Here is a 144,179-nt window from a genome sequence, read left to right as displayed (position 1 = left end):
CAGAGGCCGGGCTGGGCGGGCGCGGCGCCTCCCGGGATCCGCGCATCCATCCCTGCATCCCATCCGTGCATCCCATCCCATCCGCGCATCCATCCCTGCATCCCATCCGTGCATCCCATCCCATCGGCCCATTCCCGGGATCCGTGCATCCCATCCCATCCGCGCATCCATCCCTGCATCCCATCCCATCGGCCCGTTCCCAGGATCCGCGCATCCATCCCTGCATCCCATCCGTGCATCCCATCCCATCGGCCCGTTCCTGGGATCTGTGCATCCCCTCCATGCATCCCATCCTTGCATCTCATCCCATCCCATCCCATCCCGGTCCTTTCCTGGGGTCCATACATCCCACCAGCCTGTTCCCAGGATCCGCACATCCATCCGTGCATCCCATCCCACTGGCCCTGTTCCCAGTGCTTCCCGGCCCTGTGAGCCCTTTTCAGACATTTCCTTTTTTGTTTTGCTACTGTTTCCCAAGCACAGCCAGTCCTGCCACTGTCTGGAGGGGTTAAAACCCTGGAGAATCATGGAATATCCTGAGTTGGAGGGACCCACAATGTTCACGGAGCCCAAGTCCTGGGCCTGCACAGCACATCCCCAAGAGGGTTTTCCCTGCTCTTCCCCATACTTCATTTTCACTGTGTTGCCTGAACGACCCTGATTCTCAAAGCCTCTCTCTAAAATGCCCCAGAACACATAAAACACTGCCAAGGAACAGGAGGTGCAATCCCAAAACCTCTGCTCTTTGGGATTCCACATGATGCAACACAAGTGTATCCAATACTTCATTTTCCTGCTGATTATGACAGATCCCAAACCCTCCACGCTGCCTCCCCCATGCAAGGGCTGTAAGAGCAGTCTGACAGTGCAGCAGGAGCAAAGCACCCTCTGCCATGCAAGATTCTCCTGCCTCCAACACATCCAGCCCCATCATCCTGAAACCAGGGCAAGAGTTGTTTCAGGATCATTACATACTGGTTTGCTCTGAATTTGCATCATCATAGCGAGAAACTTGGCAAAAGTTTGCTAAAAGCGTTATAGAGCATGAGAGTTCCTAAAATATTTAACAGCAAAGATGTGTGTTTTTAAATTGCTTTCACAATAAAGGGAAAATAAAAAGTAAAATACCGGAACAACCTTTTTTTTCATGCTTTGTCAGTTTGCTGACAATGAAAAGTCACCATCAAGAAAATTTAAAATGATGGTTTATCTCCAAGGAGGAAAGGAGTTAGGGTCTTCTCAACACAAAGGTTTCATCAGAAGTGTATGCTGGAAATAACAGTGTGTGCTGCATGTAACAAATAGGCCCCACTAGGACTCCATTTGGAATAAAAACAAAATATATAATTTATGATATGGCAGGGCAAGGCTGACTGTAGACACCTTCCTAAAGACTTACATAAAATAGTACGATACTTAAATCTTATATAAGCCTAAACGAAATTCACATTTACATTTTCTGCACCAAAATCCTGTCCATGAGCTCCTATACAAACTATGTATCTTCCCAAAAGTGTTTTATTGTTGCTAAAATCTCCCAAACAACACTAAGTTTCAAAGCTGAAAACAGAAGCCTCTGGTAGATTAACAAGCATAAAACACAAATTTAGACACAACACATAGAAACAACCGCCGCTGCCCGGTCCAGCTTCTCCCAGTTACATTAAGCAGATTTTGAATACCTAGTGGAAGTTCAGATGTGAGGATGTTTTAACTTCTATGAGAGAAAATATGGGGGAAAAAAAATCTTGTTTTTTTTCTTAGTGCCTATTGATATCAGTATCTTCTGACTCACTCTGCATGGATTCACAGAGAGATTTTGGATCACTTCTTTTTTGCTCTGTTACTGTGGCTGCAAGAGATGGGAAGGGTCACGAAGCACTCGGGGGCCACACACCACGTTATCAGTGTCCCCTGTGCCCAGCAAGGTGCAAAACTACAGTGGGGACACCTGCTGAAGTGGGAGCATCCAGTACCTGCCCACACACCCACGAATGCCCTGGTGTCAGGAGCCTGGTTGTGCTGGAGCTTTTCCCTTGCTGGCTGACACGTGCTGGTTGTTTTTCAAAGCTTGTGAGATCTATGCCCTTCTGACATACTGGCATGTCATGTTATTGAGGTGACTTGAGGGCTGATTGAAGGCAAACTGGTGGTTTTGATGACAGAAACCTTCCTGGGAGACCTGTGCCTCAGTCAGATTAGATGTGAGCAGCAAAGCTGTTTGCTGGTGTGTAACAGCAGCAGGGTTCACTGGAGGAATGAGGGAACTTCTGCACCTTGGGACTCAGCCTGTCAGGGGCACAAATTCATTCAATTTCTTATATAGAAAAACAGGTTCTTCCCAGCACTTCAGCCAGCCTTTCCCAGCCCACAACACTCAGCAAAGTGAAGGAAAGCTTTCCCCTGTGTGGGCTCTGGCAATGCCCATGGGTGCCTTTGCTTGTGTACGTGGGGCACAGGGTGGCAGTGAGGGGGCACAGGAGCTGCCCTGACCAGATGGGCACTGCTCTGCAAGACCTGTCTGAGCAGAACAGCAGTGCTGAGGAGCTGGGGGAGCAGACAGGCATATTTGGGATGTGTTTGGGTTTGACTTGCCAGTACTACACATTCAGGATGATGGTGTAAGAGGCAGCAAATCCCTCTTTGAATAGACAGCTTATATTTGTATTTAGCTTGTGATGGTTTCTCTCTTTTGCTCTTCTTTACTGCCTAACCCACCAAACCTGCCAGCTGCTGCACTAAGCACACCAAGGGATGGCAAAGGATCTCAAGGGAAAACCCTTGTGTAATCTTGTTCCAATACCATAAATATCCAGCATATTTACCAAATGTAGAGAGGTAAAAAGGGGATTTTTGCTCCACTGTATCATCTCTCAAGATGCAGGCAGTCCTAAGTTTGACAGGACTAAACCCAGACCCAAATCCTACAAGAACATCAGCTAATACTGTGCCATCCTACAGCAAATCAATGACAGAAAACTGTTCACCTCTATCTCAGGCCTCTCACATCATGCTAATTTGCTAGATATCATATAAGGGCTGCAGCCAGCACCCAACAAGCAAGTTTTAGGGAGGAAATCACACATCTCCTGCAGTCTGGGTAAGGGGCTGTGCAGAAAATGGTGCAGGGAAGTTGCAAAACTATTCAGATTAAAAAAAAAAAAAAAGAAAGAACAAAAACATCACAGCATAGTTAGAGACCAAAATCCTGAGGGAAGCAGCAGGGTTGTTTGGCAGCACAGCATTTCCCTGCAGTTTGGGAGCAAGGCTGTGCTGTGCAAGCCCAGCCTTGGTGACACAGCCAGGGACTGCAGGCTCTGCCCAGGGCTGCCTGCTCCCTGCTCCCACAGGCCCAGGCCTTGCCAGTGTTTACTTGGCCTGTGGATCCTTTTAAATCCAATGTCACAGGCTTTTCAAGTGTGCCAGTTGCTGCTGCAGCCTGGTGCCAGCTGATAGATGGTTTATGCCACTAACAGCGCCTGAGGAGGGGAATTGCTAAAAAGCAGTGGGAATATTTACTTTCTCCTGCTAGTGCAAGTGGCAAGCAGAGGATTTCAGAACCCTTGTAACCTGCATGCAGTCAGCTGCAGACCAAGCCTGGCTGGGGGCAAACAGAAACCACGGGATACAGTGCCACAGGGACAAGCTGCTGGAACACAACCAATGCTCAGGGCAGAGTGCTCAAAGAACAGGCTGCAGCATCAAACCCCGTGCTGCCTGCAGGGACTGACCATGGGAGGGATGTCAGCAGCGGGCTTATTGTCTTGGAAGAGCAGAAAGGAAGCAAAAAGAAAGAAAAGCAAAGCCAATTAACTGTGAGCTGATTGTCCATTCCTTGTTCCCTCTCCAGGGCAAGACCTGTAGCCTCTCTATGTGCATACATGCAGGCAATATGTGAGCATTTCCAAATACACACATCCCCTGCACCTGGAAACCTTGCAGATTGCTGGGTACACTGTGCAAAGCACATCTGAAAGCTTAAATTGATTAAATCAACACACATCTCAGTGACTCCCATTTTCTCTGACAGTAGGTCACTGCCTCACACCCATCACTACCACGGCTTCTCAATCCAACCAACCCAGAGTCCCCTCTGCTGCCTGCACTCCCACACTCTCATCAACAATGGAAACACAGAGCCACTGTGGAGGAGTAAATACTTGGTATTATTTGTCTTGACACTTGGGGAAGCACTGGAAAGTTCAGCTACCTTGCTATTTCACATTGCCCTGTTACCACCCATTGTCAAACTTCCTCCTCCTGTTTGCTTTGCAATTGCTTATCCCTTGAGGGAGAAGCGGGAAGGAGACTGGGCACATGGAGCAGAGAGCTGCAATTTCACTGAGAAATAATAGCACCCGAGCAAAATGTACTGATTGCATGGATGCATCAGCACAAATGAGACAAGAAACATTCCCAGTTGTGTTATTTCCAAATTGCTCCCTGCCAGTCTCCATGCCTGTGATTAACCACGTCAGACTCAGCAGGCTGGGTTCAGCACCCTGTCCTTTTCCTGCTCATTAATTCCAGCAGCTGTCCCCAGGGCGTGAAATGGCAGCAGGTTTTGTTTGTTTGCTAAAAAGCTGTAAAGCTCCGTGGATGGTGTGCTCAAGCCAGAAAGACACTGAGTCACAGTGAGCTGTCTGTTCCTGGGGCTCCACAGCAGCTCCTGGTGTGCTCTCCAGCTCCCACTCTCCCTCTGTGGATGCTGCATCCGTCCTGCACCTGCTCCTCTTTGCCTTCCCTTAGCTCACATGTAAAAGGTACCTAAACTGGCCTTATAGGATCATGCAAATATTTCAGCTGAAAAGACTCTTGGAGGTCTCTAGCCCCACCTCCTGCCCAGAGCAGAGCCAGCTTCATGTTTAGGTGAGGTTGCTCTAAGCCTGAACCTGGGTATTTGAGTGTCCCCAGGGATGAAGGTCCCACTGCCTCTATGGGTCCTGGTTCCAATATACAACCACTGGGAAATTTTTTAACCCCTAAGTTAGAGTACATGTCTGCTACTGCTCATTTAGACAAAGCATTGAACAGGTTGAAAAAGGTCCCTCTTTGGTTTTCCTTGTGGCAAAATAGGAGAAGAGAGTTAGAGCTGCACATAAGACACGACCTGAGCTCTCAGGCAGTGTTATCATCTCCCTACCATCAGTGCAGCCACCCCAGCTTTTCAGCAGCCAAGGGGAGAGATCAATCACAGGATTTATCATGTCAGATTCTACTCTCAGATCAGACTGCATGGCTGAAAACCTCACCCTGATGCTTTTCTTTCTGGAAGCAGTTTTTCCTGCAGAGTCACCTGCAGAGCACTCACACAGTGCATTGCACTAGCAAGGCACACTCCCCCACTAGCAGAGAAACGATGAATGTACCCTTTCCAATAATATTTTATTTGAAAATCTTGAAGAAAAATAATTACTCATGCTCCCCATCAGAAAGGCAAAAAATTAGAGTGGTGAATGATATTGTAGCAGTGCCTGTAATTAAGGAACTGGCAGCATTTTAATTACAAACTAATATCTTCAGTGGCTGACGATCCAGCTGTTCAGCAGACCCAATAAAAGTGAGATTGTCAGTTCCAGAGTTACAGACCAGCAATTAAAATTTTAGGGAGGTTTTCTGTACTTCTTGCTAATTAAGATGTGTTTCTTGCTTGTTAAAGGCTTTGGGGACGTTTCAGTAAAGTCCTTATGTGAATGAGTAGTGAGCTTTCCTTTCACTTTCAATGATTCCTCTGTCACAACATTGGGTGGGGACATCTTGAGGCCAGCAAGTGTCTACCAGGCTTTCCCCCATCACACTAAAGCCAGCTCAGTGCTGCTTTAACATTTTCCACCTACAAATCTTTGGTCCAGCTATTGCCCAGTATGACCAAGCAGCTTAGCTGAACCCTTTTTAGAGGGTAGCTCAAGCAGGGGGGATTTATTTAGTTATAACATAATAAATAAATAAATAATAAATACATAATAAATAAATAAATAATAAATAAATCTCCAGGGGGGATTTATTTAGTTATTACATAAAATTTAGAACTAATTTTAAGTTAGTTTAAAATTTTAAGCACCGAAACATCATTAAGCAGAACAAGGCTAAGAACTCGGCAGTTTGCAATATTAAAAATACTAAAAACAGGATGAAGCTTTATCACTTCCCCAGCTTCTGCTTCTGACCCACTGCAGAATGAAACTGTTGTTCACTGTATGTTTTTCTTCATTCAGGAATTTAGAGAAAGTTTTAAGATGTTGTAGACAGGGAGTCCCTCTGGGCTGTCCCTACAAGGATTCCCACTCTCCAAGGAGCCACCAGCACATGGCCCAGAGGCCACCAGTGATGGGCCCTGAGTGTGCAGGTACCAGATATTGCTGGCTGCTCCCAGGACACAGAGGTCACAGCAGGAAATGCTCATGGCAGCTGATTTACCTGCCTGCAAGGTGGGAGTGTGCAGCCCCTCCATCTCCTGACACCCAGCACTGTGGGCTGTGCTGTCTGCCCCACACAGTCAGCCCTGCCCTTGCTACAGAGGGACAAAGCCCAGCCAGGACATGGCCCCTCCTCATCTCCCTGCCTTTTCCAGCACAGGTCTCCAGTGAGGATCAGCACACAGCTTTTCCCTCGCCCCTTGCCTGGGGGCACCCAGGGATGCTCACACTTCCCACAGGGATGTTCAGTGCATGGAAATTCCCCCACTGGCATGCACTTCTGAGAACACATTTCCACCCTGCAGGCCTGGCTCAAGGCAGGGGTCCCCACAGAGCTCAGCAGAGAAAACCCTTGGGAATAAAAACCTGCTGAATGAGACCTGCTGTGTCTTAATTACACAGAATCGGTATTCCCAGCATCACCAACACGAGGATGGGAAAATAAAGATGTGAAGCCTGTCAGGCAGGGAGTTTATCACAATGCACCCAGTGCAGTGGTCCCTCAGAAGGACGAGGCTCCTGCTGCCATCCACAGCCTCTCCCATGGGGCATCACACCCCCAGAGACCCCCACATCTGGCAAGAGAAGAGCTGTGGTTAGCAGGCAGGGGCATCAACCTCAGCTACAAGAGCTGCTGGGCAGAAAGTTCATTCATCCAGCTCCTTCCCACTCCTCCAGACCCTGCAACTCTGCTTCCTCCAGAGCTGCTGCCTTCCTCCCCAGGCACTGTACCCCCTTCCCCTCTGGCAGCTCCCTCACACAACAGCAGGAACAAAGCTGTGCAAAGCTCTGCTGGTTGCAGCAGTGCCTCAGCCTCCACAGGCACACGAGAAGGCGTTTTCCACAGGCGTCTGTGGTTTCCAAAGGGAAATGCAACCTCCCCAGGGAAGATTCCTTGGAGAGTGGTAACCACACTGGTAGAAGTACCTTTACGAAGGGAGGATAAAATACATACATTCTAGACAAAAAGAAGATGTCACAGAAATTGTTCCTGTATCAACAGCAAATGCTTTGTTCCTGCATAAAAGCTCTAGGTAGCTCTGTCACACACATGAAAAGAAGGATGCTGCAAGTTCTATGGACATAATCCCCACATTTCTTAGTGTACTACACTCTGAAGACATTAAGCCCAAGCACAAGACAATAAATAGCAATAAAATCCCAGCCTTCACCCTTTGTGGTGAGTCTGTTCTCTACTAGCATTGGACATCTCTGCAGCAAAGCTTGAAGAAAGAGCCACACTGTAAAACTTCATTATAAAGTTTTAATAATATGAAAACAAAAATCCATGGCAAATGTTAGGGCTGACTGGTGTTCTGAGATGTAGTTATGCAAAATCTGCTGCCAGTTCAAATTAACATATCTCATAACTAGCCCTGGAAAAAGAAGTGATCAGCTGAGTGATGAACAAGCCCCAGTTTGTGTCCTTGCTCATGACCTGCCTCAAGGCTAATCCTCCCTCTTCACCACAGCTCCAAAGCTTGTGGAAAAGGTGTCAAATCATGGTTCATAGGGTTTCAGCAGGAAACAAAAGTATTTTTTTATAGCTTAAATGTCACTAGTGCCTGCTAGAAGCTCACATTTGAAGTGCATTTGGTGCCTGCATTCTTCTGTGGAAGGTAGACAGACCCTTTCTCCCCCAGAAGAGCCCAGCTCTGGGCCCTGGGGTTATCTTTGTCTGGACAGCAGGTAACCTCACCTGTACCTTCTGTCCCTGTGCAGGGCTCAATGCTGACAGCACAGACTCCTTGGTGTCTGGAATAAACTGCAGGATTTGTGAGGTACTGGGTGCTATAACAGAGCCCTGCACATTTGGCGTTGGGGCTCTCCAGCATAGAAAATCAGAGGTTTAGAAACCTTGAGGTTTAAAACCTTTAAAACCAGAGGTTTAGAAAAATACTTTAAAATGTTGAAAACAGGTACTTTTTCTTCTAAGTGGATAAAACCTCTTGGACCCTAGAGCTGCATCTTAAGAAGAATGATGGCAAACCCTGAAGCCATTCATTTGTTCTGCACATACAGCTCTTTAGGCATCACGAGGTTCTTACCTGTTTACTTCCTCTCTTTGTTCAGGCTCCTTATCTCATATTTTTAAAATAAAAATAACAAAGAATGAACCCTGTGAAAGGACTTGTTTTCCTCTGTGCTTGTGTCTGTGCTGTCTGCACAGGGCTGCCTTGCACCTTGCCCTGCCCTTGGCCACCTTCTCTCCACTCAGATCTCAGCAGCATTTGGGGCAGGGCTCTTCTGGCACTGCTGCCCAGCAGGAAGCAGAGCTCCTCAGCTGCCAGGGATCCACCTGCTGCAGCCTGGCAGGTCCTGCACTTGCTGAGTGATGCCTCACAGTCCTGAGTGTAAAAGAGCAGCAAAACCAGGAGAAAGATTGCTGCTCTTTGCTCATGCTGATTATGGATGGCACTTTCAAACACAGGCTCAGTGTTAATGTCAGGAAAGCACATTTCTGTCCTGTATCTTCCCTTACTTATTCAGCACTCTTCTTAGGGTATAGGAGAGAGCAACTCCTACATGCAATTTATATATATCTGTAGATATGTGTGAGAAATTTTTAATAAAAAGAGGATGACAGTTGCCACGGGAAATGATGAATACATGAATATATACATTCACTCAAATATGCACCCTGAGCCTTTGAGACCTTTCAATCTCTTCAAGAAAATGCTATTTAAAGAAGTGTGATGCCCCTCTGTTAGATCTCACTCCAACCAAGAGTTCAGCAGCAGAAAATGAGGTGAACCTGAGTCTACCTCAAGAGTTCTGATATAAGAGAACATGTAAAAAAAAACATGTAAAGAGAACATTTTGTGACATGGGTATGTGAATAAATTGTCTCCAAGTCAGCCATAGCACAGCTGCTGTAATAAATATGCATTTACACTCCAATTACTGCAAGGTGGGACATGTGAGGAATAACTATTTCTGTGACAACTGTATGCATCAGCTGTCCTCTACAGGAGAGTGGGGTTTCACCTCTTCCTCACTTCCAGTGTAGCTAACAAAGGTATGAGGCAGCTCCACCTGAGAAATTACATTGAAAACCTTGGGCTTCCATGTTCTTCTAAAACTCCTGTAATTGCTACATTAAAAATCAGTTTGGTGTGGAATGGTTCAATCAATCTGGCCCTGGGAAAACACAAAACAATAACTTGTACAAGCTGCAGAGCAGAGTCCTTATTAAAAAACTACATCAAAACCTGAGTCCAGTCCAGTCTATTCACGTCACTGCTCTTGTTTTAACCATGCTCATAGAGCAGAGAGTCCTGATGGACTGGAGCTGCAGGAGGCAGAGCAGCAGATTGAAGAGGTTAGATGTATTTCTTTGTAAATGGGCCTGATGCTGTTCAATGCCCCCATAAAAATTCCTAAGCTCTGGGCCCTCATGAACATTCAGCCTTTAAGCAGATACAAAGAAAATTTTTCTCTGCCTCTCTCTGAATATATCCATCTCCTCAGAAGCAAGGGAAAGACTTTTATAGAGAACTTGATAAAATTCTGAGACAGCTCATTAATTCCAGTCACTTCAGCAATGATTTCCCTGCCACTTGTGGCACTCAAAGAAGTTATAGATTGCCTTAGTAATAACAAATCCTATTTATTAGCCATGTCTCTTCACTTGCATATTAATATTGTCTGGCCTTGTTAAATATAGAAGCCTATTCTCTTCAATCTGTTTTTAACAGGCATTTTCCCCCTAAGGTTAGCCATGAAATAATTGATAATGATAGTCATCACACCTCCAAAAATCTTGTGAAATTCCTTAAATGGCCTCTTATTGCTGCTGGGGAGCTGGGGCAGGCCAGCTACATCAGTAGGTACTGTGATTTTACCCCTATTTTGATGGGAAATTTAGACATTTTTGCGTTGTACACTCCCTTCTCCACTTTACAGAGACATAATTTAATCAGCAGAACATTTATCTCTAGTAGATGTGTGCATCTAAACAGGATCCAGTGGTGAGAGCAGGAAATAATCACAAACAGTGCAAGTGGTGGGTGTGAAGGACTTGACACAAACCCTTAACCTCTCTGGAGCTCCACTTCACACAGCACAAGCCAAGCAAGCACCACTCACCACAATCACAGGATGGTTTGGGTTGGGAGGGATCCTAAAACTCATCCAGCTCCAAGCTCCCTGCCTTAGGCAGGCACACCTTTCACTCAACCAGGCTGCTCAAAGTCCCATCCAACCTGGTCTTGAACAATTCCAGGGATAGGGCAGCCACAACTAACTCAAGGTACTCTCAAGTAGCTCAGAAGCAGAAAGGCTTGCCAGCAGGAGCAGGTAAGTTGATATCTAAAGCCTCTTCTACAGGGTAAAGAGAGTTGTGTTCACTTATTTGTCTAAAATGAGAGCTGGTTGAAACCTCTCAGCTGTGTTCTCTGTTGAGCAAGGCTTTTCATGTAGAAGTTTTGAAGGACCTTGGAAAGAGGAGGTGAGTGGAAGGAAATATTGCTTTCTTAACAACAAAAAGCTTAAAGCTTTGGAAGTCGCTGTGAAAATTATGCCTCTTGTGCTGTTAGTGTTAGATCATGAATAGGAAATGGGATTTTTCATCTCTTTTATCAGCTTCCAAGATTAGTAGCTTTACAAGAATCTGGCAATTTCAGAAATCCATCAAAAATATTTCCCTCTTGCACCTTAGATTAGATATAAAGAAAAAAATGTTTTTTACTATGAGGGTAGTGATACACTAGAACAGGTTACCCAGACAAGCTGTGGATGCCCAAATAGCAAAATAATTAGGGAAAGTGGACACACAAAACCTTTGCCCTATCTTGAGTTAATTTGGCCATTCTGACAAGAGTGCAGGAAAAGAACTGAAGGCAGAAGTATGACAGGGGAGCTCTCAATTATCAAGTGGCAGCCAAAACCTCCCCCTGTTACTGGCAGTGCAGCACAAACCAGGAGCAGTTCAAACCCATGATTGTTGGTGTGGCAGTGCTTTCAATATTTATTATACTGAGGATTTCTGATGAACTCTTGCTGCTGTTTATAGCACAAGCCCAGGTATAGCTCATTTTCCAAGAATAACTTTGGCAAGATATCAGTATCTGTTGCAGCCTTTTGACAACTTATAAACATGGTTGAAAGTGCAGTTGAGGAGTTTCAGACAGCAGAGCAAATAATTTCCCAGAGTTATCCACTAGGGCAGAGCCCTCCCCATCTGAGCACCCGTGGAGAAGGGAGCATTCCCACTGCTCAAGTTCCTGCAGAGTTATTTGCATGAGGAAAAAAAAAAAGCACTTTTTTCCCTTAAGAAAAAAAAAATAGAATTCAGTTTTCTCTCCTCTACAGCCTTTAGTGATTTTCTGCATGCTAAAAATACACCAAAAATCCCAGTGCTCCTACACAGCACAGTGGTGACTGTCAAGCTGAGTCCCCAGGAGCCCACAGCTGTGAGCTGGAGCACTGATGGTGAGCATTGCACTCCAGCTTTTAATTCTGCACCGTTAGTGACTCACCTTTTGTCATCTGACTCAACACACAACACAGCCATGACAAAAGTCCCTGTTCCTGCTCTTTTGGGAGTCCTGCCCACCCTCAGTACCTGTGCCTGATGCTTGATTCACTCCATTCAGACTCTATTAACAATTAATCAGGTCCTCTGTGTTTTCTGGAGCTGGCCCCTTGTGGGTCTGCACAGACAGCTCTGGGACAGCAGAGTGAGACACAGCATCATTTAAATAATTTTAATAATTTAAACCATCTAAATGAGTGCTGACTTCAGTGCCAGAACAGCTGAACCTGCAGCCAGCAAATTTCACCACTAGGTTGATGCAAGACTGACATAAATGCAGTCACAAGTGTGATTCATCACTTTTAGAAGCCTCTTTGCTGTATTTTTCAAGGATCACGACACTCAGGCATATTTTACCAAGAAATCAATTACCTGCTAGCTATTACATGTATCAGAGCAGGTTTCCAGGGGTGTAAATGAGCATCACCTTGCTGGAGCCATGGCAAGCACCAAGCCCACCCCCACAAGCCGGGCAAGCAGCCTGTCTCCTATTGGGATGGATGGCAAAATAGGAGCCTTGTACAGCTGACAGACATTTATGGAGGATAATTATGGAGACTGCAAGTGTATCAGTTACTTTGACAGGTTAATGGCTTCTTTTTGATTACATGCACAGGCTCAGGGGTGACTGCAAATAATTTGCTTGTGTCTTTCCCAGGACAGGTCCTCAGATGTGCTTCTTTCTGTGCCAGAGAGCAGTCCATCAAGTATCTTAAGCAAAATAAAGGTTGGGAACACCATCTGGGAAGTAAAACTTAGCCCAAGTGCCTTGTTTGCAAAAAACTCCCTGGTTTATGGTGGAGTCCAGCCTGACCCAAGCCCACACGTGTCTGGAAGCAAAGTGGATAATGTACAAGGTAGTTGGTGCCACAGGGTTTGGGTTCATGGCTGCAGCAGGGAAAGGAGGGGAGATACCTGGGGAAGAGGGGTGGCTTTGAACAGGAGATGGATTATTGCCTCTCACATACTGTTTTCAGAGTTTAAAAAACCCCAAACATAAATGCTCTTTTGCTTTTGACCTCAGATATGAATACCTCCTAGAATTACCTTGTCATTATATGGAATATATTTTTAACAAGCACCTAGAACTGGAGGTCTGGTTTGCTTTATCAAGCTTTCAAGGTCACTGAGGAGTGAATTTATGAGGATGCAACTGAAGCTGCAGGTGTCAATGTATATGAAATGATGGTATCTGTAATGTGACATGAGGTCTTTCCACACAGGAATATTTTTAATGTTAACTCCTTTTTTAAAAATCCCATTTTGCAGACCCATCTGATTTTCCTATCCTTCACACCCATCGCTGCATTTCACCAAAAATTCAATCCATTTCCAAGAAAGCTGGCCAAAGGAGCGGCTTCCAGACACTACAGCTGTGTTTCTGTGACCAATCATCATCCCCATGCTCCACATCCCCAGGAATTTCTTCTTTGCTGCCTGCAGTGAATGCTACTGAGGAAAAGACAGCAGTGAGTTTTCAATTGGTGTTTAATCCCTTGTTTCTAGGAGTAGGATGCAGAGCTGGCTGCATTTCCAGAGTGGTTGCTGACTCAATGAGTTTTTCCAGTGTCCTGTAACAATCCCATTGGCAAACATCATTCCCTACACTGGCACCAAGAGTGCCTGGATATGTGGGAGTGCTAAACCTACATGGCTTCAGCTTCTCTTTTTTAACCTAAATGAGGATAAGGAAGCATGGCATGGAGAATCGCAGTTTTGCTGGGATTTAAGGCAAGAAAATCCCCCTTCATCCCCTGTTGCCTCCAGCAGTCTCAACAAGAAATTGAGCTAATTTGTTTAGTGTCAGCTGTCCTCTCTCAGAAAGAAAATATTCTTTCAAGGCATACAATTACTACACATGGCACTCATAAACAATGCCATGTTTAGCATTGTTTGGAATCTGTAGCATTGAAAGGAAGTTTATCTGATGGAGCTTGACAATTTTTTGTCCAAAAAAAAAATAATTCTGTAAGCTGCAAATAGTCTTTAATGAAAACAGATTTAAATACAAACTATAGTTCCTTCACACTGTGCTGTAAATCACAAGGGAGACATAATTCATTTGCAGCAGTTTTCAACAAGAAAACTTGGCAGTCTTTCAGCAAGTTTCATAATTGCTCTATTTTAAACTTCATCCTGAAAAGGCTCAAGATAGCTTTTAGTTTTATTGAAAGGTTAATTTCACACCTACAGAAAAATATCAGCTTTCCATTAGATCTAACAGAGTGTTAAATGCAAAAATTACAGTCCCTTCCCTATGAATGTGCAAAGTTTGTTGAATTTTTAACCCACCCTGATTTTCCATTCTTTCCTGGGGGAGCCAAGGCACAACAGGCACGGGGCTGCCTGGAGCACCAACACCAAGAGCACCTAATCCCGAATCAGCCCTGGGTCAGAGCTGCAGGAATTTGGGTGCCAGCTGTGCAGGGTGGGGGCTGTGGTAGCCAACACCTGAAGAACACCCAGCACAGAAGGCAAAAGGGGACATTTCCCTGGGAGAAGGCTTGAACAATACTAATTCTTCACAGATTTATGCCAAAAAATCACCACAGCATCTCTGGGCTCACCTTACTGCTGGGAAAGCATGAACAAGAGTAGGTAAAGAAGAAATTTTCTTATTCCCCATCCCATCAGCTGTGTGTTCTGTTGGAGTGAAACATGCCTCTGGGAGCCAGCCTGCCCCCATGCTCATCTCCCACTGGAAGGGTCAGATTAGGGCACAAACAATGAAATAATTCTGGTGTCCTGTGCCCTTGGTGCAGCATCCCCTGCCACCAAGGCACACTGAGTCACTCACTCATTCAGGGTGGGGCACTGTTTCCCTGGAGCCAATCCTGAAGAGCAGAGGAGTCCCAAGAGGACACTTCCCAGCATTATACCTTGTTGTAATTATTTTGTGACCCAGCCTGAACTTCAGCCTCCCGTGACTTGAGAAAGTCCCTGCAAATGCGATGCTTTTGGGGCTTTGTGTCTGGCAGCCTGCCCTTCCCCCAAACCAGCACTTCCCCCTCTGCTTCTCAGCAATTAAACACAGAGAGCACGTGTAGCAGTAGTTTCAGCTACCCTGATGGATACAGACACCTCCTGGATCCCAGAACCATCATTCCTCCATGCAACAAGTGCATGTGTGAGCGTGAGCGAGCACAGTGCCGGAGGGGGCGGGTGCAGGCAGAGAGGAGAGAGTTTGTGCAGCCCAGTGCACAGGGAAAACCATTAGGGAAAAGAATAGTTTTTGCCTCCAGGAAAACCATGATTCAGTCATTACCTTATGGGGGGGGAAAGTCACACTGAATTTCATTTAGGTATTTTAAGTTCAGTCACACCAGAAACGACTTGTCAAGGGAAGAGGAAGAGAGGATTAATTTATCCCAATGAATCCTGGTACCATGGCTGTGTGTTTGTCATTGCACAGTGCTCCCTGTCATTGCTAGGGGCTCCTCCTGAGGAACAAGGGGCAGAGGGAGAGTTCCCAGGGCTCAGGGGACCTGCAGAGCTGATTGAGGTGCAGCACAGGGCCACTGACCCACCCAGCTGGGATCAGTGTGTGGGCTGCTCCCTGGAGACAAAGGATCAATGCAACAGAAGAAACAGGTGTATTGGCTGTGAGTTACAGCCTGCCTGTGCTTCTCTGTGGCAGGGCAGGGAGGTGCAGGGGAGGCAGTGTGGCACAGCTCAGGCACAAGCATTGAAACACTTTCTCCTCCAAAGCACCTCCTCCAAGTCCAGCTTGGAGAAACAGCTCTTGGGTTTGTGGCAGTTTGGGGAAATTTCTTTGCAAGCCTTAGATCCATAACTCCAAAGAAATAACTGAGGACATGCAATGCTCCAGAGTGTTGGCATGAAAGGCAGCTCAAATGCTCCTCCCTGCAACAGCAAAGCCAACCTCAGCGTGGCAGAGAATGCCAGGCCTGCAAACAGCCCACTCTGAATTCATCACCAGCAAGGGGATATAGAAAACAGCTGGAGAAGCAGCCTTCAGCCAGGTGTGGAGGCTGGGAGCAGCCAGCTCTTCCCAAGCTGTGCTCTGGGAGAGCTGGGACCTTGCCTTTGTACAGGCTGGGAAGTGAGGCACAGCCCTGATAAGGAACTGCCAGGCAAGAGAGTGATAACTGGATTTCTTTAGCTGCTGGCATTCTTTTTAAAAAGGGCTATAATTTCTCTCCACAATTATGAGAATGAATAACTTCAGTGTCTTGGATTCTGTTGTCTAGAAGCAGCAAGAAAAATGTAGCTTAAGGAAGAAGTATTTTCAAAAGCAAGGCTTCCTTTTAACATTTGCAAGTTATCAGCATTGCCAGGATCCTGGCAGCAGGTGAGCCATGCTGCAGGAGATGGATGGGTAATTGCTGAACAAAGGCTCCTGCAGTTTTGGCTGAGTTAGTGAAAAGTTGATGGAAAAAAAAAAAATGTTCAGTCAATACTGAGAGCACCTCTGAAAGTCTCAGGTGAGCAGCATCCCTCATCCCAGAGGCAGATAACCTTTATATTCCACTCTGGTATTCATTCTCCAGCCTTTAGAATTGCTGCTCTTCCAATCTTCCTCATGTAAATCATCACACTTCCCCTTTTTATGATATTCTAATTAAGAAAACTGTGATAACAGTAACTAATTATGTCCATAACACATTTTGAAGTGCTCTCTCCGCCTGTCAACACTCAGAATGGGAGTCTAAACTTTGGCAAGTGTCCCAGAGCCAAAAAAGGGTCTCGAGCAAGATGCCACTAACCTCCTGTCATTAATCTCAGATAAAGAAGTTCCTATGAACAACCAGCAGCTCGTTTGCCATCAGACTCGGGGATCCTTGTTCAGCTTTTCTGCTACAGCTCAGTTACATTCTCCTAATCACTCACTCTGAAGCAGGCAGTCACAGTCATTTTACTATCTGGTTTTCCTGAGCAAATGATAGCTGTGTGGCAGGATTGTGAATTAGGATGGACTGCAAAGCAGGATTTTTTTCTTTTGGGAGATTCTGAACTGTGCCAATCCTTTAAAAACAAACTACAGAGCAGGGGAATGGAAGAGCTTCCCCAAATATGCACAAACTGGTCTCGTTTTGTCACCTCAATGTTTTAGTTGCAACATCTGTCTGAGAGCTGCTCAGTGCAGCACATCTGCACCAGAGGAAGCAGAGTCTGGGGAGCCCCTCTTGCTGTGGCCAGAAAGGAGAGCTCCCCAGAGTCCCAGGAGAAGTTAAGACAAGGATTTTAAAGTTTGAGGGAATACAGTTTCATTTTAGGATCATGCAACAGAAAAGCTCTTGATCCCATTTAACAGCTTGAGAAAATGAACACACACACAACACTAAATTTCAGAAGTTCCAGCAATGAGCAGGGACTCTCACACCTGCTTTGCTGGCCTTTACCAGAGAGGTGGTGGTCAAAACACCTTGTGGGAGGCACCTCGAGGTATTGTCATCATGGAGCAGCTCCTCTGTCTGCAACTCCTCGTTGTCTTCCTCCACCAGCAAAATGCTGGAGCTCTGACTTCAGCCCCCCCGACCAGTCCAAACTGGGACATCTGTCCCTGCTCCCAGTGCCTTCCTGCCCCTCCACAAAACACTGCTGGCAGCCAGAGCCCTGCAGCACCTCTGCCTCCATAGGGATCTTGGTGTTTAAAATGATGGCAGACAGACTCCTGTGTGTCAAAGAGGGGGATTCAGGCTCCCCTATAGCATCTCTGGCTATATATGTTTATACCATTTCCCTTCATGGTTAAAGTCCTGAGAAAAATCATTTAACACACTGGATTTCATATTGCTAAAAGAGATGCAAACTGTTTGAATGCCACAGCCCTGGGCTGTACCTGCAACATCAAAGGAAACCCATTTTGACAGCTAAAGGGTGAAATCTGCAGGTGTCTGGCTGTCTAGATGGTGGGCAGTGCCCCTCTAGGGAGTTTTAATATTTTGGCCATGTCACTCCTGCAAATTGCAGCTTTTTGCAGTGAGTAAATTGATTATGCAGATTCCTGTGGTCTATAGGAGCCATGATGTGCACAGAAGGTGACATAAATACACATTGCAGTGCCAACAGCTTGTTTTATTTCAGCACCTGACAGGTTACAACTGACATTGAAGGGAACACTGATGAGCAGCCACTTTGTGAGACCTCCCTGTAAAAGGCAATTGCATCCAACAGTGGGACTGGTGGGACAGACCTCCAAAGCTCCCAGCTAATCTGGTATGCTGGGGACTGGAGCAGCTCTGCACTGTGGATTCAGAGTGGTTGGTAATGTGTTTGGTACTCTCCTGTGCTCACTGCAATTAGGGATGAGCTATTGGTCATTTCTTTTGGATAAACTTGTCTGTGCAACATGACAGAGTCCTACCACCCATTTAGAGAGCAAAATGTAACAAAAGGACCAGGACTGGGTAATGAGCCTATCAACCATGCTAATTTCATTTGTGTTATCAGGGTTAAAACCCACACAGCTATTGCCAAGCCCATGGGTGTAATTCAGGGTCTGAGAAACAGCAAGTGTGAACTCAAAGAGCAAAAGAGCAGCCCCAGGGCTGATCAGGGCAGCCTAGCCAGGGGCTGCAGGTGCTCCCCACATCTTCCATAGCACTTGTAGAACAACCCCTGCCCTCCCATGACATACAAGGCACCATGAAGAGCTGCAGACTCAGAGCCCAGAGCAGCCTGGTTGGCCATGCTTGGATGGGGCCAATCCAGACATCTCAACCATCCCACTACACTGAATGCTGCTCTGTGTCTGCACACTGAAACCTCTGCCCATGGGCTGCAGCATTTGTGTCTAAAGTGGAGACAACACTGGCATGGAGACTGACCAACACAGGCTTGCAAAGCAACAGTGCAAATATACCAGCCATTGCAAAAATCATAGAGTAATTCAGGGTGAAAAAACCTCCTAGCATCATCAAGGCCAGCCATTAACTCAGCACTGCCAAGCCCACCACTGAACCATGTCCCTGAGTGCCATGTCTATGTGTCTTTAAATTCCCCCAGGGATGTGACTCCATCACTTCCCAGGGGAGCCTGTTCCCACACTTCAACGCTTTTGGTGAAGATACAAGTCCTAACCCCCAGCCTAAACCTCCCCTGGTACAATGTGAGGCTGTTTCCTTTTGACCAGTCACTTTTCACCCAAGACAAGAGGCTGACCCCCATCTGTCCACAACCTCCTTTCAGAGAGCTTTGGAGAGAATTAAGTTTCCCCTGAGCCTCCTTTTCTCCAGGCTGAACAAGGAGCAGTTATTTCCTGTTAGACTTCACACACACATCTGTCAGAGGAGGTTTTTTATTCCTTTTATTCTATTCCATGGCAAAGCAAAAATAAAAATATTGCCAAGCTAGAACAGCAGCCCTGTGCCCCATGTAGTACAGCAGGTTACACTCTGCTCAAAGAGTTTACAGCAGCAGTGGTGGTGCTTCCCCTGGGAGGATGGCAGTTTTTGGGGGTTAAACCATGGCTGGGCTCACAGGCACAGTTTGGCAAAGCCAGCACACTGCAAAGGTTGATTTGTTTCTACACAACACACCTGGAGGGGTTTCACCTTCTGATCCCAGCAGCAAGAACAGGAAAGACTCTGTAGAGTCTCTCTTAGGGTAATTGTGCACTAGAATGCAAGTATGTCCTAAAATAATGTTGTTGGGGGGGGTATAGTAGCCTGACTGGGAAAAATGAAGGAAAAATTAAAAGAAAAAATAATCTAGGCTTCAAAAGAAATGTACTTAATGATTAAAGGAATCTAAAGCAAAAAAGAATTGTTTTCTCCTCCTTAAAAAAACAACTAACCAACCAAAAAAATGCTTCATAACTTTTTCATTTCACTGACAGAAATTATTGTCTTACTGCTAGTGATCTCTGCTTCTTCCGAGGAACTGAAATCTTGCAGAATGAGACAACTCTGTGAATTCTCAGTTAATAGAAAAGCAAAATGTTTGGGGATAATTATTTTCTGGGAATTTTAACCATACAATGGGACACAACACAGCATCTGCTCCTTTGGCAAACTCTTCCCTCACATTTGTTTTGGTATATCAACAGCTTTATTCATTATTAAGGATTATTCACATGCCAAGGAGAGATTGGCATTTCTGAGAGATGCTCACAAAATTTCCGTGAGTTTTAGCACATGCCTCCTTATTCAGTTTACACCAGAATATGGCACCCACCATCCTCTTGTCCTTAAAAATATTTCTCTCATTCATCAGCGCATGGTTTAGATCAAAAGCAGAAGGCAGGAACAATTCCAGTCAATGATCTGTGAGCAGTCCCTTGTCTGAAGCATACACATCCAGAAGTGATGAGTTGTTGATCACTTGGATAAAAAAAACCAAACCAGAACTAAACCAAACAACCCTGAAAACGCTTTGTAAATTAACTGCTTATTGAGAAAGATCTAATTTGCAGCTCATCACCTGACTGGGTCAGCTCAGCACCGGTTGCTGCTCCCACCTTGCTGGTGTTTGGCACCTCTCCCTGGGACTGGTGTTGCTGTGATGAGCCTGCTCCCTGCCCAGGGTGTGCACACTGGAGGTGTTTCCCCCAGCTTTGTGCACAGGGGGTTACAGAACAGGCAGAAAGATTATCAAACCATGGGTAAAACCAGACCTGTCCCTGCTGTGCAATGAACTGCCTTGAAATATGGGTGTATCCTGACACAGGTGCCCTGGAACTCTCCTGTCACAGCCAGAGGAAAGCTCAGCTCCTCTGTACACAAACCTCTCCCTGCTGGTCCTTCAGGGCTGGGCAGGGACAGAGAGGTTTTGCCCAGCCACCATCCCCATGGAGGCCAAAAGACAAGACAACATAGCTCTCTGTAGAAAACTTGGCCAAAAACACAGAGCAGAAGATGAAACTCTTCCCAAGATAAGTGGCTGAGCTCCATAAAAGCCAGAACTGATTCAGAAAAGGCAATGAGAGCCCCTTCATGAGCAAAGCACAGGACTGACCCCTTTCACACAAGGTCCCAGGAGGTGTTTGTTAACTGCCATAATCCTCTCCCAAGAATCCTTTTTAGGCCACAATTTCACAGACCTTTAAAAACCATATACCTGAATATTTTCATGCATATAAAGGTCTGCTCCACTACCCTTGTAGGATAAGCCCAGTAACCAATAATCCCTACATGTGAAGGGTATCTGCTGGCTGCAGCATTCCCATTCCCATGGATGCTGTGCTATCTCAGGCATCCATTGAGTGGCCACAGCTCCAAGCTCAGCAAATTGAGCCAAGCTGCATCAGCTGTGCAATAATGTGCTCATCTGCCCAGTGCAGCAGCTCAGCAGCTGCTGTACAGCTAATTGAGATGTCTCTGCCTCTGGCAGGGGAAAAAAGAAACCCTACAAAGGCACTGCTTGTGAGTTACAGCCCAAGCACACAATTATGTCAGGCTCCAAGTTAAATCACTGCAGGCAAGGGTAATCTTCTCCCCCCCGCACACACATTGCCATATCCTCTCCCTCTACTTACAGGATGCTCTGTTTGCATCCCTCAGCCCCAGGATGTACCTTTTGCTGGGTGTCACCATTTAGCAAGCACAGCACACTCTCCCTTTCTTTGGGTCAAGCACAGGAATTAACATTTATAAGCATTCTCAGCCTTGGACGCCTGAAGTATCTCTCCATGACTATATAGGGAATCAAAGCCGTCTCCGGTTTGGATCACAGCCAGCTGCAGCATGGTGGTTTTTTCATCAGACAGGCTTAAAGTCTGCATTCAACCCTGCAGGCAGGGCTGCCAAGAGCTGAGAGCCAGGGCAGAGCAGGAAAGATGCAGATGCTGTTAGGGCTGTAGGGGAAATCCCTGTGCTGATGACCACTTTCACTGCTTTGCCTACCAGTTGTTTGCATAAAGGGACATTTACTCAGAGGAGGCTCCTTTTTGGAGCAATATTTGCTACAATATCTGTACATGTGGTTTATGTTATAAGCTGCTTTCAGCATTTTCTAGAAGACATCTTACCTGAGTTGCTTGAGGATCCAATATTGCAAAGCCAAGGTTATTCATATTTATATCAGGAATCATTTACCCTTCAGAGGAAAACGTGCTACAGAGTCAAGGAAAAAGTCATATACAAGGTGGGGGGTAGAATCTGTTGTGCATGAGACACAGATTTCTGCAATGATTTAATTTAGTGAAATGTTGTACTCGAGTGTTTAAATTAGAAACCTGCTCTGAGCTGAGGAACTCTGATTAGACAAAGAGAACAGTAATCACTTGGAGCACTGCATGCAAGGGGCAAGCAGCCACTTAGAATCCCTAATTTGTAACTTATTTATGCACTGCAGAGCCCACACACCTTAATGGTTTAGATATTCTGCTTCATGCCAAATGACTAAACACTCCTCATGTGAGCAGACTGTCACTTGCAGTCAGGTCATTTATCTTTCAAAAAAGCAACAGAGCCATCTTGTCCTCTCTGCTTGGAGGTCTCCTGAGACACAGGCATTTCAAGGTGGCTCCATTTCAATATGCATCATTTGAGAACCTGCTGTGGACAAGTTCAACCAGGCAGAAAGTTGTAAAGGTGTTTTTCCATCTGTAAACCATGATTGTTATTTTATGCTGTGAAAGCGCTAACACATCACTGAGCACAGTGACCAGGTGAGAGCTGCTTCTGGAAACACTGTAGGAACCCAGCAACAGACCCCTATTTCTATCACAGAATGGTTTGGGTTGGAAAGGATATAAAAGATCATCTAGTTCCAGCCCTCCTGCCACGGGCAGGGACACTTTCCACTAAATCACATTGCTCCAAGCCCCATCCAGCCTGGTCTTCAACACTGCCAGGGCTGGGGCATCCACATCTCTGGGCAGCCTGTGCCAGCACCTCATCGCCCTCACAGAAAAGAGCTTCTTTCTAATATTCTAAACCTACTCTTTCAATTTGAAGCCATTCCCCCTTGTCCCCATGTCCTTTAAATAGGTCTTGTAAAATTATATAGGGTATGTGTGGAAAGCCAGGGCCAGTTAGCTGCCTGCTCAAATACATCAGGAACAAGGCAGTGTCTCCCCTTTGGACACTTTAACCTGGAGTCTCAAACACAGGAACAGGAGCATGACTTGTCTTCAGATCCAGACCTCTCTGGGGCTGAATTGCAGATGTTGGAGCCAAGAGCTTCTTTCCTCAGGCTCCAGCACTGAGCAATCAAAGCTGATGCTGGGAGGATGCACCTCCCAGTGCGGGAGAATCACAGCCTGCAGCAGGCTCCAGGATGGGGCTCATCCTCCACAGCTTTAAAAAAACCCTCAGGAAGGGAGGTTGGAGTGTCACCATTCACAGTGTGGGCACCTCTGTCCGGTGCACTCAAGAGCAGAGTCCCAGCATCCTGCACTTCTTTCTCAAAAATAACTGCCCAAGTCTTATTCAGGAGGGAGAGGAGAAGTGAAAAGCTACAGACACCTTCCTGTGAGGCTGCACACATACTGCTGTTATCTTTCTGGCAGTTTTTAGTGGCATCAGCACATACCATGCTCAGCAGAACAGCTGAAATCAGTCATGTTTCAAAGATCAGCAGACAGATCTTTGCCTGCTGTCTTTGCTGGTACATTAGCACTTCTCACATTAATTCATCAAATTAAGAGCCCTGCAGTAAAGCAAAGAAAACTTGCTGGGGGAAAACAAAAAAAGCTTGTTAAATATTCCCCACAATTTTGTTTTGGATACTTCAACCAATAGCATCCCTACCCTGTGGTGCTGCAGTCTCTGGGACAAGTGTGTGGGGAGTCATGGAATATTTTAGGTTGGAAGAGATCTCTACCCTCGTTGAATCCAACCTCTAACCCAACACTGCCATGTTCACCATAAAATCACGTCCCCAAGTGCCACATTCACGTATTTTTTGGACACTGTCAGGAGTGGAAACTCCACCACTGCCCGGGCATCCTGTTCCAATGCCTGACCATCCTTCCAGGGAGAAAACATTTACCAATAATCAGTCTAAACCTCCTCTGGAGCAACTTCAGGCTGTTTCCTCTTGTTCTGTCACTTGTTACCCGGGAGAAGAGACTGACCCCCTACCTGTCTGAGTCTCCTTTCAGGGAGTTGTAGAGAGCAAGAAAATCCCCCCTGAGCCTCCTTTTGTCCACGCTGAGCCCCCCCAGCTTCTCCTCATCAAATTTGTGCTCCAGACCCTTCCCCAGCTCCATCCCTTCTCTGGACACTCTTCGGCCCCACAATGTCCTTCTTGTAGCGAGGAGCCCAAAACTGAACCAGGATTTGAGGTGTGCCCTCACCAGTGCCCAGGACCAGGACACCTCCTGAAATCAGGTTCACACAGGGCATCTCCAGGACATCTGTTCTTGCCAAGATGAACCCTTTGTATCTTTGAACTCTGTTTCCAGACAGGCTCCTCACAGTCCCAGCCTTCCTCACCTCCCCAGGGAGCCATTAGCTAATGAATAATTGAAATACAGGGGTTTGGAGCCGTGTCTCAGAGCTACCACCACGTGAGCATTTGGCTGCTGCCTCCTGCAGCCGGGGGAGGTGTGGGTGTGTGTCTGGAGAAGGAGCTGATGACTTTCCACGGTAATTACCTCCAGCAAGAGGCAGGCAGAGCACAGCAGTGCATCACAGGCAAAATGGCAAAGCAGCAAGGCTCTGCTACCATCGTGGCCCCCCTCCCTCCAAACTAATGGGCTGGATTACAGTGGAGGAGCTTGTGATGGGAAAAAAAAAAAGAAAAAGAAAAAAAAGAAAAAGGATATTAAAAAAAAAGTAAAAAAAAAGTGGTGTGTGCCAGGAAAGTCCCAAACCCTCATGAAATATTTGGCACCCTTTGGGTTCTAACTATCAGGAAAGGAGAGAATAGAAAATTTAAGTTCTGAATGAGACTGGCTTTGTACTCTTCACACTCTCACTGGCAGTAGAGTAGTCCTCAGCTCACAGATATTAAAAAAAGAAAAAAAACCACTTTTCAAGGATCTTCCACTACAGATCCCAGTCACAGCTGCCTGTGGTGGGTAACAACCCTGCCCTCATTAGCATCAATACCAGGGACAAGAGAAATGACAATTGTGAGATGAGGTTTAAGAGAGAGCTTACTAAAGGTTAGGAGACCAATACTGCAAGCTGAGGAAAAGCTTTTTCAGAAGCAGCAGCAGCAGGGAGGGCCCAGGATGTCTCCTGGCAGAGGAAGGCACTGTCACACCAGCAGAATGATTGCCTTCTCCATTTAGCAGCGTTTTAATGCCAAAGGGCTTTTAACAAAGCCCCTCTCCAAGGCACTTAAAGCTGCTAGGATGTCACAGGATGAGAAGGAGGATCTTTTAATGCATTAATAAATAGAGGGATAAAAAACCCAAACCCCACAAGACTAGGAATAAGCCCCAGTTTTTCAACAGAAAAGGAATGTATCAAGTGATTTGTACTGCTCACTGCAGTCATATGTGGCCTAGAAAGTCATTCAGAAGAAAAATGAAGTTTTTAGGCGAGATAAAGTCAGAATAGTGAAAACTGGAAGAGATTCCATAGGTTTATATGCACATAGAGATATTTTAAGAGGTTTCATGTGTTTATATGCACATAGAGATATTTTATATGTAGCACGTGTATCTTAGTGGTTATATATTGTACATATTACATAAATATTGTCGCTTGTGTATAGATAAGTCAAAAGGTATAATATATATTTTAAATCAATATATTTCACATACATACACAGGTCTACATAATCTGATACCCCACCCCATTTTCTGCCACCTGTCCCAGGGCAGATGTGCAGGGAGGCAGCACAGCAGCCTGTGGGGCTCCAGAGGAGAATGTCAGCAGGAGCATCTTAGCAACGAGTGAAATACATTCCTTCAGAGCAAACCAAGTGCCTGGGAAGCCAAAGCCTCCTGTTCCCCCCCGGGGCAGCACCAGCCCATCTCCAGCACAGCCCCAGCACTCAGGCATGGCCAGCACAGCTCCCAAAGGGCCCCCGAGGGCAGCGTTCATTCTTGAGTGCTCACAGACACCCGGGTTGCTGCAGCAATCGGGACATACCTGTTTCAATGCATCTGTTCATTAGCTACACTTCAAGCTCTCCCCATCACATTGACAAACTGACTGCGAGCTCCAATCGATCCCAGGGCGCCTCTTGGCCCCTCTGTAAGCTCCTGGTACCCACCAGGATGCGCACACCTAGCCAGGAACCTTGTTATGAAACAATTGCCAACAGCAAGATGCTCCCAGGCTGCAGCACAGCACACAAACACATCAAGTGGCCTCCAGCTCAAGGGGACACTCCTGCCTTTCCTAAGCCCTTACTCCCTTTTTTTTTTTTTTTTTTCAAATTAAAAACATCTTACTAGATGCAGCTTTATCAAATGCTGTGTTAGTACCAGGCAACAGACACACACACACAAAAAAAACCAACCCAAAAAAAACAAGATCACCCTGGGCTTTTCTAAGGCTAGCAGGATGGAGTTCTGTGCTTAAGACAACTACACAACTGTACTAGGTCATGGACACCAAAAACCTCCCATCTTCACTTAACACCAGCATTTATTTTATGTTCTATTAACAGATGTCAAGTGCAAGGAGGTAGTTCACATACCTGTAAGGCAGGACAAAACAGCTCTCCTCCATCTGCTCAGCCTGGGAAGGCCACCACCCCTGACCTCTCTCCCAAGAGCTCTGTAAAAAAAGGGAGTTTTCCTTTTATCAGAACTCCTGAGCTGATTTGAAACATGTAGCAGCTGAGAGCTGCCAGTTAAACACCTGAGGAAGAGCTGCTTAACATTTCTCAGGGCTAAAAAAAAAAAAAAAAAAAAGAGAGAACCAGAGCCAAAATGTTGTCCTGGGAAGGCTCTGGCTGTAACAGGTGGGTGGGTGGGGGCAGCAGGCGTGTCCAGAGCATGGCTGCCCCCTGAAAGCCACAAGCCAGCTTCCTCAGGAGTCCTTTGCCAATGTGCTGGATGTGCAGCCAACAGCATAAGGAAAAGGTCACTTGAGATTTTGAAAGTCTCCAGTCCCTTGTAGCCTTTTTTCAAGTCCAGAGTTCACTGTCCTGTCACCTCAGTGGTCTCTTCACTCCCATCCCAGACCCTGCACAAACCTGGCCCTCTGCTGCAACTCTGGGGACTGCCTGCTTGTCCCAGGCTATCAGCAGAGCCCAAACGCCCACCCCAGCACCCCCAGCCCCACTTTGCACCCACACACTGCCCAGGCTGGGGGGCACTCAGAGCACCATGGCTGCTCCAGCATCCTGGACACAACACAAGCCTGGGAGCTTCTGGATGAATTCAGCTCCCTGAGGAAGAGCTTTCCTTTTGACCTTTGTCATCCTCTAACAGGGATAAGAAATCTGCAATTCTTCTGCAGTCTCAAGGGCTGGAATAGGCATTAGAGAAGAATTAAGCATTTCTCTTTAATTTGCTGTGCTTACCCACTCTTTCCTTCACATGTACTTGAGCACTCCCAGCATTGCTTGGCCTCAGGCTGCATTCAGCAGAAGGCTTTAGGTGCTCCTTAATTAATGCTCAATTTGTGTGGGCCTCTGCTTACAATTCGTATGCAAATCCTTATCAAATTGTGTTCTGGTTTCAGCTGAGCTGGATCCAAGCCCCTAAAGAGCTAAAAGAGGAATGACAAATTGAGGAGTAAATGTGCAGGTAATAAAGCCTTTCCTGTCCTCAGAGGCTTTGCAGTAACCTTGGGTCATGTGTACTACAAGGATAAAATTAGAGCAGAAATAAAGAGTGCCTTAATGTTTGAGTCTTGCAGAATGTGCAAGAGCTGTTGTTGGAAAGCAACTACCAATAAACACTTACTGATGTGTTGGTTATTAATATGATATTTTTATATAAATGCTTCTTCCCCTAGAAAAAAGATAAGTTTTTACCAGAAGAGAAAAGATGAGTTTTTTCTGTATAATTTAATCATTGTGTATGTTGCCTGGTACTAACACAGCATTTGATAAAGCCACATCTAGTAAGATCTGGTTTTAATTTGTGCTCTTTATTACAGTTTGTTGTAGCTGCCTAATTAAAATTTGTCAGGGAAGTAATCAGCCTTATTTCTGCAGTGAGATCAGTTTAATAAGAAAGCAATTTTGCAATTTGGTTTCATTAATTAATTAGGCAAAACACTATACAATCCACATAGTGGTGTATAAACCCAGGGATGCCATGACACCAGCTACAGTGTCCCAAGAAAAAAGGGAATTTCCCTGTGGATATTCCATGCCCAGTGTGGTTTTTGCCCCTGCCAGCTTCAGAGAAAAAAGCTGTCGTTTAATGCTTAACCTGAATGTGTCTGATAGTGCAGGTTTTCTTCAAACAAACCTCAAAAGAGCATTATGTGGGGATGGAGGCAGAGCAACTGGATCAAGAGAAATTCACCAGCAAATGGATCAGCATCAGTACACAGACTTCCTCCAACAGTCCCAGGTGCCAAAGCAAACAAATCTCATACTCCTGGGAAAACAAAGAAATAGTGGGAAGGCTGTCTGGGCAACCATTGGAGGAGGAGGAAGGGTCTCAGGGTTGGGTTGTAGATCTTTCTGCTTGTCCCTGCTGTAAGAATACTTGTCCAGCTTCATTTTCCAAACTCAAGCAGAGACCTGGCATCCATCAGTTTGGATGCCAAATCCCAACAGCACAAATCCCAACACAACCCCAAGCACTCAGAGGTCAGGTCCTCACTGGTTACTCTTCACACCACTTTCACTTCTGGGGTATCAGACACTGACATGATGCTCCCACTTGCAGAGGCAGAGGAACCTGCAGATCTCATCAACTCAGCTGCTGCTCAGCTCCTTGGCCCTTGCTGGGCTCTGCTCTGAGAAATCAATGCTGAACTCTCTTTGCTTCCAACAGGAGAAAGCAAGGAACAAAATGAAGCACAAGAGTAGCCTTTTGAGCAAGCTTACAGCCTGCTCCCTGAGGATGCAGCCAGACATGCTGTCTGCACCAGATCAGCTTCAAAGCCAGCAGCTGAGACTGCTCAGGGCACAAACACTCTGAGTTAATAAAAGAGCATCCTCCACAGTCACGGTGCAAATTTCTGCCTCCTCATAACTGGAGGAAGATGCTTGGGCTGCTCCAAGCATTTCCTCCTGCTTTTGAGCATCAGGTGGGACTTTCAAGGACTGATGCAGATCAAGCCCCATTCACCTTGTTCAGAAACTCTTGCAGAAACTGTCCCAGAGCCTCAGCCTCTGTGAGGAGCCCAGTGCAGGCTGGAATCCAGCTCTGCTACCTGTGCTCACTTGGTTTTCCTGTGTCTCTGATTCCTTCCTTACCATTTGAATATCTTTGCTATTGAGTTGTTCAGAAATTGCTTCTTACTTTGAATTTTCACTGTGCTTAGCACAAGGGGCTTTTGATCCAAGCCAGGGACTCAGGATGTTGCTCACAACACACCAAATTGGGATAAAAAGGGTTTGCACATGATGAGATGACAGAGTGAATAAGGCTGATAAAAGGCTCTTAAGTCATTAATTCAAGTTATGCAAGATCTAGAAACATTTCAGTAACAACAAAAAAATCTGTTAGAGCCTTAGCAATTTCAAAGAACTTTTTCTTAATTGGCATCACAATATTTTTTCCTTTCAGTCTTTTTTTTTTTTTTTTTTTTTTGTGACAGAGGGATATTAGCAAATTTATGCTTCCAGCATCACCAGTGGCTCCCAAACAATCTTTTCAGGGCTGTGCTGTGTTTTCTTTGCCTGAGTAATGGGAAACCTGCCCAGACACTCACATTCAGTCCAGCTTCCTACCCCAGAAAAGCAGCATCAGCTGATATTTGCAGCTTTCACAAATCTACCTGGCCAAAAAACAAAGGGACAGGGAAAGTGACTGAGCAGGCATCAGGGACACGGTATCAGTGTTAAACTGTGATAGCAAGGTGGGTGTGAGGCTGGAGGGGCACCCATGGGAGCAGTCACCCTCCCAGCACTGGGGCAGCAGTGCCTCAGCAGGGGGATGCTCCCTGGGCAGCCAGACAGACAGAACAGACAGACAGACAGAAACACTGCATGCTAGCTTTGTCACTTCTTGCCACAGGCTGGATGCTGCCTGTTCTTGCATCCACCATCACAGCAGGGGCTTTGCTAATCAGAGTCTTTATTTGTAGTAGGACCAGTTGTGAATGTTGAGCCTCCAGACCAAGCCTGTCCTGGCTGAGGTCCAAACCAGCACCTTACCTGCTGAGCTTCATTTCAGACCCACCACATCCATTTGCATCTCTTCTTTCAGCTCCATCCCACACTGCACAGAGACATTCCTTCTCCAAACAATTGGCTGCTGGTCTTCTATTGTAGTCTTTCCTTCACATCAAAATCCATCACAAAACATCATCTTAGCCCCTGAAAACACTAAGAGCCTTTTTATGTCAAAGAGTTAAATCTCATTACTCAGCAGGCATTAATTTCCCTCTCTTAACACTAGAGGGTTTGATCCCTTCCTGTTAAAAATTTATCCACCAAAGCTAAATCATTCTTGTCTTTACCTTTCTAGCCAAGGAAGAAGAAAAAATTTAAAAGGCTCCAACATTTTGCTGGCTCATTCATCTTGGTAGATTCTTACTAAATCCTTACAGGGGCTGTTCCGTTCCTGGGGCACGAGACTGCTTTTTGTGTCCTAAAGGGATGTCACACTGGGATAAATATTGGCTCTGAGCCAGGACTTTGTAGGTAGGAATCAAACCAAATATTAGGATGATGAGCATTTAATACTGAGGCTCTGGCCCTAACCAATATCACTCAGTTCCAAACCAAACAATTTATCTGCCACCCTTTTTTCCCACCATCCCTGGTCTGGATCACCTCTTATCTGGCTTCTGCTTTTCACATTTTCATGGAACAGCAGATTCAGCTGGCTGGCATGTTTGGGTCACTCCCCTGGCCATACAAGCACAGCACTGCCAGAGATGCCCTGCAAATGCTGGACTTGAAATTCCTTCCATTGTGATCTGTAAACCAAGGAAGCAGCTGGAGGAGGAAATAAAAGTAAACCAATGCTCCCTTCAGCAGGGTTAATGGTGGGGTGGAAACCACACAGACTAAAACCAACCTTTACCTAAGACAGGAACAGATTTGTGGTCATTGCCCATTGTGAAACCCATCACTGGTAACCCCAGCTCAGGGCTGGAGCCCCCTGGGGTGGCTGGGAGAGCCCAGGGGGCTGGGCAGCCCTGACTCCAGGGAATCTGCACATTTTGGCAGCTGTGTCTCCATCATGCCCCACACCACCACAGAGAGAGGATGGAGAGGTCTGGGAGAGCCTGGGCTGCCTTTCCCTGGCATCAAACTGGGCTGGGGGCTGTCCCCAGCTGTTCCCTGGTCTTGGACCCAGCAGGAGCCAGTAACTCACTCTGCCAAAGCACAAATGGAGAGGACACCAATCCCTGAGCACTGACTTCATGGGTGGTTCAAGAGAGGAGTAAGTTCAGCCAGGTTTGGACACAACTTTATTCCATTTAAAAGGGACCAGCACAGGGTATCCAGGCACTCTGTGTGTACCTCACTCATGCTTTCCTCACAGGGTGCCAGGCCATTTCTTCTTTAAAATCACAGATCATTTTGTGGTTTTCACATTTTTGATCTCCTGCAGCAGGTCAGACATTAGAGTGAGACTGACTAACAAGATCATGAAGTCTTCAAAATTAATTTTGTTCTCTGAGTCTTCATCCAAGGAAGAAATTATTTCCTGGTATTTTGGTTTGTTTTCTTGGCCCTATGGAGGATTTTAAATGAAAAGAAAAGCATGAAATTCCTTTTTTATTGCAACACTAAAAAAAAAAGAAAGACATCTACTTATGTAAATATTAATGTATTTTTTATTTTCCCATTCAGGTGTTATGTCAACATTCATATTAGTTTTTCAAAAGGTATCCAAAGAAATTCAAACAGAAATATTATTGCAGTCAGAAAGGAGAACAACCAGTCCTCAAAGTTTCCATCAGAATCCAGAATATATCTTTATGTCTAAAAGACACCTAATAATGACTGAAAATCTGACAATGATAATGTTACAGCTGGCAACTGTTAAATAAAAAAGGGAGTGCTGTGTCCTACTAAAACTGGGGGGAGGAAACAACCAACCAACCCTCTTAAATTTAATATTCAAATATATACAAATACATATTTTGAAGGTCTCAGAAACTGTTGATTTTACAGGCCTAACTTTAATACTGCTACTCCTGGTCCTCTTGGGCATTCCTGTTGGAATGGATTATTAAAATTCTGTAACGTATCTATTATTTATATTTCCTAATGAAAAAGCCTTGCTAGAGTTCCAGGGTAGATTTTTAGCTTAATAATTTCCAAACCATCTCAGGATCCCAAGCTTAATTGCTTCCAGTAATATTTTTCTATTCTTTTTCAATAAGGTGCCTAGTTTCTAATTTGGTGCCAATTTCCCCTCCCCAACCAGTAATGTGATCTTGTTATTTTTGGAAGTAAAGGTCTTACCTCTCTCATTTACTTATTTGAACTCTTTTTTATTAGTCCTATATAGCTTTTCCTACCACTTGATAATTTTAGGGTTTGTTTGTTTGTTTGGTTTGGTTTTTTTTTGGTTTTTTGTTGTTTTTTTTTTTTTAATTTACAGAGGGGAAATAAAGCCCTGTGGGAAGCTGACAGCCACAAGTGCTGCTATGCTGGTTTTTCACCCCACCTTTCTGCCCCTGTCTCCCAGGAACCCCACCAGTGACAGCAGTGGACACAGCTCTGCAGCACAGGGCTGGCTCTCTCTGCTCTGGCAAACCACCAAACACCTCATGAAATACCATGAGTTTCTTCTCTTCCTAAAACCAGCCTCTTGTCATCATCCAAGGGTTTTAATTTAGTTGGTTGGTTGGGTTTTGGTTGTTTTTTTTTTTTTTTTTGGTAATTGCCCTGTTTTCTTTAAACAAATCCAAGCAGGAATCAGCTGTGGTTTGTTGCTGTCCCCCTCCTTTGGCCCTGTGTTAGACACAGGCTCAACATAAAGCAACTCAGTCACAGAATGTTGGTACCAAATCCCCAAAGTCTCACTTGGGATGAGCCCATGGACTGACTGGTGCTTGCCAGGCTGCAGGAGAGAGCCTGAGCTGCCATTCCTGCATCCAAAGTGCCCAGGGCTGTCCAGGGCTGTCCCAGTGCCACCCACCCAGCAGACCCCCTCACCTGGATGAAATGCCAGAACTGGGATTGCAGTAAGCTCTTGGTTTCAGATTTGCTGAGCTTGCTCTCAGAGTCAGCATGGTTGTTATACACCAAAGCTGCTGTAGCAAAAGCCTTTTCAAGGTCTGAGCCTTTTCTTAGAGCTGGAGGGAGGAAAAGTTTATCCAAAAAAAAAAAAAAGGCTTTTAAAATATAATTGAAAGGAATCTGTTAAAACCATCCTGGGTGGGTGGAAATCTGTGTAGTTTCATTAAAGTTAATGAGACTGAAACTGTTTATACCCACAGAGGATCTGGCCCAGATTTTATTTGGAATGGGCCAGCAACATGCCTCATATCCCATGCAATCACACCCTGAAGGGAGCTTTCCTTCAGAGCTAGTGCTGTGACACAGAAAGGGGCTTGAGACCCACCTGGCCTATCCTGACCCTGGGACCTGCCACAGCATGGGGACAGGCCATGGTGCCCATCTCCTGGATGCATTTGGAGTGCCAGAGACCTGCACCAGGGAAAACATGGCCCCTTTGGAAGCCTGGCTGCACAGGAGCATCCCTGTCTGAGCACCAGTGCTGCACTCCAGCATCATGGCAAACCTGGGATCTGGGCTGCATTCATCCCCCCTTGTGCATGGCTCTGAAATACTGATGCTCACAAGCTCTGCTAGCAGGGGTTACACAGATGATTTGTGCTGTGATTTCTTATGAAAAGGCAAGCACAAGAGATGTGACAGCACAGGAGAACATGGCACAGGGACCCATGAGATCCTCTTGACTTGCACCAGCTGAGGATCTGCTCAGCCTCTGCAAGCCTGTGACATTGCCAGAACTTTCTGCACATGGGCTGTGAAGGACCTGAACCCCAAAGGGGCAATGAAGGGCTCCCCTTACCTTTAACTGATGCCAGCTGCTTGGCAATGGGCACACTGGTGGTGAGAAAGCAGAGAGGCACAATTATCACTTGGTAAATTGTGTTGGGCATTGAATTTCTCCATAATGAGCTTGCTCATTTCTGTTTTATTTAATCACCCAGGAACTCAGGGCTTCCCAAGAGACAGTGTCTTTCCTTCACAGTGGAAAGGAAAATGGTCTCTACAAGAAGCACAAGAACATCACACAGCTTCTAATCCCTCACCTAAGTGAGTAGCCTGGAGTTGTTACTAAAGCTGATTATTAATTTTAAGTGAGGGACATTGCAACACACTTCATGTAATTTCTCCATGAACATGAAAGAGGCCCCAGAGGTTTCTCAGTTTTATAGCCATTCCCAGGAAAGCAGAGAGGGGTCTGCCATCCCCTCCTCACCAATGCTCTCAGTTTAGAGCAGGCACATAGCTTTTATTTCCAGCAGGACTCACATTTGTGAGAATCACCCCCCTGCTTTCAATCAAAACCTAAAACCTGCTTACCTTGTGCTGAATTGCTAGAAACTAATTACAGAGCGTGTGATAGAGACAAACACACCCAGATAATGAGTTTCAACACAAATGGCAGATCACCCAGATGCCACAACAAAGAGATGACTTACCCCTTGGGCATGCCTGCAGCAGCTGCAGGGCCTTTTTTGGTGGAAGCAGGAGCTGGCTGAGTGACTGAGTACTGCTTCATACTGGGAACACTTGTTCTGCAGCCACACATCTCCAGGCCAGGCTGTTTGTGATCTCCAAGCAACGGGGTAATAGCAAGCAGGTGGATGGAAGCTCTGCCCTGTGGAAGCAGCCTGCTTGTAGCCATGCCTATCAATAATGTAAACACTACCTGGGAATCCTGGAGCCAGTGAAATACACTGGTCTACAGCAGGAAGGCACTGCTGGGCTGGCAAGTAGTGGGGCTTGTATTTTCCAGGGGAATTTGACAGAAACAAACCCAGCTCATAACGGAACCTGGATCCTCTCAGGCCTGTGGGGATGTAACTTTGCATCTTTTGACACTGCATCCATTCATCTATACAAATTACACTTTTAATGAGAAACATTCCTGGTGTGGGATAATGTAACTTGCCCCAAGCTCTAAACAGAGTTATTCCTGCAGCCAGAGTCGGAATCCAAGCATTTCCTATTTCTGATCCAGCATTTACCCTAGGTGAGCACACTCCTACTCTAATATTTATTCTATTTCCCCGTCACAGTGCAAAGAGCCCTGCTCTGCCTCCAAACCACTTCCAAGGCAGCCCCCAGCAGGGAGCCTGGGCTGTGCTTCCCACCCGAACAGGGAGTGCTGCTTCCCAAAGCAGCTCGGAGCCATATGGCAGAGCAGGCGCACATTAGAGGAACTGGAAGGGCTCCAGTGAACTTTGTTATTTATTGGCATGGATATTGCTATTAGAAAACACAGCTTGTCACACTGCCTAGCTCCATGCACGGGCTCCTCTCGGCGAATCCTTTGCCTAGAGGTGTCTAGACAGGATAACTTCAAGTGAAAAGACAAAGCAGCCACTTTAATTCCAGGGTGGTCTGTTAATAGGATGTGACTTCAACTACCTCATCCAGCTCATCTTTCCTGGTGAAACGATACAATACTGATGTTAAAACTATCCATGATGAGACTTTATGTAACGGGACACACAAAGGAGACTGCAACAGATGGCCTAGAGAATTAAAATGTTTTCCTCATTTAGTAGAAGCTAAATTACTGAAGGCTAATGAATAAGGATGTTCACCACCTTACCGTTCTTGGATTTTAATTATCTTAAAAAGCATGGGAAAAGAGAACCTTTAATTTTCCATCTAAAAGTGCCATTACTCAAACAATTCAGAGCCTTTTCCTGAGAGGTTTAAGCTGTCTTAGATCTCTAGTGCATTCTTTAGGACTGGCTCATGAATAAAACAGAGCCTGTAATTGCAATGACGAAGCCAAAACACATATAATCAATGCTCATTATTCCATCAATTAACACACTAAAATTAAACAAGAATTCAGGCTTAGTAATCTGCCATCAGCTAAAGAAAAAAAAAGGAGAGTCTTGATATCATGTTGAAGTGATAATTCCCTTTCACATCTGTTGAACCATACAAGGAGGCATGAAAAGCATTACATCCCGGTTAATATGTGGTATGGGGATGTTTGGTCTTAGCATCCAAGGTGAAAAATGAGAGTGAGAAACAGACTCAGTTTCCTGTTTATCAGTGGCAGGCAGTACTGCGAGTGGGCTGGCAAACCCAGCCCTCTGTGTTTTGGGATCTTTCCACTGTAGATCAGATTTCAGCTCACAGTTGTTTTAATCTCACCGACTTTGGAGAGCCTGAGCTCTAGAACAGGTGATTTGCTTTGCTGGGGTAATAGCAAGTTCAGACAAACCTGGGGTTCATTATCCCTCTAGGATACACTAATTAACGTGTGCAGGAGCGTTTGTGCCTGACAGATAAGGGGTAGCATGAGGATAACCCTTGCCTTTGCAGATGATCAGCTTTGAAGACTGAGATTTTGGCTGTGTGTGTTGCTCGAGTATTCTGGTCAGCAAGGTGTGTGTGGAGCCAGGCCATCTGCTCTGTAGCTATTTTGGTACACACTATTTATGTTTGAAATATCCAGGTGCCTTTGTTGGTCAATTTTTAGCATGTTTCACACGTTAACAATCCTGTCTGTGCAAAATACGCAACCTGCCACTTCAAACCGCAAAATCTTTACAGGCAGTTCACTTAAAATAATTGCAGTGGCAAAAAGCCACAGCCTCTGCCTCACTTTTGGTATTTTCCTGGAGTCTTCCCCCCTCCTTTTTTAAGGAAATGCTTTTTGCATTTCAGAAGGCTGATGTTGTGAAACGTGTGTGTGACAGAGCCCTGACTCCCTTAGAGATGACCTGGGTGGGGCAGGATCCCAGGGACACAGGCAGGAGGGAATGTCTGAACAGGAGACACACTCACACCTCCTGGCCTCTCAGCTTTCATTTCACCAGCAAACCTTCAGCAGCTGCAGGAGAAGAGCTGCAAACTTGCACCCAGGCAGGTAATAGCTTAAATTCTTCACCCAGAGAAGCTGTGGCTGTCCCATCCCTGGAAGCGTCCAAGGCCAGGTTGGATGGAACCAGATAAACTTTGATCCTGAAAACACTATTGCCAAATAATTTTCCCTCTGAGAATATTTTATTATAGGATATTTAGATTTCAGAAAGGCAGCTATATTCTTAAAAACCTAGAATCTCATTAATGGGGGACAAAACAATAAAAATGTAACAAGAGGAAGTAAATGCAACAAACAGGATGCCTTCTCACTGAACTATTTAAATTTCGTATCAAAATGCTAAGGTCTTCATAATAAGGATAGATAGCATTGACAAATGATGGGATAATCAGCACCAGATATATTAATAGCAAAATACAAATTATTGCTGATGTTAGAGAATTCCAAAAGGAAAAGCTCTTGGGTTTAGCAGAAGTAGGGAATAAAAAGAAATCCTAAAAAAGAATATTGAAGTTAGGGGAGAGCACAAGCTCAGTAGACCACCTATACACATACATAAGGAATTTTGACTCAAATCCATCTTAAAACTAGTGGACAAAGGACTAAATGCTTGTGACATGATATGGCATAATGAGAAGAACTTTTTTCAAAAAAGGATTAAATAATACAGTGGCAGTTTTTAATCAGGAGCTCTTAATCTGTCTGTCATATTAACTGTGAAACTCTGGAGATATTGTCAGGAGCAGACTACAGGGAGGTGCAATGCATGTTGATGCCACTGCCTCTTATATCAGCACATCACAGTCTCAGCCAAGATTGATTCAGGGCTACAGCCTGGATTGCTCTTTCAATTTGAGAGCATATAAAGATTTGAAATAATTAAGCTAATCAGGCCATGCAATTGCAACATGAATAAATGCAATAAGAGCACAAACTTTCTCCAAGTCTTAGCCATCACTGAGGCTCTGTTATGTGCAGATCAATGGCCACAATGAAGGAGATTTGGTCATCAGGAAAAATATCACACAAAAAAACCCCAACTCCATCTCCAGCCAGGGCAGAGCCCTGTGGGCTGTGTTTGCATCTGAACCCATCCTTGTCTTCTTGATGTGCTGGGCAGGAGGTGGAGCAGGCTCAGAGCCAGCGGTACCCAGAGCAGGGGATGCACTTTGCAGAGCTGGAGCATTGATGCTCCAGGAGCAATGGGGGAAACCCAAACCAGCAGGTGAACGTGCCCCTTCCTTGGCCTCTGAGGCGCCTGGAAAGTCCTGTGCTCCCCCCTCCCCACCACACTCACCAGATGTACCTGCCTCTCCCCCACAGCTTCACACTTGATAATGCAAATATGCTCCTAACTTGGGTAGCTGAGAAATGGGCTACAAAGAGAAACACATGGGAAAACAGGAGGGACAGCACAAAGATCAAGGAACATGTTTTTTCTCTCCCAGGCTGACCTAGTTATTCAACTAACTGGCAGAGATACTCTAATGATGAAGCAGGGAAGCAAGGAGGCTGCCAACAGCAGTTTCACAAAGGATGCTTGAGTTTACGTCACTATTTCTCTTAAATCCAGGTAACATCAAATGCAGTCTTTTTCATAAGTTGCTCAACCCTTGACCATGCAGTCATCATCCCCAGCTGAAATAAGCTTTCAATTTCTCAGCAACTGCAAAAGGATGTGATAAGACCCAAATCTAGAGGAAGACAGAGGAAATATTCAAATACATTTTCTTACATAACAAAGACAAGTGCATGCATCATTTTTGTTTTCACTTTTGCTGCTGCCACACTTTATTAACCTGAGAAGCTATAGATAGAGATTTTTCTTCCTTCCTAATTCAGAGTGAAGATTACAGTCCCCAAAGGGTAACAGCTGGCTCAACTGTTCTGTACAGCAGCAAGGAACTGAGGTACCTGTAAAGATCTGGCCAGCAGGGTAAAGCAAGGGCAAGTCTTCCATTAAAATATGTGCCTCTTACACTACTTTTTGTTAACTCTTCCACCAGTTCTGCCCTTCATGAGAAAACCTTAGACCTGGAGGTACACAAATAGTACCCAAAATATGACATAAACTTAATTCTGTTCTAAGCTGTGTATCAAAAACTGCCCTTTCTCCAGGGGTGTGAACTCCAGAAAGTTGCAGTCCTGTGCTAGCATGCTTACACAATAATTTCATCTGGTTTGAAATGCAGGAATAAACCAAAGCAAAACCCATTTCCCTCCCTCAGCTTTGGATAGAAAAGTTTAGAATGGGACCCTGCTGATTTGAGTGGAAAAGTTCATGAAGAGAAAGGTAGCTGATACAAAAACTATTTCTAGTGGAGAAGCTTAGATATGGGAGCTCAGGTTGGGATATTCTTCATCAACTAATAGAAAGGGAATTTAAAAGAACAACAATGACAAAAAAAGAAGAGTAGAAACAGGAATATGTGGGAGAGGGTATGAAGAGCACATATCCCATCACACCCCTTGCCACACATGCAGATTTCACTTTCTCCTGATGTCCAACGTTTTTCCAAACTTAAAAGAAGAAAACCAATGAACCAACCAAAAAAGTCACCCCCCCCAAACAACCAACCCCAAAAACAAACAAAAAAACAAACAAAAAATCACATAAATAAAAAAAACGTGAAAAAAAATAACCAAGAGCCAAAATAATATTTTTTGTTAACCCAGAAAATTGTATTTTTCCCTTATTTGGAATAGGAGAACATTTAGATATTCCAGTTTGTTTTCTCTACAACTCACACATAGCTTTCCAGCAATCCTCAGAACTGGGATGGGTGGCACACTGCTGGGCTAGTCCTACTGACAGTGGAAAGAGAGGTAAAGAGGCAGGCAGGTATTAAACTGCACACTTTTAATTTTTTTTAAAAAGTTGTGATACTGACCTTTAATGACAGGTGTCTGCAGAAGTGTCATACTCCACTGTACATTAACACAATTCCCATAGAAGTGTTGGAAAACAGTAAGAATATGACCAATAAGGTCAGGCATAGGAATAGTTATTTTTCTTTAATAGTTATCTTCGTTATTTGGCAGTGACATTTCAATATTAACATACTCTGAAAACATGCATTGTATGCAATAACTTTATTAGGGTCAAATAGATATCACAATATAGATTCATCCACTGAGTAGCCATAAATTGGTTACAACAATCATAGAAGAGACTAAGCTGTTTTAAGCTAAGATGCTTTCAACATTACAGCTCATACAATAAGATTATATACTGATACACTTTGATCTAGAAATGCAGATGATCAGTTTTGATTAGTACATTGTGCTTCAGGCTTTCATTTGTGTCAATGCATCCCATATGCTGTAGTGAGGGAGGGTTGAATTTCCCAGGGAGGAATCCAAACAGGCTACAAGGCTGGCTCGGGCTCTTTCAGGATGAGTTCCTCTGAGCCTGGGTTATTTGGTCAATCCAGTTACATTCTCCATTAGCACCAAGCTAGCGCTCAGAGCAGCAATCTAACAGAGGGATATCTAACAATCTTGAAACAGCACGGACAGAAAGGTTTTCTTCTCATCAAAGGGCATAAAGGAATATTTATGCTTTGTAAGGTCACAACAATACGTGCGGTTTTCATGTTGCCATGTCAAGCAACAGGGCGTTTCCACATGATTTTGTGTACTGATATCTGCACCTCTGTTATCTTAGTTAAATAAATACCTTTGTAAACATATAACACAGTTACTTGGTCCTTATTCTCCACAGCTCACGTTAAAAGATTCACAAAACATCCATAGAAATAGTGATTTATAGAAGGAATACTTAGCTGAGTTAAATGGAATAAACATTGGTCAGGTACCATAGATACTACTGAATGCCATTTCAAGGATAAACAGTTTAGTTACAAAGCATTCAGAACTTGGGTAAGCCATATATTCAACTCTGCAAAATATATAAAAGATGCATACTTCTTTTAAACAGACATTTAACAAAATGTAGTGGCAGAAGTCAAGAAGTTCCATTTACACAGTCCAGACATTTGGTAGTATGAAACTGCTTATCCATGCACTAAATTACAGATGGATGACTCATTTAACTGAAATAATAGTAAAATCTTCTGAAACAAAAAGGTATAACCAAAACAAACTCTCTGAAGAGTCACAGACAGGCAGTTCTGAAAATTTAGGTGCAATGTTACATGCATGGATATACAGAATAATCTGTAGAAATCATAGTAAAACACTTCCGTTTTTCACCAAAATGCAGAAGGAAATTCAATTATATTATGCATATTAAATACTACAGACTTGAGGCTACAAAAAGCTTCTACCATCTTAACACATACAAAACTACCATAAAGTTATCTCTACAGTACCTACTACAACAGCAACTCCAGGTCACCGGCGAGGAGCACATCCCCTGTGTCTGGCTAGTCAGGGAAAGAAAGGCCAACTCCAGCCCCCTGGCCACCTCCCGTCTGCCAAAGGAGGTGGGCTTAGACCTTCAATGGACATTAAACACCGTGTTGTAGTATGAATTTATGTAGAACCCTTAAAAATCTGGTGCCACTGAAACTTGAGACCTGTTAAACTCTCTACTTGCGAGGGATGCAAGAGCTTGCGCTGCGTGAACCCTAAATTTGATTAGAGAAGGAGGTTGGCCCGCTCTGCCCATAGCTCTGGGACTGGCCATATTCACCCACCTGGCCATAGGAGCCTGGCTGGTTGTAGCCACCAGCTGGCCCATAGCTGTCTTGGTTGTAGCCACCTTGGTTGTAGCCCCCGGGCTGCTTCTCCATGGTGTCCGCAGCGTGCCGCTGGCCCGAGGAATGCCAGCCCGTCTCCTTAAACACAAACCAAATGTTGCCTGCCCAGAGGATAAAGTTCAAGTAGCCAAAGACCTGGGTGGGAAGAAGAGGAGCTCGTCACCAGCAGCCACAATCTCACAGCTCAACGTAATGTTATGGTCACCACCATAACATTAGGTCCCGGGGGAAGGCAAAGCTGCTCCCAACCCCTCCTTCCCAAGGACAAGAGGAAATGGCCTCAAGCTGTGCAAGAGGAGGCTCAGATTGGTTATTAGAAAAAATCTCTTCACTGAAACTATTGTCAAGCACTGGAACAGGCTGCCCAGGGAAGTGGTGGGGTCACCATCTGTGGGGTAAATGTCGATGTGACACTTGGGGGTATGGTTTAGTGCTGGACTTGGCAGTGCTGGCTTAGTGGCTGGGCTCCATAATCTTAGAGATCTTTTCCAACCTAAATGATTCTCTGATTCTCCCAAAACCGACTGGAAAATCTTCTCAGCTTTGGAGCAAATTCCCAAATTAATCTCCCTTAGCTGTAGCTCACAAGGTGTCTGCTTTGCTTTTTGTTTTCAAAATAAAGGTCAAGTTTTTAGAGCAAAAAATTTTTTTTGCTTGAAAACATAATCTAGTTTAAAGAAATTGTGCAAAGATAAAATTGAAAGAAACTAATTAAAAAGAGAGCTCTTAATTGGTCAGGTGGCCTAGAGGGATTTTTTGTGTTTGTTTTTTTTTTTTTAATGTGCTGAAGTCCAATTTTATGTTGGTTTTTTGGAGGATTTTTAGAAGAATCTGTATGGCACAAACATTTTCTTCTAAAGGAGCACGCAGACCCCTTTGCAAAAGAGTTGCAGTGAGCAAGTTAAAAGCAGAGGGGCAACCAATGCACTTGGACAGCCACTTTGGCTTTTCCCCATCCCAGCCCTGCACACTCACCCTGCTGCTGCTCCATGGCAGAGCTGCTGTGAGTCACAGCCTGCCTTTCCCTGCAGCAAGACTGCACTTCCAATTAAATCATGTCAGCTAACTGGTTTACACCAGTCAATTTAGGTCAATACACGGCTAAAAGATGAAAATACACTGCAAGGTAAGGGTGAACAGCAGCAATAAAAGTCACTTACAACCGAAGTGTTGAGGCTTGACATAACAGGGCTGCGAACAGGCAAGCATTTGTTGGACTGCTGTTTGCAGGCAGACATCAGCAGCAGCACTTCATCAGGGTCAGTTGCAACCTTTACATCTGACAGTCCTTTAGCCCAAGCAGATGAGCTCACTAGCCACAAGAATGAGAAGACCACTGTCACAATGAAATCCTAAAAGACAAATTAGTTAGAAGCATTATACTGGTGTGTCCATTGGAAAGGAAAAATTATTAAAAATCACCAGAAAACTGAAAGCTCGTGTCAGAGGAGAGAAATACCAAGAGGTTGTTACTAGTGGAAGGTTGTGTTACTGTCATCACCCACAGAGCTAATTTTCAGAAGTGCTTGACATGCCTAATGGGGCAGAGCCCCTGGGCTGACATTTGCACCTCTGGCCTTGAGGCAAGATTCCCACAAACACGGGGCTGGTACCCAGGATGCTGAGCTGCCTTGAAAATGTGGCTGTTCAGAGCACCAGGCTGATGAATTACAAAATACACATGCCTGTAAAGAAGCTGGGCCCTCCTGAGGGCTGGGTCTTGCCCTGGGTACTCCTACAGACAGTCAGGGTGGGTTTCCAATAGGAAGTGTTTCTGTTTTAGGGAAAACCTGAAATTGGCTAATCCTCAGGTACCAGATGAGGAGTTTTCTCACCAGCCACAGGTAAGGCCAAATGTCCCTGCTGCATAAGCCATGCAGCCACTAATTACCATGAGTGAGCAAGTAAACAGCAAGACTTGCCAAGCAGAGACTCCTCCCTAGCCTGGTAAAGCACTGGTTCCTAATTCCCATCCACGTGAAAAGAGGGGAGAAGGTGGGGTGGTCCCTCCAGGTTCCAGCAGCTCTGCTCTGATCCACTCTGCTCACTTTCCCCTTGAAAGACTCTCGGGAGCATGCACAGGCATAAACTTCTCCTTGTCTTAGCCAGAACAAGTGGCCAAGTGACACTGTTGTTGTGTGGGTTTGGGGGGAAAGGAGGGAGGAGGTGTGATTTTTCAAGCTTTCTTGTGTCTTGCTAAAACAGAAGAGCCTTTCTGCTGTCATATTTCATCCCATCTGTCAGCCCACAACAGATGGCAGAGGTGCCAAAGTCTAACATACCACTAACTGCATCACTGCGTCTTGATATCCCACCTCCCATGGGGCTGCTTCCCCTTCCCCCTTGGAAAATAAAGGTGTGCATGGAAGGGAGGGAAAACACTCATTAAGAACCCAGCGTTTCAGGTTGCTTCTCAAAGCAATAAGCAATCCCTAGGAAACACCATTCTCATGTACAAGCACAGCTGACATTTGGGGAAGGAGCTCTCTGAGGCACCCCAGGGGTGGAGGGCGCGAGTCCCGCCACGACGGACGAGGCACCAGTCAATAAAGGCAGCCTTGAACAAAGGATGTCTCCACTGACACAGATGGGATTAAATTAACTGTGCTTGGATGCTTTCCCAAAGGATATATCCTTCTCTTTTAACAATTTGTTTTCTGCAGGCCTGTGTCTGCCACCGAGCTCTGAGTTCCTCTGACCTCCTTCCTGCTGCCCAAATGGGCTCTCCTGAGAGCGCAAAGCCCAGGAGCTGACAACTCCCTTAACACCCAAAGAGTGGGCAGAGGCATATAGCCCAGAGTAATTCTTCTTCTCTGGGAGATTTCCAGCAAAAGAAATTACTGTATCTCATATGTCTTAGCAGTGAATGAGAAAGAGATTCCCAGAGGCAATGGTTCAATTGCAAACATTCCCTGAAAATTCCAGCTGGTCGAAACACGAGATGTCTGCTGAGCTGTGGATGATGATGGGAGATGCTCTTTATTTGCTGTGAGGTTTGACATGCTATCAACCCAGATGCCAAGCCCCCACGCAGTTTTGGACTGACACAAGAGATGGGGACACAGCAGAGTTTTGGGGAATGTATTTTCCAAATGCCAAGCAACCCTCTCCCAGTGCCACCACATTTGAAGCAAACTAAACCCAGCTCTGTAATCAGTGCACTGGCAGTGTCAATTAAAGAAATGCATAACAGCAGGTAGAAATTCAGTGCAAACAGAGACAAACTGACTAAAACTAACGCAACACAGGAGATCAAACTTGCTAAAAAGAGGGAAATTTTTAAAGCTAGTGAAGTTCTTGAAGCAGGTGACAGCAGCAGGGGTACAGACCTGCTGTTGAGCTTACAGGCCCATGTTGGAGAGGCTCATTGCACAAATTACTGCATCTTCATGATACAGTCTGACTGGTGGTATAGCCCATGTCCTGGGCTGTAAGTCCTTCCAGATCATCCCATGGCACTGTGCAGCTGAGGGGATGGCCCTAAAGGCATTAGGTATTTCATGTTATTTCTCAAGTCTTGTCTTTCCCATCACACTCCATGTTCCAGCCTTCTCCTGACTTCCTCTGCTCCCCTGTGCCAGGGTGTTCACAAAGTCTAAAACCCTGTCCCCTGTGCTATAAACTCCCCTATTTCAGAGCAGGTCAGAGCCTTGGGGAAAGGGCTCTTGCTCCTGGGGTATCAGGATCAGCTCTTGGCATAGAGGAGCTCCCAAAACCTGTAAAGTCTGGCTGGGTGCAAAACACACTGAACCAGAAGTGAAAGATGGCACAGTGGGACTCAAAGAGGAAACCATGCAGCCTGGCCAACAGCTGGCCAACAGCTGGCCAAGGAGATAGGACTGAAAGGCTAATGGAACACTGGGATTTTTTCAGTAGGTGCTCTCATCAGGGCTACATGGCCAGACTCAGGCTTTTTCTGCCTCCTCTGTACAATGCAAGGAGCAAATGTATGATTCTATGACTAGAGTGAACTTGCTATTTGTGTTGAATCTTTGAGAACCTTCAGCCTTGGCTGGAACCTGAACCTCTCTTGTTTTCAAGTGGGTTTGCATTCCTGGCTGAACATTTTCACAGCTCTGGCTGGAACAGAGTTACAAGATAATGACATGCTGAAAATAAAAGTGAATTTCAAGCTAAGCTGTTCTGTGGCTTAATGTCTATCTGGGGAATTTCTCCTTGGTAATTAAGGCCAGAGTGCCTGCATACTAAAACATACTAAAACAAATCTTGCATTTCAATGTTTAATATCCCTATAGCATGAGTGAGTCTTTTTTTCCTTTGGAACAAAATAATTTTTTGTAGTTGCTCTCTTAAAATGATGTCCAGATCTCTTGAGTGTGTATTGTTGTACGATTACACTACACTCCTAATTACCAAGTTTCTCACTCAGATCTCAGCTGAGATACTTTGCTCTGCCTACAGATGCCTTTGGGAAAGAAGGAAAACATGAACATGTAAAGAAAGGCAAAAACTGAAATTTAAAATACTCTGAATATACAAGTAGGGACTTTTTAAGATCCTGAAGTATGTGCAAAAAGAAAAAAAAAAAGATTCTTGCTGCCTTTTTCAAGTTGAAACTTGTTATTACTGAGTTTGCCAAAAATGTCTACTTGGAACAATTTTATATATTACACATTTTAGAATAGAACTGTGAATGCCTTTTCTTTTTATAACAATTGAAATATTTCTCCTTGCTATCAAGCTACTTACTGGTTTTTGTAAATGTCCCTCTTTGAAAGGGGCGGTCACTTATAGTCACTTAAGCCTCCTGAGCACAGTTTTGGATTGCCCAGTGCCTGGCACAACCTCACCCAGCCAAGAGCCTCTGCAGAAGCTGCTCGTTCACTCAGAAAGGGGACGTGTTTCATCTGCTCCAAGCTGGTCAGTGGCTTTGTCAGCCCCTGAAGGCTGTGACACACATGTCCCTGCGTGCACTCTGTGCCCTGCTCTCCCCTCCCAGCCAAGTCTGCCAGGATGGGCTTGGGCTGTCATGGCTGGGAACAGGCAAAGCCTCAGCTCTGGCCTGACCAGAGCGCTCCTGGCAACCCTCCTGCCTCACAGAGCTGCAGCTGCTGCCTTGTAACTGACTTCCATGCAGGGCTCATGCTACAAAACCTTTCCATTTGTGAAAACCCTGTCACACATTTACAGCCTCCAAGGGAGCAGCTCCTCAAACGCTGAGGTCCACGAACCCTCCTAGTCAGAGCCTGTCTAGCACTGCCAACAGGCTCCATGGCCAGCCACGCAGCAACACAGGGAGATTTCCTTACCCAGCAGAGGCAAACCACTCAGAGGATTTGCTTTCACAGTCACAACCACCCTGAAATTGCAGAAGTACCCCAGCAAGAGGCAGAGCCCTGGTCCCAGCCGGGCAGGCGGCCAGCAGCAGATTGCCGCAGGCAGCAAACGCCTTCCCACGGTGGCATTTTAGCTCTTTTTTGGTTTGAACCAGGTCCCACCCCAGATTTTCTGCCGAATGAAGCTTTGAGAGAATTACATGCTTCTTGCAATAGTGTAAGGCCTTGCAAGCTTGCTTCACAGGGAAGTGCAGTGCCTTTTGGGAGGCACCAGCATGTACAGCAAGGTCACCCTGGCTCGTGCTTTAAAAGGAGATGACAAGAGCAGGCTGAAACAGCTCTTTGAAACGCAAAGAAATGGGTTCTTCCTAATTTCATTTTTCAACTGTAAAGGATTCAGTCTTTTTTTTAATAGATGGCTCTTTATTCTTCTCCTGTCTGTTTTTCAGACAACTGGACATTGGTGAGGAAGTACAACATTTAATCAAAGAGGTGTCCAAAGAGCAGACCTGGGTGTACTTAACTCACTCAATCTGCAACATATGTAAGGAACCAAATGCCTTTCTGCATAATGTGATTATTCATGGGACTCCAGATGCAAAGGAAAGATCTCATCTTCTTAAGATATAAGCATCTTTATGCACCATAAGAATGAGATTAGCAAGTAATCACTATAAAAATGAAATATCTCTTTTCAGGGCTATGTCAGTCACCTTCTTGGCTGAATATTTGTATACTTTTATATTAATTGACTGGAATATTAATTAAGTGATTTACATTTATACATGAATGCATGTGGTTCCTCATGGCCAAGCTATAACTTCCAGAGACAAACCTGAAGGCTCTTAGGGTTGTCAGCATGTGGATTTTAAATGGAACACATATGGGGTAAAGAAACCATAGGAAAAGTAAGAAGGCTGAGTGATGGGGACTGATACACATTAACTGTGACTATTCTTTCTTTTCTGAGAGACATATGGAAGCATCCCATGCCTGATCCCCTACAATTTCAGCACAGCTGGGTTGGTTACTCTCTGCTTGCAAGAAGCTCCAAATGCACAGACCTGAAGCAGAGCATCAACACAGGGCCTGGGCTGGCAGCCCCAGGGCTCAGCTCATCTCTGCTCTCACCACAAACCAGCAGTGCCTCCCCAAGTATGTGGTGTTAAACAAGTGGGAACCAGCTTAGGCTGGTTTGGTCTGAGAGATGGGGCATGTACTGAAATCTGGTGGCATTTTGTACATGGCATTCTTTATAATCAAAGTCACCACCTCCAATTAATTAATTTTAAAAAGTTTGTGTCTCTTGAGCACTGATCAGTCACTGGAGAAGCAGCCTTGCCCTTGTTGTACCCACCAAGGTGAGACCCCAGCTCCTCACTGCACACGTGCACCATGTGGGAGTTCACAGTGGAATGAAAATCACAGCTGTGGTTTGCAGAGCTCAGAAACACATGGCATGTTTCTATGAGGTACTGAATCCCTGGTAACCTGCTCCTTGTTCCTTCAGAAACTGGGAATCCAAGGTCCTCCCCTAGGTTCATCCATCTGTATGAACCCCTCAGAGGATCCCTCAGGGAGCCAGCAAGGGAAGCAGAGGCTGTAGAGTGCAAGGACTCATCATTCCCTGTGGGAATGGATGAGTAACACAACCAGGGCCCTGTGTGACCAAAAGGAAGACTTTTATCCTCAAAACCTGACAGGCACCATTAGCAACAGAAATGGTTTACTGCATAGTGAATAAACACACCCCTGCCATCCAAACAGGCAGGGAGCAGTTATCTGCTTCTCCCACTGGAAATATTTCCTTGCTATCATGCCTCACTCCACACGGAATGCTAAAATATTTTTCCACAGTTAAAGTGATGCTTTGCTGAGATCTCAGCACATGCAGTTCATTTTCCTGTATCTGTATAAACAAAATAAACTTGAAACATTTGTGACTGAAATTTTCCCTGCAAGTTTCTTGTGACTTAATGGTCATTAAATTCCTCATAATCGTATCTTCTGCACCCAGTCAGGCTTCTGCAATTTGGTAACACATTGATGGTGACTGCCTGTGCAGGGGCCTTTTGAAAAATATTATAAAATTTCAAGTGAAAGGGGTTTTTTCCTCTCCCGACTTCTCCTGTCATACTCATTTTTCAAATCCTGAAAATTTGTCAGGAGAAAAAGGCAGTTCTGAGAGGGTGCTGCTTAAAGGCAGATGTCATCCCAGACTGAGAAAATACGAAGCCAAGAGGAAGTACAAGGCTTAAAACAGGAATGGTTTAAACCATGAAATTGTGATCAGGCACTGCAGCAGAAGAAAGGATGGATGAAACTGTCATCTTCAAACTCTTCACAAAGAGAGAAAAACTGGTAGTCTGGACAAGGTGCCTGATGCACTGATCCTGCCAGGTGATGAAACAACGAGGGCTGCCCTGCCTCCTGCACCAACACGTGCTGCACCAGAGATTTCTGCAGCACTTTTCTTTGGAAGGAACAATCTCGAGGATGAGACACACTCACACATCTGATCTGATACCCGTCAGCTCAGAGCAGCATCTGCCTGGAGCTGGAGGACACATTGCCTGCCTCCTTCACAGAGCATGTGACATCCCTTAGGTGAGCACTGCAGCCCTGAGAGGCTGCTTTTCACTCCAAGTTTTCTTTTTCCTTGACCACTGAATTCCTCCTGGCTACAGCTGCCAGCCTTTTCTCTGGCTGGGGCTCTGCATTTTCCCTACAACTCCACTGCACAGAGGGACTCACACCTGTCCTCAGCCAGGCTGTGGTGCTGCAATCATTGCACTGGATCATCCAGGGACACCAGCAAGGATGTGCTCCAGGCAAAAAAGGTTCCTTTTTTTTTCTAAAAATACCAAATACAAGAGAGCTTGCAGTGCACAGGAGTTGCAGGAGCATTTGGCTGGGGAGGATGGGACTTTCCTCCTGTCAGGCATAACCTGACCATAACCCTCAGCCACTCCCAGAACCACTCATCAGCAGGAGCTGCTTTTGCTGTAGGACAAACTCAAAAGCATCTTTATATTCTGAAAAAATAAGGTCATATAGCCTTGGTTTAAATACTGTGAAATTGCAAACAGAGGCTTTGGTGACAGACACTGGTTGAATTTAACCTGTAGATTCGATTACAATCCATTACACAGAACAAATTAAATCAATGTGATGTTAATGCTGTAGCAAATTGTGCCATGCATCCTGTGACAGACACTGCAGCAGCTGTTTCAGGAAAGTCCTGGACAAAGGCAAGTGGCCACATCACGATGTGACATAGCAATACCATTGTTTCTCTTTCCTTTTTCTGTTACTACAGAGGATAATGTGGTTGGTCAAAAGTAAGAATTATTTTTCGCAAGAAAATTAAGATGGAAGAATTCTGTAACAAATCCTTTGATGAAACAGTTTGAAATGAGATCTCACTTGATAACAAGAAGAAGCAAGGCACTTTATTTACTCTTCCTGCAGGGACCCCTTTATTTTGCCCATTCTTTGGCTCCTCTGTGAGGATTTCCTTACATTTCCACACCATTTTCTAGGACAGGAAAGGTCCCAAAGTGTTGGTTTGCCACAGCCTGGTTTTTGGTAGCAGGAGAGGACCACAGGGGTGGGTTCTGTAAGAAGCTGCTGGAAGCTTCCATCATGTCAAACAGAGCCAATCTCTGATGATCTCCTCTTTCCTTTTTTCCCCATCAATGAAGCTCTGCCATCATAGGGCTGAGATCCCAATCCTGCTACAACTCAACTACCTGTTCATTATTTGTGTGATCATCATCACTGTGGGCACTGGGAGAGAAGCACAGAATTTCACGAGTACATACAGGACTAAACTCCTCCTGCATACAGCCTCCATTACCTTTGATGTTAAAACATTACATCACCATTAAGACAGAAAAGCAGGTGAATATAGAGATGCTTTGGGCAGCAGGACACCTGGATCTCCCAGACCATGCCAAAACCTCAACAACCGAGAAAGGAAGAGGTGAAAACCATGCCTGAAAACACTGGAAATGCTGAAAACACTTACAATTAAAGGTCCTCTGTTGTTCTCACGGTACTTGTTCTGGAAGAAGATGTAAACCACAGTGGCAGCCAGCGAGTAGAGGAAGGCGAAGACCGCGATGGTGACGAAGAACTCTGCCGAGGAGGAGAAGTCTCCGATCAAGGCGAGCGTTTCCCGGCGCTTGCCTTCACAAGTGGGAGCCTCAAAATTCACTTGATGCAACCTGGAAAACATCCCATAGAGCAGCAGGTGAAGCACAGAAAATGGAAGCTGCTATCTGAATAAAGATGAATACATTTGCTCAGTCTCACTCCCGATGCACATTGATCCCTGTGAATAACTGGCAGCTGTGGGCAGAGCCCTGTGAGTGCCAAGGTGAGACTGAGCACATGAACACATCTTTTGATCAATCCCAGAGAAAAGTTTATGTTCCAGTGGTTTGGTACAACACTCCCCGTCCTCTCTGGGGTTTTGCCATGGCAACAACTGAAAAAGGATAACATGAAAAACAATTTGATTCTCAGATTCTTACAATCCAGGCAGTAGAAAACAGGTCTTATCCTCAAGACTAAGCCCATGGGATAGCTGTGTTTGGACGTTCACAAATTCCTTGCATCAAATTGTCTGGTGCAGAGCTACCTGTGGCTGTTAGCCCATAGGGCTGCAAGCCACACAGTGCTTCTACATTAAGGCTTTTAAAATCAAGCTGCAGCAGAAATACACAACTTGGATCAAAGAAAAAGTCTGCATGTCCTGGTAACCTCAGCCCTAACTTTATACTCACGACTGTTTATCAGTGACTGAGCGAATAGATTTATAGTTCTGTCTGGAAGCTCCTGTGACAGATTTTTTCTGTAATAATTTTAATTTCTGATTCAGAAAAAGAAAGAGAATCCATGGAGGGGTCATTTTGACAGGTCCTGTTGCATGGCCCAGATTCACAGTGGGGACGTGGAGCCCAATGAGGGATCATGTTGTTCTGCCCTGCACAGGCTGAGTGAAGGGGACAAAGCCAGCAGCAATTAAAGAACTGATGATCTGGTGCTGAGAAAGGATTAGGCCTTCTGGGAGACATTCCTCTGCTCAAGGGCAATTAAAGTGTGCAACAGCAAGCCAATGGGAGCAGCAGCCATAACTATATTTGGCTAAATAAAAAGTTAATTCCCCAGATGAAAACAAAGTACCCACAGCAGAAATCACAAGATGGATTAATGGTCATTGGAGGATTGAATGACTTTTTGCTTTTGCTGGTCCTGATTAAATGTACCCAAACATGTAGGCAGAACCTTTTCATCAGTGGTTGATGAAAAACACCAGTTATTTGCCTCAGAGGTTTTATTCCCTGTCATTGTAGTAGTGGTGGGATGAAAACAAAAACCAAGTTTGCCCAGATTGCAGAGATGAACAGTGGCTGAATCACCTTTCCAGTGCAAAGCCAGCAAAGCCTGATGAAATCTGAACACATGAGAGAGATCCTAATGCCAGTGATCAGTTTCCTGACTTCGCTGGCTTTACAGCAGAGTTTTCTTCGCCTCCCCAGGAGCCCTGAAACACAGACTCACAACACGTGCTGCAAGTAGCAGCTCAAAGTCCTGTGCATACAAAAAAGGAAATAGCTTAGGGAATATTTCTACCAAGATTCAGACTTGGAGTTGCTGCCCACCCCTGCCCCTCTGACTGTCCACTGTCAACACAGCCCAGTCTCATCATCAACAACCACCAGCCTTTACAAAACATGGTAAAGGAACTGAAACCATTTTCATTTGCTAATCTCTGTTTTCCTGACTGCACCTTAGTTCTGAATCATAAGCCAGAAAAAAATGTTCATATATTAACACCCCACTTGTACCTTCCCAGCAGTGCTTTTGTGGTCAGGCACCTGTCAGGGATACGAGATCACAGAAACCCCCCTCCATCAAGTTATTTTTATTCACTTGCTTTTCCTTTTAGATTTCCTTGGTCTCTAAGAGGATGTGCAGTAATTGGTGCCTCTTGTGGCTACCTCACCTCTGTCAAAACAACCGAGATCTCTGTTGTGCAAAGGGCCCCAAAATAGACCATGATTCAGACCTGGGAAGAGGAGCTGTGACAGGCAAGAGGAGTGAGGGAGCCAAGCCCTGCGGTGCTTAGGGTGGATGCTGACTGTACATGATACATCTGAAAAGTTTCTTTAAGGCAGGGGAGGATCACTGACAGAAAATCCAGTTTCACTAATCAAAGCCTTTTTGATCTGGAATGGCATCTCCAAGAGAAAGCTCTGATTTCTTCCCCAGTGATGTTGCTGAGTCAGCCTTTCTGGGGGCAGGATAGCTTGGGGATGACTCACAAAACACTAATTGCCTCTGCCTCTCACTTTTGATACAATTCTACCTGTTCTGTCTTTTACTTCCTCTGACTTACTCTTCTTTCATCTTCTCTTATCTCTCTTTGTTTACACCCCACCTTTTCCTTCAAGTCACCCTTGGCCAGTGTCTTCCTTCTGCTGCTTTTCCAATTTCCAGCACCATCCCTCTATTCCACCTTTGACTCTCCATTTGCTAAACAAAATCAGGAGCCCCAAGAGTGACCCTTTGCAATCACACCCTTTGCACTTTGTTAACATTTCTTAGGCTGCATTAACAGGAACGATTTTCACTGATTGATGGGCAATGCAAATAAGGAACACAACAGTAATGAATTTACTTAATTAGGGAAAACTTTCTCCCTGTAAGTTCCTCCAGGGTTCTGTTTGTTTTTTTTTTTTTTGCCTTGTCCTGCACTGAGTATTGCTATTAATTCAGAAATAAAGCTCCTGACTTTGGAATGTGACCTTGCATCCCACACTCAGCAGAACTGCACTAAGGTCATCCTCGCTGCCCATTGTTACCAGCACCATCCTTTTGTTAACAGCATCTGCCATGGCCAAGCCGTCCAGGCCCAAATTCCCTCAGATTCACTTCAGTCTGAAGTAAGTCCACCAAAGCAGTCAAGTTTCACTGATGAAGTCACAGTAATTAAGGGCTTCTGAGGCTTCTTCCACCACTTGGCAAACTTTCCATTGCCGTGGGAAATATGACGACAAGACAGCTGTATTGTCTAGCTTGACAAGATCAAAGGAGGGCAGGAATGTTTTACAGTGAAAAAGGGGATTTTCACATTGTTCCACAGCAGCGAAGAGCAGTTACATTTTCAGATGCTAATTACCCTTGCTCTGAAAAGAATACATGAAGCCAGACACATCGAACAAAGCTACAGCTGTTACATGTGCATGGGGGAGCAAAAGTTGTGCTCTCTCCATGTGAACATGAAGTTCCCTTTTCTTCCTGAGCTTCCTCAGTACAATACTGAAGCCACAGCTTTCTTTTACTCATAGCCCTCCTTTTTTTTTTTTTCTTTTGAGCAGCTTGATTCCCCAGATGATCCTTGAGCATGAAAATTATCAGAGCCAACCTCCCCAAAGACCTGTCTCACTCCGCCAGCAGAAGGGTGAGTGATCTAATATTGTCTGATTCACTCCCTTCAACAATGCACACAGGGCTTAGCCTTGAAGCCAACAGAACACACAATTAACACAACAGTGTGCTCAAATGTTATTGATGAACCAGCACAGATTTCCTCTCATGGGCTTTAATTGGTGTGTGGATTAATAAATAGCAGATAAAGTTCTGCCTCCAAAAATTTTCAATGGGGGTTAGTGTTTCTCCATTCCTTTAGCAGGATCTAGTGAAAAACAGGCAAAAAAAAAAAAAAAAGCTCTGTTTTGGCAGGCTGTCCTATTTTCTGAAAATAGCATCTTGTAATCCACCCTCCAACTTGTCTACAACATGCTGGAATAAAATCTGCAACACCCACACACGTGCTTGCAAAAACCCAGAGATCCATTATCTTTTCACTGGGCTGTATTTCCCCCCAACTTGTTTCTGGAACTCTAACTGTCAATTGTCTTTATTGTCTGCAAATCCCTGAGAGAAATAAATCACTAGAAATGAGTTATTGCAGTAGTGCTTGTGGAGGGGTTTCTTGGGAAATGTTTATCTTGGCTGATAATCTCCAAAATGAGGGGGAAATGAAATTTCAAAATACAGTAGCGAAATGCTGACATGCACAGAGCCCCTCAGCAAGTCAAACTGCTCTGCCCAGGCACAAAAATGTGACAAGGGCTTACATCTTCCTTTCTCTGGGATACACAGTAAAGGAATTTCTTTTAGTTAGCCCTGGAAAAGCTGGAGTTCCATCATTTCAGAGGATTATGCTGGTGTGCTTGGACACCAGTGCCTCCAGCCAGCCAGTCCCTGGGCAGATGTACCTTTTGAGGCAGCAAATATGGATTTTTTTTGTAGGCTTAGTGGAAGAATACAAATAAATGGGAGCCTTTCCTCACACAACAGAGCTTATCATTCCTGTAAAACTTCTCTAGAGATATTTCCTACATTAAGAAAAACACTTTGAAAGTCATCTCTAATAGTCAGGTCAAAGCAGACATCTGTCTGCAAATGAAAAGTCTTTTCTTTAAGGTCACTGGGGTCCACTGACTCTTCCCACACTCTTCCAGCCTGCTCTTCTCACTGCAAAGAACACTTTCCCCAGAGCTGGGCATTCCAGAATGTTTGGCATTAAATCCTGGCTATCTGCAAGGCTGCTCACACAGCAAGGACCAGATTTCCTTCCAGGCTTCAGGAAGATGGATGGAGTGAGCTCTGCATTCTCATTCTCTTCCTCCTCCCAGATCTGCTCTTCAGGGACAAACTTCTGAGTGGGGGGACCCTGCAGCATCAAAACCATCACCCAGCGATTCCCATAGGATCTGAACCTTTGCACCCAGGCATCTGCTGAAGTTAGTGTCAGGAAGAAATCCTGTTAATACCACATTTGAACACCTTGAAGCTATTAATGCTGAAGTTCTCTCCAGCCCTTCAAAGTCAAATAGCTGAGATGTCATTCAAGCTCTGGACAACTGTGGGGATGAGATGGGGTTTGCCCCTCATCAGGACAGCAGCTACCTGGAGGTGACTGCTCCCTGGCTCTTTTGCACCTTGTGCTATTCTGGTAAAATCAGAGGTTTTTACCCTTTTGCTAACAATGACAAGACTGTTTCTCACCCCAAGCTGCTCTCCAACAGCTCTTTTCCTAATGAAGAAATTACCTTACTCAAGTATTCCCATCCCTTACCTTCACATTGCCCATCTGCCACGACACACACCTCAGTGCTGCCTGCACCTACCACAGCCTTTCAGAACTGAGATCTTTATCCATCCTTCCTAACTATCCCAGCAGTTTTCCACACCTCACTCTACCAGCTGCCCCAAAAACAATACCATTCCAGACTCCCCAGCACCCAAAGGTGCCTTCAGTACCCTCCTCCCCTACAGAGCAGCAGCACATTAATTTCCACCACATACCTGCCCCTAAAAATCTGTTCATTTTTATCTGGAGACAGAAAGCAAAATTAAAATTCACCATCTGACTCAGCAATCCAAGCCCGGTCTTTTGCTTCTTTCCTTTCTAGAAGACGAAGGAAAAGAGTTGGCTGATCAGAGTATTTGAAAATATTTCACTTTGAACTTCTGTCCGCCCAATAAATCCTCTCCATTTACTACCAAAAAATGAATTCCAAAGCCTACATCACTCTAGAATTATTCAAAACTACCAGTCATTTCACACAAATACATACATCATATTGCAAACATTTATTCCTAGCTCCTATCCTGGACATCTGAACATCCTAAAGATCTCCCCTTTGTCACAGCTGATTTTAGTGGCTTATACCCATCCAAATCCATGTCCAGAGCAGCATGACCAAAAAAAAAACCCCAGAAGTTGCTGCTGGGAAGCTAACCAGGAAACCTGCAGCAACCTACACTCTTTTCTGGTTTATGTCCAGTCAAAATAATTAAAAATATCTCCCTCCCAATACTTTCAATTTCCTAGCTTGCCAGGTTCCCAGCCCTGTCTAGCACATAGCTGTGCAGCAGGTGTTTGGCCAGCACTATTTCCCTACAGTTCTCCAGGCAAAGCTGCTGTCCCAGCACACCACAGTGTGTGCTGCCCTGGCACAGGGGCAATTCCCCCAGTGCAGGCAGCTCAGAGCAGGTTCACCACGACACCTACCCACAGCTGGGCACCTCATGGGTCCCTCTACCCCACATTTAATTTCTCCTGGTAAGACAGTGAGTCTGAGACCCTCTGAGGTGCTCAGGCCTCCAGGAAGAGAAGCTACACACCCCCTTTGAGGGTGGGTTCTGAAGGCACTGGAACAGGGACAGCACTGGTGGTGGGCAGAAGGCAGCAGTGCCATACCCCAGCTTGAGATCCCCTGCAGGACCCATTCCCAGTGATTGTGTGCAAAAAGCTCTAGGGAAACAGCCTGCACAACATTCCTGGGGGAAGGAACATCTGGAGTGGTGCCAGCCCTGGGAAGGAGCCTCCTCAGGCTGTGCACGTAGCAGGAGTGCAAACCCTACTACTCCATCGTAGCACCAAAAAGCCAACAAAAAGGCTCATTATAGAACACATGCTGCTGGGAGTGCTTGTTAAGCTGAGTGGGTGATCCCAACCCCACTTCCAAGCCTTTATCCAAGACCCAGATTTATCTCCCAAGATAATTTCACAGCTCTTCTCAGGAACACATGCTGTGCAAGCAGAGCACAGTGCTCACAGACATGCTCCACCAGTCTGCACAGCCCAGATACCTTCCCAGATTGGGCACTTGCATTCCTTGTGGTACACACTAGTGGCAATATACTCTGATTTCCCTTCACTGGGCTATTTTCTTGGGACAAACTGCTTTCTAGTCTCTGGGAAACTTTGCTACTATTTCTGAAGGAAGGTAACCCTTAATTATCTTTAAAAAAAGCCATCACGTTCATGGAGCAAGGCAAAATATAGGACCTGGAAATGCTACTGGCATACATTTACATCACCACATAAATAACTATCCACGTTTACCTGGTCCCATCATGATATCCTGGCTGAACCCATGGCTCTCATGTCCCTCCTGCTGCCCTCTCTTCTGGACAGACACAGGAAACAGCTCCCAAACTAAGAAACTCCTGTCAGAGCCAAACAAAAGCTTCCATTTGGAGAAAGATCTACAGAAATCTAAACACCTACAGATGAAACATGAGCAGTAGAAATCACAAAGAAAAGCCATTGAATATAATAAGACCATTCCTGAGAAGTGGATGTATCCAATCCCTGGGCAGTGTTTCTGCATGGAGCAGTGTGGGTCTGCTGATCTGCCATTCCTGCACCCCAACACATCCTGCAGCTGCTCACACCACCCCAGTTCACCTTCCCTTCCACCATCCAGTGGGCTATGAACTCCATGGAAAAGTATTCCAAATGCTTGGGCATCACCTGGTGTTCAGCCAGACCCACCTGAAAGCATAAATTCTTCACCCTGTGACAAGCATTACACACATTTTCATCCAGATCTACAGACCCTGAAAGCAGCAATTTCACCCCCCAGACCAACTGCTATAAATACAAGAGCTATTACAGGGGATGCAGCAACATTTACTCCTTTCTGCTGTATTTCAATATTACTTTGTATTTAACTATAATTTTTTCTCAAGTCTCTTGTCCTAATGTACCTAAAGAAATCAAATTGAGTTCTCTGGAGAGTTTTATGGGATGACTCCAATGAAACTCCCAGTCACAGTATGTACATTTGGAAGGATATGACAAATCCTTTCCTTGGGGAGCTGGTGGGCTGCAGCACAGGCTGAGCAGATTTGTGGGTCTGCTGTTGGACCTGCAGACAAATTGCCATCCCCTTCACACCTTGAATAGCCCAGGAGGTGTGAAACCACAGAGGACAGGCACTGAGTGGGGCTGTGCTGCATGGGCTTGGATGCACATCCTCTCCAGAGTCTACTGAATGAAAAATATTGCATTTATCTCCTGGAAAATAAATTAATGTAGAATCCAGGTGTGAGAGGAGACCAAAGACATCCCATGCACCCCATCTCCTACAGTCCTGGGGAAATCTTCAGGGCTCCTGCACATCAAATGCACATTTTGGAGAAGGAAAAAGGGGAAGGGCATGTGTTTGATTGTCCCCCAGCTGGGTCACCATGTGCCATACAGGGTGTGGGATCAAATGCCAAACAAAGCAAAGCCAAAGGGTGGCTGCTTTGGTTGCTTCTGTACTGACAGCATGAAAATGTGCAAAAATAAATTTGCAAGGGAAGTTCCCTAAATTCTGACTTTTAGAAAAAGCCTTTGTGGCAGGCACAGATAAAACACCATCACTGAACAATACTGCAGAGACTATTCATGAATACATATTAAAAATTCAAATGGTGAAAAAGCTGCAACAAATCCAAAATCAACTTCCACTTAGAGAACAAATTTGGCCTAAAGAATTAATGAAGAATTTTTCTGGCACTAAAACAGTGTTTAACATAAAATATAGCCTCTATGAAGAAAAATCAGCCAGTATGGAGCATCCAAATTCAGGAAAAATCCAATTTTCAAGTGCCAAAAGAAAAGCTCTGCAATTTGCAAAGTTTTAAGAAGCTGTTCTCCCTTATCTGCAGCAGACACCATCTCCAGAAATTTCCTACGTCTTTCCTTCCCCCTCCAGCTGCGTGCCCATGAGCTCTGTGTTCTTGCAAAGTTTGTACATGGACACCAAGACAAGAGCTGACCAGTCTGAAGAGCTGTGAGCCAAGACAAGCCTCCTCTATGGCCCCAGTTCAGCATTCAAAGATGTTTGTTCTGAGTTTTAAGGGATTAAAAGCTACAGAGCAGAAGCAGAACACTGATGACAGCAGCAACTGAGATGACCTCAACATCTGGAGAAGTCATCTTGTCTGCAGAGCTGCTGCCCCATCACAAAAATACTGCCTGGACCCATCAGCTTGTCCTTGGTTAACAACTGTCCTTGCAATTAAATGCACACTTCATGGCTTTACAAATCTTCCTCCCCTGACCTCCTCAAGCACTGAGTCCCTGCTGACAGCCCTGAATGAGCAGAGACTCTGCCATCCCTGGGCTGCAGCTTCTGGGCTGTTTACAAAACAGTTTGAGCCAGAAGCCAAGCTATTCAGACCAGCCATGAAATTGTGGGGATGGTGGGTGGTCTCTTGCTTTGACAACACAGTTGTGATGAGGACCACATGCACAGGGTCAGCCCCAAAGAGAAGCTGAAGATGTGGTTTTATCAGATTTCTGGTAAATCTGATTTCATCAGATTTCTATAGATCTCATGCAGGAACAAAGGGTGACTCCTGGTTCCTCACTTGCCTTTATCCACAGTTCCAAAAGTGCAAACTGGCAGTAATGACCATTCTTTGGCAATCTTGACGATTTCTACAAAGTGGCTTTTGAAGGCTGTAACTGGGGTCAGGAGGAGGCCCTCAAAACTAGAAAAGTCACAAAGTCATCCATATTTTTACCTGTTTTAATCAAACCAGCAGTAGTTCCATCAAACTCTGACAATAGGAATTACACTGTACACTGTACTCATGGACAGCTGTTACTGCAGACCACAGCTGTCCAAGTAAAAAAGCCCATTTTCTTCCATTTTCTCTTTTTCTAAAGACAGTACTTCACACTCAGTGTGGTCCTTGAAGACTTGTGGAAATTGGAGAACACTGATTTGCAGTTTTCAATTACTTCAGTAGTCTGTAGCCATGCACAAGCAAGCAAAAATCACATCAGGGCTCTGAACTATGGGATGCACTCTTTAATCACTAGAGCCAGTCATAAAAATGTGAAATATTCTTTCCTATTACAAACTATGTTCATTCAAAGCTGAAAAGAAAATCCTTATTCTGCAGACCTGGATCACCTCTTCCCCAGCCCAGGAGACAATCTAAGAGCAAACAGCTCTAACTAAAGCAACAGCTCATTGATCAGTGCTCAGTTTGGCTTTGCAAGCTCCATGTTCAGGCTGCTTCCAGACTTGCTTCAGTACAGAGACTTGACCAAGGTCTCTGATGCCTTCACTGCCAGGGAAGTGCTGGGGCCATACTTTAAATAGCTCACAAAGGTCTTGCATTCACGTCAGAATGGCAGAAAATCTTTTAACTGGCTTTCCATTGGGAGATTTTTGAAAAATTGAGCTGCAGTTTTCTGGATTGCCCTATAAATTACCAGAATGTAAGAATCACAACTGAGAAAAAAGGTCTATTTCCCAGTTAAAAATATATCTTAATGCTTCAGTTTGCATTGTTAAGTCATATAAAATATGCAGATACTTGGTGAAGGTGTCACAATTATAGATATTTGTAACCTGAAGTATTTGCTGAATTTTACCCAGCAGGATGCAACATTATCTTCCTCATTCACACAATTTCCTCTTTCCACTAACAGCAGAAGTTCTGGTTAGGCAAATTATTCATTAAGAGGTCAAAATCAGGTATAAAAAGCACTGCTGAGGTCAGAGTTTGAAACAGTTGTGAAAAATAATTAAAGCCATGACTGAGCCCTCAGTGCCCATCCTACACAGCCAGTTTATATAACAGGGATATTGGTGAAAATCTCCAGCTTAGCTGATGCATTACTGAACAGTTTTCCTCATCAGTTCAGCTGCTAACCCCAGATCTGTAGTGCCAGATGAGGCAGTCACAGTTTGGCAAGAAAAGGGACTGAACTAATGCAGCTTTCACTACTGCAGACCCAGAAGGGACCACACTGTGGCACAGCTCATGAACTCCATCCAATCGTCCCTGCAACTCCTGCTTGAGCAAAATCTGCTTCTCAGGAGCACCAAGTTTTGTTCAAAGAAGTTCCAGGGTGGAGATTTATGCCTTCATTAAGCTGGAATGGGCCATGCAAAGTTTAACCAGCACCTCTCACCTTCCCAGGAGCTCTGCCAAATCTGCCTGGGAACTGGGGCATCTGCACTTTGGCACAGCTCACACCTGAAGCCAGTGCACAGCTCCTGCTGCCCTGCTTCTGCTCCTGTCTATGCACAGGAGGTTCAGGAGACCACAGTTTGGTTTTGCAGAAGGGGCATCTTCTGTAAGGTGAAGATATCCAAAATAAAACACAAACCTTAAGGAGTTCAGCTGACTCTGTGACTTTATTCTTTCCTATCTCCAACCTCCCAAGAAGTCTGGGAGCAGAGCCCACCACAGCTGTCTGAAAGTCAGCACTGCAGGCAACTACTTAGTGGAAAGAATTTCTATTTATCAGCAGCTCTCAGTCTCCCAGCCATTACAGACATTCATAATCTTTCAGCCAGAATGTTTTTCACTGAATTCTGAAGAAAGATTTACAAATGGATGACAAAAAATAGAAGGATAGTACACACTGGAAGAGAAATGTGTTAACATTAGCAGAGGCCTTTTCCAAAGAAAGATAGATGCAAAGCTCAAAAACTTAGATGTTTTCTCCTTAGTTATCATTTGTAGCTTCTAAGTAGGCAATTTAGATCTGGCTGTCATATTTCAAATGGAAGACTACACTGCCCATAGCATGCAGATGAGGTGAACACTTTCAAGGGTGCTCAATGGGAATGTCTTTATTCAAATGAGATGCTTAAAGTGAATGAAAAGCTCCCATAAAACATAATTTCATTTTCCTTCAGAAGGAAGGACCACTTGAAGAGACAACTTTACTAGCACACTGAAAAGATACTAATAGGTGATTGAGAATAAAATGGAAAACATTTCTTTTGCTCACTGCTGTGATACAAAGATGTGCAAAGAATACTGCTGGTTTATATTTTCATCAGGGTCTCACGTTAGCACCACCAGGAAATCCTACTCTGTCCTTCTGGTAACTGTGGCTCAGTGCTCCTAACACCTCTGCACACACTTCACCTAACCACTGGCTTAGGTGAGAGTGTTTAAAGTTTAACAATGTCATCCTCCAGGTCAATACTTTCCAAGTAGCTTTCAGGATGAATGCCCCAAGAAAAGACAAGAGAAGCTCCAAATTATTTCCCATGCAGCATTTAACCTGGGGATAGACTCTGTATGTAGGCTTAAAGCATCCCCAAAAGCTACAGGCAAAGAGATTTTAGTCCAGGGTCTGCCTCAAGACTTAACTTAGGGGCTTGCATGGAGATGGTTTTCCCTCCCCCTTGCCCTGCAGGTCCAACCTGCACAACAGCTCTGCTCATGGGACTCCCACGAGGCACAGACCCCACCAGCACCACCCAGAGCCAGGCCCTGGCACAGCATTCCTGCCTGGAATGGACAGGGCACAACCACAAAGAGCAGCGATGGCCTCAGCACAGGGCACCTCTCCCAGCACATCATCACAAGAGCACTCTGAGGTGCACAGGTTCATTTAAATCAGTGGTTGAAAATGTTTCAGTGCAACTCTGCCAGTTGCAAGTAAAACATCAAGTTTGTGATAGGAATAATTATGTAGCAAAAAGTCTTCAGTACAGACTCAGTAAGTTAAGCAAACAAAAATACTTGCTTTTAGGAGGACTGGTGAAAAAGCATCTTAAAATAGTGAATATCAATAACAAGTATGTACCCAGTAGGTGTACTGTTCTACCACTTATTATCAAAGTGAGCCCAAGGAAAAACCAAGTACATGATAAAAATATTTCTGGGATCACAGAAAATAATAAACAAATAGGACCTTCACTAGGACTCTTATTACAGACAAAACATATTGCTTCAGGGCACTTGGATAAGTGACAAATCCAATCTGAAAGGGTGATGGACTGTGAGAGTAACAAATAATCCCAAGACACTGAATTTTTTTTCCACCCCCTCAAAGAATCATTGCCTGGGTGAGGGTCAATTTAATGAACATCCTAATGTGTGCCAAATTTGCAAGAGACTGCATCAAACACAGATCCTAATGGTAGAGACAAACTGCTACTGTAGGGCCAGAGAAATTGATTCCATATTTGAACTTGTCAAACTTCTAAAATGCATATACAGGTATCCAGAAGAATGGCTGATTTGTGCTTTAAAACATGAGGGAGGAAGAAACGTTCTGTGATAAAACTAGAATCAGGCCAAAATGAGAAAAAAACCTCAGGTGAATATTTAAAACATCTTTATAAATATCAGATTAGGCATGGAAGAGTCTGGCAAGCTCTGCAGAAGAGTATGGCAGAGCTCCAGGACACACTGTAGGAGGATATTAGGGTTTAGACTTCAGGTTAATTTCCACACTGCAGGGTGACTACAGGGTCATGGATGTGAGCTGCAGGAAGCTTAAATGAATCAGAGTAATGGAAAAGCATCCATCTCATCTGTTCCAGGAGAGATGGTGGAGCCAGATTTGGGGTCAATTCTGTCAGTACTGGGGGGACTCTTCAGTAGTTACTGCACCCCAGCAGCATGAGCTCAGAGCAGAAGCTCAGGTGGGAATGGCTCATCCTCCTCATGCTCCTGACACAGCCACCCTGCACAGGCAGGGCTTTTCTCCCAGGGATCCTATCCTGTCTCCCAGCAGGGCAGAAGCACCACTGCACCAGGTCACTCTGGTAGTGGCTAGTGATTAGTACACTTTTATGCTTTTCCTCACTTCCTCCTTTTCAAAGGGCAAATTAATCCAGGTCCAGAACTAACTAAGAAAGTGATTCCAGCAGAAATGAGAAGCAGAATCTTGTGAAAAACGTTTCTTTGGGTTTTCCTTTTGGTGCTCCACAATTTCCTGCTACCAGAGTTCCAACAGCAGTAAGACAACACAGGAGCCAAGCATAACTTCCATAAAGCCATAACTTTAAATAAAACCAAGAAAAAATTAATCTTAGTTTAAAGGTATGTTTCAAGACTTCCTATATAATTGTATTAATTATTTCTCTTGGACTAATTTTTATTTCTTGCTGGAGACTTTCGCAATTTGTAGGTTAGGGCTGAGAAAAATCTTAATAAGCAGGTGTGAAGATGCTCCTTTGTTTTGGGAGCATTTGGAGCTACCTGCTCTGGAGTGCAGTGCTGCTTCTGTGCATTCAAGACTGGCCTGGGGCCACACGAATCACCCCCACACCCCCCCAGCCCTGGTTTTGCCCTCCTGCATCCTCCTTGTCTTTAGCTCAGGTGATTGGCCCTGGAAGCATGAGGTAACAAGTGCAATGTCCGTCCTTTCAGTCTGGAAAACTCCATCCCCATTCTGATCTTCCTTTAATAGAAATGTTTTCACGTTCCTTTAATCTCATTTCCAAAACACCCAAGCCTTCCTGCTTTGCCCAGTTGTCCTGTTCAGCCTTACCACTTTGTTTACCAGCTTTAAGCTCTTGACATTTGTCATCTATTGGCCAAGGTCTAGCAGTTCATTTTTTGGGAGAAGAAAATAAAGCCTCAAATTCCCAGCAAGAGAAATGAAAGCAGCTGGTAGCATGACTTTCTTTGTTTCAAGTCATGCTGGAAGGTGCAGCTAATAAAAAAGCAGCACTCAGGTATTTTGACTGCTTCAGTGTCACTGCTGACAGCCCCAACAGCAGCGGAGTGTCAGATGCTCAGCAGTTTCTCTCCTTCCACCTACACCTCCCCCAGCTGACAGCCAATAATCAGGACTCTGAAGGCATTTGAAAGGAAAATGCCATGGGAAGATGGACCTGAATGCAAGACAACTAGTGGGAAATTCATCCTACCTAACAATGCCTACAAGCCCATGCAGGGAGATGATCCTCAGCCTGAGTCTTGATCAGAGCCTCAGCTTTTCTGAGCTGCCTTTTCCAAGCTTATTCACTGCTCTGAGATGTTACCTTTCCCAACTAACCTCACTTCTGTTTTTAGAGCACCCCATCTCCATTCTGTGGAGAAAAGCAAAAATAGCAAACACATGAGAAAGTCACAGGAATATTTAGATAAAACACTGAGATGACACCAAGTTCCAAAGTAGCAGATTTTCCAGGCACACATCTGCTGCCCCATATAATTTCCACATCTCTGGACACTTGCATATACCTCAGGCTTGCAAACAAAATCCCAAATTGCACAAAATCTGGGTATATTCATGCTTCTCCTGAAACAGCAGCTAAGTGTCATCTCCCCTCTCACCTGCACATTCCAGGTGTATTTGTACCAACTGCCCCACTGTACATACATCCCATCTGCGCATGCTGAGTTCAAGAGCCAGCTACAGCCTCAGCTGGATCCCTCCCACAAATAAACCCTGTTCTGCATCATCTCTGCAACATGCTGGAATGTTACATTACCCATCAATTACTTCCAGTTTTCCAATAAGCAAAACTGTGGGAAATTGCAGATCCAGCCACTTCCTTCTAGAAACAATGGTTGATGTGCCTGGTGAAACACCAGGAGACACTTCAGGGCTCCTTCTCTCTGTTTTATTAACTTTTAAAATAAAACACTATTTTATAATCATGCAAACTAAAAGCACCTCACTACAGGGTGTATTTGTAATGAATGTTGGAGAAATGACCTATTTGGAAGCGAATCAAATTACAAACTCACATACTCAATTTTCAGGATCTCTCCTACGCATGCTAAGCAGAAATGAAAGAAAATGTGGACATATTCAAGCCAAAAAATAAACATTTGTAATACCAGGAAGTGTGACTTTTTGGAGTAATAAATGTATGGCAAGCAAGAACAACATTTCAAGGAATCAAATTCAGTTCCCACTGTTTGGAATTTGCTGTATCTTAGAACATGTTAAAGAAATAGATGCTTTCAAGTCTGGTCTGTGCATAGCAATCATAAGCAAAACAGCATGTGATTTCCCAAGGAAGAAAACTGATTTTAGAGTCATAGTGTACTAGACTTGAGATTGAATTATGCATTCTTTTCTTAATCATCTCAGTTCCTTGAAGAAATCACTTATACAAAACTGAGTGGTTTCTGCAGTGGACTTGACATATCTAAAAAAAAAGACTGTAGATGCTCTTTTGAAGCAGGATCTTAAATGGCAAGAACATTATTTATATTAGTATATATTATTATATATATATGTATAACTACACTACAGTTTTCAGATGTACTTAAAAACATAAAAAACCTTATGAAAACTGTTTTCCTAAATCACTAGGTTTTAAAGCATTCAGACACCAAGAGATCCAAACAGGCAATTAATAAAATTTTCAAAAAACATTTCAAAATTATGGTTCAAGCTCATTTTGGCTTTTTGCTTCCCCGTCCCTTGGAGCAACCATTTCAGATCCTTGTTACTGCAGTGGATGGGAAACCTCTTTCATTTCCAGCTGAAGTTAGTGGGTACACTACAGTTTTTCATCTTGGGATGATTCCCTTGGAGCAGCTATTTCATATCCTTGCTACTGCAATGGATGGGAAACCTCTCTCATTTCCAGCTTAAGTTAATGGCTACAGCACAGTTTTTCATCTTGAGATGATTGTGGTGTTTCATTTTTCCTTGCCTCCCATTTTCCACTCCCCCAGCTTTCCTGGCCTCCACAGGGCTCTGGAATCTGACAATCATGAATTCTCTCCCGCTGAGCTCCCATTCCCAGCAGTTCCACGGCCCCATCCACACCAGGTGGATAGCCAAATGAGTAGCCAAACTCCTTCCTCCTGCACACCAGAGGAAAATTCTGGAGCCCCAGACTGGTTCTTGACTGAAATGTGCTGTAAGTGAAGGAGCCACCGTGCAGCTGGGCCAGCCCAGCCCCGAGAGGCAAAGCGCACGGCCGGGGTTACCTGAAGGGGTAGGCAAAGGCTATGTCGATGCTGAGGTCACTCTGGGACTGACCTGAAGGGGTAGGCAAAGGCTATGCCAATGCTGAGGTCACTCTGGGACTTACCTGAAGGGGTAGGCAAAGGCTATGTCGATGCTGAGGTCACTCTGGGACTTACCTGAAGGGGTAGGCAAAGGCTATGTCGATGCTGAGGTCACTCTGGGACTTACCTGAAGGGGTAGGCAAAGGCTATGTCGATGCTGAGGTCACTCTCAGACTTGTTTGCACAGTCCACACTGAGGCGCAGCTCTCCAGAGTACCCGCCGCATGTTGCAAATGCAAAGATTGCAAAAAGCTGTCAAAAACAAACAACATTTTTATTTCGTTTCATTTCAGCAACTGCCACAAGCAGATCTATGCAGCAGCTCTAGCTCAGCCCTAAACTGATCCCCCTCAGGTCAGGTTATCCATCACTCCTTGCATTTAAAGCACTGCCATACATTATTCCTGCACCCTTCCCAAAAGCACAGAGCCATGACACATGAAGCTCTGTTGCCACACAGACAGACCCATCACCATTTGTCCATGCCAGCCATCTCAGCCCTTCCCTCCTGTCTTGAACCCTATTTGGAATTCACAACCCAAGCAGTTATTTCAATCACCCCACTGACAGGTGAGATTGGACAAGAAGAGAGGGATGGATATTGACTGAACATAATGAGTAATTCTTAACCCATACAAGACACTGGCAGAAGCATTTCAAAGGTGCAACCAGCAGTAGCAATAGCAGACCCAGACAGCTCACACAGCCACCATCACATTATGTGGCAAAACACAGACCTGAGCTGCCCCTCTCCCACTTCATGTATGGCTTAGGAAAAACCCACAGTGTTTATTTTAATTACTTTTCCTAAATTACTGCCATAATCTAAAGTGGACACAGAGGTGAAATAAACTAACTGCAGAGCAGAAAGGAATTCCAGACTTTGGCTGGAGTCAGGCAAACTGGAAAGGAAAAAAGAGCTTAAGTGGTTCTGATGCAAACCTATAACACATGTTAATCTTCCAGGAGAAAAATAATGAAGGGGGGAGTATGTAGGAGGCATAGACACATCAGCTTTTATATCAAGGGTTCAAAGAAAGGAATTGGAAGCAGGCATAAGTATCTTCAAACATCACTGATGTAGGCTTCTTTGGAAGACCTCAAGTAGAAGTGGGGACAGTTTATTTATGCAGTTGTAACTTAAATTAAAGACAGGTTAGATTTTGTTGATTGCAGCACCATAGCCCTGAAGTACTCCATTAGTTTTAACAGAGTTACTGTGAGATCTACAGAAGGGCAGAGCAGGGAAATGGCAAGCAAATGCACAATCCCGGCCACAATTAAATAAGCTAAAATCAGAACCCAGAGGAAATAAAGAGTGCTCACATCTGGGAAAGAAGCCATGTTTTTGGACACTGAAAAATAATGCAGCAAGCAGATGTAATGGCAAAATAACAGTCTGAAAATATAATAAATAGAAAAACTAGATCTTTTCTTGCTGCACAAGGCTTTGTAAAACATGCCATTAATCTTAGTTCTCCCAATTTGCAGCATAAACAAAGCACCAAGTATCACCAGCCTCCTTGGAATTCAGCTTTGCATGTTCACCTATTCCCCAGAGAGTGACAGATTATAGGGGTGACACCTGAGCACTGGGGCAGGGAGACCCTCCCTGGGTGCAGAGTGATGTGCTGAGCATGATGGAGCACAGGGAGTAACAGGAGAATGATGCAAGTTTCCACCCTGCCACTCACTTCCAATGTGATCAGGGCATATCATACATGGAGGATAGATTTGCAAAGGTATTTAGGTACCTAATGACAAGAAAAGTTAATAAAAACTTTGATTGAATCAATTCTTGCTGAGCTCACTGCAAAGAAGAAAGCTCAACTTCACTATGAATTGACTTGTTAAATATGTGCCACAAAATAAATGTTTTCACTGCAACTTAAATAGTGCTCCTTCATCCTAAATGAGACACTTCCTCTGTACACACAAGAAGTTGCTGCCCTTACACGTAGCACAGCACTGAAAATCAGCATTAATCACCTCAGGTCAATTTGTGAAAACAAATATATTAAGGAGAACAGGAGAGAATGCTGACCTGCTTTTTGGCCTAATTAACAGAGTTGTAAATGAAAACGGTTTGCAAGTACATAGGCACAAAGATTAACAGTGATAAATAAGGAGGGAACTTGAAAGCCTGCAGTGTGAGACCTGCCATAAAGGAAGAGCCATCACCTCCCAGCCAACACTCTCAGCAAGGGGACAAGCAGAGGAAAGAGGTGCAACTGAAATGCATCTCCTTTAATCGTGCATTAGAAATCACCATAATGAGTGTCATCATGTTTTTTCACCAAGGGCACAGAGCCATGCCCAAAACCACAACTCAGGCTATTCCTTCCTTCCCAGGAAGTATCTCCTCCAGAATTCCCAGTTTTTCCTCTCCCCTACTGAGAGCATCCAGCCTTTACTTTAGCCCCACAACCAGCTCTCAACCAGAAGCTTTTCAGCAAACCCCTCCATGCACAACCCCCAGCTCCCAACCTTACCCAGCACACACTCTGCTCCAAGCACCAGGCAGCACCCACAGCTCAGGTGGGAAGAGAAAAAGGACCATGCTGCAGACTTTTCTACCAAACTTCAGCTGTGCCTCAGCCAGCTCAAGCCTGGCTCCCTGCTGTGGCTGGATCAGGTGATGGCTGGGATCACCCAGCTGCCAGCAATGTCCAGCCAGTCCCCACAGCTGAGGACACCAAGCACCTTTAGGAAGCATATTTACATCAAGGGAATGCAGAGTGAGGGCTGTAAATCAATGGTATTTCCCTGGTGTATCATGGTCAAGCAGCAGCATAATTCTTCTCCTCCTACCTCTGCATTTCCCCTTCTCCCCCACCCCAGTTGTGCTGCTTTATGTTGTCAGAGGAGTGCCCAGAGCAATAAGCCAAGAATTACTAGCTGGTTTTTGTGCACACAGTAATTCTGCGGCCATTTCAGGAATACTGTAAACACCACTGTATTTTATTAGAGCAGGATTTGTGTAAAAGGCAGTTGTAAACCCCATAATGGGAGCTTTATGGGCCAGACTCAATAAAGCCTCCATCTGCAAGATAATTTTATTGAATCGGGCTGCTCTGAAATTGAAAAGTTTATGGAGAAAGGGAAAGTGTTTCCCCATGTTCCTATTTAGTCTTTGCCTATAAATCCACACTCAGCACCAGGCCTATCTGCAAGTGTGCACACATATCCTGCTTCTCCCCTTCACATGAGATAAATCTCCCCATGCAGTTACCTCTGGTTATTCCATGGCTGCTGCCTGCCAAGGCTCAGGTCTGACAGCCAGTCCTGCAGCAGGAATGGGAGGAATGTGGTGCCACTGAGACAACAAATCCTTGCTGCCCTGGCTGTGCCAGGCTGCTCCTGCCCACAGGAGTGGGAGCAGGGCAAACCCTGCTTTCCCCTGTGCTCCCATCCCTCCTGCAGCTGCAGCTACTGCCTGGCCATTGTTATACACTGGGGAGGCTGGTGTCTTCACATGTGCCTGGACCCTTGCAGGGAAAGGGAAAATGTCCCCAGCCTGGATGAGTGCTCCACATTCCATGTGGGATAACACACCAAGCATGCCCCAAATTCTGTGTGTGCTCTGGAAGCAGTTACCAACCCACCCAGTGAGGCACAGACCAAAGGGGAGGGACAGCAAGGAACATTATTTGTGCTTCTCAGCATAGACTGGAGCAATGCACATCTCACATGTCCGGGCTAGCCTGGCTGGAAGATCATCCTTCCTCCTCACGCTCTCAGACACAACACTGGCAAGGCAATGAGTTTCTGTAAAGTGATTAACACCATTCCCAGATCCTGTTATGATGATATTCCCTCTTTGACCTCCAGCCTTGGCCTGGACTACAGGTATATTTTTGAAAAGAAGTATAATCCCACAATATAAATTAACCAACAGAAATTATGTTTATTATGGCACTCTGCAACAATAAACCAGCCTTCCCTGTCAAATAAGACAAGCATGTTTTAAAGACCAGTTGGCTCCTTAGCACTTTGAAAAAAAATAGCAGCGTAATACCCAGCACAGCACAACACTGCTTCTCACACCAGCTCAGGGCAGGGAAAGGTCCATCATGTGATTTATGGGACCACCTCCCTTCTTCTGCTGCCAGGTTTCAATGCAATGGCAGTGAATCCTGTCATTCAGCATTCAGGTGCTGTCATTTATCCAGGCTCAAGGCTGGCTCCTTCCTTTCCCAACCCAGCAGCCAGGGCCTTGGGGTGTGTGATGCCTTGAGGGAGCCCAAGTCCCAGCTGTGAATTAAACAGTTGGTGGTGCCTCAGCATGTGACCCTGGGCATCACTCATCCCACCATGGAAGGGAAAAACAGGATGATTTCATATCCCTTCTCCCTGTTTGGCTTTGTGACAATTCCCCTCAATGCCTGCTGAGCAACAGGCTCGCTCTGCACACCAGGGGAAGGCAGAACAGCTCCTGACAAGGCGAGTTGAAAGCCTTATGTGGAGCATGTTACAGCTGAAACATCCTGGTAGGAAGACAACACTGTCATTTAAAATTGATGAAACTTCCATATAAACCATTTGCTTTCTGTGGGAGCACATCTGCCCTGTGCAGCAGCCTGTGGCAACTTGCTGGCTGACAGGATGGAGCCGTGCTGGGGATGCACCCCAAAATTATCCCACTGCAAAGGAAAGGACCTGCTCTGCCTGAGGGCTCCTTGGTGGGTCCTCCAGGAGGGCAAGATCTTAAAAAGAAAGTGTTAGTCTTGCCTGGAGCTGTGGTGGCCAAAAACAGGCTGTGAGGGATGCAGTTCACTACGTGGTTTGGTCTCCAATGCTTTCTCTTGGCACCAAGGAAGGAAAATGGGAATGAACCTGCTGGATGCTTTCCCAAAGAGGTCCCCCCAGTCCTCTACTCCTGCCCTAACACTGGAGAGCCGAGGGGAACTCCTGACACTCTGAAAGAACAACCTGAAATATTCAAAATGCCTGCACTATTATTAGTCATTTTACATGTTCAGAGTGTTTTTAAAGCAGACCTGTTTTTCTGGCATCATTTCTGGATCTGAGACCTCCCTTTCTCCATACCACCATAACAGAGAGACTGCAAAACCTCTGCCAAATGTTCCATTGCCTTACACGTCCCACAGTGGCCAGGAGTGTGTGTGGAGAGAGGAGGGAGCTCATTGCTCTGGAGACGTCCCCCCGCAGCCGGCACCGTTCACCCAGCAGAGTGTCTCGTTAAACTGAGATCATTTATTTATAGGGCACAACCAGTAATTGAACATTATTATTAAGGCTGTAAAGGGAAGGGTTGAAGGCACTAAAGGACTGTACTGGAAACATTTACTGCAGAACTGATGGCCCAAAATATGTCACCAGTGAAGGATTAGGAAACACTCTCTCCTCTGGGTCTCTGCCTGTTTCTTTTTAAAAATCTGGCATTTTTCCTGCACGAATCTGAGCTGCAGACTTCCTGGAATCACTTCTCCTACATACAAGCCTTTGTGCACTGGAGATTATCAGATTATTGACTTTGGGATTCCTAATTATATCAACTTGACTGGTTGATGAATTGGAGGTGGAGAGCATTGCAACCAACGCAGTTCTTGGGGGGGGTGACAACTAGCTGGAGTCATTTTCCTTCAGCAACTACACAGGGAGAAAGCTGAAATACATTCTGCTCCTGCTGAGAAACAAACCCTAAAGCCACAGGTCACTGATTGCTGGGATTTAGTGTCCCCACCTTATAAATAAACAACAGCATTGCTAAGAATGCTCCTGTGCCAGCCCAGCCCAGGTCTGTGTGGAGTGAAAACCCCAGGGATGGGGGAGCAGCTCGAAGTTCAGGCATGAAGAGCCACGTATGCCATTATCCTCCACCTGGAGGAGACCAATCTGCTCCATGACTTCCCCACAGGGCTGTGGGGTCTTCATGGGGCCATCTACAGCAGAAAACCTCTGTCTGGCATTTTAGAGCACCCACAAAGAGCAGCCCTTGATGCCACCAGCTGATTGGAAAGACCTGACCCCAGAGCAGGCAGGAACCCCACAGCATCCTCTGTTTGAAGCACAACATATTCATTTAATGCTTAGCTTTTTTTAATGAAAAAAACCAAAACCCAACAACTTGATTTGATTCTTAATGGAAAGATTTATGGAAATGAAATTGGGGTATTTTTAGTGAGTAAAGATCATTTTATAATAACTTGGTTATACAATACTTTAATCCCAAGGAGACAATTTTCTCTCTTTTGCTTTGAAGAAAACCTTTATCTTTTCCATTCATCTTCCATTGATTATTCTAAAAATCCCATTTAGCTCCACCAAATAATGGTATGGTAGTCATTTCTCATTATATTTTAATAGAATAAAGCCCAACTGTATATGAGAGGATTAGATAGCCATTCGTTGGGGTAAAGAACACTGTTCCTCCAGATGGCCAGACAGAATCTGTGTAATGCCTTTCCTATTTATTAAGTTCAAAATGTAATGCAAGCTGTTTCATCCAGTATTTAATGGGTCAGCCACAAAGTTGAAAGCTAATGCTACGGTTGGCAGTATGCATGGAAGAGTTAACAGGCAGAAAACAGAGGCACATACAGAGCATCTCTTCTTGGACTCAGTGAAAAGCCTTGAAGTACACAAGAGGTACTTACACAAGTAACCTACAGAAGCACCTCTTACCATGAGTCAAAGGTTTGAGGTAAGCATTTACTAGCTCCCAAGGGTTTTTTAAATTTATTGTATAAATTGCTTTCAGCACATGGACATTGACACATTGGTGACCTGTCTTCCATGGAACAAAAGACACCAACAGGTGCTGCAAACAGGTTTAGGGGTACCTGGGGTAATTACTGGGTGAACATGGCTTCATTTGGGATGTATCACAGACATACCTGCAGCCCTATCCCCTCTGGCTGTAGAACAGCCTGGAAATTCTGTCTCTTCCTCTGCAGCTCCACAGCTTCCCCTTTGTGCCCTTTTCATTTAAGGACACGGGAGCACAAGTTGGACAGGCATGTTTGGATTTGTACATATAATCCCTGAATGACTCATGCTGTGACATATGTCACTGCAGCAGAGACGTGCTCCCTTTTGGGCCTGAGAGCTTTTCTAGTCCCAGACTTCCAGCAAAAATAAAAACCAAACAACCGTGGCAGTCTCTACCAGGATCCACACTGTGACAGTGCCCAGAGTCCTGGAGAGCAGCCACTCCCACTCTCTGTCCCCTTCCTCTTGTCTCATAAGCTGCTTTGGCACCAACCACATGTGACCACCACAGGCAAAACCATGGAAAGCCACGGTGAGGTACAAGAGAGCTTTTCTAACAGGTCAAGTCAATTCTCATTTTACTAACAGGCAATGTGCAACAACCCACCACTCAGGTTAATGCATAAATGTAACTCTGTTTCTGCTCCCTCCAGAAAACAACAGGTTTTGTGCAGACTTTACAGCCTGATTAGATGTGATTTATTGTGTAACAAGTGTAAACATTGTAAAATAAAACAGGTTGGACGGCTGCTCGCTTCCTCTTTTGCTTGGTGGGCTCAAAAGCATCTGGGCTTAAAATGGCCCATAATGTAATATAAATGCATACAGAGCAGCATCCAAGTTATTACTGAGCAGGATTTACTCCCTCTAATAACCACAGGGATTTACATTATGGCTGAGTGACATGCACACATGGGAAGCACTCTGTGAAGGGAAAGTGCTCCTGAATTTGATGTCTTTAAAGCCTGGCTGGCCAATCCAGGCACAGGGACTCAGCCACCGCCAAGGCTGCAGCAGACTGCAGCACTGGATGGCAGGGACCACACACCCAGCTCTCAAAGGCAGCATTGTGCTCAGTGTGCACAGCACCTGCCCTGGGCTGGGGCTGGGACAAGGCACCTCTCCCAGCCAGGGAGCCCAGCCCCATTCCCAGCTCTCCCAGCATCCCCACCAGGCACCGCTGTCCCTCGGCAACATTCCCTGATGGCTCCTGGAACTGCTCCCTCGCCTGATTTGTGCCTTTGTACTTCCCATTAGCTTCAGCTCCTTTCCCAGCACTGCTCCTGGACCTGGGCTCCTGAGGAGAATTTTCCTGCTCTGGTGACAGATGCACACAGTGGAACTGAGAGGCTGGAGCAGTCCTCTGACCAGGAAATGCTCTGGCAGCTGGGTCCCTGCAACCAAACCCTCCCTGGGTCAGCCCTGACGGAAAATGATTATTACAGGAAGGGCTCTTGTCCTTCAATCACGCTGTATTATTTATGACCTAATGATTGCCCATTGACTAGCAGGGATTAGGCATTCCTGAAGATGTTTCTGGGTGAATGAAAGGGCATTAACCTCATTATTATCACGTCCATGCTCATCAGAGGCCATTAGTAGCTTCCTCTCAGCTCCCTGGGCTCCAGTGTAACTCTCTGGTGTCATCTGCTGCCTGTCACCTGCTGTCCTACACGCCTGCCCTGGCACTGTCTCCAAACATGGGGCCCATTGCCTCATCTCAAACCAGTTTTGGATGGAAAAATCCACTGGAGCTGGCTTTGACCTCAACACCCACCTCTGTGCAAAAGGCTGGAATAAGAATTTGCTCCTGGCTAAATATCAGCCCACATGGTAAAAATAATTTATTTTTTAATAATTAAGATGATGGGCTATAAATGAACGTTTGCTTTGCTGAGCTCTGGGAATTCACAGAGAACATTTTGAGCAAGAAATTTTTTTAAAATTAAAACCTCCTTCTCCTCTTCTTTTCTGCCACTCCTCTTATACTCTGTCCCCAGAGATGGTATTGCTCTCCTTCCCACACTTAAACCATAAAAAAAGCAACATCTAAACACAACATATTTAGGAAATGCTAACAACATTGTCCTTATCTCAGTAGCTCTGAAACACTTCATCTGGACAGGTTAAGTTGTCCTGTTCCCCTGCATCCTCCTGTTCCTGTGCTGCTTCACACCTCTTGCCTGTTTTCTTTTTATTCACACCCCTTAATTTGTGTTCCATGAAATCTGTACCCATACCTCCTTCCAAACACAAAGAGAAAAAACTTTTCAAAAATCAGGTTCTTGCCTGAATGTTCTCCATTTCCTTCATGGTTCAAAATATTTAATTCTGAGACAACCAGTCATCCTTCCCTTTCTCTCAGCTGCCAGCAGCTGCTGCAAATCTTCTGTGCCACTTCTCAATGCACTTCAAATCCTCCCAGACCCCAGAAAAGAAACAGACACTTGTACAAAACCAATAATGCATCAATATGTTTTTGGATGTTGCAATCTTTACATCTGCACTGCTGGAGATGAATATCCAGCTTTTTTTTTTTTTTTAATCTATAGACTCTGGCCTGTGGAATAAAGCCAGGACCACTAAAATAAGGAAGCAGAGAAGACACAAGCAGAATGGAAAAAGCAATTGAACATGCTATAAACTTAGAATCAGGTGAAAGCTAATTATGGCCATGCTCAGTGAAAAGATAAGGACACAGTGAGGGAGATAGACTTATTAATTATTTGTGTTATGGTAGCACTTAGAAGCCCCAATCCTTTATCTGGGACTAGCTGTACTATACACTGCAAACACTTAGATGTATCTTTGGGTAGTGGTTCAGAGTTTTAAGGAAAATGTGCAAATGCTCTCTTCCTTTGCCTTCAGCAGCAGGTTTGTTAATGCTTTTAAAGGAACCTGAGTCCACCATCAGACTCATTCTGAACAGCTCACACGATGGTCTCATTGGTCAAATAACAGATAATTCAGCATGGAGGCAGGCTGCACTCTGGGCTGAACTGGGCAAACCCCAGGAAACCCCCAAAGTGGGCATGAGCTGCATCCACTGCCATCCACATCCCCTGGCACGGGGGACAGGATGCTCCCTGCTGCCAACAGAGACGTTTCATCCTCATTGACTCTGTGCAACTCCGATTGCTTTTCTAATTAAGATACATTTTATGGTAATCTACCAAGCCCCTTAGACTAAATCACTCACTTAATCTGTTGTTAGTGCCCATATGTTTACAGCTTTCCAGCCTGCTGCAGCATGTTTGCTTTGCCACGGTGCCGGGGAGCTTCGGTGACAGATGAGGCACAGCACAGCCCTTCAGGTGGCACAGGGCTCTGCCACCCACCCAGCCTGCGCGGGGACAGATGGACAGACAGCCCTGACACACACACAGCAGTTTGGAAAAGAGAGGGAAGGCACAGCACTGCAGATACCCCATGCTGATCACCTGTCTCTGTCTCTACAGATGAGCTTAGCACATCTTTCTCATTATCTTTTCTTTCCTCGCCTTTTTTTTTTTTTTTCTCCAAAATAAGAGATGGCACACGACAGGGGAGGACTGCTGAAGAGTTTCACAGTACTGTCACACCTCTGGCCTCAGAGCTCAGTTACCAAAGAGTTTCACTGCAGGTGCAAGGGCTCTTTGCAACCTTTTGGTCACATCTGCAAACTAAGGACAGGCAGAGGCAGACTCTCCATCTGCACTGGGCACTGAAGGAAATAAAGGCTGAGTGAGCTCCATGGTTCTACAGGGGGGTGTGTCCCCAGCCCCAGCCTCACCGGCAGCCCAGACACACCCAGGGGCCCTTCCAGCTTCTTCAGGGCTGGCACAGTGAGGAGCTCCTGTCCCCTGGGCTCCCCAGCCATCCTCCTCCTGTGCGCAGACACAGCTGCAGCGCTGGCAGGCAGCAGCTCCATCTCTTATCTCCCAGCAGGCTCCTGCTCTGGCTCTGCATGGGGGAGCAGGGATGCACTGAACAGAAACGTGGCCCTTCCCTGCTCCCAATCCATGGCACAGCTCCCAGATTCCTGCATCCCACAGTGGTACCTTCAAGCTCAGGAGGGACACAGAGACCCCAGCTCTGCTCAGACCAGCTGCTCAGCCCACCATGCAAAAACAAGCCAAATTCACAATGTTTGAAACTACTTGTGCTCAGCTTGCTGAGGGAAAGAGAGCCCACAAGCAAAATCAGGAATAACCAAACTCCAGGTTAGGTTGTTATCAACCATCTGATGTTCATGGAAAAATTCCCTGGAAAAAAGGGTCATATAATTCTACAGGAACTCTTAATCAAGAGCAACATGAAGAGTAAAGTACCACCTGCAATCACCAGCACTGACAGGCAGCTGCCACACAATATCAATACAAATACCTTTCCCCCTGTAGAGTTTCTATTGATCTGAACAGGATCAACAGAGGTGAGGAAAGTACTCATTACATCCAAGGACCTGGCTAAAAAGAGAGCATCAGACGTTCAGAAGGAGTCAGATATTTAAGAAACCAATTTTTTAAAGGGTTTATGGAATTTCTCTAGGAATTGTTTGAGCTGCTAGAGGAGCAGCCAGAAAGACAGGTCTCAAAGGAAATGAAGCTCCTGGGATCCAAACACCCCTAAAATAATATTTCAAACCCTGACACACCTCCTAGCAGGGGACAGTGATGTCTCCATCCCACTGGCACAAATCTCAAATTTTCAGTCCCAAGGCTTGCAAAGCACCATGCTGTGAACCTGTCCCTGCAGTTGCACCAAGCCTAGTTTGCACATCAGCCTGAAGACATCTTGCAGAGAGGGTATCACACTCCTGGGGAGGTGATGGAGGCTGCTCCAAGGTCTGAGAGCTAAGGGGGGCTTGGTGGTACTGGGCTGGGGAGCAGCTGCCCCCAGACCTGCTGCCACCAAGAATCACCACACATTGCAGCAGGAGGGTGGGCAAAAGGACAGAGAGAAAACCCCATGGACACAGAGGATTTCTGTGTGTATGACAGGATGAGCAGGGCAAACTCTCCTGTCCCCCTGAGTCTGTGTCAGCCATACCCTGTAGAGATGTAGGGCTGATGGGATCATTTCTGCTCAGCCAAAAGCTCCTCTGCCAAGAGAAAGTCTTGCAGCAAAATACTTGACCACATTTTCACTTTGTGCTTTAAGTCCCCTGGCTGCTGGCAAGCTGCCCTCAGGGACAGGGATGAGGCTTGCCCCTGCCTGCAGTCCAACCAGCCATTTCAAGCCACTTTTCCTGCTTCAAAGCTATTAGGATGAGATCAACTGCCTTCCTTAATAAACCACAACCTGGCTTCAGGACAGTCTGGCACCCCTGCTATGATGAGTTATATGGCACAGAAAAACCAGGCCTTTAGGCTTGCAGGGTAGGGGCAGGAGCTGTGCTTTTCAGCCCCCTCCCCTCCTGGGTCACCCAAACATGGTCCCTGTTCGTCTCAAGGACTGCACTGAGCCAGATACCAGGGCTGAGCAAAGTTAGAAATGCCCAACGCTGTCCTCAGGCAGGCAGGATCATGCTTAGAAGGTGTGTGAGATGTGCACTGCTCAGACACCCATGCCCTCCACACCTGACGAGCTAAAGGACTGTGAAAAAGACAATTTTTGTTACGTACCTTGGGCGGCACATGGCACATTTCATGTACCATGTTTTCTGTGCCAAGCACACACATTCAAGCATTGCAGCTGCTCTGAATATATGTATGGTCCTTATGAAACAGCAATCACAAAAACACCAGAAAGGCTCTGAACTGAGTGCCCATTAACTCCATTTTCAGGAACAAAGCACATGGGTTCTCCTGTGGAGTGCCCTGGCTGCCTGTGGGATGCTGGGCACCAGCATCAGCTCAGCCAGGGCACAGACCCAGCAGAGCCATGAGCCACTGCTGGGGGGCACACCACCAAATATTCCCATCAGCTGCTCTTCAAGCAGGTGAGAAAGCACATAAACTATTACATTAAAAAAAAAAAAAAAGGAGGGGGGTGATGGATAATTAAAGCTGTCCAAAAGCAGCTTAAAATGACTAAGCAGTTATTGCTAATCTGAAATTTCTCTCTGATTTTAGAAGAGTTTAGCTTGGGCTTACACAACATCCTTACCTTCTCCTGTGGGTTTAATAAACTCAGTAACAGCCTTCTAACATCTTATTAAAGTACACTTCATACATCTATTAGCATACCCTGGTATCATGAGAGTAGCAGACTATTCTAGGTTTAATCTGTTGATTTTCTGAGCAGATACATACTCAAACATGTTCTCATAGCAGCTCCAACTTGTGCTACAGCTGGAGTTCTTAAAGACTTCTGGAGCACCAAAGCTATTGATTCCCATGGATACGGATCAAGTATGAGAGAATTGAAGTGTCAATAAATTAAACAGTACAATGCTGCAAACTCAAGTATTAGGTAGTCTGAAAGTATTAAAGCTATACATCTTGTTTTCCTCAGCCTATTACAGTCCCTGACTTTTGCTGCCTGGAAAGCTCACCAGGAGCTGTGATGGGAAGAGAGAAATAACTGCACCTTGCTGTTATTCACAGGTAACAAGGAGGTCTCCAAGTTAACCAAGAGGGCTGAGGAATGAGGCTGCTGAGCTGTAAAAGCCAAGGCAGGGAGCAGAAAGTCAGAGCAACAGTCTATTGACCTGTACTAATGATGTTACACTGTGAAAAGCAAGCTATTTTCTTAATTAAAGATTTTCTTTATTTCATTGACATATTTTGATGAGGAACATGTTGCTGCCAAGCTGTCATGCTTTCGATTGATCTAAGGTAATAGGCAGTCAGATTTCATACTTCAGCTTGATCAATATTAAATAGCTCTTACTGATTTTTTTTCTATCAAATATTGCAGCATTATTTTGGAGGCACCTTTGATTTAAAATGCCAGAAGGAGAACAATAAATAAGAATTCCTTTTCCCTTTAATCATCATTGTTCATGTTTCTGCAGTAAAATGAAGTGCAAAACAAGTTTTCAAAGCAGGCATCCCTCTCTGCAAAGCCAAATACAAACTGAAAATATTTAAAAATCACAGAACAGTTTGGCTCAGCATGAGGCTACAAAGAAGCCAAGCCTAAACACAATTTTGTGGGCTTCACAATTCCTGAAATACCCCACTTCTCCCCCAGCCAGTACAGTTACACAAATAAATAGAGATGCATAAAACTTACCGGAGCAAATATCACCATACACATTTACAAAAGGATTTATAATCCAACTTGCGTCTCCTGAAATAAAGCAAGGTTTGTCTCATACTAAAAATAAAGGCTCCCAAAAGCTTCTCACAGGAGAGAGAGAGAGAGAGAGGGAGGGAGGGAGGGAGCAAGCGAGCATCAGCTCCTTGCCTCGCTTTTTATGAAGCAAATAAGGAGAGCAAGAAAATCAATGCTGAGAGAAAGTGAGATGATATACCAATCAGGCAGCAGCCTCAGACTTGTTTGCAGAGGGATGGCAAAATGCTCATATTATTAGACACTGACTACACACAGCCTGAGTGGAGAAATCATTTCCCCTCAGTGAGGAGCTGATTGCTTTGTGCTGGTGCAGGTACCACTGTGGTGGGCTGGGAGATGCAGCCCCTTCCCACCCACTGCTGGTGCAGCATTGCTTTGGCCCTCCTGTGTGCTCCACAGAAAAGAACCAGCCCACAGTTTTGGGCTAAAGTTGAAAAAAGCTTGGAGATCCTCCAAACTGTCATTGGAGAAGTGCTTCTTCATTGTGGGGTTTGGGGGCTGTTTGGGCTCTGTTTCATTTTGAGATGCCTTTCACTGCACCTCAGACAGCTGCCCTGCAGCTGCAGCAAGGAGCCCATGCAGAAAGGGGAAAAGACTTTTCAAGACTCCCATACCTTCATGTGGGCTGAGCTCACCCTGTTCTTGCACAGGACCAGACCTCCAAAGCATCCTCCTGGAATCTGAGCTTTTGTCCCTTTTTGTGTATCAGAGAAAACCAGTGGGAAACCCATGGGTTGGCCTGCACCAAGAGGGAAATTTTTTGTGCTGTCAATCCACCCAAAACAAAACCTTTGCCATGCCACATGTGTGTTGGGAGGAGGAGGATGTATCAGGGCATGAGCTCAGGCACCTCTATGTGAGCTGGATGCATCAGTGGCAGCCAAACACCACTTCTTTGGGAAGGTGCCACATTTGCTCCCCCCAGCAGCTACACAGACACAAACCCCACACCTTGTCACAGCAAACTTCCTCACAAGAGGGCTTCAGGCCAGTCCCACATCTCCCTGCTCTGTGTTCTGGACATCAGCACATTTAGAGCAGGAAGGGATCCATGGATCCCTTTTGGAAAGGTGTCAGCTCTGCACTTTCCTGTGCCCCAACACCACTCAGGGTAACCAGGACTAAACCATACTGTGCTGTTTATTGATCAGTGCTGAGCTGAGCACTGTTTTACTCTCTTTTCTACCCACAGCATCAAACATACACAAATACATGTGACATAAGGCAAATTTCCCTTTTATTAGGAGACAGAAGTTACATGCTGGTATACAGATACACCTGTGGGGTGACAGCAGTTCTCTGCACTGCAAAATTGGAGCACAATTGCTTTTCCCCAGGTATTTGTGATTTACAGCAAATGCTGGGATTCACAGGGAAAATCCTGAAGACAAAAAAGGAAAGAGGCTGAATTCATCTGATAATAGAGTTTATCTGTGGGGGGCTGGCACTTCTAGCACAATCCAGGTGCAGAGGAGGCTCTGACAACCCTTTATGAGCCTTTCCCACAAGCAGGAGCTGCACAGCCAGGCTGACAGATGTCACTGCTGTGGATGTGGCCCTGTGTTTCCAGCAGACACAGCCTGGTGCTGGTGGATGCTGTAATGAGGAGATGCTGTGATGCTCAGAGAGTTCTTCAGGTTGAAGCACTGCTCTGCTGCGTGGTGCATTTTAACATACACAAAAACGTTCACCAGCTACCTGCACACTGCTTGAGCCCCAGCCATGAAGATTAAACACCACAGTGACTCTGGTTTGCAGAGATGGGCAGCATTTGCCTTCCCCTCCACTGGGAGCAGCCCTTTGAAGCCTTTCCAATGCAGGCAGGAGCTGCACGCTGCAGTCACGTTCACACTCCACGTGGTCAAAGGTGACCAAGGACCACACCAAACTCACCACCCACTGCATCAGCACAAAGAGTGATGCTGGCTCTCCCACAGCCCTGGAGCTCTTCTCCAGCCTGTGGGAGCACATGGGTGGAGGATGGCAGGAGGATACCCAGCTTGCCTCAGCTCCCCAGCTGCTGCAGCTCACTGCTCCTGGCCTTCTTCACTGCATTCAGCTCTCCAGCTGGCACTCAAATGTGCTGTATCTTGTGGTGAGCAGCCTCTTGCTGCAAGGTGTGAGAGTAAGTGAAATGCAAACACCTCTCGTTTCCTTTTCCAGTGAGAAAATTTATTTTCCCTTCCCACAGCTAACAACTGCTTACTTAAATTCACTAAAGTCTTCTGAAAACTTTGAAAAACATACATCAAGAGTTTTGCTGAGCTGAGAGCTGCCATGTCTCATCCCTCTAAAATATGTGTGCACCTGGGCACCTGTGTGGGACGTAGGGATGCAGTTTTAGCACAATGGGTTGCAGCAGATGAGGACCTGTCCTGGCACACACCTCTTCCAAACAACACAGCAAAACAGACTCCACAGGATACAGAAACCAAGGGCTGCTTTTTCCCCTAACTGGTAACACACCACGAATGCTGTGGATCAGTTCTAACACTGCTGAAAGTGAACATGCTAGAGTTTGCTGACAAGGCAAAACACTTGTCAGGCTGCAGCAGACCCTGCAGCACTGCAGCCTGGTCTTTCCTCCAGCTTTATCAGATTCCTTTCCAAAAATTCATCTGAAATACTGGATGGGGCGCTCAGCATCACCAAGCACAAGAAGAGCTGCTGCCAACACCAGCACTGCTATGCCATGTCTCTGTGCTGTAATTTTTACTTCTTTTACTTTTTTACTTCAGAGCTTTTTACTTCTGATTTTTGAGTTAGGAGTTCCAAAGCAAACTAAAAAACTCCTGGGATTTAAGCCCCAAACTACTTTAGGTAGTAATATACATCTAACAGATTGGCATCAACTTTGTGCAAGGTCCATAGCCAGTGCTGCTGAAAGGGATGCAGTGACACCAGCAGCAGGACAGGCAGCAGCCTGGGGAGAAACTTGTCCCTGGATACAGCAGGACTCAGGGGAGGCATCTGCATGAGGACAGCTCAGAATTACAGAAGCTGGAATAGACCCCTGAGATCACTGAGCCCAATCAATGCAGCACTGCCAAGTCCACAACTAAACCACATCCCTAAGCAGCACACACATTGTTTGAACACTTCCAGGGACAGAGGCTCCACCACCTCTCTGGGCAGCCTATTCCAATGTTTGGCTACCCTTTCAGTGAAGAAACTATCCCTAATATCTGGCTCCCCAGCACTCTTTGCTGTCTGTTCCCACCATGCCCCAAACCCAGCACAGAGTATCCAACACCCAGACAGGCACTAACTGCCCTTAGAGCCTCTCATTGCTCCATTGCTTTATTCACCCCAGAGCCCCTGTTCATGGCTGCTCCTGTGTGTGTGTGCAGAGTTACAGACACCTCTAAAATCCCACACTGACTGTGCAGATGGAGTTTCATCAGTCTAGTCATGGTGCACCTGAGCTGGAGCTTTTCCACATCAGGGTCCTGAGCTCTGCCCAAGGCTGCATTGCACCCTTGCCCTGCCCAGGTAAAGCCAGGAACAGGCAGCACCACCAAAGGTCCTTTGGACCGTGCTACTGCAATGGTGGCCACTCCACATTTGGAAAAGTTAATTAATAGTATCAAAGTGTCCATCCCACCTGTGCTGCAGAGAAAGCATCCATCAAGGCAGCAGTGGTGTCCAAGAAGGCTGGAGCCTGACAGAGGGGCTGGAGCCCCAGTTGGGAGAGGACAATCACCTACCTGGAGCTGCTGCTGTGAACCACCCACCAGCACAGGGAATATTAAGATAGGCTGCCCATTTGCCAACAGAGATTTTCACATTTCCCTCTCGATCTTTATTTAACTTTGGGAAGACAGAAAATTAACAAAGTCTGAGATCTATAACTGGAAACCATTTGTTTTTCTTGTGGAAATGGAACATTTCCTAATGAACTTCCCCTCCCCCTGTGCCACTCAGATCCGGATGCAAATATTGCTGCGAGTTTATCAATCTGGGCTTGTTTCATGCAGTTTGCAATGCTAATGAGTAAACCAATTTTGACATATTATGTAAGCCAGTTTCTGAAACAGAGATTCTTGGCAGGCCAAATGTAAACACAGACACCCTCTTGCATCCAATTTAAATGAGCATGTTGCTGAAAGCACTAAGGGCTTGATTCTGTTGACTTATTCCTGATTTACTCCAGTGGAAAAAAAAAGGTGGGGGGGAGAAGAGAAAGAAAACTAGAAAACTAACAAAAATACCCCTTCAATCCAATTCCTCGTGCAGCAGCAATTTGCAAAATGGATCTAATTTTGTAGCAAGGAAATGTGCTGGAATAAGCTAATACAGGGTGGTGACTCGGGCACTGTGTGAGCATCAGCACAGCACATGCCTGGGAGCACACATGCCATTCCAGATGGAACTGAGGGGGGAGATGACAGCTCTCCTCTCCCTCATCCCCCCAAGCCAAAATTAGGTCCAGGTAGAGGCCCACAGGTTGGACCAGCCCCAGAAGGTGACTCCTTCCAGCCTCTTGCTCTTCCACTGCAGAAGAATGATGCCTATGGGGGAGCAGACACAGTCCAAGAGCAGCACCAGCTGTTTTGGGCTGCCCCTGTCCCTCACACAAGGGCCAGTAGGAGCCCAGAACACGCAGGAATATTTGTTTTAGCAGACACTGCAAGTCTGAACTTCACCAGCACATGTCCAGGTGTCAAGACCCCATGCACTATTCACTACCTTGTCCACCTGGCTCAACCTGGCAACAGGCCACAACACAGAAAGTCAGCCACTGATGAATGGGTTATACCCACCTTTTAAAGAATAGCACCAGAAAAACAGGCTGGAAGGTACCCACTTTGGATAGCAACCAGCAGAACAACTCCCAGTGAGTGACACGGGGATGAGCTGAAAGTCACAGGCTCAGAGGTAGGGGTAGGAAAAAAAAAAAAAGAGAGGGGATACATTTTTAAAAGCTCCTAAAAAAAAGCCTCTAACAGAGAGAAAAACATGATTTTATTAAAGTGAGGAAGGGCCGAAATCAAATCTTTAATTTGCACTTTTCCCAGCACCATCTGGAGCCCTTGCATCTGCCAAAAGCACGGCGCATTTCTTCAACCAGGAGAACCAAACAGGGTGGAGACAAACCTGGAGGTGGCCTTTGCCCTGCTATCAGCTCTGGGCACCTGCACAGTGCCTTAAAACTGAAACATGTGTGAAGTTGAACTGTGATGCTCCTGCCATGACAGAGTAAAAGCAATAAAATCACAGACATGCTGTGCTGTGAGGTCGGGTGTGCTGCCACAGAATGTATTTATTGAGAGTCAGAGATCCCACCAGGCACCAGAGCTGCAAAACATCACCTCACATTAAATTCCCTGCACAACATCACAACCAGGATACCATTTATCATACCTGGATCTTTTACATGACAAGGTAAAGGAGAGCAAAAGGAAGAATACTTTTAATCTCCAAGCAAATATCCCATCCTGAGCTTTCAGTGTGAAAGCAAACCTGAGAGTTCCTCCCTTTGTGCTGTGCTGCACTTTCAAGCTATGATCATAAGCAGCCAAATGCCACACATTTGTTGGCTCATTAAGTTTCACCCTGAAAGTTTAACAACTGTGTATTTCTAAAGTAATTCATGTTTTTATGCCATAAGAGAAAATTTACTGCTGTCTAGACACAGAGGAAAAAAAAAAAGGACAGTGCTTGAAAGGAGGGCAGCAGACAAGGAAGCACCACTTGGGATGTGAACAACAGGGACATGAGATGCCTGTACAGCCCCAGCACTGCAGGGCACAAATCCCAGCACTGCAGGGCTGTGGAAGAGCAGAAAACCTGGGAAGAGGAGATGCCCTGCAGATCTGAGGGACCTCACAGATCTTTGTGCAAGTCCAGCTCTTTGCCAGCCAACAAACACCCCCACTACTCACTCTGCCATCCCAGCAGGGAGCCCAAAGCCCAGAATCACATCACAGCATGGGCTCCCATCCCAGCAGGGAGATGAAGGCAGCAAGCAACCAGTGCAGATTGATGTGCCACAGCACCTCCCTCCATCCCTCCTGCTTATCTACACCTGGCACATTACAGTAACAGACAGGTAAATGGGGATTTAATTCCTAACATCTCATTTCTTACTGTAATTTTAAATGATTTGGAATAACTCCTGTGGTTAGAAGTCCAACTGTTTATTCAGAGTAAGTCAATTTGGAAAGCCCTCACTGTCCACTCAAGCATCTCCTGCATTCCTCATGCTCAGAAGAGTGTTACTGCCATTCCCTCATTCCCAGTGCTTTCTGCATTTTTAAGCATTTTCCCATTTCTGCATGTCTTAAATACCAGATACCAAAACCATATAAAGAACAATCAGAAGGCCAAATGGATACTGACTGGATGATGAAAACAGCACGAAATAAAAGAGAATCAGATTATTTTCTGTTGTAATTTTTATAGCTATTTAACAGGAAGAATGGAAAAATCTAATTACTGTCAACTGTAAGTTTTCAGCTACCCAGCCAGCAGCGTGCTGTTATTAAACTACTGCATAATTGCCTCTTTTACTCTGCTTCCCACAGAAGTTGTGTTATTTCACTCATAGTTAAACTCATAATATTGGCTTCATAACTAATCCTGTCAATCGAAATCCCCGGGGGCTGGTGCAAGGATAAAAATAGCAAGGAGTTGTTTCTTCCCTCAGCTTTTTTCAAAGGCCCTTTCTGCAGGCACTGGGGCTGCAGCTGCCAAGGTGCCACCACTGCCCTGTGAATGCTGCTTCTACAACTCAAAGGAACACAAAGGGGAGGGACAGGTCCTTCAAGCAGGAGATTCTGTCCCTTGTGCTGTGTCCATCCCAGGAAAGGCCAGTCCTGCCCATCTCTCCCTCCTGACCCAGGCAGCTCAATTGAGGTATCTGATGTTGCATAGTTGAACCTGACCTCTAAGCCCAGCTGTGACTGCCTACCCTGGGACTTCCACCCAGCCCTGAGGTTGAGGTGACACTCACAAAGCCTAAAAACACAGGTTTACACCTTCCCCAAACACTGGGACAGAGTCTCACATAAAAAACCCCACCAAGACACCCAGCTACCTGTGCAAGCATCAAAGATAAATACTCAAATGTCTGTTGGGCTCCAGGATCTTAAAGGTCTTTTCCAGACTAAATGATTCTGTGCTTCTCTAAGATGAGTACAATTTGTCTATGCACTTATAGGAAACTGCAAAAAGCACCAGAATTTCAGTCATCCAAATAGTTAAGCTCTGTCTGAAGCCTTACTTATTTCCTGTACATCCTGGATTGATGTCCCTTGCTAATTCATGGCATGGTCCCTTCCTAGAGATGGCACTGGGTTTGCTGCAGAAGACACAGCCAGGGTCTCCTGCTCTCTCCTCCAGCATGTTCTTCCTTCCTTGTGGGATACTCCTCTTGCCCAGGACACAGAGGGCCTAAACTCACTGTTCAGCTCAGGTTTGGGATGAGGTGGTAGGGCTGGAAGGGGTGAGGGAAGACAGATTTGACCTCACACTCATCCCTACAATCTGTCTCTCTGGAGACAACAACCCTGTGCTGGGGTTGCTCCCTTGTGGGCATGCACAGAAACTGCTGAGAGCTGGCAAGGAAAAGCTGGGAAACAACACATTTCCCAAAGTGGTGTCCCAGAGGAAGGTGCCCATGCCAGGAGGGACCCAGTGCCAGGGCTCTGCGTGCACCTGGACCAGCTCCAGAGTCATCTCTCTTGCCTGGAGGAGCCTCTCCCTGTGCTGGGGCTGACACACACAGACAGGAGCACAGAGCACATCAGCACACTCACTGCACCACCAGGTCCATGTGGGAATCAAGGGAGATTGGTTCATCTGAGGGGCTTTTCCTCCTGGGACAACCACCACCCCACCCACTACAGCCAGAGGCAGGGGTACAGCATCCCAGCCTTCACTCAGCCTGCTCCTGGAGCCGTCCTTGGGATGGACAACAGCAGTGTCCATCAACACAGGAGTGAGAGAAACAGAGCACCAGTTTAAAAATGTGTAAAATAAAAATTGCTAACCCTTTCTCTTACCCTACAGAAAGGATGGACCAGCCCCAGCACAATGTTCTGCAGCCACACAGGAAACTACTGCTTCCCATGCAAGCCTGAGACACCCTGACCAGAGGTCCAGAGGTTAAAAATCCCTTATGTGCACTGTGAGAGCCCTCAGGAAAGACAGCTCTTCCCTGAGCTGCATTACTCTGTTCTCCCCCATCACTAAACTTGCTTCACTTTAAGACAAGAAGATGGAAAAATCATTTTTGCCATTGCTTGGGCAGCCAAGCAGCACCACAGTGCTCCCAGACAAACCAGGAGAGCTCCCACCATGTCCAGCCCAGAGAGCCCTGGTGCTCCCAAGGGCTGGGGACTGCCTTGGCTTACAGAGCTCTCTGACAGAGAGTAGGGATTTAAAATAAACATGGCCCAACACAGTGTTAGATTTCTCACCCATGGTGTTTGTGCAAATGAACTCCCAGGCTGACAGACCTCCTTACTCAGAAAGCTGCAGACACAGAGAAACTGTGTTATGGCCAAAGTCACCCTAGTGGTGGCACTGTCAGTGAGGTGCCACCTCCCTGGCAGCAAGCAGAGCCCACAGCCTCAGCTGTGCCAGGCATGGCAAGGACAGAGGGGGGAGACACCAACACACCAGGGCTGAAGCAAACCCACCAGTGTGACTGAGAACGATCCCTGTGTCCAAGTACAGGAGAAGAATCAAGGATAAACAAGGAAAACTGAGGCTGCCAGGCACAGGAGCAGCAAAATCTCCTATTGTTCCTACAAGTGGTGGTGATGGCACAGAACACAGAGGAGCTCATAGTGATAAAACAGATCTGGTGGCATGAGCCAGCCTGCCTCAGTGGAGGTGACAATGTGTATGTGCCCTCTTTGGATGCTCAGCCAGGTCCTCAAGGAGAACATGGCAAAGCAATCACTCTGATAAACACAGGCCTTAAGATCAACATTCTTAGGGTCTGATTCTTCAAAGATTCAAAACCTGCCAGAGCTCCCAATCTTCCTCCATCTCCTTTTGACATACTGCTTGTGGTGTGTCCATTTAAAATTGTCAACTCTTCATCCTCAAAGAAGAGGAATGAGAGTCCCAGGCTGTCCTGTGATCCTCATGAAGTGACACTGTGTTTTGAGGAATTCCCATCAAACAGCAGTAGATCCTTCAGGATGAATCTGGAAGAGGAGAGCACAGGCTGTGTAAGCAGTGGGTAAATCAAGGCCAGCCCAACTTTACTATTGGCTGTGACCCAAACATCCAAGAAAACGTGTGCAGGGTCTCTGTATTCCCCAAATTAAAGTACTATGGATAAAAGAATGAAAATGTATTTCAATTGACTCATTAGTCAGGGAAATATGAAAAGGAAGTACATTACTGCTTCCATAAGCTCTAATTATCAGTGGATTTTAGATATAAGAGCAAAGTATTCATCTTGCTACCTATTTTTCATTAAACATAGTTCAATCAAAGAAGCTGTCAACTTTCCTAGATGGAAGTAATTAAGGAGAGCACTGGCTGTTGTCTTTGCTGTGGAGACAGGAGCCTTCCCCTTGGCAAAACATATGCTCCCAGATGCATCCAACCCACCAAAAGCTTTCAGCCAGCTGTTAGCCCAAGGCTTACTCCCAGATGTGGGGCACTCTGCTGCTCCAGCTCCATGGGATGTGCAAATCCCTCTCCCCTACATAACTGCACCCATTATGAGAACAAAACACAGCTGCTTCTGAGAAGGGCACACCACAGACCTGCCCCTGTGCCAGCATACAGGGGAGAGGAGATGTCTGTGTGTGCCTACACTTGCACTCAGCTCTGTAATGGATGTCACACCTAAAGAAGCAGGTGGCCCCTTGTAACACAACCAGGGACCACTGAAGAAACTCCACATGGAGAACAAAGCTGAAGGAAAGCAAGGGTTGGGCCATGTGGTGAAAGGTTAAACCTCTCCAGCTGATATCCCCAAAAGTGCAAGTGGGGGATGCTGTGCTGGGGACATCCTCAGTTCTGTCCGAGACACGGTGACTACTGTGTGTCATCAGGGTAACCTGCATTGTCCCGATGCTCAGAAAAATCAGTCATGCCCCTAACAGAAAGCAACACAGCCAATGCAAACACCAGGCAATGTCTTACCTGAATCACCATCAGCAAGGCTCTTCCAAACTCCAGCTTCAGGAAGGTCAGGGGCTGTATTTCCCCTGTGAACGAAGGTGAGTGGTGCATTTTTAAAGTCTCAAGCAGGCAGCCACACAAGTGCTTTAGGCTGACCTTCCCTGTGGCTTGCAGAAGACTGTCCTTGTCCAACCAGCAGAGGCTTTCTGTCCAAAACAGCTCACTGTCCTTGGGCTTTTGCACATTTTGTGTGTGTAAGATTCAAGTATTGGTTATTATTTCTTGAAATGAGAACCCCCCCCAGAAGCAGCACTTGGTTTACATGGAAGACAACATTCTCCTGCACCAGTCATTTCCATTAAAGTATTCCACAAAAGTCTGGGTGTTTAGTACATGCTTGTTGGCAATTTATGCAAATCTAGTCTACAAATAATCTTGACAAATAATGCTGAGTGAATTTGAGCTGAGGCTGTCTGAGATCACAGGTGTTAGTTAGGTTATCAGACACAGTGGGTGGCATGTTAATGTGTTCATGTCCTAACTAGTGGGTATAAGTGAGAGGCTTGATCTACAACTGAAAGAAAAAACTGAAAGAAAAATTGAATATAGAGCACAACAGATATTGCTGAACAGATTCGCATGTGGGCACTTGATTTATCACAATGCCTACATAAATATGTATGGAGCAACTGTTTCAGAGAGGCCCCATGCATGGACAAGCCTGTAAAATAAGTTTTCTGATCTAAATATTAAAATTGGCCCATGGCAAGTAATATAAGTAATAGTCTCTTACAAAATCACTGTTTCAATTAATTTTACTGGCATCACCTTTATCTGTGCAAGAAGGAGAGAGAAGCATCAAACAGGCCTGAAAGCCAGCAAAATAAATTCAGAGTTATTTTCAAGAGGTCTGCTTGTCTCACAGTTCAGAAAATGCACCATGAGATGGAAAAACAGGTTTAAGTCCCATCTCTGCCAGGGTCTAATTTCTCTCTGTAGAAAAGTAGGATGTATTTCTTGCAGAAAAACAAAGCATTTTCTCTAACTTCAATGAACAATCATCTTTTCTGAGCAGTTACATCAAACAACTTACATTTTTTTGCACCCTCCAGTAGCTTTGTTTTACTGCAATTGTCATTGTTAAAAAAAACCCCAACAAAATCAAAAAAAGTACCTTCCCCCTTCCTTAAACCTATTAGAAATGTCATTCACATTACCCTGTGAAAGTGAATTGAACTATTCCCAACAGCCACTCAAAAAACACATAATCACCATAATTACTGGTGGCATCTAATTAACATTCAGCTTCCTCTCTACAGCAGCTACAGCTGGACAATCCATTTATTTCAACCTAAAACTAATGCTCTCCTAATTATTTTCCATCTCACTGAGCATCCCACCTGTGCCCGTTTCCACTGACGGCTCTGTCTGGCACAGCCTGGGGAGCTCAGCCTGGAACAGCCTTGCTAACAACTGCCCCATGCAAACACAGGGACCTGCTCCCACTAATTACACAGCTCCTGGCTCTGCTAGCCTGCTTCACCAGGATTCACAAAAAAAGAAAAAAAAAAAAAAAAAAAAAAGCAAAGCAGCTGCAAAAGGCTGCAGCCACCCCGAGGGATGTTGTGCTCTGGGTTTGATAGGGTGGGGTGGAGGATAAATGAGCCCATGAAATGCACATGCCTCTGGTTTGATGCTGTGGAACTACCTTCCAGAAGGGCATGGGGTCAGGGTGGGCACACCAGTGGTCCAAAAGCCTGGCACATCCTGGTGCTGGTCTCCAGGCTGGGGAAAACCCTCTGCTGCCACCTTTGTTCTCCTTCCCTGGCCACTCTGTTGCAGCAACAGGAGCAAAACCGCTCAACACAAATACTATTTTAAAAATAAAGACAGATAGGGATTACACAGATATAGCAGCCTGCTTTTATGAACTGCCTGGCATCAGTCACTCTGAATAAAATGAAGTACACGCAAATCTCATGATACCTTGGTTGTTTCAGTCTACTCCTAGCCCTTTCCACCCCCATATCACTCATCAGGCAACTTTTTAATTCACTTTCATTTTTCAGACATGCATCACCTCTTCTTAGGAAAAATAATGTCTTCTGTTGCCATCTAGATGAGCTCCAACTCATTAGCTCTGTTTCTTTCCAAAACGCACCTAAAACTTATTTTCTTTTTTGCTCACTCCTCTCTCTCTTTGCTATTATGTTTCTACTTGTATTATTTCAGTCTGTAATGATTGTAGCACTCCTAGGAATGATGATCTGCAAAATTATCTCATAATTGCATTCATATTTGAACTTTCATCATTACAACTAAATACATAAAGGGGGATGAGAAGGAAGCTGACAGTTACTGGGGGAAGCTCTTGGCTGAACTTCTCCTGAACTCAGGAATTACTAACGCCTCTTTCTTTCCCTTCGCCCCCATGTTAATTTGTCAGCTCTAGGGTGAATCTCTGAAGGCACCAAGAGGCCTCTGCTCAGCATGGCCAGCTGGGTTCACAAAACCCACAGTGACACAGTGTTTACCCCCAGTGAAAGTGGGCAAGACAAGTTAATAATGTTAAAAATCAGTGGGGAGAAGGAAGGAGCTCAGACAGTACAGTCTCGTAGATGTCACTTGTCACTTCAGAGATCAAGGAGAAAAATACAGCAGGTCAAGAGAGGCCTTATGAGTTGGCCTGAGTGTCAAGGGGAAAAAATAAATCAGTGCATTCATATTGGAAGATTTTTTATGCAATAGTCAAGTAGTTATGGTTTTGATACCAAGGAAAGAACTCCAAGAACCAGTTAAGGTCAGAAACTCAGTATCTTCAGGCTGTGCCCACAAATTTCTCTCCTCTTTGTCACCTGCTGAGCAGTAAAGTGTCTCCAAATGGACTTGTCCAGACTTCCCCAAACAAATTTTCAATTACACAAAAGATAACCTAATCTTGGCAGCTGACCTGTAAAAATTTTTAGATATGGCTATAGGGAGAGGACCAAATTTTATGAAAACGCACTAGTTCTTATCAGTGCAAACCAAACTAAGATGGGTCAGAGAATTGAAGTCCCAGCATTTGCTAAACTCAAGAGCTGCCCATGTGCTTTCTTAGTTGTCCAGGAGCACTCAAGTTTGAAGGACTAACTGCAAACCAGTGTATTTTTCTTTTCCACATCTCCAGCCAGCAGAACATTGCTAAGATTCCCTAGGTGAACATCTTACATCTCATTTACCTTCCTGGTGAAGCCCAGGTTTGCAGACACCTGGTTTTTGGGCAGCTGGGCTCCCCACACCAGCCAGGCCCACACCTCCACCTGCAAATTATCTCTTCTGGAAAGGGCACCCAAAGCATCAGCAAGGAAAGAGCCCTTGCAAACCCCAGAGGTTCTCAACTGGCCCAGAAGAGGAGGAGGGATGGGTGGATTCTCTGGTGTCTAGTTGCACATACACCATCTCTGCAAGTGCTCTCAGCAGGGGCAGTGTGGGACTTGGGAGGTTCCATTTATTTTTTTTAATTTACTTTTACAAAAATTCCAGAAATGCAGATTCTTTGAAATCCCACTATCCTACCCCATCAAGCTGAGGCCGTCCAGCAGGTTCACAATGTATTTGTACCCCTTGTCATGTTGCAGGGTGCCAGCCACAATCAAATTATTTCATCTGACGCTTGAAGACAGGACTTAGAGATGATAAAACAAAACAAACATCTCCTTCAAACCAATAGCCCTCTCCAAAAGCCAAGCAGGTAGCAACTTATCACTTCCAGCCTCAGCTAGCACTCACTTGCACTCCTAATTGCTTTTAGCCTCTTCTTGAGGCAATTAACTCCATACCTACCCCCTGACACCTTCTCACTCCAAAAAGCAGTTCCAGTTCACTGCCACAGGGCTCTGCATTTGGATCTCAAGCTTCTGCCTTTATTCCCTTCCCTCTGCAGGGCTCTGCATGTGTTTGTGTCTGGGCATGTGTTTTCTCACCCTGATGAATTCATTATTTATGGGGCTGAAAGAGCAAAGCTGCTGAAATCATTTAGCTCTTCTGCATGTCTCCCAAAGGCATAACAAACATAATGGGAAAGCAAATATCAGGCTAAGCTGGGTTGTTTGAGGGAGAGCACAGAAATGGACGTGGGGGTGCTGTGCAGCAGGTTGCCAATACATTCCATGCTTTCCTGCCTGGCATGGGGCTAAAACCCTCCTGTCCTGGCTCCAGCTGCTCCTGGGGATGCCCAGAGCAGCCTGGACCAGCCCAGGTCAGTGTGCTCCAAGGGATGCTCTGGTTTCCCTGGCTCACTGATGTGTGCAGCTTTACCAGATCTGGCAAATAGCACTAGAGGGCAGAGCAGTTTACCCTCAGCATATCTGAGACAAGGGAAAAAGCCACGACTTTCAGGCAGCTCCTGAATTCTCCACAGTCCTGTCCAACACCAAAAGCCTGTTAATACACAAAAGACACCAAATATATTTCCACTCAGAGTGGCAAGCACAGGCATTAATGAACCAGCTGAGAGCCTGCAGTTCCCTGCTCTGTCTTTACTAAGCCTGAAGACCTGGAGATGTGTGACAGCCTCTTGCCAAGGCAGCAGCAGCTCTGCCTGGGCCTGCCCTGGCTCTCTGCACTCCAGGGTGCACAGGGCAAGACAAATAACACAGGTCCCTCCACAGCAGTGGGGGGTAACAAAGCCTGTTCTCTTTCCATCACTGATGCAGATAAAAAGGCTTTACTCATCAGGAAGCTTTGATCACAGACACCAGAAATCATGGACCACGCTGACTCTCTGCTGCCCAGGCTTGCTGCTAAGCATCTCAACAGATGGAAAGTGCTTCCAAGCAGGTGAAACCTTCAAGGTTATAGCTTTTGTTCTGAGCAGATGACCAGAGGCTGAGAGAACCCCTGTAAGAGGGCAAACAGAACTGCTTGAATGCACCTCTACCCCATGAACCACAGGATTTACATTCCAGAGAGCACCTCCAACAGCCACCACTACATCTCTTGGACCTCAGCTCACTGCACTTGGCTCAGGAGGGATGGGAGGGACTGTAATTCCCAAAATTGACACTCTTGTGCTGTTACATGCAAAGGTTTTTGGATGATATACATTTGCTAACTTCAACAGACTTTTCCACAGTGTCCCTGGTACTGAGAGCTCTCTTGGATGAGGATTATGGCCCCAAGAACCCCACTCCAAATCACTCATAAATCCTTTTCTTATTATTTCCCCAGTGCACAGAGTGTGCTTTTCTTTATTATTATCAAGATCAGTCATCCTACAGGCCTGTTCACTGTTGAGTAAGGAAGCAAAGGAGTCTTGCCCCAGAAAGTCACTGCTCCTTCCAGAGTCTAAGGAACCTTTTCATGAAATACCACACTGCATATCATATCCCAGCTCTGCTGCCAATGAGGGTACTTCATAACAAAATCTCCCAAGAGGGCAAGGAAAATACCTGAAAAATATAACTCAGGGCAAGGAAAATACCTGAAAAATAGAACTCAGAGCCCAGTGCATTAATGGCTTGGGCAACAGCTTAGAATAATGTTGGCTATCTTAATAGCATGAAAAAAATTCAATTAATATTTAAAGAGAAGGAAGGAAATCATACTGGCTTCAGGTCTCAGTCACATTTTGTCCCTTGCCACAACCACATTATTCCACATCTTTTCCTCCTGGGCACACCCTGCATCCTCTTCTTTGCAGAGGAAAGGCAGTGCATTGTCTTATTTTTGTGCAGAATTTGATTTCAGAGTAAGTCATCATTGCAAAGAGGTTGAAAGGACCCTCAGAGCAGAGGCCAGGCAGCTCTATCTATTCTGGCAGATGTTTATCTAACTTCTGACTCCCAGTGACTGCAACTCCACAACTTCCTGGGGCAAAACTACCCCAGTGCTTCTCCATCTGCTTCTTGAAATTGCGTATTTCTTAATAGCATGTCTTCTTCTCCCAACCAGCACAGACAAGAAAACTGCCCATTTCAGCTGACAATCACCTTGTATCTGCATATCCAGATAGTTAACAAACTGATTTTCTTCTATTATGAAAGTATTTTTAAGGAATACAAGCTTTAATAAACAGCACATTCTATATGAAAGAAAAATAAGTTGCGTTATTTGTAACCTAACTAATTAATTATTTTCTTATAATATTTGCATAGTTTTATTTAATTTTGTAGAAACCTAAAATTGAGACTGAGATCAAAGAGACTGATTTCACCAGATACAATAGGTTTTATAGAGCTCTGCAAAGCTCTACCATTGTCTGAAGAGGTTTTAATTCAGAAAAGACCTTTACATTTCCAGCCTGCCAGTTTCAGTGAAGACTAATAATTACACTTGTAAATGGACTGCTGGCTCTTACCTGCACTGTGATTTTAACACCCAGTTTGGAGGTCACGCCTTGGTGTTCACAGTGGACAATTTTGGGCTAGGGTGAGAGATGTTTTATGAGCCAGGTCACTTCCAGTGTGTCCTGGTTTGACACTGGCCAAACACCAGGCACCCATGAAAGCTGTTTGCTCACCATGTCTTGCTCTCAGCTGGGCAGAGGAGAGGGAAAAAAAATTAACAAAGTACTCATGAGTTGAGATGAGGACTGGGAAAAAACATTCTAAGGACAAAACAGATTCAAATTTAAAGACATAAAGTAAATTTATTATTAACAGAGTCAGAGGAGGATAATGAGAAGCAAAATAAGTCATTAAAACAACTTTTGTCCCCCAGCCCCTTCCCTCCTTCCTACCCAGTTCCCTGTCTAACTGTTCCAGCAGCATGTTCATCTTCAGGGCCATCAGAGATGGGCTCTGCTGGACATGGTGGAAGCTTCCAGCAGCTTCTCACAGAAGCCACTTCTGTGGCCCTCTCCTGCTACCAAAAACCAGGCTGTGCCACATCAACACACAATAGGTGACACCACAGCTCATGTTCTGGAGTAACTCAAACTGTAATAACTAACAGTGCCCAGAGAAGGAAAAAGTGATAAATAAGGGAGAAAAAAGGCATGTTTATATGTTTAATTCAGCCAATCACATAGTATTAGTATAGTATTTTATTCAAATTTGTTTCCCTTCTTTTTAACTAGAGTTTTATGGCTTCTCCATGCAGAGACTGTCAGTGACAAAATTCAGTAATATTCTACACACATGATTTCAAACATACATAGGTTTAAACAAGGCTCTGTAGACAGTGACACTGAGGGGTGCCAAAATGATTGCTTTCACTCAGCTGATTTATGACTAAAACCAATTGCATTGAAAGCAAATGGAAGTCAGACTCTGCCCACAATTTTACATGCATTAAGTGCTGGGAGGTGATAGGGAAAATGGACCATTAGCACATGATTTCTGAAATAACCACAGCATTGCAAAATTAGATGATTCTGACCCTGTGGTGAGCAACAGTTTCCTCCAGAGCCTTTTTTTTTTGCTCATCAGCTGCCTCTTCTGCAGATTCCACCTTGTTCTCCCCAGGCTTCTCATTAACCCTGGTCCCAGTTTGGGGCTTGTGGAGTTGGAGCCAGCCTGAGCTTCCCACAGGAAGGTCAGGGTGGATGTGTGGATGTGTCAGCTGGGGCACATGTTTTGGAGCAGGTGGAATTAAAAAAAAAAAAAAAAGAGCAAAGGCTGACACTTCCACAGAGCTTACAGCACAAATAACACAACAGTTATTCAGCAATCCTGTCATTGCAGGCAAAGTTACAGCTGAGTCCCGATGGTGCTTTGATTTTAAAGCTCAATCTTTGTAAACACATTGGCTGAATTAAGGATATGGATAAAGGCAGTGGGAGGCTTTTCCCCTGAAAAGAGCAGAAAACAGTTTGTCTTGGAAAAATTAACCACAAAAAACATGCCTCTATTTAAACAATTATTACCAAAATTTTGGAAGAGATTTCATCTCCCCTGGAACTCAACATTACATTTGGGTTAACAAGCACCAGAAGTAAAACCAATTAAAATCTTACAGTCAGTGAGGACAGAACCAACAGGGTATAACAGCCTTCCAGATTTTCATTGATATGGTGATGAAACACAAATATTTATGAGCTGAACACTGCCTCCAATATCATTCAGAAAGAGCCCTTTTAGTGCTGCAACTAACCTTCCAGAATTACAAGAGAGGAGACTCACAACAGATAAACTCTTCACCCCAGCTCACCCTGAAAGTACTTTATCACCACGTGTATCTCTTTTTTATCACTGTTAGACAAAGGAGAATAAAAATGTGAGACAGAATAATGCTGCTCATAAAAAAACCAGAATGAAAAATCTGGAGATAATTAGAAGTGATGGATCAAACTAATGCCATGCTGATTTTTGCCTTTTTACTTTATATATTCTCTGTATTCTTTACACATATATTTGTGGCCTATTATTGTATTACTGGCTAGTTTTCCCAGTAGTTTTTCATGCTCTTTCCCTAGGAAAATAGACAAAACACATACCAAGGGCCCCTATCCTATCTTGGTTCTCTTTTCCCTATCTCTCTCTTGGTTCTGGCTACCAAGGTTGAGAACTGTTGAGCTGTTTGAGACCCTTTTCATGAATAAAGTACAGCCATGACCAAGGGTCCAGAAAAGGGCTGAACCAGAAGGGGGAATTACCTCATCACCTATGCTTCTAATTGGGAATCCTTGTCAATTATGCTTATTTGCTAAATTTATAGAAATTGTATGCACCCTGTGTGAGTGGGCTTTTGTGGACATTTTCCATATCTGCCCCTGGAGGCCTCCAGCCTTTATATTACCTTCTATACTAATATTATCTTGAAAGTGTGTGTTGCTTAATTTATAGGTTCCTAAGGCATCAAACTACTGCACAGAAATATGCAACAGAAAGCCTTATTTGCATCATAGCATTGAGGATGGTGCATTATTGAAAGGAACAGCCTTGAGCTCCTGATAGAAGAACAAAAGTTCTTCTCATTCACAGCCAAGGCACAAGAAGGAACTGCTTGCCAGCATCTCACAAAGTCTGTGACCCAGCCAAGAACTGAGCCCAGATTTCTCAGTGGATGTCCAGCATCATGAACACATCCTCCCTATCAAAGGAAGGCTGGAAGAAATGCCCTGACAGTGCAGATCCATACAAGAAAATTAAATCTACCTCATCAAGAAAACACTCCTCCGTGTCTGTGAAATGTATCATTCCATAGCAAGAGGAATTTGTCTCATCTCATAAATGTCACACACATGCCTCACACTGCTCTGCACTACCTCAGCAGTGTGCTGGAACCTGGAGAGAAATGTGACAATCATGGCACAGCACAAAGCACTCACCCAAGGGCACCTTCCACAGGGCAAATGGGGTCTGCCCAAGGCTCCACCTCAGTGATGGAATGATCTCAATCTCCTCCCTCTCAGAGATGACCTGTGCCAGGTGACACTTCAGGAAAGGGGAGGAGAGAGTGAGAAGCCAGGACTGTTCAATATACAAATGCAGGAAAAATTCTGAAATAGGTACAAGTGCTGCATTCTTGTCTGAGATGATGCAGGACTTGGCTTTTTTCCCCAGGTCATTTCCGTCTCCAGACAGAAGAAGGTAGGTGCTGCAACCTCTAGAAAATACAAGCAAGAAACTCCATCTTAAACTAAGGGAAGGAGATTCCAGCTTGACCCAAAGGGAAGAACTGAAGGTTACTTGTGATGCTGAGCAAAAATATCCTTTACAATCACTGTACTGCTTTGCCCATTTATCAGGCTGCAGTTTCGTTCTAGTTTCATAAATCAGAATTTGTTATCAAGCACATTATTTTGTGCATCTATCTGATGGCATATGAATTGAAGACTGAAGTGTGTCACAAAGCCACACCTCACCTCTGGGGTGGCTGCTCAGGTTAACACCTCCTCAGCACACATCAACCCACAGGTGCCAGACAGCAACAGCAGGATTCACAGGCAAGGTAAGGAGTGCAGCACTTGGGAGAGGAATAGGAATTTTCTGATCATCAGCAGTGAGAAGAAAACTCATTTGATGCATTCCAGGAGAGAAGGGAGTGCACCTGAAAAGCCAGGGAGTTTGTCACAGCTGCTTAAACAAACATGGAAAGAAAACATGCTTTGCTGTAAATTCTACTGTAAGCGACCACCATTTGTGCACTCCCTGAGAAAACAGACTAAAATGCTTTTAATAACTATGAAGACTGAAATGAAACTATACAGAACAATGTCAAAACACAGGTAACCAGGAAAAAAATATTTTCAAGTATAATTCCCTTAACCTGAATTGATACAGAATATCCAGGGGCAAGTTTCCCAAGGTGTGAGTGTGGGATCACACACAGGACTCCTGCAGCACCGGTCTGACTTCATCTCCCCAGGTGCTGCTTTGCCACTCCAGTCAGGAAAAGCTGGCAATGCAGAGGCACTTACCATGAAAAGCCCAGGAAGATGAAGGAGTGGCAGAGAGTTTTGCAGAGCAAACCTGTGGCAGCTGGGATGCAGATGGTGTCATGCTACCTGCCAGACCAGGGGCATGCTGCACCATCCCTGCCTGCACCCCCCTTTTACCTGCTGGGAAAAGGAGCACCAAATGAGGAACACCAGAATGATGCTTTCCTTGTGATGGACTCCAGATGGGGCTTCTTAAGTACCTTCTTTAACTCCTGACTTTTCTGACTCTCACAATGTGCACAGCATGAGGTGCTTTTGGCACACAGAGAGAGAGTTTGGTGTGGGATCATTTGCTGTGCCCAGAAATGTCACTGTTCACCTCTTGACAGCAGCTGATTTTGCATTGTTCCCCTGGCACTGAAGACAACTGAGTAATAGAATAGCTTGGAACAACAAGGAGCACAGAAGGAAGGTCTAGTAAAAGCAAGGGAAGTCTCCTAAGTGAGTTACAAAGCTGCAGCCACTGCAGAGCCCATGAAGGACAGACAGTGAAGTTCATTAAAGAGCTCTCAGCAAACATTCCTTGTGTCAATTCCACTCTAGACTTATCCTCCAGCTTCCATCTATGCTGCCTGTACACCTGGTTCTTCTATTCAACTTCATCACAAGCTGGTTTTTATATGCAAAATTTATGCAAGCAAATGCTATTTTGGCAAATTCTTTTGTCAGCATTTTTATGACAACAGATACATACAGAATATAATGACTCTGGCTCACTGAAGAAAAAAGCCAGCACTTCTGAGAAAATCAGATTTAGGAAAGAATATTGTGGTCTGGAATAACTGTCAGTATATTTATAATATTATTCATTGATTCCTTCATTGGTGAAGTTTATTGCAAATAAACATTAACAAAACAGAATTAAGGAGAAGCAGATAAATTTCTTAACAAACTGCAGACATCCCCTTGAACTTTCCCTGCCATTCTCACTCCATCAAGGTATGCAGGGAAAACAGGGTTCTGTCACAAGCTGGTGTAGTGCATGACCACCAACCAGCACCAAAACTGTTTGGAAGCTCTCCAAGGCCCTGATTCACCATCACACACATCAGCAGCACATTGAGCTGTGCATTTGTTATCTTGGAGCTTTGAGATAAATAACGTTTCCTATCTGACTGAAGAAAATCACATTACTGCTTCAGAAGGCATCACTGCGAGGGCTGGAGATCCAGGCAGATCCCGTCAGTGGGGATCTCAGCCCAGTGCCTTGCACGGCCAGAATCCCTTTGATCAAGGCTTGGCAGACAAGTGCAACCTGCTGCACCTGGAGTCTGCTCAGGGCAGAGATGTTTGGATGCCCTGAGAGCAGGACACCCTTGCCCTGCAGTGGCACTTTGCAGCACCAGTGGCTTTCTGAAGTGGTTTCTGAACCGCACCTGCAGGGACCTGCAGCCCTCCAGGGCTCTGTCCCTATTTCTCATTAGGGTGGCAAGGCAGTTTGTTGCCCAGATAAGGCCAGATATCTGGTTTTTCAATTTTTTTGCTTTGGTTTTTTCTCCAAATATGCCATAATCTGTTGATCTGTGTAATGCAGATTACAGACTCTGCTGGCACATAAAAATAGCTACTTGCTTGCTTAAAAAAATCAGAATCAAGGTTGTCCAGGTCACAGAAAAAATTGCAACATCTTTTCTTTAAAATATTTTAAAAGTAATTAAAATACTGGCTTTCATTAACCTGGTGATGCTGCATGAGCTGTTCAAGCTGAGAGATGCCTTATGAAAAATACATCCCATATTTGGAGTCTTCCATCCACGTGGCATAATCCCATGACCTGGAAAAGTCTGTGCAATTATGATCCCATCACTGTTCCCCCTAATATGCAAGAAAAAAAGAACTAACACTTTTTAGTTTGCTTTTGTCAAGATTTTATGGGATCCAAAATGAATACAGCTATCTGGGCAAAATCAGGAAACTCCCATTCAAAATAAGATCAATTGCCAAGGTGACCCAGCTGCAGCAATGCACAGTGAAACACAAACCAGAGAAGGAAAGAACAGTTCTCCCTCTGCTCCATCTTCCTAACAGTGTGCCTGAAAGGCCATCTTCCAAACCAAAACTGGGACACACTACCAATTAAACACAGGCTTTTAGATCTTCATATTCCATCTGAATAATACTGTATAGAAACAAGTTGCAGTGCTAACAAGTTTAAGTGCTTAGTATTTCCACCTTTATTGTGATTAAAAGCATTAGAAAGAAATCTTTAATAGAGATTTAGAACAGTTGCAGAAAATTTACAGCAATTCCAAAGACCCATGGATTACAGCAGATACACTTGGCCAGTGTATTATTAAAAAAGTCACCTAGAGTGGAAAATATTACTGTCCAGAAACCAGATGAGCTCAAAAAGACATCCCTAAGTGTTTAGATCAGGAATGCTTTTTATTGACTCTTTCTGGCAGGTATACACAGACTTGACCTTGACTGGAACCAGTGGTCATCTTCATCCATGCACAGCCTGAGCTGCTCACACGATTATAAATGTGTATATGTAAAAAAATCAAAGAAAAACAAAACAAAAAAACCCACATATACCTTATGTTTTTTATCTATAGATAGATATATAAATAATACCCTGGACTTCACTAAATAAGCTTATACCAGTACATGCCTCCCCACTGGCCTCAGCACCACTAAAACTACACAAGCAGTTGTGCATTTAATAAACATGGTTTCAGTGCTGTACAGAAAACAGCAATACACACAAAAATGGACACACATCTATTTTCAGCCCACCAGAATAAACAAAAAAGATATGTAAAAACTGGGAAACAGGGAGATAATGAGCTGTCACAGCGAGTAACAGTTTGGCACCAGTGGTGCAGCTCTGAACAGTCACAGTTACCAAATAATAATGTTTACTTCAGCATTTCTGTCAAGATCAACTTGATGCCTCAGGCAGTTTGGGAAAGAATCACTTAGTCAACAAGAAAAATCCAAATTCAACGGAAGGAAACTAATTAAACTGAGCATGAAATTCTTCCAAAATATTAAACTATGTATGAAAAGACACCTTAGCACAACTGAACTGACAGGATTTTGGAAAAGTCTCCACTTCTGTGATTTTTAAAACACTGGGATCTTAGGCTGTCCAATAAATGTGTTTTATAGTTTGTCTCTTGCAATAAAGTCATCACTGGGGAAGGAGAGCAGTAATATGACCCTCCTGAGAACCCTTCACATGTCGTTCCTCAGGTATAATGCCAGAGTGTGCCAGAGTGGGCATGGGCGTGCCCGGGTGTGCATGAGTGTGCCGGAGTGTGCCCAGGTGTGCCCATGTGTGCCCAGGTGTGCCAGAGTGTGCCTGGGTGTGCCCAGGTGTGCATGAGTGTGCCCGGGTGTGCCCATGTGTGCCAGAGTGTGCCTGGGTGTGCCGGAGTGTGCCCGAGTGTGCCCGGGTGTGCCCTAGTGTGCCGGAGTGTGCCCAGGTGTGCAGGAGTGTGCCTGGGTGTGCCGGAGTGTGCCCGGGTGTGCCGGAGTGTACCTGGGTGTGCATGAGTGGGCCCGGGTGTGCCTGGGTGTGCCCATGTGTGCCCGGGTGTGCCTGGGTGTGCCGGAGTGTGCCCAAGTGTGCCCGGGTGTGCAGGAGTGTGCCCGAGTGTGCCCAGATGTGCATGAGTGTGCCCGGGTGTGCCCATGTGTGCCAGAGTGTGCCCGGGGTGTGCCGGAGTGTGCCCAAGTGTGCCCGGGTGTGCATGAGTGTGCCTGGGTGTGCATGAGTGTGCCAGAGTGTGCCTGGGTGTGCCGGAGTGTGCCCAAGTGTGCCTGGGTGTGCATGAGTGTGCCTGGGTGTGCCGGAGTGTGCCCGGGTGTGCAGGAGTGTGCCCGAGTGTGCCCGGGTGTGCCCGGGTGTGCAGGAGTGTGCCTGGGTGTGCCAGAGTGTGCCCGAGTGTGCCTGGGTGTGCATGAGTGTGCCCGAGTGTGCCTGGGTGTGCCCATGTGTGCCCGGGTGTGCCCAAGTGTGCCAGGGTGTGCCCGAGTGTGCCCGAGTGTGCCCGGGTGTGCATGAGCGTGCCCGGGTGTGCATGAGTGTGCCCAGGTGTGCCAGAGTGTGCATGAGTGTGCCTGAGTGTGCCCAGGTGTGCCAGAGTGTGCCCGGGTGTGCATGAGTGTGCCCAGGTGTGCCTGAGTGTGCAGGGGTGTGCAGGAGTGTGCCCGGCTGTGCATGAGTGTGCCAGAGTGTGCAGGAGTGTGCCTGGGTGTGCCCAGGTGTGCAGGAGTGTGCCCGGGTGTGCATGGGTGTGCCCGGGTGTGCAGGAGTGTGTCTGGGTGTGCCTGGGCGTGCCCAGGTGTGCAGGAGTGTGTCTGGGTGTGCCCAAGTGTGCCCAGGTGTGCAGGAGTGTGTCTGGGCGTGCCCGGGTGTGCCTGGGTGTTTTTTTGTGATTTTTTTTTTCCCCTGGGAAGCTGAGAGGCCTCAGAGATAACGAAAACCATTCTTATCTCATTTGCTTTTCCCGTGTTGTGCTCACGGGTGGGATGTGTTTGGAGCTTGGTCACCCACAGGTGATTGTTCCGTTGGATTCATTGGGTGTGGGTTGTTTTGACTCATTGGCCAATTGGTGCAAAGCTGCGTCGAGACTCTGGAAAGAGTCACAAGTTTTCATTATTATCTTTTTAGCATTCAGTAAGTGACCTTTCTGTATTTTTTAGTTTAGTATAGTATACTATAGTATTCTTTAATGTAATATAGTATTAGGAAGGAATAAATTAGCCTTCTGAGAACATAGAGCCAGATTCATCATTCCTGCCTTCATCAGGGATCTCTGCAAATACAATAGTTTTCTTCCAAGTTAGACTCTGGCAAGTACAGCAGGTATGGATTAATGCAGGCATGCCATTATATTATTTGTAATTGGTTCCCTGTGTAAGATGGTCCACACACTCGCCAGTGATACAAAACCTAAGAATTCTGATGTGTAGAAATGGCATTTATTTTCTCCAAAGCATACCAGGTAGAAGCCAGTTGCACTTGAGCTCTGTTACAGTCTGCTCTTCCCAAATTTCTAATCCTTTACAGATAACACACTCCAGGTGATGTGAGAGGGGGGGAATCTGCAGAATTAAAGCAGCAAGGCAAAGGCATAGATGGTGTCAGGGATAGGATCCTGCCAGTGCAGACACAGAGCCACGGCAGAATTGGGATGCTCCTGCCTCTGCACACAACTGCCTCTAACGGGTTTTATCCCTGCAAAACCTCGGAAAACACTGACGTGGAGCGTTCTGCCCTTGTCAGAAAACAGCGTTAATTCTGCAGCAGCCCCTCCAAAGGGCAGTGATGGAATCTGGGCCAGGCGGAGCCCGGGTTTGGCCAGCGCCCGCCACCAGGTGTCACCAACTTCTTGATCAACGCAGATCGGATCCCAAAATGCGGCTCTGCCAGCCTGTTTGTCACTCACGGGGACCACTGTCACATGCACCACCCATATAGGCAGAAAAGACGGGCACTTTCCCCTCCAAAACTGCGCGCTGTTTGTCTCTGTTCCCGTTCAGGTGTCTCTGGTTAACTCCCCTGGGTTTACAGTCACTCTGTGTCTTTTCTGTCACCTTACAGAAAAAGAGAACCCAACCCAACTGTGAAGTTTAAGCCCTGTTTCCATGAAGGATGTGGGGGCTTGAGGGTGCCATGTGCTGTCTCTGAACAAGGAGACCCAAGTCTGCCCCAGCCCAAAGGGAAACCCACTATTCCACCATTTGCTTTACTATCTAAAAACAACCCACTGAGCAGTTATGGTCTAGATTTCCAGAGGGAAAATGGTTTGGGTCAACCTCACAATTACAGCTGAAGAGCAGGTAGCTCCCAGATGTGTAAAACAAGGTATAGGACATGAAAGTTAAAGAGTATCTTGGAAAAAAGGTAAGTGGCAACCATAAAAAGCACTGCTACTTATCCTGATGTCCGAGCAAATGGTGCTGCCCAGAAAGTGGGAGCAACAGAAATAAAACCTACTCAGATGGGGGATATCATCTTTCCAGTCTCATAACTTTATATACATGCATGATATTTAGCAATCAATATAAGAACTAGAGAGAAAGCATGAGTTACTAATGTTTCTGCATCAGTTACAGAACTTTTGGAAAAAAAAAAATGTTATCACAGGAGACAATCGATCCCAGGCTCCCAGTGAAATGTCATATATGGAGCAGGGATCCACAAAAACAGCACCCAGCACCAGCACTGGGAATGCTGCCACTACACTCAGTGCCTACAGACATTGCCACACTTTGAAGATGATCAACGAGGAAATATTCTTGCAGCATCTGGACACTGCCTCAGCATATGAAAGACACTCCCGGGGGGACTCAAAACTCTCTGTTTATTCTGATTTGAGCTGCCATGCTGCAAATGTCTCTAACTGGGAACAGATCTTCTTTACTGGTTGATAAGCCCCAGGTCCTTCCATGAAGCAAGCAAAACCCTGCTGAGTGAAAAAATTTAGTGGCCTTGAAACCTTCCGAATCATACGAAAATAAGGACTTTCTGTTCCTCTTCTCTATCCCTCTGATTATCCATCCCAATGCCAGAGCCTTGTCAAACACCTCAGAACTCATAGCATCCATCTGGCAGGTCCTCATGTCATCATATTCTTTATAGATTGTCACTATAATGTCAACTGAAGGCACCATCACAGCACACACTATCCATTAGGGTCAAAGAGGATGTTCTCCTTATCTTCATATAAATTAATCCCTGGAATCTGATTTTTTTGTTTTTTTTTTCAGATTAGGCCTTGCAGATGCTGAACTCAAGAGACAGACACAAAACCAGAACTGTTTTACTCTGCTCTCAAGGCATCACTTTACATGGCATCCATATCAGGAATATTTTCTCTTTGGATAGCCACCAAAGCCCTATATCAAGTTTAGTTAAAACCATCATACCAAAGCTGCAAGAAATGCTTCAAGATTTTCATTGCATTTAAAAATCTGAAAATTTTCAATTCAAAGGAAAGCAGTAAGTAAAAGTGCCTCCAATCTGTATTGATTTCAATGATGTTATGTAAAATTTGCAGACCAACCTTGCCTAATAGCAATGAAAAATCTCCAGAGTATTGTACAAAATGTCAAAAAACCTTGTAATCTGGGACAGTGGAGATTTTCACAGTCAGAAAAGCAGAGGTGCTACCTGTGGTTTTAGGACAGGCATATGAGCTGAACTGTTCTAGTGAGATCTTCAATAACAAGTGACCTTGGTGTGTTTAGTTCATTTATCACCAGGAGTCACAAATCTCTCCCCTCTCTCTGGTTCTCTGCAGAGTCACACAGATTCTGTATTCTGCACAAATATTCTGCTGTGAAAGACGTAAAACACTCCAGAAATGCACAGTGAGTGAGGCAGAAATGCCCCAGGTTTGGTCCTGCTCCCACCATGGACCAGGGCAGCAGCTTCTGCACGAGCCCAGGATCAGCCCTTTGCACAGGGAGCCTCAGAAGGGGCTGAGCCATTTTCCCCAGAAGTCATCTCCTCCTCTGACAGTGCCTGGCTCAAACAAGCAAAGAGGGCTTGTGCTCTGCCTTGATTTTGCATCTCATTATCCCACTCTTCACAGTGAGCAGATGTGAGGGAGCTTTTCACTTTTTGGAACATTGCTGCATCCAGACCAGATAGAAAATGCAACCCCAGAGAACTGCCCAAATACATCAAAGTGCTATATGCTCTTATCCCTTAACCTACTGGTTTAACCTAGAAGTAACTCCAGACCTCCTCCTCCTCAGAAGCCCTGGATTAAATTCCCAGCTCAGACACCCATTCCCTGCATAAGCAGGCCTTTCCAGTCCCTTGCTTTCATGCATGAAACAGAGGTGGTGAGCCTTTCTACAAAGCAGGGAGGATGCTTGGCAGCACTTACAACAAGCCACATTTCAATACAGCAAAGGGTGAAGTTAGTGCCTAACACACACTAAAGGGTTTTAATTGTGTTTTTATCAATGGTGAGGCACTGCAAGTCAAGAGCTGTGACAATATACCCTACATCATACAGGATTACCACATTGTGTCAAACAAACATATAATTAAGCAGCTTTAATATGTTAACAGTTCGGAATCAGATTAGTGTTGTATTAGGCTAATAGAGTTGGCCCCCATTAATCCAGATGAATTGCTCACCTCTGTTTACTTGGACTTTTTTTCCCAGAAATTTAAAAACATAAATCTAATTCTCAGCAGATTGTGCACATGCTGTAGGGTGGGATGAATTCATCAAGATATCTGGGCACGTGGAAAAACCGTGCAGCTTAACTGGTTCAACTACACAAGGAAGAACCAAACACTCTAATCCCCTGCGATGAGATGTTTGTACCACAAGAAAAGACAATGTATCTGGGCCCTAAGCAAGGTGCTGAGGCACCTCTCCACTTTTGCAGATGGCCCTGAGTACTGGGTGGCTCCACACAGCCCCGGGACCAGTGCTGGAGTCCATGTTGCAGAAACAATCCACAGAGGTAATGCTGCTTTTGTACACAAAATGCAGGGATGCAAGGCACAGATGCATATAGAACCTGCTGCCCAGCTTCCCTGGGCTACCCAAGCTTTAAATACAGAACTTTAGGGATCACACACATCATGACAGCAATGCTGGGATGTCTGCACATGTCCATGATGCATGATCCCAGATATAGGGCTCACTCTATGGCCAGGTCAGAAAGGGTCTTGATGATTCCCATTCAAAGCTTACTCTTAAGGATGCAAGGAAGCATCCAGGCAAAAAGAAACGGGAATAGTGGGGCATGGAGGGCAACCAAGGGCAACCCATACTGCTCATGACCTGTACTGATGAGATTTAGGCCAGCCTCATCTAATGCAGCCTACTATTGGCATCAGCAGCAGAATGAATTCTTGTGACATTAAGGTTTGATTCAAATGTCAGACTCAGAGGTGACAATTCAAACCTGGACACTTCAAAATCACTCCTACACGTGTGCTCTCTGTTTAATTCCTGTATGTGTGCATGCACTTGTATGAGTAAATACATACATCTTCTCCCTACATGTACATAAAAAATACATAATGGATCACAGAATGGCTTGAGTTGAAAGGCACTTTAAAGATCTTCTAGTTCCAGCCCCCCTTCCATGGGCAGGGATGTCAGCCACCAGATCTATTTATAGATGTATCCTATATTGCAGCAGGGCAATGGCAAGATTTTACTCCTTAACTTAATATGGCTAAGGCAACACATTAAAGATGCAATTTCCTTTCAGCCAACCCTGTATTGCTTTATAATCTCAAAAGATGGACTAGATTTACACAAAATCAATGTCTACTTGTCTTAAACTGATCAATTGTCACATTTTTCCATATCCATGCAAACAATTCATTTTAACAGTCAATTTATGCTAATAAACAAGGCAGTTTCTAAGAAGACAAATTCCATTACTGTCTACATTCAAGGTACCACTCAGCCAGTAAGAGGGATTTGATTTACATTGCATGAGTATTAGGGAGTCACCCAAGCACCCATAAAACAACTGCACACATAGAGGCTGAGTTCCAAACATTAATTAATCATGCTCATTCCAAGACAAATCCTGTGGTGCAGAGGGCAGGATGCTGTAGTCACTTGACATGTGGACACCAAGCTTTTATTCAAAATGTTATTCTCAGTAGAGAGTACCAGGCCTTGATTTACAACACATAAATCCGAGTTCACAGTGTTTATGCTACTGGGGACAAAACGTTTCTTCAGAAATATTGCTGGGAAAATGTCAAGCAATGAGTTATCTGTGATAGAATGACATGGAGACGACAGGTTTTTGCTGAGAGTAAATGGCAAAATACAGAATGCAAAAAGGTTTGGACAGCACTGCTTCTTCTGAAGTCTCAAGCTCAGCAACAACCCTAAAATGAAAATCCACTTGCATCTGTTCCATTTACCATGGAGTCATAAGCAGCAGTCAGATATTTTTTGTTTGCCATCAATCAGTTATTGATGTGTAGCTCAATAAAATGAAAATATTTTATAGCAGAGATTTCATCAAGCATCCTCATACTACCAGAGCACAACACTAAGCCAGAGCAATATGGTTTAACACTTCTCTTCACATTTATTGGTATTTACAACAGTAAATGCAGCAGTAAATGACACAAAAACCCATGACCACCAACACTTATCTTCAAGGGCAGCTCCAGAAACATTTGCAGCTCTGCCCCTCCTCCCCACACACTGACCACCTTCTGGTGGTCAGGCTTGTTCTCCCATTGATAGCAGCTACAACACGAGTACTGAGCACAGTGCTGCACATGGTCATGTCTCCCCAAGGGACAAGAGGCTCCTCTGCATTTGGGAGCACACCTTTGGCAGGGTGCACTCACTCCTGTCCCCTCTGCCCTGTAGCTCATACACAGGTGCCTGTTGCTTCTGGAGGAAAACAGCAGCACCCATGAGGAGGCTCTGTGCAAACCTGTGCTCTCCAAGACCTGGCACTTCTTCCAAGATCACCTTGTGAATCCTATTTCATCCCAAGAGCTGCCAGCCTGACCTGTGCCCCTTCCTTACCTTTCCAGCTGCAACGAGGAGCCTGCACAGAGCCAAGGCTGCAGAGATGCTGCCTCCTCAGTTCTGTCTTTGCATTCAAATGTCTCTACATTTTTTCACTCTTCAGCAGATACAGCTACATGTCCTGCTGGGACTGTGACAGTGGTGACATCAGCCACATCATTCTGAAGGCTCCTGTCAGTGGGGTTAGTGGTGGGAGATGCTCCTGAGAATTCCCCCAAATGCTGTTGGGACAGCAGAAGGTCCATCTTCCCCTCCCACCAACAAGAGACCAGCTGCCTGAGCCCCAAGAGGAATCCCATTGATTCTCAAAATACACTGGTCATTACTAGCCCTTTCCTTTTCTATTAAAATTGAAATAATGTATTAAATGATGCAGCTGGAAAGTCCCAAAGAACATTATTGCGCATGTGTGTTTTTCCCTTAAAGCTTTGATTTGTCCCACATAATTGTAGACAGGAAGGATGACATGTTCTCTACAGAAATTTATTACATTGTCAAAATCCTTGCTCTGAGTTTTCAAAATGAACAGTTTTGCTTGAAAAATACTGTGTTACAAAATTTATACACACATAAGAAAGACAGCGTAACGCATCAAAATCAAAGCACTTCAGTTGACCAGATCTGAGTTTTGGGGTGTTGGTATCTTTTTCAAGGCAAACAGACTTTCAAGATTTAAACATTCCTTCCTGACTCAAAACAGACAAAATTTTGGCAGTCTTGCCTTTTTTCAGTGAGACGTGAAGGCTGTTTCACACGTGGCTCTGCCAAGCATCACTGAGGCAGAAATTACACTCATGTGTGAGGAGAGGGCAGATTTTTCTCCTCCCATGGCACACACTCTGAGACAGCCCCCTGAGAACACGGTGGTGGCCACACGAGGAAATGCCCAGCTGTGGCAATCAAGGCCCCATCCCATCCCATCCCAATATCATCCCATCCCAATCTCATCCCATCCCATTCCCTGCATCCTCCTGGCTCTCAGAGGGCAGGAAGCACCACGAGGGTCACCAAGGACTCATGCTGCTGAGGAAGCACAGCACCAGCACCCCTCCCCAGTTCCTTCCTTTCTCACAAAATTGCCTTTGCTTCTCCTCTCCCTTCCATGCTGAGAGAAGCTTTGTGCTCCCAAAGGCTGCAGTTCTCTGAGGGTGCCTGCAGCCACACCAAGTTGGCTCATTAGCTCAAACAGCTGTTTTCCCCTTCGTGCATCTAAACAGCAGAGTTATTTTTAAGTGTGCCCATTACACCTGAAATACCTCTTTTGTTTCTCTCTCTCAGCAGTTTCTCATCACACCAGCACTTTTCCATACCTTTCCCTGCCATCAGAAAATTTAAAATCCAATGCCAGGCAGGACAGTTCTCTTTGGCCACCTCTTTTGTTGTTTTTGCAAGGTGTGGCCCAACTATAAATGTGTATTTTCACAAATAGTGCTTAACCTCCACAAATGCAGAATATTTCAGCCTTTTCAGTGTGGCTGCTAACAGATTTAACACCTTCATCTATTATCTGGCCCATGACACTAAGGATTGATCCAGTTTGTTGTGCATTGAGAAGCAGACCATGCTGAAGATGGGTTTTCCCCAGAAATCAGTCTTCTAGCAGCATGCAGGAGAAAGGAAATACAAGGACACCTGACAACCACCCTGCTATCTCTAGAGAGCCAGGCGTGGGTGTCCACCACATTCCAGCATCCAAATGGCTCAATTCCCAAGGGGACACCAAAAGCCCTTACAACACCTACCACAAACTTCACAGTCTTCATGCTCAGCAGAGAAAAATGGGTTTGTTTCCCTCATAAGCTTTTCCTTCTGCACTTGAAACATGTAGGAAATACTGTAGTGCCTCTGGAGCCAGGATGCTCCTCACCCTAGGATCATGAAACCCACAGCCAAACATTTTATCCCACAAAGAGGCAGAGGTTGTGGCCACCATCCCTTGCCCAACCTCCCCTCTTTGGCACGATTGCTTGAGTAGAATGAGACTTTAAATCATTGCTTTTAAGACTCACCACTTTCAAAAAATTCAGATGGCATCCTGGTTTGGTTTTGTATTTTGGGAAGAAGGAGGGAAGCTCTGATGTTGCCAAAATTAAAAAAAAAAAAAAAAACAACCACATAAACCCCCCCCCCCCCATATTTGCTTATCAATATCAGTAGCTTGAACTAGCATTTTATTTGTGTTTGTATACAGTGACAACATTCAGGTGAGACCAATAATAAAGTACTAAGTGTCACAGGTTCAGAACTAATGTTTTCTAGGTAAAAAGCATTTATGAAGAAAAATCGGCATCACAATTCCATTCATACTCAAATGTGAGGAAACGAGTTGGCACAACCGACAGCTCCATCTTTTTGACATATTTGTACTTTGCTTTTAAAAAGTAATGCAAACACAAAGCAAAATGTTCAACACAGAGGATAAAGAAACACACGATCAATGTCTCCCACTCCCCACAGCTGGAGGTGACACATTCCCTCAAACATGGTATTTATCTTGGCATTTCTAAATTATTCACTATTATTACTATTTTTTTTTTCCCAAATACATGCCAAAGTATTACTTCCCAAATTACCAGCCTCTATTGTTAGTTACCTGCAATTTTTCATCTCCTGTTCAAGTCAGGGCAGTCACATGAAACTAAAGGCTGAAGAGTGAGGGAGTTTGTCCAAGAAATCCATGGCCTTGAGGGTGCCACAGCTCCAGGACCTCTCCAAAAACACACTGTGAGAGCTGCTGCCCAAACAAAAGGAGCTGAGATCAAAGGGAGAGGAAGAGAAACCAAATCATGAGGCTGCTGCTTCCCAGGGACTGTCCAGAAGAGGTGGGCGAGCTGTTCTGGCCCTCAACTGACCAATTCCCACTTTCTCCCACCATCCCAAAAGCAGGTTTTATGAGGAATTCACCACCTTGCACATGGCTATAGCCTCTGCAGAACATGTTTAAACAAGGGACAATTGTTTGGCATTTGTGAGAAATGTGGCCAAGTCCCTTAAGAAAATGCTGTTTGAAATCATGTTGATGCATCATCCTCTTGCCACAGTATTTTTAGAGATATCCGTGACTACCTTTCCAGGGTAGGAAAAAAAATCCCACTTTGGCCACCATGGGCACATGTCAAGGAAAAGCAACCACACAGGCACCATAATATGATGAATATGTAGCAAGTGCTGGTTCCCTTTTGCTGCAAAACAGAGGGAGCAGACACACAGAGCATTTGGATCCAGATCTTCTTCCACCAGGTACTGACTTCAAACACTTTGCAACAGCTAAAGCAGCACAAGGATTCCACATTCAGTTCTGAACTTCTCCCTAACCTTTGTGGTGGCATTAGCATAAGGCAAGGAGACATATTTTGACTCCCATCTGTGCAAATCCTCCCCGTGCTGCAGAATCAACATTCTGTCAACCAATTATTTTATGCTGTATCACAGCACCGGGGTGTGGGGGGGAGAGATGAGGGGGAATCATCACACCTACAATCAAAAGAGCAAGGTTTTGCAACATAGCATGTACTAAAGATGTCTGTCTTAAGTCAAACTAGCAGCCATATTTTATTCAAGAAGCATGTAAACAAATCTGGCACATTCATTATAAAAAAATTGTGTACCTAGCATGTTCATCACATTTCAGATATTCCATTCCTCCCTCCCCACTGAGCTCCATGGAGACAAGTCAATCAGAGTTAACCATCTGGTAATCCTTAGCCCAGGCTGTGCAGCTGCTACCTACCATTTTTAATCAGGGCTATGTCTTCCATTCATGCTAAATAGGAGGCATGAACAGCTGCTTGGCCAACACTTTCAAGCAAGCACTCTCTCTCTCTCTCTTTAGTATTCCTGGCTTCTCTTCCTTTCAGCTTTACATTTTGCCCATGTTTTATGAGTATTCACTTAAAAAAAAAAAAAGTAATTGTGAAACAAGAGGAAAATGCTTCTGGTCATTAAATCTTTAGAGAGTGTATCTGCTCTAAACAAGTTCCTGGGGGACACAGAGTCCAATCACAGTCTCTGATTTTGGAAAATAAAAATTATTGTGTCCATGGAAATACCTTCTTTGTTTTGTTTTTTTTTTTTAACCTACAGATCCCTGCAGAATGGTTCTCCATTGCACATTTCAGGTAGAGAAGCTTTAAGCATGTGAGAGGTAAGATAAATTTAAATGAAGACTATATGGATTAATTTTTAAAATGGGCACAGTAATTCCCTAGCTTAGGGAAGGTTTCCTGTGGGCTTTCCTGTATCCCAGCACCCAAGCAGAAGCCTCCCTGGCTCCAGGAGATGCAGGGGAAGGGCACATGCCAAAATCACCCCCAAATCAGGCTGTCTCACCTCCCTTGCTCAGTTCCAGAGGAGATGCTTCCCTGTGTATCGTGCCTTAAGCTTTGCCCATCATCCAAAATGCTTTGGGGTTATTTTTGTAGGAAATCCAACTGAATGGCAACCAAATCTTTTCCAGAGATCAAAATGCTCCAGCACAGCAGTATCTCAGCTGCAACTGCTCCAAAAAGCAGCATGTATCCTGCCCAGGTGATGGGTACCAGCCCAGCTCCATGCTGGGCACACACACTCATCCCTCATTCTCTGCCTTGGATGCATACAGAGCCATGACTGTAAATCTCTTACCACAGAAACAGGAGAAAAATAAACTCCAATCCACTGCCAGTGGCAGATTTGCTGCAAATTCAGGGAGATGGGTCATGACCATGGCGATGCCACCTGGTAGGAATGACTCAGAGAGAATTGGTACCTGGCCCAGCAAGATTTCCATTTGGATTTTGTGGGTGCAGACCCCAAGGTGTTGGTTTAGGCCAACTCCTCCAGCATAGGTGCTTCTGTAGAAAATGTTTTTACATATTTTTTTCCTGAAATCCTCCTTCAGCCACGAGATGTTTTACATATATACTGGTCTTCCAGAAGAGCAGAATCTTGGGAACATGGAAATCACCCATTGCCTCTATACTCTGTGCAGCAATAGTCACAATTTATACCCCAGCAGTGTCAGAGAATGTTTTAACCCTGCAAAAACATCGTTACTTGCTCCACCTACCAACAGACAAAACCAACATGAAGGTCATACTGAAAATAATAATAATAATAAATAAAAAAAAACCCACAACTATATAGATGTTAGAAAACATTGTCTTTATTAATGACATGTCACTGGGGATGTAAAATCTTGCATGGCTTAATCAATCAGTTTGCCCGAAGAGAAAATAAACAGAGGATATTTTCAATATACAACAGTGCATAAGGGTTAATGCAATCACGCATTCCTCCAAGCCCACCATGAATTCAGCATTTAACTTCCGTGAATTTGCCACAAGTAAAAAACCAAAGAAATAAGTTAGATGACAGGATGGTGTTTCATCTTGTGGAGGGAAAATTCCTCCAAAACACAAACATGTCAGAGCAAATTTTAAGAGAAAAATAGTCTAGAATTATGGTAGAAGGAGCCTGTGAAAAAATAGCTCTAGGATAATGAGTGCCATCAAATCGATAAGGTCCACTTCTCCTTATGGCCTTTATGCACATATACACAGAAAATTACTGCAAACATTCTGCTTTAATGGCATTTTAGTTTTTCATCAGAGATAAAAACAGTCTTTGCTGTATCTAAATGTGCAGACTCACTTCAACTCTTGCAGCAATCAGAGTGAATTGGAAGAATAAAATATTCTATGTTAGCCCTTCTGGGAAGACTTATTTCAACCAAAAAAATCCTCCTCATGAGTGATGGACCAATGCACGTACATCTCTAGGCAATGATCAGGCTGAGGGCACTGAAAATGGGACAAGAGAGGTGTGGAAAAAGACAGACAGTGAAAAGCACAAGTGCAGATGATTTCTTGACTAGAAAAATAATGCATAAAAGAGTGGAACAGTACCCTGCCACAAACCAAGCCAATTAAAGTGCAACCATGGGCTGTACATATTAAACTGGCCTTTGCTGTCTTCTGCTTGTGGGTCAATATTCTCAATCTGCAAATCCTGGATATGTTCTCTGATAACCTTTGATGCACCCTCCCCCTTGTGCATCCTTTCATGCTACAGAAGTGAATACAACTTAAATTCAAGATACAAAACACAATAAAAGCCAATCACAAATTTACACACACTAACCAAAGGTGGCCCCAAACTAGAGGAGTATTAAAAATCATGAAAGACAACTCATTTTATGGCAGTTGCTCTGATTGTGCCAGCTGCTCTATAGGCAACACTGAGAACAGCAATGGACTTCCAGAGGTCATGATGAGGCAGAAACTCAGGCTCAGCAACTCTTACACAAAGTAGCACATGCCAAAACAGTGCAGAAAACACCTTCTGTGACTGAAGTGAAGCTCAAGAGATGTCCTCAGTCACTGTAATGCTACAAAGCAGTAAAAAGCCAAGCTTTGCAGCCAAAATACTCCTATGAATTATCCTAAGCAGCAATGCCCGTGCTGTAGCCAGAGGTTGCTGCTTCTGGCAGAGAAGCTGATTCTCTGATGACTGCTACACAAAAAAGGGACATCTTTTCTGATATGGAACCATCTCCTCCCCCAAGCCCTTGATTTCACTGCTACAAAATGAGGCAAGGGATGAAGTACCCCTTCACCCAGCCAGGGATATCTCCTGTAATTGGGAAAAGCTCATGGCAGTCATACCCCTTGACAGGCAAGTGAAATCAGTGAAGTACCATCAATCCTCACAGCAATTAATTCAGTATGGAGCAAGCCCTGGACAGACACACATCCACCACTGCAAAGATTCAGAATGGCTCTGTGCTTTCACACTTGAACACAATGTGCACACCTACCTCAGATTTTAGAAAGCCCAGTGTGCTAATACAGGATGTTTGCTGAGCCCCAAACCCATGCAATGAAGGGTTTAGCTGTGGAAGGGTTTGGATTTAATAATCCAACAGATTTTTGGCACAAAGTAACACCTTCTCTTTGAGAAAAATCCAATTTTTACAGAATATGGTCACAATAAAGATTGCATTCCTTCTCTAGATTTACTCCCAAAAAACCCCAGCCAATTCACAACCTGCCAGATATGACCTATAATTATGGTGGTGGTGATTACTTTGTTTTCTCTCCCTCCCCACCAAGTATACTAGTTATGAAACAGACTGAAAGACTGAAAGGGAATTTCAGCATCTTTAATTCAGAAAACAGAATGAACTAGAAATCTGGAAAAATAACTTGTGACTAATATGCAGATTTTATCAGCTTGTAGATCGGAAGCCACAGTTTGCTGGAAGTTGTCTCCTTTTCTGCTAATTTGCCTCAGATGAAAAAGGCACTTGTGTTCTCTCTCTAAGTGAATACTTCACCTCAATGCCTTTTGCAGCATATGCTCAAGCTTGCAGTTACTATTGATAGAATGGGAAAGAATGACAATTCTCAAGATTTCATAAAAATTCTTCTTAAAATTCTTCTTAAAACCTGAATAGCTGCAGAATTTAATTTATAATTCAGATATTTACACTCAAACATCAGTCCTGAAACCTCCTCTTGCAACACTCCTACCATAGATGGAATTTAATTTTAACAAAGGCTACAATGTTGTGTGCTCAGACTGTGGCCTCACCAGAGCCTGTCATGAAAGCTGGTGATGACCATAAAACAGTAGAAGCGTTCAGACTATTTTAGGCCAAATGTCCAGTGGGATATCTGAAAACTGCTAATTTGGAAGAGGATAGACACATGATTTTAGAGTGGGAAGCGTGCTTTGTGGTCATTAGCTGAAATCCTGGGAATATCCATGTGATGAGCAGAGGAAGCTGCTTTAGCTTGAGGGCAGAGACTGGGGGAGCAAAGCCTCACAAGGGAAGAACAACCATGCTCCTTGTATCCAGCATTTTTTGAACCCACCAGCCCCAGTGCTAAGGCATCATAAGGTGAAGTCATCAATCATAATCTGCAAAAGGGGGAAAAACCTGCATCATACAGATTACTCCTGCAGGATCAGGCTCTCTCAGGATCAAACCACAGGTTTGTACAGCAGTCAGATCCTTGGTTTTCTCCATCCTAAAAGCCACACACCTCAGAGGGTCTGTGACAGGAGGGACATGCCCTGACCGACCACTACCCCTGTCTCAGGTGTCAGTGCAGCACTGGGAGTTTGGAGGAGAAACCAAAGGAGATGGTGCATCTGGAACCTGCTTGTTCCTCCCCTCTGACCCCACAGCCACACCACAGGAGGTGAGATGTACAACAATGTACAATGCCCATTTCTCTGTGTTACTACTGCTCTTACTGGAGAATTTGTGAAGGAATTTCTATTAGAAAATGGTAACTATTTTCATCCAAGCTTTCATCCATCAGTGTACAGCAGAATACAACTTTGATTTTCATGCTCTTAGACATGCAATAAACTAAAGGCACCACAGCTAGGAGGGACATGCAGAAAACTATAGGAATGCCCTTGGTACAGCTGAGGACTGCAACTATGAATTATACCTGGAAACAAAATGTCCATTTCCTAGGTTTTTTTTCTTAAAGCATTATGGTGTTGATAGAGGCAAGTACAGGAGCTCACACAATCTCTTAGACAAAGTGACTAAAGCTAACAAAATATGTATGCCTGGGTAAGCAACATGATACTGTTGTTCAGTTAACAGCACCACAAATGAGAATCTAACACTGAAAATGTATCTCTGAGGAGTGTGAAGATACATGAACTCCTTGATGCTCTTCACAATCCATTATCAGCTACATAATGGCAGGCCATAATATCCAAATCCTCAGCATCAAAGATCGAAGTCACGATACACAGCCATAATCAATTTTAATTACAACAATCACCCTGTAAACAGGTCAGGAGCTAATTGGATCAATAACTGAATTTCCAACAAGTGAAACGAGCTGCATATTCAGCAGCCTATGGCTACAGAAAGAGTTTGTTCTCAGCATTATTGGGACAAGATCACTTTTAAATTTGGCTGGGGCTGCAGATCCGAGCATTGCCAGCCCTCTGCATCCCAAAGGCTCACTGCAAAGGGCAAGTCTTTCAGAGTGGCTGCACAGAGCTACATACCCACCACAGAGGTCTTCATTATAATCGATATTTGAAGCATAAAACATTCAACAGCAGGATATTTTAACTCCTAAAACCAGTCAATTATGTTTGCTGAATTAGCCTGTGTGATTGAGTTGGTGAGTGCAACGAAGGAATAAGAGTGAAACAAAAGCCCTGTTTAAAATAGGTTGCTCCTTTAGAAAATTTTGTAATTACACACTGCAAATACATTTGCATGTTCAATGAGTAGTACATGTTTCTTGTGATGAGAAAGCCTGGAAGAGCTTAATCAAAGTCTAGCTTATCAGCAAAGGCTAATTGGCTTCCATAGCACATCATCCATCAGAATCTAGCATTAGTGCAAGCTTCGCCAACCATTAGTTGGCAGAAAATCCCAATTTATTTTGCTAACAGAGGTCTTACCTCCAGGGGTTTCCATGACCACATAATCAGGTGGTGCATCAGTGGCCCAGCCCATGCCCTCCAGTCAGCATCACCCAGTTAATCAACTCAACAGCCAGGGAAGATGGGAACCGACCATGATGCAGAGTAATTTGAGAAGAAAGAAAGGTACAAGGGCGATACATAATGAGTTGGAATCTTTTTCTTTTAAGAAAGAGTGCAAAATAGAAACTAATTAATAAACTGCCATGAGTTAAGCAACCCAAATAAGCAAAATAATGATGGACTGAAGTTTTCCCTACAGCAAGCTGTCATCTCAGTTTGTGAACTGTAAGGCTGATTTCCCCAGCGTTATGCAAAGAAATGGCCCTTTTTTCTTGTACTTAGACTTCATATTTCAGCTACTGAGTCTTTTTTACACTAAGTTGGGTTTGCAGGCGAGGAATAAACCCAAGCCTTCTATTCCTGGGCGTGATCTGCCTATGCAAAATGTGGAATTATTTTAGGGAAGCACATCTTAGTACTTCCAGACTTGTATTTCCACCACCACAACACATGACTACAAATGACAAAATCTAAAGAAAGTCAGACCTTAAGGGGGGGCAGATGCTGAAGATTCATTTATTAATGTAACACTTCATCTGAAATCATCTTACATCTGTGTCACAGCTTGAAATTCTTATAATCAACCTAGTAGAAAGTATCACAAGATGCTATCGGCTTGGTGCAAGACAACAGCAAGGAGATAGGACCAGAATTTCCTGCCATACCAAACCTTGTATGTGGGAAACATTATTGCTATTTCAATCCAGTGACTAATTCAAGGGTGAAGAATCAGGTCCTGCCAGGATCACCTGTAATCATCTTGTGGCTGCAGCCAAATTCTGCCTGTTTTGGAGTCTCACATAGCAATCAAAAAGGCAATGGGACAGCTCTGTAAGTGTTACAGATTCATCAGTACAGCACTTATTACTGAGAACCTGAGCTAATTAGCACTGCCTCACTGGCAGCACACATCCCATGGGTTGGGATCCAACCCATCTCCTCCACATGGCACTGCCTGGTGCTGGCCTGGTTCCTGCAGCTCACCCAGAGCTGGCCAAACCCTGCTGGGGTGACACGAGGCACATGCCCCAACTGCGCTCATCACTCAAATCACCCAGCTACAAAACTCAACTACAACGGTTAAACACAAGCAAAACAACCTAATTTTGTGCTTCAGAAGGCCAACTAAGAGTCCTCTCACCATCTATAAATCCAAGAGCAAGACCTGGGCGATTAGGACCGTGTGTTTCCTAGGTGATAAGCCTTTCATTTTTCTGAAAGACATTTGAAATAGAGCATAGGAAGATTAATCCTCCCCAGAGAAGGGAGAGTTCACTGACTAATTTCTCTTGCATTTAGATATAATAATTAGGCCTATTGATTCTTTTGCTTTGTTCTTTACCATTATAATGAAATAATTAAGACAACTTCAAGGAAGTACTTGAAAGCTCATTTCACTTTGTCTTCTCAAACGTGGGCCACCTAACACTTAGGTGCACACTCAAAGGGAAAAGCAAAGGTGGACTCTTGCCTTATTTATCTCCATAATTCATCAGGCATCAACTTCAGGCAGCAAAGTGCTGCCTCAGGCTGCACTCCATTTGCTGCCTATCATGAACAGCAACACAAATGAGATCCATCTGGTGCAACCAGGACACACATTGCTCTGCTAAGCTCTCACAGCAGCTTGTTATCAAGGGGGACTGGAGAGAGGCTGACCCCCTCCAAGAGTTATGAAGAAAAAGAAAGCAATACTTGTAATTCCCCCTGAAGAGCCTCATGGTAGCGTTCTTACAAAATATTACGCAAATGTTATTTCCAGTTCAAATTTTTTTTAGGATTCTTGGAAGATAATGGTAAAGTGTCTACACTGAAGAGCACTCATGATCTCTCCAATCTCTCAGAGAGCAGCACAAGCAGGTTTTTCAAGTACAAGTACGACACTATCCATGAAGGACTCAATCTTTGCATCCACAGGAGGAAAATGTTACACAAATGGTTTGGGGGCTTCCTGGTGGTCCTCAGGGATGCAAAGCTTGGCTGGATGGATCAGGGCCTGAACAGTGTGCATTGTGCACATCTGCATGGATACTCAGGGAGTACTGAAATTGGCACAATTATGAGAAGGATGAATGAAGATATTAAACATGCAAAAAGTTCTGAGAAAAGCCACTTAAATTGAAAAGGATTTTCTCATTTCTAATTCAACATTACTAATTCAGCTGATAAGAGTTCTCTGATCTCTCCAGCATGCCTCAGATTTAAACAATTTTAGGCATTTTTGTATTAAATAGCTTTTCAAATATTAATCTTGTAAAAACAGAGGGAAATGCATATGCATTTTAAAACATGCTTGCTTCACAAATACCACTAAAACAAGCTGATACAAAACCATGGTCTTGCAGCCCTTGAGGGGGAAAGGCAATGACTGAAAAGAAAGAGATCACTCCCCCAAAATGCAGATATGCTGCCCTGGAACATGACACCCCCTGTGTTAGACGTGGATGAGTGTTTGGGTCCAAAGTGAGCACAGAACTTTCCAGAAGTGGGGCATTCACTGCAGACTGGGATTGAGCACTGGAGTATCTCGGCCCAGAATTGACATTGCAGCCTTCTCCACATTTTGCTCTTCATGCAAAGCTCACTCAGACCCTCGTGGCTGATGTATCCCTGGCACAGTGTGAGCTGTTCATGTTCAATAGGCGTCTCCTGTACCCAGTGGTCACTGTGACAGCAGGGAACCAATGTTTATGATTCAACACTTCAAACAGAAATCTTAGATGTGGCTACCTCTCAACAGGAGGAAACATCTGAAGAATGTGTTTTTCTGATATTTTTACTTCCTGAGAAATGAAGGGTGCTTTCTGTATGACTCACATCCATGTTTTTCACTTGTGATATTTTTAAACTCCGAGATCCAGCACTGATTGGAATGCAAAAAGTGTGACTTTTCTCCCGTCCTACCCCAAAGGGCCTTTCAGCCAGGGACAGGTGACAGCAGGAACTGGGAGTAGGTCATCTCCAGGTTTACAATGGGGGTAGAAAGCTTAAAAGAAACAGCTTTAGAATTGATGAATGTCAGCCATATGTGAAAGCTAAAAGGTTTGATGAAAAAGAAGTACACAGACTTCTTTCCTATGAGAACATAATGTGTATTTGAAAACAAACAGAAAAACTCATCCAGAATAAGGGCTCCTTTCTCTCCTCTCCAGCCAAAAATATCTTTACAGTGTAGATGAGAGCTAATTTTTTTTTAAATGCAGTTAATTAAATACATAATTCAAAGAGATATCCTCATGACAAGTGATCCAATGCAGATTGTTTACATGAATTTCCTCTCACTGCACATTCCTTCCCAAATTCTGCATGCTTATATTAGGGCATCATGGAGAAATCCACACCTGTCCTAGCTACACCCAGACTGCAGATATAAATTGTCCAGTCCTCAAAGAATCAAAAGACACAAAAAACAAACACAACAAACAATGATAAAGGAGTTTTTCAATGCTTTGAAACTGCTCCCCAGAGTCCAGCTTCTCTTTCAGCTTGGAGAAGGCTGAAGGGCTCCTTGCTGGACCAAGGCTCACCATAAAATCTCATTGGCTGGGCTAAAATGTCTTTAGCATCAGGCCAATGTAAATGCTGCCCTTCTTTAAGTACAGTTTAGTTCCTTTAAAACCCCATTCAAGAGACCTAAATGCCAGCCTCAAGCTCAGACACAAGTAAGCATTCAAAGGAAATTCACAGGCAAGGTTTTGCTCTGGGCAGAAAGATTTTGCTAATGGTTTCACAAAACTTTTTTTTTTCCTCCACAGGAGCAAAAAAGCAGAAGAAAGTTGAGGCAGAAGAACCATACAAGCAGTCAGAACAGCAATAAAACCTGGAAACTCAAGGGTAAGAAAGGGGTTTCTGCCCAGTCAGGGGGAAGGTGGCTGCAGGAGCACACCAGGCTCCTCTGTACTGCCAGTGTGAATAAATAAGAGTGAACCACCAAATCATCTGAAGCAACTCCTTTTAAAAGGAATAACCTGCAAAGGACTGAAAACCTGAATAATGATTAAGATCAAAAGGGGTAACATCAACACAGAAACCTATTCAGTCTATACAAAAATGCCTCCAGCTCTCCATGTGACAGGGAACACACTGCTTAGCAGCAACACAGAGCTGTACAAAATACAGAGTTTAAATACATTTCCATTCAGATAAGTTATCTCTTCCCCTCCCCACCAGCAGCTTTTAAAAGATTCATCTTGAACTTACAGCACTGGAGGGTTTTTTCTTCTCAGATTTTTAATTCACTGGCATCACAAAGACCTTTAGCAATTTACAGTGTGAAGAGCACTTTCTCCTCAGATTGCCCTGCTTTGAGTCAGTTTGTACACTGTGGTTACCTCATTACTTACATTGCATTACACAGGGGCAAATGCAGCAGGCACTGCTCTCTGCAGCAGATGTGCCCCAGGCCAGCACCAGCCAGATGTTTCCCAGGGCCCCACATCAGGAGCAGGGGCTGGGCTGCTTTACCCCAGCTGCCCCTCTGCACTGCTGAGCCTGGCACAGACCTTCCTTCTAGTCTGAAAGTGGGGTAAATCAGAGAAACTGCAGAAACTGCAGAGGACATAGCCACACCATCAGGCTACACTAATCAAAGTGCTGCAATTAGCAAAATAAAAAAAAAAAAAACCAAACAAAAACAACAAACCAAACAGAAAAAACCCAACAACAAGCAAACACCCAAATTCTGTTGAACTGCAGAAGGAATACTAGAGGAATCAGAATATATTTCTTCCTGCCTCTTGTCATGATGGTCTCAGCTGTTTGTCCTCCTGTGAGTCAGAGGGATGCAAGCCAGACTCCTCAACCCTCATGCCACACTCCCTCCATGTAGTTTTGGTGATAGTTGCATCAGAGGTAGAGCAAAATATTACAGGTTTAGCAACTGTGACCAACCAATGCACAAAATTTTCGCCCTGCCACTCATTTACTGACAACAAAATGGCACCTGGGCCAGAAAATCCCATGGGTTTTCTTTAGACATGCTCAAAGCAGAGCATTCCCACATCTTGTCGCCTGATTGCTGCTTCTGATGTCTCTTTTTCATAAGCACTTCCCATCTCTACATGCTACATGTTGGCTTTAAATATCACAGATAAATACAGGTGGTAAAAATCAGAATAGACTGCAAGAATCTCACCTTCCTCTTTGAAGGCACCTGTGCTTTCTTGGTGGGGTAGTGAGCTGCTGCAATGCCAGGAGGCCAGTCCATAGGAATACGTGACCACTATATGTGGCATGTAGAATCTGATTTTTCTGCATACCACCATATGGAACAGAATCTCAGCGGCATCAAACGTTTACCTAAACTCCATTAATGTCTTCTGCAAGCCAATATTTATAGCATACACACCAGTAGCTGCTGTCAGAGTGTGTATAAATGTTAAACTGAACTGTTAAAGAAACATAATGACAGATGTAGAGATGCTGAAGAGTGCAATCTATTCTAATTTATGATAATTTATTTCCATCATCTGGAGCCCTATTCAGAAGAGAAAGCTGAATGCATCCCAAAGCGCATCATGGGGTGGAGTGTAAAAATCCCCAGAAAAAAAAATAAATTCTCTTTTAAACGAAGCAAGAATACTCTTGTCCTAAAACCCAGGACATGCTTAGCAATCTCTCTGTGCAGAAGCAATGCAGATGTGGGGTACTCAAGCCCTGCCTCTTGGCAGCCCAGTGACACACAGGTTTCAGTGCAATTTGGGAATAGCTGGGAACTGTTTGTCCCATGAGAGACGTCTGATCACTGCTGAGTCACTACTTTTGGGGGACTGAGCTGCACAATGAACATTTATGAGCTCTGTCAGAGCCCCTCCAGCTGCACGAACAAACAAAGCTGCACCCATGGGTGGCCAGCACTAATGAGCACACAAATTTGAAGAGGGAAAGCCATTTTTAGAAATGACTGAACTATGCCATGGTGAGCTACATGGCAGAAAGAGCTTTTCTATTTGATTTCTCAGCAACACAAGCTGTGCTGGATCAGTTCTGCCACGAGACCTGAACCCCATCTCCCTCTCCTGTTGCTGTCATTCTGCTGTGAAAGCCATAATGGAGAGGATGAAAAAAGAGAAGGGGGAAAAGAAGCAGTGACAGCACTTGGTCCCTGCAGTGGGGACCACCACTGGGCATGGAGGACCACGGGCAAGGAGCTGATTTTCATGGCATCACCCCTGCCTGGGAAGCAGCAGTGGCAGGAGGCTCATACCCCGTGGCACAGCCAGCATCCCCTGCATATGTCAGCCCGCCATGGAGCCAGCTCCTGCTGCCTGCCAGGGCCTCACAATCTGGACAGGCACAGATTTTGTGCTGGAACAGGCGCCCTCTCACAGAGCTGCCTGCCACGAGTGACAGGCTGCCACAGCAGCCCCAGGACCATGCAGGAAAACACAGGGGCTCAGGAATGCTGATGCTCTGCTGAGTGGACTGTGCTGCCCCTGCACAGCTCTGAAAAACTCGACAGTCGGCCAGAAAAAGGGCAAGGCACACAATACATGCACAGACTACAGCCAGTACCAGCATGCACTCGTGGACTTACATGTCAGATGACAATCTTCAACCAAAATAATTTTCTGCATTTTAGATTCACTTGTCTTTTCCCAAAAGAGTTGTCATCTCTCAAAAAAATCTTGACTTTTCTTTCTAAGTGCCAAGGGCTTGCAACATCTAGCCTGGGAACGCCACTGCTGTGCCTTCAGTGAGTTTGGGTTGGCCCCTCACCCTGTGCCCACTCTGGAAATCAGGTTCCACAGCCAGACTAAACCATTCCAATTGGCAAAAGGCTCCCATCACTGACTCCTCCAGGACTGAGCCTGGGGCACCTCAGTGAGGTGTGCAGAGGAGGAGAATACAACCATTTCTGTAGTGAATATCTCTTTACAGAAATATTTTGTGTTGGAATATTGTCGTTTCTGTCACAAATATTCCTCCATTCATGATCTCATCAAAGTGCCAGTTTTGAAAGGAAATTGAGATTAAGAATTATTTTTCCCTCAAGTAAATGAGATTTCTTTTCCCAAAGCAGCTCTACCAATGACTCCTTTTGATGTAGCAATGACAGCTTCTTCCCTGACATTTTAGGTACAACCCAAATCACAAAGGACAAATACTCCACATGATCCTTAATCACCTGCCCCAGCCTATAATCCACAAGGAAACTCCTTCCAATACCTTTCCTGCTGCTCTGTGCCTGGCTGCAAGGAAAGCCAGCTGCCTGCCAAATGCTCCCAAACTGGGCACTTGGCTGGGATTAATCGATGGATGTGCCCAATGTACAACACACAGCATTGCTTCTGCTCTCTGACTGAAGAATCAAAGTTTATTAATTATTCCACCTGAAATTAAATTCCTTTCACAATGAAATCTTCATTCTTGGCATCAACCCTCTCAATGGGTAATTCCATCAAGGAAATTCTTCTTGTAGCACCGCTCACAGAAGATTAAAAAATGGAGTGAATATGTTTAGAGAGAAACTCTATTGAGCCACACTTGTGAGTAATCCCTCTGTCCACATGCCCGTGGGTCACCAGTTGGAAAAGGCAGCTTGCAATGCACTCAGCACTTGGCAGTGAGCAGCTTTTGCACTTTTATCCACCCTCAAATGCATCCTTGCATCTGCATGAAAGATTAGAACAAAACGCTGCGACGACACAACAGCACACACCACGTGCATCAGCTCACCAAGATCAAAGGCACACAGCAGCGAAGAATTTAATTAAAATGTTAAAATTAAACAGGAAGGCATCCATTGTTTAATTTTTTGGCAGGCATCTCCTTTCAAACCGGGCCCTAATTCCATTCCAGCACGCTGACTGCCCCTGGAGATGGCAATCCGGAGAGCCCTGCCGGATTTATCAGCCGCTGGATTCAGCGGTGGGGGAATCCCACGCTTGATTTGGCTTTCAAGCACAGTCCCTAAAAACCAGTAAGAGAAACTGAAACTCAGCTTCAAAGGATAATTATTGCTATATACATATTCTGCAGTAATAAGCCAATTTCCAGTATCAAACCTAAGCCCCTTGGGCTGGACACAAGATACACCCAAGAGCATCATTCCCTTTACAGTGCCAACAGGGAGGTGCGACCTTGCCATGTTCAACCACTTCCCTCCATAAAAAAGCTGTTTGAAATGGGGTAAAAAAACTGATGCAAAGAAGTGGTGTTTTGTGTGCAACATGACCTCTGTGTAGGGAGGAGCAGGGGTACACAACAATGTGGTTTTAGACTTGCATGCAGATGGGGGCCTTGTCTTGTTTGGTTTTGCTTTGAGCATACCTCCAGCACACAGCCAGGGAGAAGATTATCCTGAAAACAGTTCAAGCAATGCTCAAGTTTGCTTGCTCAATAACTGTAAGATATTTCCTGGCTTCCTGGGGTATTTTGGGCTGAATGCTTAAGGCAGCCATAGACCATACAGCCTAGCTCAGGGAGGCTGAACCAAGAAGCCAGATGTCTCCTTGGTTTTTGGGAACCTAGAAAGGAAGATTTTGCTACTCTTTAATATTATTTGGGATGGCAGAGAGGCTTTTCACCTAATATGAAGATTGTCAGATGCAGTGTCAAACATGGGGCCCCAATACAAGCACCCAACATATACGTGACAAAGGATTTGAGCTGGGGCTTATCACTTCAAGCCAAAGATACTTTGGATTTGCATCCCCTGAGAAATGACACAGGAGGGCAGAGCATTAACATCAGGAAAAGAGAAGACTGAGGACAAACACAATAAACTTCTCTTTGAAATTCAAAGAGCTACTGTAGAGCTGTTACTAGAAATTACTTCCTGATGTATCAATGATCTTGCCAATGTTGGTTAGCATTTCATTTTGAAATCTTTTGGGCAGAATTCACCCTCAATACTTCAGAGTTTGAGTACTTCTAGTGAATATTCAGTCAGGCTGTTCACAGCAGGCTCTGGTACTTCTCATAGAATAAAGATCAAGTTGGCAGGTTGGGACTTTTGCAAGAGTCAAATCAGATTTATTTCTGACAGCAGGTCTGGGACTGTACACCTCTCCTCTGAAAATGGATAAAACTTCATTGTAATCTTCCTGCTTCAGTTTTTCTCCTGCTTCCTTAACACCACCTCCCTCCTGCACATTTTAGTGACTAGGATGGGGTCTTCTTATCAAAGTGGCTTCTCCAATCCAGCAAAAGCTCCCTGTGTCATGTCTGATCACTTAAAACATCCTCACCAGCTTCTGCCTTGCAATGGCCCTGCCAAACTGGGCTGAACATCTGTACCAGGACTTATCCAGGACCTGGAGCCCTCAGAGCTCCCCACAGTGTTTATCCCAAGCTTCAGGCTGCAGCACTTTCTGCTCCCCATAGTATTTGCTCAGCAGCTCCCACAGGCTCTAACACAGCCTTCTCCCAGATGCTAAGGCATTCTGGAAAAGGCACAGACAGAACAGCTTGCTCAGAGAAACACAATTATCCATCCATTAGAACATTGGGGAAAAAAAAAAAAAAAGAGGAAAGGTAAAACAATAAAGGGACACGAGCACATTACTTCAGTCTTTCTGAGCCTTTTTCCTGGGTCATGCCCCTACCCCTCTGCTTTAAGGGCCACAGCTGACATTCATCTTGTGAGACCTTTCTTCTTTGCTCTCAACACTGAGGTCCATAACATTTGCTTCATGCCACAGATGGCTGCTCATCTGGAAAACCCTCTCTCCTTAGGGGCCACACCAGTCTAATCCTCTGCTGATCCTCCTCCCCTGGCGGCATTATGAAAATACTTCACCACTGTAGAACCCAGGCTGTCCAACAAGACTCTGCTCCCTCCCAACACAACCAACCTCTGAGCCTGACCCCAGGAGCTCTCCCCACACCATCCATTCCAGCTTAGCACTTGCAAATGAGTGCAAATGCCCCATCCAAAAATCTGGAGTATGCACTCAGGGATGTGCCTGCATCCATAGGCTGCTAATGACACAACACCTGATATTTTTGTTTATATAAAATATTCTTAGAGAATGCTTCCTTGCTTCAGTAAATGTTATATATCAAAGTGTTTCAATGACGTAAATTATATCTACAATTATAATAACTGGAATCCTCATAATTTTATGTGATTTAGGACTTTCCTTAAGCATGGGAAGCACTATTAGCTACTATAATTGAGTGAAATATTCAGAATGGGAAGACAATGCTCCCAAACACAAACCTGAGAAGTCTCTATCACAACCAGAAGATAAAACTGTGCAAATTAAAGGAAAATCTTACAGTTTGCCTATATTCAGGATTCTTTTGCTTTTGCCAAAAAGCAAGCAAGCTGTCACCTTAGCAACAATGTCACACTTTGCAGCACATATGCCACTTTGAACAAACACCTTAAACACAGCATCTCCACACTGTATATTCCTTTCTATAATGTTCTAAACAGCACTCTGTAGACTCCCCTGGGAGTAAAATCCATGAAGACCCCTCTGGCAGCTGCTGGGCTGGACAGACAGACAGCCAAGTGCTGTTTTCCACACTGCACCCCAGGCCCATAAGAAGCGTTTTTACTCAGTGCCCAAGGGGAAAGCTGGGCTTGCAGAGGAGCAGCATTGTCTTCCACAGCCAGCCCTGTGCAGAGCCCAGGGTCACCTGCTGTCTGCCTCTCTTTCCCTGCCCAGGACAAGGTCCTGTCCCCTGGAGCAGAGCAGAGAACTTCACCAAGCAACACCTCCTGCCCCTTGGGACCACACACAGTGCCATGAATGCAGGTTAAACTAGAGACCTGAGCATCCAAATGATAAAAAGGGTTTTATCACAAGCATCCCCAAGCCTGTCCTCTCCCAACTGCAACATCTGAATCCAGAGATGTCAACATGCAGGGCTTTTACCCGGAGCTCCAATTATGCAGATGCTGATTTACAGGAGTGATGACTGAAATATCGCCCTCATAAAAATTGTCAAGGAGACTTTAACTGTGTTTGTCTAATAGCAGAACCCTCTATCTGCACACATCTTATTGCTAGTTTGAAAGTCAGATCATTTTTGTTCTTCTTTTCATAGAAACCTGGTTTGCATATATAATCAAATTTAGCGTTAATGAGTCTCTTTTCTCATCTTCTATTCCTAATGCTTCAAACAGCCACACTCGGATAAGAGCAGCCATTGAAATGGCTTGCCATGAGATTTTACCAGTTTCTCCCAGGAACTTCCACAGCAGCAGCATGTAACTCCAAAATATTCTGCTCTTGGAGCCCTGTCTCTCAACTATATGTGCTAATCTTACATAATTATTTTATACCAGGTCACACTCTGGGCTGTTTGAGGAACATCAGGATTTAAATGAACTATTAGCTGACCTTTTAAAATCAGCTCTTCCATGTGATCACAACATGGTCCTAAAATGGAAAATGGTAGGCATTTTCCAGATGAAAGATGTCATTTATTTGCAATGTGGTTGGGCACTGCTGACCTTTTCTCTTCCCCTGTATCAGCATTTGTACCATTTTAACAGCAACTTGCTGATAAGCACAGTTCTCAGTTTCCAACCAGATATGCATGCAGATAATGATGGATGTGAAGAGCAAAGCAGTCAGCTCTCTGCAGGCTGCATAAAACATGGGACCACAAGGCAGATTTCCTGTTCTTTCAGTTGTGTTCTGGGTTTTCAGTCTTCAGAGCTCCCATCTTTTTCTGCTACCTTGATCTAAAACCGTATCTTTCATCAAAGCCAGAGGTCTCAGAATCATGAGACTCCCAGTAGCTGAGACTTTAGAACCACAAGGTAGAACACCATGCAGGCACTGCTAGTGCTTCTGCTGCCTTGATGCCAGCCCCTGGCAGAGTGACATTTGGCTTCCACATCTGCCTGCAGTGAGACTACAAAAACTTCTCAGATCCTCCCTATTGCACACCTGATGTCTAACAGCAAAATCCACTTCCTGGGCTCTTCCTAATAAAAATAACTTGTCTGACAGAGTTCCCTGCCTGCAGATTACCCCAATAAGCGCTCAGAAGTTGCAGGCCCAAAGCCAAGGACAAATGAAGCCTGTTCCCAGGGCTCAGGTCTCCTGGATGCTCACATCTTGTTGGTTCATCATGGCAATTTTTGCCTGCCCAGAGCTGCAGTGTATTTTGCATGCATTATGCTAAGCTGCCTATAAGGAATCATCCAATTAATGACAGCTTACAGAGATGGGTTAGTTACATGGTAATTACCTTTCTAATATTAAAATACCATAGAAATGGATTTACATTTTTTGATTTAGTGGCACATGTTTTACTGACCTCACACTACACATACAAGACCATTGAGGCAGCAACTGGGACCCAGTTTACAAGAACAGCTAAGTACTTACATCCCCAGGCAGACATCAAAAGACTTGGCAATACATTTTTAACATTTGTATGTGCTTCTTACACATCAAGATGGATGGACTCAGCACTAGATGCAGCGTCTGATCCTGGCATTGTATAAGCAAAATCACCAGGCAATAAGAAATATTACTTTCTTTTTAAGGCTTTTTTTTCATTATGTGGGTAGAGAAGATCACTCAACTCTTCCACCCTGCATCCATGAGAAGCATTAAGCTTCAGCAAGATAAACCTGCTCCACCAGCTAAGTATCTGCCCATACCAGAGTAGCCAGCAGCCTTCTGGTTAAGCAGAAACCAAACACTTATATACAAATGTGACGAAGAGTCTCAAGCAACTATAAAACATCTCAGGCCCATAATACACTAGACAGAGCAAACTACTAATCACACATGCTTCATGCAAGCATTGCCTTCTTATTTCTTTCCCATTTATTTTCAGCATCTCAAGATATCTAGGCTTTTCTAGGGCACACTTGAAAGCACGCAGCTACTTATGTCCATTCATATGCATGCAAATATAATCCAACAAAAGCACTCCACGGCCAGATGAGCAATCAGCACTAGGACAAAAGACAAGACTTATTATCAGTCTTTCAAGATTCAGCTTTCCTCTGCCTTCTGAACACACATCTGTGTGCAAGGCAAGAGGTGCTAACCCTTTCAGAATCTATACCATCAAAGCAAGCTTGACTCTTGCCAGGCAGGCAACAGCCTGGCCTTTCTCCTGGCTCACCAGTCAAGTGATCACAGCGTGGAGGCAAGGAGGCAAAGCAAGGTTAGCTCAGTCCATGTGCACCACACACAGATTTTTCAAACAATCTTCATCCAATTCCCCCCAGAGATTTGTTGTCCAATGCTTTGGAACTCTTTGGTACATCCCATGGAGATGCTCATGAGCAGAGATGAACGCCAGTCATGCAAGGCCTGCAATGCATTTTTTTTTTTTGCATAAAGGTAAGAAATAAAACAACTCAGACACATTTGAGTTCACTGAACATCCTAACATTCACTTCCAAGTTGTCCTATTAAGAAAAGCCATAGTGTCCACAAGATTTGTCCTGCAACATAGATGATTCACAAGTGCCCCGATAAAAGCTGCACTGGCTTACACAAAGTTGCAGCGTGGCCTTTGTGCCAAAAATACCCCCTGCCCATAGCAACCCAGACACAGCTGCAAGGTGGTGGAGATGGGAGCTCCCTGCAAGGTATTTTAAAACACCAACCTATAGATAACCATCAGGGCAATCACAGCATCTCCTGACTGGCACAACGGTGGAGTTTCTGCATCCTGCTATTTATGGAGGAATACAGGGAAAGACATTATGGACGGCACTGCAGCTCTTGATACTTTACAGGAAACTGACAAGTACCAGGCTGCTTTGGGTTTGCAGAAGGAAAGTTGTTTGTTGCAATTCACAATGTAATTAAACATACACACCCACACACCCCACCACCACCCATACCCTCTCTGCTCCCCACAGCCTAGGGATACAAAGTTCCCATTTTCACAAAAATATTTTTGCCGGTAACAGCCCGAGTACAGCAGGTAGCTCCTATACCCATCACACTGCATGGGGAAAGCCTTGCTTTTTACCTAATCTCCTCTTCTAGGGCTCCAGAGAGGCAGCAAGTGCAAAACAAATAGACCAAAAGTGACAAACTTGCTTGTCTTGTTCACTTTTTGCAGACCCAAATAAAAGCAGTCTAAACACATCCAGAGAGTCACAGGACTGAAATTAATCCAGGGAGATGAATGAAGGTATTTCTTCTCTTTCTTCCTTCCTTATTCATTATTGTCAGGTGCACGTATAAGAGAGTTATTTTTCAAATGAAGTTGTAAGAGTGTTTGTGACATTGCTACTGGTTGTAGTGCCACAGTGGATTATCTGAGAAATAAGCTTCAGAAGAACATTCTTCTCATGCAAAGATCTGTGGAGTAACAGCCAAGGGACTAAAGATGAGCAAGAACAAATACAGCCTTTATACAGTTCTTCCCTGCCCCCAGCACATGCCATGAGTTGACTCAAAGCTGGAAACACCCAGGCCTCACCCAGTGCAGCTGTGTACATTTTTCCAAGTTCAGATTTGTGATCCACATGCTTTATTGCCAAGGTAGAGTTAAAAAAAATGCAATTCTTGCATAATTGCTACAAGTTGATTTCTTGGTTTCTTTTCTTTCTCTTAACCTTTCCCAGGCCTGAGCCAATGTTTTTTCTTAATGGCTTCTAAATGAAATTTCTTGTCTGAAAATAAGATTACAGTGTACATGGGAAATACAAATGAAAACAAATTACAGTGCTATGAAAATTCAGAAGAATCAGCCTTATCTCAGCAGCTTCTCTCTCTCTGGGTGTTAGGTGACCACCAAAGTAGGAAATTGAGAAGGTCAGATAAGGTCCCTGCTCCTCAAGACAGAAGTCCCTGTCTGAGCCAGATTACAGGTGAACTGGAATCTGCACACCTAAAGATTAATTCTGCAACAGTTACAGTTTCACATCTGAGAAACCCACAGCCACTTCAGTTGCCTCCAGACCCACAAATGTGTGCACCCACAAACACAGGAATTTCAGCAGCAGAGGTTCAGGAATAAAGGATGTGCTCACCCCAGAGTCACTGTGAGCCACCCCAAACAACGAGAGTGAGAATTCAAGGCTGGACTGCATGGACAAGCTGAGGACATTTTCAGCCTGCACCACCTCCACCCTCCCAGCCTTACTGAGGAACTCCCACAGCTCTGCCATCTGTGCTGCAACACCACAGAGCCTCCCCCAAGGCACGAGAGCCACCCAACGCCCAGCATCACTGCGTCACCAGCTGGGCTATGAACTTTATTCCCTTGCAGATGCAATCTAGGACTCAAGTGGGAGGTGTTAAGGGGTGTAATTTAAGTGTTCTGATCAAGTGCAACAAGGTCTGTGAGGCTGCTGGGGGACATAGAAGAGGACACAGAATTGACTGGAGCATTTGATCTTCTAAGGTTTAAAATTATGGCTAGGCTGATAAAAGGAGTCTGAGGGAGAGGTGGACAATTAGTTGGGACTGGAAATGGTAGAGAGAGGTGGACAGCAGTTTGGAGGCATGGTGAGAAGAGAAGGAAGATGGGAGAATAAGATTAATTGAATAGAGATGGAATTCCAGTAATCCAAAAAGCCTTTCAAGTATATTAAAAAAAATAAGACTTCCACACACTGAAATACCATAAACTCAACTGTGCTTAATTCTACTTACATATACATGTCAAATGGAAAGAAAGTAATTTTCCAGATCATCTTAAATGTTACCACACTCTGCACCCTTTTCCTGTACTCCCTTATTTGCCAAGGGCTGTCCCACTCTGGCCGTGTCAGAGAGCTCCGTGTACACAGAGCCGCGCGTGCTGCTGTGTACACACACAGGCAACGTGCACTTGCAGCAGCCAGAGGAGCTCCACTTGTGCCTTCCAACTGTGACAAAGGCAGCTTTTATATTTGGCTGTTGGAAGAAGTTACAGACCCAGGAAAGTGCCAAGAGAAGAGTTCCCACTCGCTGTCCCAAGGATGCCAACACACTGGCTGGGGCGGGAACAATTTTCTCGATGGCACAGCCCATGCCCATCAGCCCAGAGTCCTCCCCAGAAGGGCTCATTTCCCAAGCTCCATCAGACATAGCCTCATCAGGCAGACAGCCAAAAGGCCACGCTCCCAGCAGCTATTTGCCATAGAACAGCTTTGCTCCTGTTCTTCTGCCCCGCAGTGAGTGCTGCAGAGTGGCTGAAGCACCCTCAGACCAGCACCTGAGGCTCAGCCCTGGATGTCCTGATTTCTCCTTGAGGCAGGAGCAGCAGTGCTGGGTGGGTTTGCAGAGCTCTGGGCAAAGAACACAAGGGACCTTGTCCATCCACTGCCATGTGCAGGTGACCCCACTCTGGGGCCACCCTGTCCAGGGCCACGGCCCCACCACATCACCACTGCCCAACTCCACAGGACCTGATGCTTCAAGGTGCCCAGTGGGGAAGAGGAGCTGCTTCTGGTGAGCAGGGACAGAGTCTGGGGTGAGCAGCTGCCCCCAGCACACCAAAACACCCCCTCAGAGGAACCCTGGTCCGGGCTGCACGTTGCAGGTGCCAACATGTGGATAAACACACCCGCACAGGGATGCGCCCCCCAAAATACACGCCTTACATAATTCCCCAGCCAGTCGGCGTTAGGGGAATGTGATTAATCCTCCATGACATGTTCTGAACTTTCCGTTCAGAGAGGCTCTCTGCTCCCGCAGACCTACCGGCGATGGATGTCATTTGACCTGCAGACTTCACTACGAATGAGCATCAGAGCAACACACAGTGACATTGCTCCGCACACCAATTATCTGCCTCCTTCCCCGCTCGGCCCAGAGACAAGTTTGCTAAATGCATAACGAGGATTTTATTTTCCTCGGTGTTTTTTTTTTTTTTTTTTTAATTCGTTTACAGCCAGCACACGGATAGAGGGGGGTCACCCACAAACCCAGCGCTGTAGGACGAGAGTCCCCGGCCCCCCGCCCCGTGTCCCCGTCCCTCAGCCCGGCCCAGCTCCCACCTGTTCCGCCGTGCGCGCACTTCGGCCACAGCCCCCCCGCAACCCCTCCGAGCCCGGCACTCACCCACTCGAGCACCCTGAGGAAGGCCAGCGGCTCCTTCACCACGCGGAAAGTGCCGGCGGAGGCGAGCTGCGGGCAGAGACACAGAGAGAGGGGTCAGCCCCGCGCCCGCTCCGCGCTCCCCGCGGCGCCGCCAGCCCGCCCCCCGCCCGCGGCGCCCCGCGTACCTGGTCCACCGCCTCCATGGCGCCGCAGCCCCGCGGAGCGGAGCCGAGCGGAGCCCAGCGGAGCCTCCCGCCCGCCGCCAGCCGGGATGCGCGGCGCTGCCCCCGCGCAGGCCGGGCGGAGCAGCCGGGCGGGGCCCGCGCCCCCCGCGCCGCCCCGCGGAGCCGCCCCGGCCCCCGCCCGCTGCCCCCGCCGGGCCGCCCCGGCCGCCGCCGCTCCCGCACTTTTTATAGCGGCCTTGGCCTTCTGGGAATTTGTGTTAATTTCTTGTTGTTGCTGTTGTTGTTGTTGTTTTGTTTTTTAAAAATTTTTATTCCTGGCAGGAAGGAGGAGGAAGGCATCGGGAAAAATAAAATTTAAAAAAAAAAAAAAAAAGAGGAAAAACAAACTGCCTCCTCAGCGCGCGCACATGAACTATTAATATTTTAAGGGATGGCCCCCGCTGCTCTGCGCGCTCCCGTCCCCTCAGCCCCTCCCGGGACGAACTCGCTCGTCTCCCCCGCGGCCGCAGGGCTGCAGCTCTGTGCTCTCAGCCCTCGCTCCCTCCTGCTTTTTCGAGCATTTCCTTGACAGCAGAACAGCGTTTTCTGCCTTGCTGTTGTCCTGGCCTCATTTCCCAGCAGAGCCTTAACAATTCTAATGCATCCCGGGTGGCACAGCCCGGCAGGAGCGGAGGTTCCCCGGGTCCATCCACGCTCACCGACAGCATTTCCCGCTCCCTGTGACAATTAAACGGCACTGCGAGGATTTTGTGATGGGGCAAATTCCTGCCCCAGTAAGGGCTCGGGACACAAATCCATCACCCCGTTTAAGAGCGCAACGGCCTCTAGACTGAGACCCCGAATCTGCAAATATTTGCATATCCAACTTCCCTCCCACCCTGATAACCAGTTGTGCCACCAGAAGGACACCAGTGCTCAAATAGGATTTCGGCCATAAGTAGGTCAGAGATGTGCCTAAAAAATACCTGAAGCTTTTATTCCCTGGAAGGAATCAGCCATCTGCAAAAGTTAAATAAGTCAATTAGTTTTGCTCAAATTACATCTCTGTTATAAAAACCCCAAACAATAATCTAAATGCACTCTTTGAGTAAACAAGGTGGGGGGAGGGGGTGGGATGGGAGTCAGAAAAAGATAAATTCATGACGTTTTTACTGGAACTTGAGGCAGACGATTTTGTGTCAAAATCACAGATCTGGAACAAACTCAGCTGAAGTCTGGCAGCAGTGGGACTGAGTCCAGATTTTTAAAAATTTAAATAATTTTTTTAACCATACCAAAAGAGCTTTCAGGTCAGAATTACATTTAATTTTTTTTCAATTTAAATTCTTGTATTTTCTGTGCTCCTTTCTACCCTAGAAGAAAAAAAAAAAGGAAAGGAAAATGGATAATTTGCCTTGCAAAATATTGTCAAATATGCTTTTATTTATTTATTTATATAACATCCTCTAGGAAATATGAAACACTTCTCAGCAATTCTAGGAACTGCCTGCTGGTGGCCCAGTGCTGTGGGAGGCAGAGTCCCCTCATGGAGGCAGAAGGACAGAGCATCCATAAATCTCCAAGATGCACAAGCAGGCAGGGATGCACAATCATCCTTCTGACTTTCAGCCAGAACTTCTCCCACTGGTACTGAGATGCAGAGCCAGGTCACTGCAAGCCACCTGCCTCCAGTTCTTATGCCTGAAGAAGAAATTATCATGGAATATCCTGTGTTGGAAGCGACCCACAAGGATCATTGAGTGTGAATCAGTCTGGTCCCCAAGAGTAGCAGGGTAACCATTCTCCCTGCTGCAGAGGTTTTCAGCTCTGGTGTCTGGTATTCCCACCAACAAAGCCCTTGGCTGTGGGAAGTTTCATCACTTGCTGTTTACTGTGAGTCTCATGTGCTGTTTCCTTTAATAGGTTTCTTTCATGGAGAGACTTACAGCTGTGGATGTATTGAAGCAGTTCAAAAACCTCCTTAGAGATTGAAAAAAAAATGCTGAAACATTTAGTAAAGGCATAACTTAGCAGTAGACAGGGGAGGATGTTAAGAATATTTTTTCTTTAATTTTATCAGTAGTGTATTGGAAAAAAAAATCTGCCCCATCTCCATTGACTGCCACAGAGAACTGGAAGCCTAATTCACTAACCCTTTATTAATTACATCCAATTATAAGACTGAGATTTTAGTAGCACTTGAACTTCAGTTTTCAAAAATTGTCAAAGAAAGGAAAACAAAAGTAAATGCTCCTAAAACCTTTACTACTGGGATGATTTCCCCCACTGTTCCCTAGGTCAGCACACTTGGGTTTTCAGGAGATACAGGAGCTCCCTCATGCTGTTTTGGGGTCTTTTTCCTCATTCCCTCTCCACCATCCCAGATGTGTTTCACCTTGGTGCTCCTCAGTGCTTGGCCATCCCCTCTTCATCTCCTCCCACTGGCTGGAAATCCTTGCAGAACCATGGCAGGAGCCTGGGTTTATAGTCAGTGCTCAGTGCCTCTTCTTGCCATTATGAACTCTTCCAGATGGCTGTTAGCATTTGTTCTTGGATATGGCAGAGTGTCTCTGGCTTTCACAGCTGCTGCCTCTATCCCAGTCAGCTCAGAAGTAAGAGCACCTCCACCCCAGTTCTTGAGCGTCCTAGTACAAACCTTGCTCTGAAAATGACATTAAAGCTCCACACTTTTTGAGCCCACCTGATAAAACACACTCTGAAATGCACGTTCAGGTTAGCAGCCATGATAAGTCTGCAATTACTGGTGCAGGACACTACATTATCTTCACTCTTCTCACACCTGGATGGTTGGGCTTGGCATGCATGAATCAATAAAAGCCAGAGAGGTGCAGGTACAAATCTCCATGCTGAATGAAAAATAGGCTGGAAAGACTCAGAGTATTTCACAGGCACAGGATCTCACACACAGGAGGCTCCTGCCCTTCCCTTTCCTTGGATAGGCTCCAGCAGTGCTCCCAGGGGAAGCAGCCATGCCAGTCCTGCTGGAGGCCAAAGTTTTCCGTGGGACACTGGTGGAGCTTTAGTGCTCATCAAAAAAATTAATTTCATTGGCCCAAGTCCTAATAGGGCAAGTTTAAAAACTAAAGTCCTAATTTCAGGATTAGCATTTTGTCCTACTACAGGCAGTGATTTCTTTCCTGTTTCTAGGAAGCACATACCTTGATTTTTCATTTGGGTAGAAGGTGGGAAGCTTCCCTGGTTAATTGCAAGTGTGAGAACTGCATCTGTTAGATGTTATTTGACAGTGGGAAAGGCTTCAATATGTACCTACTCCTCATTTCTACCTTGGAAAGGTTTTTCTCAAAGGGCTCTGCCAAGAGATGTGTCTTAGACTTCTCTCAGGTTACCTGAACCTTCGTTCTCTTAAATAATTTCCTACAGTGTGATCTAAGCACCAGACCAAGTGAATTCAGGCTTTTGCTGCACACCCATGGACTGCAGACCACATGGGGCTGGAAAGCAGCAGATCCATGGAAGCATGACTGTGCCAGCACGTGGCTCTGGATCACATTTTCCCTGTGGGAATGGAGAAATAGCCATGCAGGATGGGGACACTAACTTAAGGGATAGTAGTGGTCCTGCCCCTGCCCAGGACTGCAGCACTGAGAGCCATGCCAGCCTCGAGGGGCTGGAAAGGACACTGAGGCTCTGTTTTTCCTTGGGAAGTCTTTGATTCAAATCTTACTTCCACCTGCTGATGTGGAAAGGGTGAGGGTAGTCTCTTGTTCTCCTAGGCTGGACATTGAATGTAAGACAGGTGTATCTGCACACAGGTGCAGATAAATAGATAGAAAAAGTGTCTTTCCTTGCACGTGGCAGAGCACAAAGCCTACAACCCATGGGTCATCCAAGCTGCAGCAGCAAGGGCCAGATGGTGGGGTCACCCAGTTTGAAGCGAATTTAAGGCAACTGGTGATAGCACCCGTGCAATTTTTTTGTGAGCAGTTGGGTGTGGAAATGAGGTCTCGCACACGCGCTAGGAGGACCATATGGCACTTAGCACACCAGATTTCCCAGCTCCAGCCAGGCCTCAGTCTCACACTCTACCTGTCACTCTTCTCGAGATCCACACTCTCCAGGGTCACTTCATCCTCTCGGGGTCTCCATCAAATTTGTTTGCAATACATTATCTCCTAGGAAGGAGAGCTTGGTGCCATCTCTTGGATCTTTCTGTTGTTTTTAAATCTCCCAGTTATTTGATTAGGTTTCAATAGTTTCCTCCCGGGGCTGTATTCTGCACTAGGGAGCTTTTCACCTTTTCCTGGCACAGAGTTCACTCACCCATCCCAAAGCCAATTGCCAGTCATTTCATGGCTTGGCTTCACTTTTTTGGTGTGTTCCCTCTCAAATTTAATAACAGAAGAGCAACAAAATATGAAGCCTTGGGATAGCCAAGAATTGCCTTCTATGTGGCCAGGAATCACATATGGTGATCTGTGGGAAAGACCAGACTCTAAGGTACCAGCCAGGTCCTGTACCACAATTTCTAACACCCATAAGCTCCCTTCCCCACTTTGCATTTTCAAATCCTAGGTGTACACCCCTGGCTATAAATAATCCTTATTAAACCTAATTCCCCAGGGAATCTCATTTCTCAGTTTTCCCTGTGTGCAGATGATAGGGCCAAGCATGGACATCAATTCCCCCTCAGTGCATAGGAAGGTAAATAACCTGAAATGCCACAGGACTGTAGAATATTCCATCCTCAGAAGCTGAATAAAGTCTGCATACAGAAACCCACATGTGCTTGTTTTAGAGCAAAATAGCTTGGAAAAAAAAATGCACATCTCAATGTGTTGCCAGACAATAACAAGTTGTCAGGATTCAAATCAGCAGAGCGATGAGGCTATTGCTCATTATAAAGCTAAAGGTACAAAAGTATTTTTGAAAGGAGCTTTGTTGAATCAGCATTTGTTTTTCTAGCAATGTGCACAATTTCTTTAAACAGGGTTATTTTCAGAGTATGGCATGAAAATAATTATGGAGCACTTTCTAAAGGTTCAGTGATTAAGGCAAGAGCAGGCAGCTGTTTGGCTGCACAGCTGATGTTGACCAAAAGTATCATGTCTACAAGTCAAACTATCTTAGTAAGATTTCTAGTACAAACACAAGGCTTGCAA

The 144,179-nt window shown here is 45.1% G+C and overlaps 2 protein-coding genes across 2 annotated transcripts; both read right to left on the bottom strand.

The window, feature by feature from the left end:
- Positions 1-31,299: 31,299 nt before the first annotated feature.
- SNTN (sentan, cilia apical structure protein) lies at positions 31,300-38,110 on the bottom strand. The gene is made up of 4 exons (XM_036391341.1): positions 34,536-38,110; positions 33,899-33,933; positions 33,016-33,155; positions 31,300-31,582 (listed from the first exon to the last, which is right to left on the bottom strand). Exons 1-4 carry the CDS (start codon positions 34,739-34,741, stop codon positions 31,424-31,426), a joined length of 540 nt encoding a protein of 179 aa, XP_036247234.1. The 5' UTR covers positions 34,742-38,110; the 3' UTR covers positions 31,300-31,423.
- A 1,875-nt stretch (positions 38,111-39,985) lies between these two features.
- Positions 39,986-139,186, bottom strand: SYNPR (synaptoporin). Its single transcript, XM_036390929.2, has 6 exons — positions 139,060-139,186; positions 138,896-138,961; positions 67,666-67,790; positions 50,959-51,157; positions 42,792-42,983; positions 39,986-41,766 (listed from the first exon to the last, which is right to left on the bottom strand). The coding sequence occupies exons 1-6, from the start codon at positions 139,075-139,077 to the stop codon at positions 41,500-41,502; spliced, it is 867 nt and encodes a 288-aa protein (XP_036246822.1). The 5' UTR covers positions 139,078-139,186; the 3' UTR covers positions 39,986-41,499.
- Between the last annotated feature and the right edge of the window lie 4,993 nt (positions 139,187-144,179).

The sequence above is a fragment of the Molothrus ater genome, chromosome 11 (assembly GCF_012460135.2).
Source record: "Molothrus ater isolate BHLD 08-10-18 breed brown headed cowbird chromosome 11, BPBGC_Mater_1.1, whole genome shotgun sequence".
Lineage (NCBI taxonomy): Eukaryota > Metazoa > Chordata > Aves > Passeriformes > Icteridae > Molothrus > Molothrus ater.
This window is presented reverse-complemented; position numbering and strand designations above follow the sequence as displayed.

What these genes read in the sequence shown, in the direction of transcription:
- SNTN (XM_036391341.1), bottom strand. Translation starts at nt 34,741, where the DNA reads ATGGCTACAAGCAGGCTGCTTCCACAGGGCAGAGCTTCCATCCACCTG. An exon ending in GCTGCAGGCATGCCCAAGGG is followed by an intron (nt 33,934 to 34,535) that starts GTAAGTCATCTC and finishes TCTCACCACCAG; the next exon opens with TGTGCCCATTGCCAAGCAGC. An exon ending in AGTTCTGGCATTTCATCCAG is followed by an intron (nt 31,583 to 33,015) that starts GTGAGGGGGTCT and finishes AATCCTCCATAG; the next exon opens with GGCCAAGAAAACAAACCAAA.
- SYNPR (XM_036390929.2), bottom strand. An exon ending in TCCTCAGGGTGCTCGAGTGG is followed by an intron (nt 67,791 to 138,895) that starts GTGAGTGCCGGG and finishes TGTTTTTGACAG; the next exon opens with CTTTTTGCAATCTTTGCATT. An exon ending in ACAACAGAGGACCTTTAATT is followed by an intron (nt 42,984 to 50,958) that starts GTAAGTGTTTTC and finishes TTTGTCTTTTAG; the next exon opens with GATTTCATTGTGACAGTGGT.